The sequence below is a fragment of the Cynocephalus volans genome, chromosome 1 (genome assembly GCF_027409185.1).
Source record: "Cynocephalus volans isolate mCynVol1 chromosome 1, mCynVol1.pri, whole genome shotgun sequence".
In the NCBI taxonomy this organism is placed as follows: domain Eukaryota; kingdom Metazoa; phylum Chordata; class Mammalia; order Dermoptera; family Cynocephalidae; genus Cynocephalus; species Cynocephalus volans.
This window is the reverse complement of record NC_084460.1, coordinates 47788891-47933069: the sequence shown is the minus strand read 5'-3', so window position 1 is coordinate 47933069 and position 144179 is coordinate 47788891. Positions and strand designations below refer to the sequence as shown.

Below are 144179 nucleotides of genomic sequence, written 5' to 3'. Positions count from 1 at the left end.
CTTAGTGTTCATTCTCCTTTGGTTACAGAATTGTTACATATATAAACAAGACTCCCAATTCCTTGAGTTTGTGTATTACTGTTGTGGGGTAATGGAGTAGGAGTTGTCATTGGAGCTAGACAGAACTGACTTGATGCACACAGCCTTGGGCAAGTTCCTTTATCTCCCTGAACTTGAGTTTCTTACATATAATATAGGGATAATAAACCCAGACCAAAAAATTTGTGTCAGATGGGATAAATTCAGCTGCAAATAATGAAGTAGCCTGTTAAAACTGGCTTAAATATTATCTAACACAACACGACATCTGGAGATAGGGAGTTATAGCATTGGATCAGTTAAGAGTATCATCCAAGATTTAGCCTCTTCGCATATTTCTTCTCTGCCCTCTTGCATGCTCCCTCTTTTTGTGGTTGTAAGACAGCTGCTCGGGCTCCTATCATCTTATCCCGATTCAGAGGCAGGCAGAAAGGAAGCAGAGGCCTCTCTAATCATCTCTTTTGATCAGGGCAACGTCTTTCTCATTAGTATCCTCCCTAGCAGAATTATGCTGAAGTGTCATTGGCAGAACTGGTTTACATAGTCACACCTAGATGATCATTAACAAAGAAAGTAGGTTACTGTGATTGCCTTAGACCAGCAACGGTCAGCGAGCTTCTTCCACAAAGGACCGGACAATAAATATTTTAAGCTTTGAGTTCCATACAATGTCGATCCCAACTTCATATGCTCCTCAACTTAAGATGGGGTATGTCCTGATGAAAATATCATAAGTTGAAAATGCTGTTAAATCTAAAATGAGTATTATGTAGTCATGATGGGATGTAAAAACACGAAACACAGTGTCTAAAAAACACTGGCAACACAGCACATGGTAGAGTATCAGTTGTTTACCCTTGTGATGGCATGACTGACTGGGAGCTGAGGCTCACTGCCACTGCCCAGCATAATGAGAGAGTCTCCTGCAATGCCGCTAGCCCAGGAAAAATATCAAAAATCAAAATTCAAAATTCAAAATTTGAAGTATGGTTTCTGCTGAATGCATACCACTTTCACACCATTGTAATGTGGAAAATCTTAAGTCAAACCATTGTAAGTCAAGGACCTTCTGTACTCAACTCCACTGCTGTAGTGCAAGGCAGCTGCAGACAATACATAAACTGAATGGGTCTGGCTTGGGTTCTAATAAAAGTTTATTTACAAAAACAGGAGGTGGGTGGGGTTTGGCCCACAGGCCATAGTTTACCAATCTCTTTTCTATAGCTTAGTAATTAAAAGCACAGAGGCCAAAATCAGATATATTCGAGCCTTGGCTTTGCCACTGACTAACCGTATGACTATACTTGTAGACAATTAGCTTAACGTCTCTGTGCTCCTGTTTCCTTATTTTGTAAAATTGGAAGAGCTTGAGGAAAAACAGAACCCAACTAAAAATGGTGTAAATGTCTTCCCTGATAGAGCAGTTCCAGGATTGTTAATTCAATTGTTCTAGCCCCAGGGTCTTTTGATCTTCTTGTTTTGCCCACCTCAGTGGGCTTTGAACTTCAAGTTTGTCCCTTGTGGACACAAAATGTCCACCACCACTCCAGGTATCATATATTTACCAAATTCTTTTCTTAAATTTGAAGAGAGAACATTCCTTCCCTTTTTTACCTGTTCGGGAGCAAGGACAACTTTCCCAAAGACATGCCCCCAGCCAACTTATCTCACCTCTCACTGGTCAGAATTGTGTCACATGCCAATTTCTTAACCAATTATTAGGGACCGAGATAAAATTATCTTAACTGGCTTGGACTAATTTAAGCACGTAGCTGGGGCTGGGCCCAGGCATTGACAGTTTTTTAAAGCTCTGAAGATGATCTGACCTTGTAGCGTTGGTTGAGAACCACCGGTATTGACTGATCTAAACTCCATCTAGGGCTGGCCTGTGGCTCACTTGGGAGAGTGTGGTACTGATAGCACCAGGGCCACAAGTTCGGATCCCTATATAGCGATGGCCGGTTACATGGTGCTGACGCCAAGTCAGGGTTAAGATCCCCTTACCGGTCATCTTTTAATAAATAAATAAATAAACTTCATCTCCCAGGACTATTGAAGTTTGGCAGTCAAAAAAAATTAAAATTATATGTCTGTGTGCATGTGTGTAAATTGAATTTTATCAGCAAAGAAAATAATTAGCAATTACTATTAAGTAGACAACAACCAGGATCTGCTAAACTAATGACCTCATTTTTTTTGGTTCACATAATTTTGAAAAAAGCCATGTAGTCCATTGTGTATTTTTAAGTTAACATCTTAATTTTTTACTATAATTCAAATAAGTCCTTTTTAAAATAAGAAATAGAAAATAGTAAGCATTTTTAAGAAAAAATAAGATGAGTGACTGTAATTGAAATCTATATTTCATTACACGATTCAATAAAATAAGTTTTAACTGATCTACTTAGCGTAATATAATAGCATACACAAAATCTGAAAGAAAAATATATAACATTTTTATCCTCGGGAATATCCAGTATATTATGATATATTTGATGGCTCTAGAAGGAATTCCAACTACATTTATAAGAACCAACAACATCATTATACTTCTTTGGTTGTTCTGAATGGTCCCTAGAAAAAAATGAATGTAAGATAAAGTAATATAGAATGCTTATATTTAGGTGCCTTGATTAATCGTTAAAGGAGGGTTTCCCAAAACCAATATTTAGGTTAATTCCTTTATTTGGTACATTGGAGATTATTATACCACCTACCTTCCACAATGTTCCATAGAAAGATGCTGGGGTACTACCTACACATACACACACACACACAAACACACACACATACTTCTCTGTAACGTAGGAAAAGGGCTATTGTGTATTTAGGCCTGCAGGAACATTTCCAGGCAATTTTAGGGATAAGTAAATATATAAGTTTATATAAGTATAAACATGTAGATCCTAGAAACTCTAATTCCCTTAAAACTATCAGTGCAGCGTGCTTCTGTTTTAAAACTACTGTTCTACAATATTTCATTGGGTTGTTTTGCAGGTTAAATAAGATAATACAATTAAGCAATTAGCACAATATATAGCATGTACTCAGTGACTGGTGACTCATTATTATTTCCAATTGCAGACAAACGAAGAGCATCTTGATCTCCTGTCTGGCAAAGGGAAAGAGACAGTAATGTTAGGAAATCAGAGCCACATGCCTTAGACCTGAGGACAAACCCTCAGCTAACTCTGGCACCTAGAAAGCAGCCCCTAAGAGCTTTGAGCTTGAGCAAGTGTTAAGTGACTGCTGAATTCATGAAAACCAGGTACCAACATAACTTCTCAACATACCAACGTCTTTCCCACCCCAAGGATGTGCCTTTGCTGTTTCCTCTGCCTGGAACTTTCTTCCGGAGTCTTCCCCTTGTGGCCTGCACTCATTCTTCAAGTCTCTTCCTTGGCTTCCCCATTCCCGACTGCTACAACCAACTTAGATCACTCTGCATCCCTTCTAGCCCATGTAATTTTCTTGCTAACACTCTTCTTTCTCATCTGAAAATATCCTGTTCATTGACTTGCAACTTAATTGCTATCTGTCTTTTTCACTGCTGAATTCCTAGAGCCCAGCGCTGTGCCTGGCATACGGCAGGCCCCAAAATAGGTAAGAATTGGCTGAATGAAAATGAAATTGATAACAGGCCTCTTCTTAGAGGAAAAAAAAAAAATATGGAATTTGGGATCAAAATTTTGTGGTTATTCAGTCACGTATTAGCTGAGGCACCTTGTGCACCTGGACCTTGTTCCTATCTAGAAAATGAAAACAATAACACCAAATAATAACACCTGCCTTGTAGAGTAATCAGGAGGACTTAGCATAGAGTATTCAGAACTCTCAGCTCAAGGCCTGGCATGTTGGAGACACAGAAGATATTATTATTAATCTTGCTCACTAATTTTTTTTTTTTAAACCTGGGTCTTTTACATGAATCCTAGAAACCTATGAAAAACTAAGCCATATTCAACACTGAAAAATTAAGCTCACCCCATGACACAGATCAATTTCCAAAATCCCCAAAGCTCAGTTTCCCAATCTGTACATATCAAATTCAAATGTGTGGGTTGGCTGGTTAGGTCACTTAGAGTGCAATGCTGATAACACCAAGGTCAAGGGTTTGGATCCTCACACCAGCCACCAAAAATAAAAATAAAAAAAGATTCAAATGTGGTAGCTTCTCACAACTTCTTATAACAACTTATTCCACTTGCAGTTTTAAAACTAACCTATGTAAAAAAATAATTCGTATGTCTCCTGGGAAACCATATTCCATTTCTTCATTATTTTGAAAAATTTCCTAACATATATTTTTAGTTTTTAGATAAACATTTGTATACAATTTTGAGAAGGCTGATAAGGCAGTGAAGGTTTTTTTGTTTGTTTTAAATTAGAATATAAGCACTTTCAAATTTTGAGGGAAGAAAGAAAAAAGGGGGAAAAAGGAAGAAAACTTGTTCATTTTGTTTGTTTCTAATAATCTTGGGCCTCTAATAGATTCAGTTATTCAATAACATTGTGATTTGTGTCATTGTAGATTTGTTTTTCCTGGTCAGCATCACAATTAAAACGTGAGGCATTTTTGGAGAAGGACACATGGAGGTTAGAAGAATGAGCGTGGGTGACCTAAAGTAAAGACCTGTAAACTTTTTCAGTAAAGGGATAGAAAGTAAATATTCTGGGCTTTAGGCTCTATGGTCTCTTCCATGGTAGCTCAAAAGTAGCCATAAGCAATACACAAACAAATGAGCATGGCTGTGTTCCAATAAAACTTTATTTACAAAAACAGGCACTGAGCTGGATTTGGCCCTCAGGCTATAATTGCCAACCTTTGATCTAAAATTATATTCCATCTATACCACTTTCTAGCTGGGTGATCTGACTGAGCTTCCATTCTTCTATAAAATGGACATAATAATTATACTACCTCACTAGGTTTAGAGGATAATACGGATCCACGTATAAAGTACTTATTCCATGCAAAGAGTCTGTAAATGGTACCTTATCATTATTATTATTGTTACCTCTTCTTATAGTAGAAAAATGAAACAGTCTGCCTAAGTCATACAATTAGGAAGTGTCACACTCTTCTGCACAGCCTCAGGAAGAGGTTTCCATTGTCCAAAAAGTTCAACTTGGTCTTAGCTTAGCTTTCGGATAAAAATGCCTTTCCCTGTTTCCTAAGCAATTCCATTCAAGGTAGAGAAGGGCAGAGACGTGTAAATGTTCCAAGCAGATTGGGCTTTTTGGGAGGGGTTAACCCTGCCCCCATCAAGTGCTCCTTCTGCCCCAATCTCAACTCCTTTTTGGAGGAAGAAACAGTTCCCCAGTTTACCCATTCTTGTCCTAAGGTTCATGCTGGTCTGGAGAGAGCCTTTGAAAGCATGTCATTAAGCCATTTCCTTTGCACACAGCATCGCTCGCATGAGCAACAGGGCAAAACCAACTTCTATTTATTCCATTAGGCAAAATTCAGAGGAAAAAGATCTCTTGAGATTTCACTTTCTTTTTTTCACATTTTTCTTGTGTCTGGGTTTCCCACTCAAGTTTTTAGGTTCCTGGCCTCAGGCACCTGGTTTTGTCTCCCATTTCTTGGTGGGGATTGACCAATGCCCACATATTATTTACACCTCTCATTCTCTCTGGAGTCTCTAATCCCTTTCTTTCTTATTACTAGCATTTCTTCCTAGATTTCACCTCTTTTTTCCCTAACTAGCAGGAGAGCTCCCCTGGAGCCTCAAGAAAAACAGCAAACAAGATTATGAATTTCAATGACAAATAACAATGGCACTATATTTTCCAGCCCCATATAATTTTTAACTTGGGGATGGTAACTTAGGTTTTCCTGCTCTGAACACTGGCTGACCTGGTTCCTCTTTCGTTTTAGCACTGCTGCATCTCTTCCTGAATTAAATTTTTCAATTAGCTTGCTTGTTACAAAGCATATGGAGTGGTCCTCCTCTTTAACTCAAATTTCCTTCTTCTCAGGCATAAACAGAAATTTGCTGCACACACTGCAAGACAAAGAACAAAAAGATCTCACTAGCTGAGCAAAAAGATTCAATCATGTACATGATTTCACCAGGTTTCCAACTGTATAATGAAATCAGACTCCTCCCCCGGGAGGGGGTTTCTACCCCCACCCACTGCACACACAAAATTCCACCCACTTCTTTCCAAGGACACACTTTGTTCTAAATCCCCAGTGGCTTCACTCGTGCACACAAAAAAAGAGCAGGAAGCTACACCTAAGTTGTAAGCGTGAGCTGCGATCTTTCTCTGAGCCCAGGATGAAAGGGGTAGAAGGAAAGGAATTACTCAGAATGAAATATGCATTTGTAATAAGCAGGCATGGGATGCTAGATGTAGTGATCCTGGCATGGCTCGCCCCTGGGAGAGGAAGACTTTTTCTTTTCTTTTTCGTGAGTCCTTCACTCTCAAGTTGGAGGAGAGATTAAAAGCTACAGGAAGGGGCATGTGTTCATAAAATATTTTTAATGCAGTAATAATACCCTGTTTAAACTCATCACTTAAAAAAGTTAATTCAATCAATTTTGTCGGATTAAGGCAACTTGAGGACAGGTGTGGGGTAATAGGAGTTGCTTTCAGAAAGGGGTGAGTGTGTTTGAGCAGAGAATCACAGAGTACACACAAGAATGGAGTATTTATTGCAGCACTGTTTGTGGAAGCAAAGACTGAAAACCACCTAAAAGTCCATCAGAAAGGACAAGTGAAATAAATACATTAAGGAATACCATTCAAAGAAATACTATGCCACCATTTAAAACATCAAATTTTTATAAGGTGGAGCGATCACCGAAAGATCTAAGTGGGAAACACAAGGTAAAAGATACTTGTATAAAGATAAAGAAAGGTGTAAGTGTTTGATAAACATATATGCTGATCTATGCCTAGACTATTTCTGGAATGGTACACTAAAAACTGCTAATAGTCATTGTCTGTAGGGGAGGAGAAAGTCTCACCCTTCTCCAGAAGCCTTTTAATTTGAATTTTCCCCAGAAAGATGTATGACATTTTTTCCCAAAATTTACAACTAATTGAAAGAAAAGTTGAAAATTGCCCGTGATAGATACTTAAAGTGAAAAAAAAGCAAGTTGTAAAATAGTATCTGTAAATATGATTCCAGTGGTATATTTAACACAGAGAGTGTGTGTGTGCATATTTATGGAAAATGTCTGGAAGGATGTGTCACACTGTTAAAAAGTAGTTATTAGCTATCTCTGATGAGATCATGAACTTGATGGGGTGAGTTGAAGGAATGAAGAACTTTATTTTACCTTAATTGTATAGTATTTGAACCTTTTAAAGAGATTACTTATTACTTCCATTTTAAATTTTAAAAACTAAAATGAGAAAATCAGAGAAAGAAATGATCGAACACTGACTCACAATACATGAGAAATGTGTGCCTTGTCTTTCCAAAGAAACCAGACTCCCAAGAACATTCAAGGCAAATTTGTGCTTTTTGCCTCCTTAACAATGGGATATTATAGATTATTAGGTACACTGGAGTTTTTTTCCTTCCCCTACACGCTATTTGCTGGTTCTGCTCCAGATGGCTTGCCGAGGTGGCCCTATTGGTGTCTTTGTTCCAGCTAGCCAGCCAGAGAAGCAGGAGCCTCTGCCTTCAGGGAGATGGAAATGCAGTCAGAGCTACCTAAGTGGAGAGGCAGGGCAGGTTGCGAACCAGGAGTCGTTCTCATATGTACTTTCCTGCCCTGCGCAGTTGAGCTGCACTTGAATGACTCCATTAACTAGAATGAAGTTACTTAATGGCAAAATCCTGACTCTGGCTGTCTGCTGTTTTCTGTTAACGTTGCCGTCCTGTGAACGGCCTTCTGTTTAAGACACATTTCATAGTCTGCCTTTCAAATATGCTTGGCGAGTTGGAGCAGCAGCTTAAACAGTCAACAGCAATTTTAAATGGGATCCCATGGAAATACCCTCTCCCCTCCCAATTAGGAAGACCTCTGTTACGTTTTCTTCTGCCTCGGGCGTGTGTAAAAATAATGTAGGAAAAAGAGACACTGGTGAGAAGATCGTTTAAAAAGTCTTTTATGTGAATCCCAGTTTTGAGGCGCTTACCCTGCGATAGTGAAATAAACGTATTTTGCAAATAGACATGATCTACTTTCTGGCATTGATAACAAACACATAAGGTCAATTAACGGCCTTAATCACTGTGCAACGAGCAGTTTTCGGGCAAGGAAATGCCAGGAACAAAGTTTACAATTTATCGGACTTGCAGCGGTTCCAGGATTTGCTCGCTCCTGGGGCAGCTTTCTCTTGCTTCCACGGTGTTCTGTTTGAAGTCCCCTGCTCTCTCTCCAACAGTTGTTTGGGAAATTTCAACATTTAACTTACGGCTTTATTAATTATTTAGGAGGGAGAATTCCGGTTTGGAAGACAAATTTATGCAAATAAGGATTGTGGCAGAACAACCTATGATTTGAAACTGCAAGAGTCGGGGGTGGTCACGCCCCGTCTTCCTCGGAGGCAGCTGGAATTCCCTGTTAATTTTGATCACTTGAAAATACAATGGCTGTGTTTGCAGGTATTTCTGAGAAATCATTTCGATTCCTTTAAATTTAGGTGAAATGTTAAAAAAAAAAAAAAAAAAAGAGCGGGAATGGACTGTCTCAAGATGAAAAAGAGGAACTACTGGCTATTGTCTGACCTCCCCAGTGCCTGATTGACTAGTAGAAATCGCATCTCCATGGGAACAGATAAATGTCTGCTTTTCATGCCGCGAAATAACCAACTCAGCCCGCGGAGTCTCACCAACCTAGCACTTTATTTGGGCGTCAGTAAGCAGCTTCTCGCTTTTCATGTTCAGCCAAATTATCTGCCAGAATTTCTTTTCAAGTCTAGGAGAAAGAGAGAGAGAGAGAGAGGGAGGGAGAGTTTCCTCTCCCCTCCCCCTTCTGTATGGAGTTAATTACTGTATTTTCATCTGGGAGGGTGGAAAAAAATACACACAGAGCTGAAATAGCACACAAAACAATGCTGACGTCTTGTATCTGCCTGTTGTTTATTAGCTTTTTTTTTTTTTTTTTTTTTTTAAGGAAGGTATGGAAGTCTGCTGCTATGTTTGAGTCATACCAGTAGGGTAATGATACGGCCTGAGAGGCAGGTCCTAAGTCCGGGGTTTTTTTGGTTTTTTTTTTTTTTCTGTTTTTGTTTAGGGTTGTGCTAACGTTTGGCTGTGTGACCTTAGACAAGTGGGAGCCACTCTTGTCTTAATATTGTGATCTTAGAAATGGAGATAATGGAAAAAATAGAAAAAATTGCTTTAGAGTCTCAGGTATCTGCCTCCCCTCCCCCTAAAATCCTCAACATCTGCCATTTTAATTCTCTGATCACTGATCCAGTGCTCTCTGCCAGCAAAATTAGAGAACAGCTCTCAGGAGAGCAGGGGCTTTCTCCAGTGGTTCCAGACACTTCAGCTTCTGTTCCTGGTTAAAAATACCACCGGAAGCAGCGTTTTCTGATGATATTGCAATACTTCCATTCTACTTCCTGAATCAGAGGGAAAAAAAGAAATGAAAGGGGAAAAAGAGGAAAAAAGGAAAAAGAAACGAATGGAGGTGATATATATATATATTTATACATATATCTATGTATTTTTCAACACACAAGTTCAAACTCTTAGGAGGGAAATGTCTGAGCCTGTTTGATTCTCAAACTGGGCACAAGCGTGTGTGCAGGTTTTTATTATAGTGGAGTCCATTTACCCGTTTCTGTTATTCTGTCCTTTGTCGTTGAAGCTTCTTGTGCCTTTGTCTCTCTCCTCTTCCTCAGCCCCTCCACCCACCCACCCAACAAGTCTGAGCAGGAAACATGTAAAGACCAGTGAACTGCAAACCCACTAGGCATTTTTCAAAAGAATTCAGGTTAAAGATACCTGCAGGTATTTGTCGATGTAGCAATCGAGTCTCAATTCTAACTCTTCGGTAGACGTGATTCCTAAATATCAAAACCCCAGTGGTCTTTATCTGGACCAGCTGCTTCTGATGTCGGGAAGGAATGTGGCCCATCGAGTGTGTGAACACTGCCTCCATTGTATCCAAACAGGCTGATTGAAGCCTGGGTAATTGGCATGTAACCTTCTCTATTAATAGTGCAGACAGATATGTGAATTAGCTGAATCCCTCCGACATATGCCATGCATTAGCTAAAGGGGCTTACAATTCTCCTAACATCTCGGCTATTACATCAATAATTAGGCTTTAGAACTTGATAAGTTTGAGGGTGGGGGGATCAATAAATATGGGGAAGTTTAGCACTAGCTCTAAATATGAAGTGACTGCAGTATATTATTACAAATCCAGCACTGATAGTTGTCATTATGGATCATTTGGAAGGTTGAGGATCTGGGGCTTCTGAAATGTGTGTATGTGTGTGGGGGGGGCTTCTGAAATGTGTGTGTGTGTGTGTGTGTGTGTGTGTGTGTGTGTGTGTGTGTTGCTGAAGCTGAGTTTCTGGAGGAAATTGTTATAAATTTGGGGAGTCTCTGTTTAGCTTCTATGGCCATCAAGGTGTGTGAATAGCAGAGTACTCTTGTCATGTCCTGTTTGACTCTCCTATAAAGAAATACACCCTGCTGCGGTCTGAAACACTGAGTGAGGCTACTTAGAAATGTACATTTCTAAATACTCGGTTAGTCTCACATCAGTTCCTAAGACCAGAGGAAGTGCCATGTGCTGATGGGTAAAAGCATAAACTACAGCTAGACTGTGGGGTTTGAAGCACAGCTCTTCCACGTAATAGCTCACAACCTTGGGCTACTTGTTCAATGTCTGCGTGCCTCAGTTTTGTCATCTGGAAAATGGGGAGAAAAAGAATTCCTGCCACACTGGGACTTTGTGAAGATTAATAAGTAGTTATTTATAGAATGTCCAGAACAGTACGGAGTATAAATAAGTACTCTTCGCTTTTCATTTTATAAATGTACATTGAAAGTCATTTTCAAACTGTGGGTTATGACCTGTCAATTCGCAGTAAGACCAATTTAGTAGGTCACAGCTATCACTTTTTCAATAAAATGAACAGAATAGACTAGAATAGAGTGTGTGACACAAAGGAAGGGTAAGCACTGTTTTGTGAAACTTTTCTGCTCTATAAATGTGTGTGTGTATGTGTGTGTGTGTGTTATATGTGTGCATATTGGGTCCCAAAGTAAAAATGTATTTCTTTTAGTGGGTCACACTAGACAAATTGTTGAAAAACCTGCAATCAAATAATTTAAAACCTGGAAGCAAGCTAAATACATCGATAGGAGATTGGTTAAATAAATTATGCTATATCCATATAATGGATTACCAGGCAGTTATTCATAAGAAAGAGATCAATTTCCATGTGCTAATTTGTCCTGGTCTCCCAGAAATACTATTCTGTAAAAATAAAAGGCATTGCAGAGTGTATGTATTACAATCCTACTTATATAAATAAAAAGAAAGCTTTACTTTACATGTGTTTGTTTTAACACCAGAAAACCTCATTCTGCTAGCTGCCAGACTGTGCTAAGTGGAGTCTGTCTTCCCTGGGGCTCGCTTGCTCAGTGATTGGCACCACCACCCATCCAGCTGAGTGAGCCGGAAGTCTTGCAGCCACGGTTGACATGCCCCTGTCTCTCACTCACAGATAAGGGATCCAAAATCCATTCATTTGCCTTCTTTTTTATGCTCAACTACTATTCCAAGCTTCTGTCATCTCTCTCCTGGGCAACTATATCAACTCCTAACTAGTCTCCCTACAGCCTCCTAACTAGTCCCCTTCAGCCTCTTAACTTGTCGCCTTGCATGTGCTCCTTCCTCCCTCCCACCCATCTTCCCACTGTAGCCAGAGAGACATGACCAACCCCCTCTCTACATTACCTAAATTCTGGTATGCCTTCCCATTGCTCTTGGGACAAAGACCAAAATCTCACTATGGCCTTTGTATTAATTTCTTGGGATGCCATAGCAAAGTACAACAAAGTAGTTGGCTTAAAACAGCAGAAATGTATTGCCTAAGAGTTCTGGAAGCTAGAAGTCAAGAATCAAGGTAGGGTCATGTTCCCTCTGAAACCTGCAGGGGAGAATCCTTCCTCGCCTCATCGTGGTTGGCCATCAATCTTGGCATTCCTTGGCTTGCAGCTGTATCACTCCAATCATATCACATGGCATTCTCCCTGCGTACCTGCATCTTCTTACAAAGACACCAGTCATATATGGATTAGGAGCCCACCCTATTCCAGTATGGCCTCAACTTAGCCAATGACATCTTTAATGACCTTATTTCCAAATAAGGTCACATTTGGAGGCACAGGGAGCTAGGACGTTAATATATCTTGGGGGGGGGGGGCGTGCACAATTCAACCCATAACAGCATTTGAGACACTGTCTGGCCAGGCCCTGCCTCTGTCTCGAGGCTTCCGCCCCCAACATTCTCTGCCTTATTTTTTGGCTCCGTTCACATAGGCCTTTGTCAGATGGTCTGTGTTGCCACACACCCCAGGGTGTTTGCATAGATGTTTCACTTTGCCCCTGCTCTCCCCTTCGCCCTCCAACCTCGTCTCCCATTTCACCTCCAGATCTTGGCTCCCTTGTCCCTTGGGGATGCGTTGCTTACATTCTTCCACCCCAGGACTAAGTAAAATTCCTCCAATTTCCCATAATTTCATAACACCTCACCCTTCTCGCTCTCCACCCTTGTCACACCTGTAGTTTTGCATTTATCTGTCTGTCTGATGAACGTCTCTGCCTCCACAATACTGGAAGATCCCAGAAGACAGGCACGGCATCTGGTTTTGCTCATCATTTTTTCCTCATCTCTCAGCACAGTATGGAACGCTTACTGGGCACCAAACTCACTATTGTCTGATGTGCAAAAAAATGAATAAGTGAATGAATGAATGACACATAGATTTTTCTAACATTCAGTTTGTAAATATAAGTCATGACTTGCAGGTAAGATAGGGAAAAGATCGTAGACAGAGGGTCAGTTTCTAACAGTACAAATCTCGCATTTAAGAATCTGTCAGTGAAGAATTCCCAAAGGACTATAACTTGTTTAGGAGCATTTAGTGTAAATTCATGGAGGAACTCTATCAAAAGCCGAGCTGGACTAGCTGGTTAGCTCAGTTGGTTAGAGCATAGTACTGATTACACTGATAACACCAAGGTCAAGGGTTTGATCCCTGTTCTGGCCAGCAGCCAAAAAAAACAGGTCTAAGTTGTAACTTGGACCTAAACGTATGAGAAGTTACTTAACATCTAAATTCCTACCTTTTGGTATCAATGAGAATTTGCAAGATCCTTTCCTGTTGGAACTAAAAATGAAGTTGAGTTTTGGGTGGTTGTCTTAGTCAGTTCCTGCTGCTACAAAAAAATATCTTAGACTAAGTAATTCATGAATAATAGAAATTTATTTCTCACAGTTCTGGAGGCCAAAAGTCCATCATGAAGACACCTTATTGCTGCATCCTCCAGAGGGGATACATTCCGTGTCCTCACATGGCAGAAGAGTGGAAGAGACAGCTCTCTGTACCTCAAGACCTATCATAAAAGCACTAATCCCATCCATGAGGGCTGAGCCCTTGTGGCCTTGTCATCTCCCAAGGGCCCCACCTCTTAATACCGTCACCTTGAAGGGTAATTTCCAACATATGAATTTTGAAGGGATACATACATTCAAATGATAGCAGTTACCAACTGGACTAAGGGATTTCCTTGGACACAGGATTTTCAGTACTAAAACTGAGAACTTCTGGGCAAACTGAAAGTATTTCGTCAACCTAGTTAAGTTTGAATTTGACATTTGATAATTCAGCATCTTAATGATATTTTAGAGGTGAAAACAAGATGTACTTTTTTCTTTTATCATTCTTATCACTGGGACACTATCTTTTTTCACTGACAGCTTTTAGTGGCCAAGGATTTTATCACCAATAAAAAGGGAAATAAAACATGGGCATGTATTTTGTTTAAAAGATAGTCTCAACTTAAACTTTACATTGAGCATTCTTAATACCTATTCATTTCAATCAATTATTTACAACAATAGTCTTGTACAATGAAAGGTGATATATCCATCAGCTTTTACCATGTAACAAACCACCCCAAAACTTAATGGCTAAAAACAGCATTTGTTTAGCTCACAACTTTATTGGTTGGCTGAATGGTTCTTCTAGTCTGGGCCAGCTCAGCTCACTGCTAGGTATTCTCATGCATCTGTGATCAGCTGGCAGGTCAACTGGTGGCTAGATGATTCTAAGAAGGCCTCCCTGCATGGGAGACAAGGGTGGTTGGAGACTATCAATTGGGGTGACAAGAGCAACTAGATCCCATGTTTCTCAGCATCGAACAAGCTAGTTCTTTCTCCTGATGGAAGCTATAGGGGTCCCAAGAGAAGTAAGAGGGCAACTCCCGAAGTACAAGAATTTGTGAACCCTCTGCTTCCCTCACATTTACGAATGAGGTATTGGCCAAACAAATCACATGGCCCAGCCCAGATCTGAAAGGTAACAAACAGACTCCACCCATTAATGGGAGGGGCTACAAAGTCACATTGCAAAGGGGTGGCACACAGGGATGGGAAAAATTCTTTCACTCTAGTGCAGGTGGCATGGAGGACTTTGTTTCCTTTTGGTGAATTTCAATTATTTTCTTTGCTTCACTTTTTGAACATTAGTTTTTATAATCTGTAAAATGATGATGAGGACGATAACTAAATTTGAAGTAGCATTTAAGGATTAAAAGTAACATGCCAAAAGGATAAAGCACTAACCAGACACAGAAAACAATTAGTTTTCTCTCTCTCTCACACACACACCAATAAAAAGCATTAAATATAGTGGTTCAAAACACAGTCTTTGGTATCTAATAGACCTAGATTTAAATTTCAGGTCTGTTACTGACTAGTTTTGAGAAGTGGGATGTTGCTTAATTTCTCCGGAACCTCAGTTTCCTCATCTGTAAAATGAGAATAATGAGGTCTGAATTTCAAAATATTTGACTGCTGGCTTTAATTACTTAAAGCTATCTGCCCTCCAGCTTTTCCTATCTGTTTCCTCGTATTGAATATGGGGGTACTTCAAGAAGTTTGTGGAAAAATAGCATTAACAGATAACATGGGGCTGGCTGGTTAGCCTGCTTGGTTAAGAGCATGGTGCTGATAACACCAAGAACTAGGGTTCGATCCCTGTACTGGCCAACCACCAAAAAAGAAAAATAATAATAATGTGAATCTTTCTATTAACTCTTCGAAGACCCCTCATGTAATTGCATTTCATATGCTGCTGTTAGGAATGCAGTTCACTCATTACCTGACTAGCAGCAGCTTAAGCAAGAAAGAGTTTCAATATCTCATACAGCAAGACTGAAGGAACTGTGCTGGCCCAGACCTGGTCCCCTTCTCTGCTCTTCCATCTTTCACGCGTTGACTTTTCTTCTCTGTGCTTGTCACTTCATGCTTAGACCAACCCTGATTCTTTGGGTTTCGGTACTTCCTCACTTTGAACAAAACTGGAGTTCTATTGTTAGGAAACAAGACACAGACGATGGCTGTGGAATGTTCTCTTTCACAGCGTCTGCCAAAGATGTCAAACTGCCTTCTGTTTGGGATCTCACTCCAAGACTTGGGCTCACAGGGTCATTAGGCTCCTGATGAGCACTTCACATGACTACCCACTTCTCTCTTCCTTCTTTTTTAAAAATTGAGATTTAATTCACATACTGTAAAATGTGCCCTTTTAAAGAGTATGACTCACTGATTTTTAGTATATTTACAAAGTTGCACAACCATCACCACTAATTCCAGAACAGTTTCATCACCCAAAAAGAAACCATGTACCCATTAGTAGGCATTTCTCATTCCTCCCTATTTCCAGACTTTGGCAAATATGAATCTGCTTTCTACCTTTATAGATTTGCCTCTTCTGAACATGTCACATAAGAGGAATTATGCAGTAGGTGGTCCTTTGTGACCAGCTCTTTCAGTTGGCACAATGTTTTCGAAATTCTTCCATGTTGTAGCATGTATCAGTACTTCCCTCTTTTTTATTTCCAAATCATTTCCCATTATGTCCACCTTTTATTTACCCATCCATTAGTTGATGAACATTTGGGCTGTTTCAACTTTTTGCCTCTTATAAACAATCCTGCTATAAACATTTGACTACAGGTTTTTGTGTGGACATATGTTTTCAGTTCTCTTGAGTATATAACTAGGAGTGGAATTACTGAATGATACGGTAATTCTATATTCAATTTTTTAGGAGCTGCCTAACTGCTTTCCAAAATGCTTGACCATTTTCCTTTCCACCAGCAATATATAAGAGTTCCAATTTCTCTACATCCTCGCCAACACTGGTCATTTTCATCTTTCTCTGCTATAGCCATCCCAGTGGGTCTGATTTGTTCTTCTATTTAAATTCCAACACCTCAACAGATGGTCTTAATTTTTTCTGGCTTTCCATTTGAAATCCTCACGATAGCTATAGTATAACTGATCAGAAAAATGTACAAATGCACATAAAAAATTGGCCTATGGTTTCAAGGATTTCATAGACTTCTTCAGAAACCATCTATATGTTATCTAGGGGATTCATGGATCTCAAGATAGGATCAGAAAATCACAGTGATAAAAAAATGACTGACTTGGACACAGACATGAGGAGATGAGGAAGGCTGAGGCCCAGGGCCTCACTCTCACTCAAGATGACCCAGTTGGCCAAGAAGAAGGTAGAAGAGAGCATCAGTTGACACTCTGAGCCTCCATAATCTTACTGGGGGTTCTTATCCAGGTGCTGCCTTCATTAACTCATTTAACCCCTTCAAAACTCTTTAAAGAGTTTCCTCCCTCAAGTTGATATTGTTGAAAAGATTGAATGAAATAATGCATGTCATGTCTGTACAAGGTGGCAGTCCCTAATGTCATCACTGGGTAATCCATTCCCCTGGCTGCCAGGGCTGTTGTCCTTACAACAGTGGCAGCCACAGATCAAATTCAAACATATTTTCTTTGGTCCATGGAGTGTTATAAATGGGGAAATTTCTCTTATTAAAATGTATATTTGGGGCTTTCATTAATAAAATTAAAAGGTCTGAAAATAAAAAATAAAAAAACTAGAAAACTTTACATTTTTTTCTAAAATTAGAAAAATTAACACTAGGAGCATACTCTCAAACGGCACAAGCAGCTGGAGCCAAGGAGCAGCGGCTCACTTTAGGGATCTCTAGCTCATTGAGTCACCTCCCCTCCCTATCGCATTAGACTCATCCATACTTCACCTATATCTCGCCCTGGTTGGCATTTGAGTCTGTCAGGATCCCAGAAGGAAACAGATAACTCCCTGAAATAAAATTAGTATCTGCTATAGACTGGATGTCATCCCAACCTCACTGAAACTTAAATTCCCATTATGACTGTTGAGGGCAGAAAATCCTATTATGGTAATTGAAAGGTGGGGCCTTGAAGAGGTGATTTGATTATAGGATCCTACCTAGTGAATGGATTAAAAATGGTGGCCAAGCGTTTGGTTTAGAGGGCTTTAAAATGAGAGTGAATAAGGAGGTTCCTCTCTCTGTTCTTTCCCCTCCGCCATTTTCACAATATAATATCCTGCCATCACTGTTGCCACCACCAAGGCCTCCACCAACTGTGTTCCCTGGACTTTGGACTTCCCAGACTCAGAAACTATAAGCAATAGATTTAATTTTCTTTATAAATCACCCAGTTTCAGGTATTTTGTTATAAGCAACAGAAACAGACTAATATGGTATCTTAGAAGAGTTGAACAAAGAAAGGATTTTAAAGATGGCTTTAAAAGAAAGGATCCAGAGATGCTGAACACCCTGAGGCTAGTAGGAGAAGCAACAGGAGCCATTCTACCCCCAGGAAAGAGCAGCAAAGGAAGGGCTACAGTTGCCAGAACCTGAAGAAAGCAGCTGTAGGAGAAAGCCACCAGGTAAGAGCTCCAGAACCTGGGGCAACCTAGCCAGGGAGGGATCCAGGGAAATTAATACCCCAACCTCACTTTCCTACTTTCTCCATCTCCTACAGGTACCGCCCATTGGCCAAACCCAACTGGAAACCAAGATGTAGGGGAATCTGCTAATACAGTCCAGAGAGGGCAGCTACAGGGCAGGAAAGAGAGGACTGGAGAGTAGTTCGAGAGGAGGAAACAAAAAATATGTATATGCCACAATGGATCTTAAAATTCTTCCATTTATTGTTATTATTATTGGCTGTTAATAACAACAGGTAATAGTTAACATCACCCTCTTCATTACTCATATTTTAGATCCCAGTTCCTCTATAAAATATTTTTAGAGCATTTTTCCACCCAATAATAGAACTAAACCCCTTTTTCATTTCTCCCCACTGTACCCCGTTCGTATTTCTATTATTCACCCAACACATTTTTTGTACTTGATTGTTCTCCAGGCTGCCTCTGTCTGCTCTATCATGATTGCACGGAAGACAGGAACTGTCTTATTCATCTAGGAACTCGCGAAACCTAGCACTCAGCCCAATGTATCGTGACTGTTAAAAACTTTGAGGTTGTGAGTGGATTTCCATGTATTGTTCCAGCAATGAAGTGGAAGCGTGAAGAGTGAGGTGTGGAGAAGAAATGTCATTGCTGTTCCTGTGTACATCCTTGTTTCAGAGAAGTGAATGGTCATTCACCAGATCAACAAAACAAGAATACTAATGGTAACGGCAATATTAACTATTTTTTTGAGCACTTATTACGGCCAGGCACTTTATACGTGCATCATCACATTTAAGTCTTTCAACAATACCATAAGTCATGTAATATTATTATCCCCATTTTGCAGGGGAGGAAACTGAGGCTTAGAAAGAGTAAGTAAGTATGCGAGGTCACCAGTGGAGTCACTTCGATCTGATTGATGGATTTGACACCTAGATCAGATGTATTTGGAGACTTTGATCTTAAATACTGCCTCTTTATAGTTAACATAGCCTTAACTTACTGTTACTTCTAGTACTTGTAAGCTGAGCCATACATCTGTTATCCTTATCAACGTGTATCAGAATTTTAGTTTGGCAATAAGCACAGACCCAACTTAAACAGTGGTTCTGATGGTCTAGTGGTTAGGATTCAGTGCTCTCTCCCAACTTAAACAGTGGCTTTAGCATGCAAGAGTTGTTTCCTCCATATAACAAGAAGGCAAGAGGTCAGCTATTGCTGGTTTTTGTTCATTAGCTCAAGGATATAAAGGCTGAGGTTTCTGATGTTTTCTTGGACTTGCCCTCTTAGTCACCAAATAGCTGCTTGAGCTCTAGCCATCATTCCCATGTTCCAGGCAGGAGAAAAAAAAAGGTGGAAGGCAAAATGTCACCTGCCTGCTAGATAAGACCTCTTTCCAGAGCATTCTCAAATGTCTCGTCTATATTGTCTGCTTTTACTTCTTCAAGAATTAGCCCTACTGGCAAGCAAGACTAGGATATAGATATTTAGCCAGGGACATTGCTGGCCCCAGTGGTATGGAGGCTCTGTTACTAATGAAGTGGGGTGGTGGGCAGACAATTAGCATTCTCTGCCACACATTAAGCATCTGCTTATATCTCTCTATTCGTATCTATGTCTTTAAATATTTATGCTTTACTCCAGGGGTTGGCAAACTAGGCCCAATGCCTGTTTTTATAAATAAAGTTTTGTTGGAAAACAGCCATGCTCATTTGTTTACATATTGTCTAGGGCTGCTTCCACACTACAAAGACAGAGTTTAGTAGTTGCAGAGGACATCTAGCCTTCAAAGCCTGAAATAGCTGCTGTTGGTTTTTTTAATAGTTCATATCTGGCTATTTACAGAAAAAGTTTGTTGACCCCTGTTTTACGCTATCTCTCTTTGTCTTTGGAAAAACAAGTTGTGCCTCAGTGTGACTAACTCACTAACATGAGAATATAAGCCGTCCTCCATTAAAATTTCAACATCTCTTCGTCATTCCCACTGTGGCTACAACTAACAAAGACTATTCATGGAGCTTCTGAGATTGAAGAGCATTTTCACTGCGATCTGCTGCAAAGTCTGAGCAATTCCATGTCATTTTTGAATCTCTCTCCTGACAATGGCAATCACTTTCACTAAAGAATAAACATACTTTTCGCCTCCAGATGCCCAGAGATGTTCCCGAAGACTCACACACAGGAACAATCTAAAATTACCCTGCTTTGTAAGCTATGGAAATCGTCCCATTCAAAGGCAACTTTGTTTTTGTTGGGATAATTACAAGTTTGATAAATGCAAATTATTGGAGGAATAATTTCTGTGAAGAATTATGCACAAGAGTGTTGGTTGAAGAATATTTTATAGCAAATCTCTGTAGATTGAGACAAATCAAAAATATTTAGGTACCTGTAGATACAGAAAAATCTGCATGCTATTCTCTCATTTAGTTCTTAATACAGGTCAGACATTTTTTGCAAGGGATTTGCACTTGAATAGCTCATAATTCAAAACACATCTGTTTATTTTCTTACTGGTATTGTTGTGTGGCTATACTATATACAGTTCATAGTTCCACTCAACCTGTTAGCTCCAAAATTGTGTTTTGTGACAAATTTGTAATTTGAGAGAAAATTTACAACATATCAAATTTTGTGGACAGTTAGACATTTTCAATGTTTTATGTAACACTATTTTAAATCCATATCATTAGAATTTTCATAATATTGATCACACTGTATTTAATTAGGATTTATTGCTCCCAGAAAAATAGAGAATACAGATATCAGTCTGAAATGCTTTGGATAGACCTACCTGCCCACATAGCACAAGATTTCTCAAATGTGCACTTTTGACATTTTGGGCTAGAAAATTCTTTGCCGTGGGGGCTGTCTTATGCATTGTAGGGCATTGAGCAGCATTCTGGGCCTCTAGTCCCTAGATGTCAGTAGCACCCCCTCCCCTCCATGTAACAATCAAAAATGTCTCCAGACATTGTCAAATGTCTCATGGGAGGCAAAAATTGTGCCTGGTTGAGAATCACTGCTATAGCATTATACAAGAGCATTTGTTTTGGACACAGACCTGATTCTCTGCTATGTACTAGCTGTAGGAATTTAGGCATAATTTAACCCCTATAGACCTATTTTTCTTTCTGAAACATGTACATGATTACAGTATCACCTATAAGGTTGTTGTAGAATTAAAGTCAACAATACATGGGGTCTGCCATCACAAAATACCATAGACTAGGTGACTTAAACAACACAAATTTATTTTCTCACAGTTCTGGAGGCTGTGTATTCCAAGATCAAGATGACTACAGATCCAGTGTCTGGTGAAGGCCCATTTCCTGGCTTGCAAATGATCATCTTTTTGCTGTGGCCTCACATGGCAGAGAGAAAGAGCTTTCTAGTTCTTCTTCTTACAAGGACATTAATCCCATCATATAAGGGCTCTACCCTTATGACCTTATTTAACCTTAATTGCTTCCTTACTCCAAATAGTCACTTTTTTTTTTTTTTTTGGTTGCTGGCCAGTTCAGGGATCTGAACCCTTGACCTCACTTATGCTCTAAACAACTGAGTTAACTGGCCAGGTAAATACAGTCACTTTTGGGGTTAGAGCTTCAAAGTATGAATTTGGGGGGACATAATTCAGTTCATAAACGTATCAATTTGGGGGGACATAATTCAGTTCATAGCAACAATGTAAAACAATAAATTCTCAACAAATGTTAGCTATTATAATTTTATTATCATTGTTAGTTATCAGTATAGCTTTTAGTGGCAGAGTCCCCACTCTGAGATTTGTTGAAGATTTGTGAGCAGTTCAGACAATTACCCCTAACTGAGACTGATAGGAAAAAAGCTCAGGAGCTAATGAAATAAAGTCTGTCTAGAATGATTACATATTATAATGATGAATAAGCTAATTATGCTGATTTGACCATCGCATATTGTACACGAGTATTGATAGTCAAGTCTGTACATCACAAATGTGTATAAGCAATTAAGTTTCAAGTAAAATAAGTAAAGTCTTTCCAAGTGAAATGAAAAATTGGATTTCAGAAGCTATCATCATTGTTTACCGAGCCAAGAAGAAAAGAGTTTTAGGAACATTTTGAAAAGCTAACAAGCAAAAAAAAAAAAAAAAAAAAAGCTCTCTTTTTTCATTGGCAGACAGAAGAGATGAGTAGGGAGACCTCCTGCTTTGGCCCCAGAATGAAGGGTGCCTGCGCTGATCAGTCCTGATGCCCACGCCAATGCGGGGCTCTTCTGGTGCCTGCGGTGGAATAAATACGCTGGCTCTTGAAAGAAAGAACCAGGCAGATGGCTACCAGCCCCAATTACTTTCAAGTCATTTCTCAAGTGTGTAAACTCTTTGGGCACTATTGTCTGCCTCCCTGCTTTCGGGAGCTTATTATGGCCAGATTAGCTATCTGAAGCATGCTGTCTTGGCTCCGTTGTGCTGGAGAAGGAAACCTGGCCTTGAACATGGAGTTTCCAAAACAAGATACTGGTGTTTGAGAATGTTTTATCACCTCTCAAGTCTTCAATGGGAAAACTCAGCTGAGATTGGCTTTTTGCTTTTCTCTAGAATGTATGCATGCATAACTCCTAGGAATTTATTCTTAGAGGTACTCTCAGGGACATGAAATAATGTACAAGGTTATTTACTACAGCACCGTTTGTAAGAGCAAAAGAGTGGAAATGATTTAAATACTCATCCATAGTAGACTGGTTACATGAATCCATTCATTAAAAGGAATACTATGCAGCAATAAAAGAAGAATGAGGAAGTATTTCACAGATATGAAACAACCTCCAAAATACACTGAAATATAAGCCAACAAAAATGTACAGAACACACACCACAGAGATTACTTCCAGGTTCATAGAATAACTCTGGAAATATATATGAGAAACTTATAATATGTTTTCTCCAAAGAAGGGAATTAAGTTACTTGAGACAGGGTTTGGAGGGAAACTCAACATCCTTTGTACCTTATGAATTTGGTATCATGGCAAATATTCATGTTTTTTTTAAAATAGAGTATTTAAAAGTTTAAATAGTACACTCCAAAATAAAGCGTATGATTAATTATCCTAATATCAATTCATCTTGATGAGTGATGGGAAACATTCTAAATGTACTGTTTTCTTTCTTTTCTTTGGTAGTTTTATTTTGAAATAATTTGACAGAAGAGCTGTGGAGATAGTACAGAGATTTCCCAGTACACTTCACCCAACTTCCCCAGTTATTAGCATCTAAATCATTTACTGTTCGGATCCCCTCACCGGCCAGCCACCAAAACAAAACAAAACAAAATAGAAAAATAGATCATGTATTAAAACTAAGAAATTTAAATGGATGCAATACTATTCGCTAAACTACGAAGTTATTCCAATTTTCCCAGCTTTACTATTAATGTCCTTTTTTTTTTTTTTTTTTAAAGATGACTGGTAAGGGGATCTTCACCCTTGGCTTGGTGTTGTCAGCACCATGTTCTCCCAGGTGAGCCACAGGCGGGCCCTTAATGTCCTTTTTTTATTTCAGGATCCCATCCAGGATACCACATTGCATTGAGACTTCATATTGCCCTGTGTCCTCCAATTGGAGACAAACTGTACTGTTTTATAACATACTGTTTCCATTCTCAGCCAATAGGGAGACTCAAGGGGAAAGGAAATGCTTTTTTGGGGGGTGGGGGGCAGCTGGCCAGTATGGGGATCCAAACCCTAGACCTTATTGTTGTAACACTGAGCTCTAACCAACTGTGCTAATTGGCCAGCCTGATTTTTTTTGATAGACTTATTTTTTAAAGCAGTTTTAGATTCACAGCAAAATTGAGTAGAAGGTGCAGAGATTTCACATATACTCCCTACCCCCTCACATGCATAGTCTCCACCATTATCAACATCCCGCACCAAAGTGGTACATTTGTTACAATGGATTAGCCTGCATTGGCACGTCATTATTACTGAGACACATTAGTTTATGTTAGGATTCACTCCTGGTGTTGTACATTGTGTGGGTTTGGACAAATTATGACAACATGTATACACTATCAAGTATCATACAGAGTAGTATCACTGCCCTAAAAATCCCCTATATTCAATGCTTTGATTTTAATGCAGTTAAGACATTCATTCATTTATGCCCGGGCACCACTGCAACCAGAATGCAACATATCCTGTCAGGGCTCCCCTTGAGACCGAGCCCCTACTGCTCCCTGCTCCTGAAGGGACTTCCCCAGGCTTTCTGCACAGCTGGGTCCTTCTCAGCATGTAGATCTCAACTTAAACCAAGCTGCCCAGAGATGCCTTCCATGTCCACCCTGTGGAAACTGGCCACCCAACACCCCATTACACACTAAACGCAGGGATCTTCAACACTTTCTAGTGCCATGGGACATTTGACAGGTGTCATCATTTCTCAAGATCATGTTTTTAAATGTAAAAAGTAAAATGCATATGATTACAAAGAAAGCCAGGTATATTGAAATACAGTTATCAAAATGTTTAAAACACACACTGTAGTGTATTGAATTATGTCCCCCCAAAACTCATTGAAGCTTGAATTGTGTTCCCCAAGTTTTATGTATTAGAAACTTAACCCCTACTGTAACTGTTAAGAGGGTGGGAATCCTATTATGGTAACTGAAAGGTGGAGCCTTGAAGATGTGATGGGATTGTAGGACTGTAAAGTACTGAATGGATTAAAAATGGTGGTCAGGGGAGTGGTTCTGAGGGCTGTAAAAGAAGAGAGAGTCTGTCTTTGTCTCTGCTCTCTCTGCTTCCACAATCTTGCAATGTGAGACCCCTGGGTTACTGTCGCCACCACCAGATGGACTTTGGACTTCCCAGCCTCAGAAACTGTAAGCAATAAATTTCATTTTCTTTATAAATTACCCAGTTCCAAGTATTTTGTTATAAGTAACAAAAACAGACTGATACACACACCCATTTTTAGTATATGACAAAGGGATACGTTTAAAGTATAGGCAAGAGGTTAGTGAAAATAAAGATGTCATTTTGTCCCCATCTAAATACACGGATCCTCTGAATCTGCTCTTGGGAGAGGCTGTGAACCTCAATTTAAGAATCCCTACACTAAACCCATCACCTTGTCTCATGTTTTATTAGCACTTATTATCTTATCTATTTCTGTCTGCTTGTGTGACGACTGTCTCTGTCCCATGCCAGATGGTGGTTCCATCATGGGGAAGGGGGGACTTTGCTCTGTTCTCTCCTCCATCCCCAGCACCTAAAACAGTGCTCATCACATAGAGACCAATTCATATTTTCAAAAAAGGAAAAATGAATGGACAAGCCAAAGAGTAAATAGATGCCACCTCATAGACTGATGTTCCTACGTTCTTGCCAAGGCTGTATTTGAGTACTTTTGTGATGTCCCATGCAGGATTTCTAACAACAATAGCTAAGTTTCATTGAGTGCTTACTATTCAAAGTTACTATATTAATCACTATTGGAATCTCCGAACAACCCTACACAACAGGAACTGATATTATCCCCATTTTACAGATGAAAGAACTGAGGCTTACAGAGATTAAATGACTTGCCCAAAGCTTCACAATCATTTCGTGGCAAAGTTGAATTTGAACCTAAGCAGCCTGGATCTAGTTTCTTTTTACCTTAACCCTCTGTATTCTGCTGTTTCCTTCAATCACCCAGAATCATTTCATAGGGGTGAAAACAAAGGCCAGGAATGGGGAAATATCACATTCTACATCCAACTGATATTTTATGAGAACTGGTATTGACTGCCTGCTTCAGTGTCTGTTCACAAAACTCTGTTTTATAAGATGGGCAAATTACTTCATCTCTCTCAGGCTCAGTTTTCTCATTTATTAAATGGGAATAACATCTGGCTCAAACTTTGATGAAACTCTCACACTTGAGGTCATGGAATCTAGTAGGGACTCAGTCTACAGTAGGCTTTTGTTTTGTTTGTTTGTTCAATATAAACCTGTTTGCATTTCCACCTGTGGCTAGAAAGGAGGAAAGAAGTCACTTTTCCTTCTTTAGAAAGTCAGTCAGGAGCACAATGTAGCAAAAGATTGACAATTATACCAACTGAGCAAAAGGACCCATTTCTTTTTATTTTTCCAATCCATCACGGACAGATACTTTTATAAAATACAATAGAAATTAAGTAGTAGAAAAATGAAACAAAAAAGCAAAAACATACAAAATACAAACCCATTTTTTTATTAGATTCAATAGACCTAAAGTCACTCAATGAAATTCCTATAAAAGTTGTCACAGAGCTGATCGAATTTCTCTCCTTATCTCCTCACAAGCAGGTACCAACCAGCAAATCAGCCCAGTCCACGGACAACACAAAATGCAGTTCTGGATCTACTGAGAAGCTAAAGTTCTTCCCATGAGCTCCGTGAGGGCAGGAGAAGGACTGGGTCATTCTGCAAATGGCTGGGTCCCATAAAGCAGCTCACATGGGCGCTGCAAAGAGTAGATCTGGGCACACACCCCAGAGCCCGCGGGGCCAGACACTGCAGGGAAGTGAAGACAGCAGGGCATTTAATTAGCAAGCTGTGCTCAGCTCCAGGTAATTTTTTTGTCAGACCTTCTAAAATCTTCAGAGGAGCTAGACTTTCATATGAAAAGTCTCCCAGTTTTTAAATGTACATAGTCAAATTTTTTTTCTTGTGGGTGGCTGGTACAGGGATGGAACCCTGTTCCTTGGTGTTATCAGCACCACATTCTAACTAACTCAGCTAACCAGCCAGCCCCAAAAAATAACTTTCAAAAGAATAACTAATTGTGCAAGCTAAACTTATGAAGAGCTTCATCATCTGTAGGACTCAGTGTCAATTGAAAATGTGGGGCCCCTGGTTCAAAATTAGCAAGAATTTCAAGACATCGACAGCAGAACATTAAGTGCAGGGCCCTGTGCAATGCCAGGTTGTATGCCTGAGAAGCTGGACTTGCCCCTATAAGGCTGAACAAAATGACTTGGGGCAAGACTGGAATCTGAGTCACCAGTTTTCTAGACTTTTGTTTCACACCATAAACTCCCTGAGAAAAGGAGCTGTGTTTCCTGAAAAGCCTTCCACATACTGCTTGTGTAGCAGGGGCTCATGGATTAGATGAGACAGGTGAAGATCTGTGTTGATGTGGATGAGGAGGAGTAGACATGGGTAGAGAGCTTCGGTAGCAGCAACTAGAGGAACAAACACTGCTAAACTGACATTTTATGGGGCCTAAAACCAGCAGTCTCTTAATCTTGAAGGGTGCTCAACAAAACAGAAAAGAATTGTCAACAGTTATCAAGCACCTCTTAGGTGCCAGACACTGTTCTGAGCATTGTATATGTGTCCACTTATTCGTTTAACCTTCACAACAACCCTAAGAGGCAGGAACCATCATTATGCCCTTTTACAGATGAGGAAACTGAGGCACTGTTAAGTAACTTGTCCAAGGCCACACAGCTAGGCAATGGTGGAGTTGGGGTACATGTTTAAGTCATCTGGCTCCAAAGCCTGTGCCCTTAACCACTGTCACAGGGTGAATGGCGAGGCTTCCAGGGAGAGTTCCAGAGCATCCTCAGGCTGCTGTGGGGATTTGGCCAACAGAGTTTTTGCCAGTGCCGGGTGGGATCAGGGGAATGATGAGGAGGCAACCTATAGGAAATACATTTAGATGGAAAAGGCAGGCAGACTGGGGACCTGGCTGGGTAGATGCGTGGGTTAGTGGGGGGGGGGGGGTCCGAGAATAGAGAGTAAAGATGGCTTCAACTGACCCCTACAGAAACTGACCCGTAAGCTGCTCCACATAAAGCAACAAGGAAATTCATTTCTTCTCTGGAGACAGGAGACCAGAGGGGAAAGGAAAGAGGAGCCAGGGTGTGTGGGGGACCTGTGGGAGAGGGAAGGGGGCGAGGAGAAAGGAGCAAAGGGCGTCTAAGTGAATTGAAAGGCTCACAGGGGGTGTAAGAGAGAAGGGTCTGCAATGGAAACCCCCAGCCCCTGGTGCCTATGTGTCTGCGGCATCTACGATTCTCACCTGCCCCTGTTTCATTCCACAATAGCTGAGAGAACATGCTCTTTAGTGCAAGCCAGGTGGTTGGGGACCGCTTCGTGTGAGGGGGAGGGGAGAGCATTCAGGAGTCGCATGCATCCCCTACACCTGGGCTTTCCAGACCTCAGTCATTCACACTCTGGGAAGCACCAGGACAGCCCTTGGGGATGTATGTGGTTCCAAAGAAGAACAGGATTGTGGCTCTGCCCACAGCCCTGGGCCACCTGTGGGGGTGTGGGGTGGGGGTGCTCCTCTTCGCTGTCCTTTAAACTTCCATTTGGAGAAGGTTCTGGGAACCGAGGGCAATTGTCCCCTGTCATGGTCACCACTGTTGCCCTGATGCCTACAACAGGACTGGGTGCAGGGTGGGTGCTCAGCACAATTTGTTGAATGAATGAATGAAACGGAGGATGGATTCACTGGGCGAGCAACACCCCCTGAGCAGGGAGGGGCTGCCCCGAAGGAGGGGATCTCGGTTGGGGGAGAGGTGGTGTGAGAGTTCCAGCCTGGGATGTGGTCCCCTAGTTAAAGTCCCAGAGCGGTCGCTGGCTTGTGAGAGAGAGGCACGTCCACAGCCTGGCTCACCTCGGCCACCTTAAGGCACAGTCTCTCAAGCTCAGAACTATGGGCATTTGGGGCTGGATGATTCTTTGTTGTGGGGACCATCCTGTGCATTGCATACTGAGCAACTTTTGTGGCCTTTACCCTCTAGACACCAATGGCAGGCTTTCCCCCAGCTGGGAAAACTAAAATGTCTCCAGACATTGCCAAATGCCACTGGGGGCACAATCGCCCTTGGAAGTGCTGCCTTAAGCTAACCTGCCACTCTCATTTCCTCTCCTCTGCCAGCCTGAATCTCCAGGAGGACACCCCAGCTGTGAAGATCAGAGCAAAGCTGAGACACCCTTGGACGCCCAGGTTTACCCTGCAAAACCCCTGGCCAGAGCAACTTCTCTGGGATTCAACCTCATCCATGTGATATCCATGCTAGTGACACACCCTTTTAAAAAAAACTTTCCTAGTTTTTTGTTGCTGTCGTTGTTAGTCCTGCTTCTCTATTCTAGAAACAAGGACAACAAGGCCCAGAGGAGTTAAGCCACTTGTCCAAGTTTACCAAGCTAGTTGGTGAGTAAGTGGATAATTCATTTCTAATCTACACAAACTAGCAGGAATGCTGCCAAATAACACATTTTTGAGTTGGTAAAGGGCATTTGTCTCAGCCCCCTTGGCCTCAGAGGAAGTACCTGAGTGGTTGAGTGAAGGGGCCCCCTTTCCATCTCGAGCTTGCTCCCCAAAGCTTTCTGCTTTGCTGAATGCCTGAAGATGCCAGCTCGGCCTGCACAGCCTGTGTGGACATAAGCAATCAAGGGGCATTGTGAAGCCTCTGGGAACTGGAAAGAGAGAAAGGAAGAGAGGGAGGAAGGAAGGAAGGAAAGAAAGAAGGAAGGGAGAGGAGGCAGGGAGGGAGGGAAAAGGGAAGAAAGAAAATTTTTAAAAAGGAGAAAGGAAGGAAGGAGGGAAGGAAGACAGGAAAGGAGAAAAAGAAAAGAGAGAGAGGGAAGGAGGAAGGGGGGAAGAAAGAAAAGAAAAAAAAAGGAGGAAGAGAGGGAGGGAGAAAGAAAGAAGGTGAGCGAGCAAGAGAGAGAGAGAAGTGGAGAGAAAGAAGTTGAAGTTCTCCAAATGAGCCATCCAGAATGGAGCTGACAGTCAACTGATGCAGTGGACACCACAGGGCAATGTTTTCTCGTAGAACTGTCAGGAGCAAGTGAATGAACTAGGTTTGTTTTGAAATGAGACTGTCACATGTCATACACTGTCCTCACTGAAACCTAACTCACCTTTGTCAGCGTGTGTGAGTCAGAGCTCACTCCGGACCTTGGGGATCAGAGTCACGTGTCAGACCAAGTGCTCAGAAGAGCAAGTCAATGATTCACCACCTGGATTTTTCCACGATCCCAAACAACAAGGTAGTCTACAGCTCACCCCGCTGGCTGTGCAGATGCTCACACTGGTGTTTGTCAAAAGGACTTTGGGACAGGGTTGCCTACATTTTCTTCCCCTGCCTTACTGACATGTTTCTAAACTAGGTCGTGACCCCAGCTGTGGTTCAGGTTGAGTGGGTGATAGAAAGGCAGCCAGCTGTTGTTCCATCATGTAACATGTTTTTATTGAGCACCTACTGTATGCCTGGCACTGTTCTAGGCACTGGAATACAGCCATGGCGAAGTCCCTACCCTCCTGAAACTGACAGGGTAGTCCACGGAGACAGATAATAAACAAATCAATGTCTAAAGTGTAAGATACTGATAACTCTTATGAGAAAAATAAAGCTGAGTAGAGGTCTGAGAGTGACAGAGAGGCGCTCTTTTAAATAGGGCTGACATGGAAGACCTTTAGGAGGAAGGTTTGAGATTGTTCTAGAATAGATACCGTCACTGCTGTAGATAAGAATGGAGTCCAGGACTCTCAAACATACTTTTGAAAAGGGAGGTGGCTTGAACAGATATTTGTATACCACTATTCATAGCAGCATTATTCACAATAGCCAAAAGGCAGAAACAACCCAAATGTCCATTGTCAGATGAAGGGATAAACAAAATGTGGTATCTACATTCAATGGAATATTACTCAGCCTTAAAAAGAAATATTTCAATTATTCTGATACATGCTATAACACAGACGAACCTTGAAAACATCATGCTAAGTGAAATAAGCCAGACACTAAAGAAAAAATAGTGTATGATTCCACATATATAAGATACGTAGAGTAGTCAAATTCATAGACAGAAAGTAGAACGGTGCTTACTGGAGGCAAGGGGAAGGAGGCAGAAAGGGGAGTTAGTGTTTAAAGAGCACAAAGTTTCAGTTTGGAATGATGAAAAAGTTCTGAAGATGGATGGTAGTGATGGTTTTCACAATAATGTGATTGTACTTAATGCCACTGAACCGTATGCTTAAAAATGGTTAAAATGATAACCTTTATGTTATGTATATTTTACTACAAATTACCTAAAATAAAGGGGGGAGGGTGTGGCCAGTTAGCTCACCTGGTGAGAGCATAGTGCTGATAACACCAAGGTCAAGGTTTGGATCCCATCACCGGCCAGCTGCCAGGAAAATAAAGGCAGGTGGAGAAGGCAGGAGGGCAGGGAAAGGAGCTACGTTTGAGTGAAACTTTCTCTGGACCTGTCAGCCTGTTAAGCCTTCTACATATATTATCTCATTTAATCTTTACAACATTCTTAGATGTTAGATGCGATCCCAGTTTACAGATGAACAAACCAATGCTCAAAACAATTAAATGCCTTTCTCAGGCGGTCAGTGCCAAAGCTGTGATTCATCCCCACAATTCCTCTCTCTCTGCCCACACCATTAACCTACTGCCTTAACCTACACGACACCACCTCGTCATTTGCTTGAGTCATTTGCAAAAACCACCTCTCATGCAAATTTCAATAGAGTTCGTTGCTAAATAAATCTAATTTGGTAGTGGCCTTAAAAGGGCTCAATTGCATAGGAAGAACTCATGAAAAAGATGAGCCCCTTAGAATCCCGAAAGCCTAATGGTAACATTTTAGTTTTGAAAAGAAGTCATGTCACTCATTCCACAAACAAATCCGGGTGCATTTCTGGGCAGTGGAGAGTGTTAAAGAGACAGAGAAGCCAGCTACTTGATGAAAAGCCTGATCTACTAGAATAAGCAGATAGAGAAATCAACAGCACCAATTGTGTTTCACAAACACTACATAAATGTTGTAGTTCACAGACATTTGTTCAGGATGCAAAGGGAGCCCAGAGGATCCTGGAGAAGGGAGAAGAATTTTTAGCTAATCCTTAAAAAAAAACAGAAAGCTCTTCCTTCCTGGAAAAATGTTTGTCACCCTAGAACTTAAACTAGAAGAGTTAACCAGAACCTTAACTCACAATTTTTCACTTCCCCACCCACCTTCCTTCCCACTGGTCAGTTTCCTGGGAAACATCCACATTTTGAGAACAGAAATACCAATAACATGTCATTAGAATGACATCAACATGACAAGAACATTTTGTTAAAATAACTTCAGGTCCTAAAGTACATGTGACAATTATTTTTAAACGAGATTAATTCCACAGCAGGGAGTCACTAGTGAGATGCTGTGTGTGTGTATGGGTGTGTGTATTTAATACAACAAACTTTTGATTTCTCAAGATGCTTATTCCTTGGATCAGAACACTGGTCAAGGTTTAATATTAACTTTGGAACAATTTAAGTAAATTCTGTTACTTGGAAAGTATGAGTAGAGCCTCTGGGGTTTTGTGATAGAGACAGAGATCATGGGTGTAGCAAACCTCTTTTTTAACTTTCTCCAAGAAAAGAGAATGGGATGTTGTTGTTTCAAGAGATTTATGTCTTGAATCCAAGGAGGGCTTGAGGGTGTGGGGTATGGGAACCCCTGGTACTGACTCTGGAGAGCTGATTTCGCACATCTCTTCCCAACTTTACCTTCACAGATATCCCACTGGAAGTCTGAAATCAGACATGGTGGGAATATTTACACCACGGAAATTGGCAAACACAATTAAGTCTCCCCCACCCCCACCCCCACCCTCAGAGCCAGTTTACCAGCATGCCACTAGCTGGGAGTTACACAGTTGTTCTATTAGAAAATTTATGCTTACCCCTGAGATATTGAAATAGACTATTTCAGCTCATGTGAAGTGCACCTCTGTGGTCAGAAATAATATTACTGTAATTTATGATATGAGGTGGAGCCCTTTTCTTTTGTTTGAAAGTGCACTGATAGGATGCTACAGGCCCCAAATATGGGTTATCATAGTTTGCTTAGGAGTGGGAATTTGTAAAAGAGGCAACTCTCATTCTGGCAAGAAACTCTATCTGGGCTCCCAGTAAGAGATTAAATATCACGCAAGCACATTCTTGCAGCAGACTGATTCAGCTGGGAGGAAAGTATTGCCACAACTGAGGGGTTTAGAGGAAAATGAAAAATTGCTTCTCAGAACTGGTATAAAGAAACTTTCACTTCAAGAACATGCATATAGCAAAATGCACAGAGTGTAGAGACAGGATGAATTTTTTTTTTAGGGAATTGTGCTCACCACATGGTCTGGTTCCATGGATAGAGAGCACATTTTTATCCCATCTGTAAATAGAATATTTAAGATTCCTGAAACATTTTGAGTTTCCTAAAGAATTTCGTCCTCAGTTGATTATGCCTATGTGGCTGAGTTACAGTCTTAGGAAAGTCATGTATGTGGTAAAATCAAATGTTGCATATTTAAGATAATTAGGAACATACCTGCTAATAAAGTGAGGTCCCATAAGGAAAATTGACTTACTATTTGTGATCTGGTCAGGAATTTGAAAATTCAAGCAAACACACCCTTGAGGAAAGAGATGTATCAACACAGTTTGCCTAATATTGGTCTAGTGTGCAATTGTATGTAATTATTCATGTGTATCCTCAAACATTAAACCAAAAGTATACCCAGAAAAAGAACTTATTTTGGCTTGAGTATCAAGCATGGTTTAAAGAGACAGCTTCAAATTCTAGAAAAATTTTATTTTATCAGGACTTTGGAAGTGAAGACTTGCCTTAAAACTCCAGACTGTATTTTCCAAAGTCCCTCACTCTGACTATTAACGAGCAGAATTACAGATGGAATGCTATACAGGAAATGGGAAAAATATAATCAGTGCACATATTGATTCTTTTTTTTATTTTATTTTATTTATTTATTTATTTATTTTTTAATCTATTTTTATTTATTTATTTATTTATTTATTTATTTTTTATTTTTTTATTTTTTTTTTAATTTTATTTTGTCGATATACATTGTAGCTGATTATTGCTCCCCATCACCAAAACCTCCCTCCCTTCTCCCTCCCCCCCTCCCCCCCAACAATGTCCTTTCTGTTTGCTTGTTGTATCAACTTCAAATAATTGTGGTTGTTATATCTTCTTCCCCCCCCCCCCCGGTTTGTGTGTGTGTGTTTGTGTGTGTGTGTGTGTGTGTGTGTGTGTGTGAATTTATATATTAATTTTTAGCTCCCTCCAATAAGTGAGAACATGTGGTATTTCTCTTTCTGTGCCTGACTTGTTTCACTTAATATAATTCTCTCAAGGTCCAACCATGTTGTTGCAAATGGCAGTATTTCATCCGTTTTTATAGCTGAGTAGTATTCCATTGTGTAGATGTACCACATTTTCCATATCCACTCATCCGATGATGGGCATTTGGGCTGGTTCCAACTCTTGGCTATTGTAAAGAGTGCTGCGATGAACATTGGGGAACAGGTATGCCTTCGACTTGATGATTTCCATTCCTCTGGGTATATTCCCAACAGTGGGATAGCTGGGTCATATGGTAGATCTATCTGCAATTGTTTGAGGAACCTCCATACCATTTTCCATAGAGGCTGCACCATTTTGCAGTCCCAACAACAATGTATGAGAGTTCCTTTTTCTCCGCAGCCTCGCCAGCATTGATCGTTCATAGTCTTTTGGATTTTAGCCATCCTAACTGGGGTTAGATGGTATCTCAATGTGGTTTTGATTTGCATTTCCCGGATGCTGAGTGATGTTGAGCATTTTTTCATATGTCTGTTGGCCATTTGTATATCTTCCTTAGAGAAATGCCTACTTAGCTCTTTTGCCCATTTTTTAATTGGGTTGCTTGTTTTCTTCTTGTAAAGTTGTTTGAGTTCCTTATATATTCTGGATATTAATCCTTTGTCAGATGTATATTTTGCAAATATTTTCTCCCACTCTGTTGGTTGTCTTTTAACTCTTTTAATTGTTTCTTTTGCTGTGCAGAAGCTTTTTAGTTTGATATAATCCCATTTGTTTATTTTTCCTTTGGTTGCCCGTGCTTTTGGGGTCGTATTCATGAAGTCTGTGCCCAGTCCTATTTCCTGAAGTGTTTCTCCTATGTTTTCTTTAAGAAGTTTTATTGTCTCAGGGTGTATATTTAAATCCTTAATCCATTTTGAGTTGATTTTAGTATACGGTGAAAGGTATGGATCTAGTTTCATTCTCCTGCATATCGATATCCAGTTATCCCAGCACCACTTGCTGAAGAGGCAGTCTCTTCCCCAGTGAATAGGCTTGGTGCCTTTGTCAAAGATCAGATGGCAGTAAGTGTGTGGGTTGATTTCTGGATTCTCTATTCTATTCCATTGGTCAGTGTGTCTGTTTTTATGCCAGTACCATACTGTTTTGGTTATTATAGCTTTGTAGTATAGCTTAAAGTCAGGTAGTGTTATGCCTCCAGCTTTATTTTTTTTGCTGAGCATTGCTTTGGCTATTTGTGGTCTTTTATTGTTCCATATAAATGTCTGAATAGTTTTTTCCATTTCTGAGAAAAATGTCTGTGGAATTTTGATGGGGATTGCGTTGAATTTGTATAGCACTTTGGGTAGTATGGACATTTTCACTATGTTGATTCTTCCAATCCAAGAGCATGGAATATCTTTCCACCTTCTTGTATCCTCTCTAATTTCTCTTAGCAGTGGTTTGTAGTTCTCATTATAGAGATTTTTCACATCCTTGGTTAACTCAATTCCTAAGTATTTTATTTTTTTGGTGGCTATTGTAAATGGGCAGGCTTTCTTGATTTCTCCTTCTGCATGTTCACTATTGGAGAAAAGAAATGCTACTGATTTTTGTGTGTTGATTTTGTATCCTGCTACTGTGCTGAAATCATTTATCAATTCCAACAGTTTTTTTGTAGAGGTTTTAGGCTGTACGATATATAGGATCATGTCATCTGCAAACAGGGACAGTTTGACTTCATCTTTTCCAATCTGGATGCCCTTTATTTCCTTCTCTTCTCTGATTGCTCTGGCTAGTACTTCCAACACTATGTTGAATAGGAGTGGTGAGAGTGGGCATCTTTGTCTAGTTCCTGTTCTTAAAGGAAAAGCTTTCAGCTTTTCCCCATTCAGGATGATATTGGCAGTGGGTTTGGCATATATGGCTTTAATTATGTTGAGATACTTTCCCTCTATACCTAACTTGTAGAGGGTCTTTGTCATGAATGAGTGCTGAACTTTATCAAATGCTTTTTCAGCATCTATAGAGATGATCATATGGTCCTTGTGTTTGACTTTATTAATATGGTGTATCACATTTATTGATTTGCGTATGTTGAACCAACCTTGCATCCCTGGGATGAATCCCGCTTGATCGTGATGAATAATTTTTCGTATGTGTTGCTGTATTCTGTTTGCTAGTATTTTAGTGAGGATTTTTGCATCTATATTCATCAAGGATATCGGCCTGTAGTTTTCTTTTTTGGTTATATCTTTACCTGGTTTTGGTATCAGGATGATGTTTGCTTCATAGAATGAGTTTGGGAGATTTGCGTCCGTTTCAATCTTTTGGAATAGTTTGTAAAGAATCGGTGTCAATTCCTCTTTGAATGTTTGGTAAAATTCTGCTGTGAATCCATCTGGTCCTGGGCTTTTCTTTGTTGGGAGCCTTCTGATAACAGCTTCAATCTCCTTTATTGTTATTGGTCTGTTCAAATTTTCTACATCTTCACAGTTCAGTTTTGGGAGCTTGTGTGTGTCCAGAAATTTATCCATTTCCTCCAGATTTTCAAATTTGTTGGCGTATAGTTGTTTATAGTAGTCTCGAATGATTCCTTGTATTTCAGATGAATCAGTTGTAATATCGCCTTTTTCATTTCTAATTTTTGTTATTTGAGTCTTCTCTCTTCTTTTTTTTGTTAGCCAGAAAGGTGGATCCCCGGAGAAGCCCAAGACCCGAGGCAACCACACACACAAGACACTAGAGGCCAACTGAGCAGTCACGGCGGGAGCCATACCAAATTGGCAACCACAGCAACATCCTAGTTAGTCATTAGTCTCAAACCGGTGGACTGTGAAACCCCCTGCCACAATGAATAAACACCAAAAAAAAAGACACCAGAAATACAAAAAATCAAGAAAGTACACCACCAAAAGTTAATAAATCTCATACTCTAGATCCTATAGAACAAGAAGCCCTTGAAATAACTGATAAGGAATTTCGAGTGATAATTCTAAGGAAACTGAATGAGATACAAGAAAACTCAGCTAGACATCATGATGAAATGAGGAAAAGTATACAGGATCTGAAAGAGGAAATATACAAGGAAATCAATGTCCTGAAAAAAAATGTAGCAGAACTTGCTGAACTGAAGAAGTTATTCAACGAAATAAAAAACACAACGGAGAGTTTAACCAGCAGGCTTGTCGAAGTTGAAGAGAGAACCTCTGAACTTGAAGATGGGCTGTTTGAAATAACACAAGCAGACAAAAAGAAAGAAAAAAGAATCAAGGACATGGAAGAAAATCTGAGAGAGATATCAGACAACCTCAAGCACTCAAATATCCGAGTCATGGGTATTCCAGAAGGGGAGGAAAATGGAGATTCCATTGAAAACATATTCAACAAAATAGTGGCAGAAAACTTCCCAGGTATAGGAAAAATCACAGATCTTCAGATCCAGGAAGCTCAACGATCTCCAAATGTATTCAATCCAAAAAGGCCTTCTCCAAGACATGTCATAGTCAAATTGGCAAAACTCAGAGACAAAGAGAGAATCTTAAAAGCTGCAAGAGAGAAGCGTCAAATCACCTATAAGGGAGCCCCAATCAGGATAACATCAGACTTTTCATCACAAACCCTAAAAGCTAGAAAGGAATGGGATGATATTTTCAAAATACTAAAAGACAAAGATTGCCAGCCAAGAATACTCTACCCTGCAAGGCTATCCTTCCGAAATGAGGGGCAAATAGTATATTTCTCAGACAAACAAAAACTGTGGGAGTTCACTACCACACGACCACCCTTACAAGAAATCCTCAAGGGAGTACTGGGTTTGGTTCCTGAAAAATAACTACCACTGCCATAAAAACCCAAGAAAAATCTAAACCTGCTAGTACAATAAAAATGGCATTCATGAAGAGAAAACAAGCTAACAAAAACACTATCTACAACCTAAGGAACCAACAAACAAAGAAACCAAACAGTAAATCAGAAAGCAAGGAACAAAAGACACCTAAGACAACCAAACAACCAATAAAATGCTAGGAATAAATCAACACCTTTCAATAACAACTCTTAATGCTAAAGGCTTAAATTCCCCAATTAAAAGACACAGACTGGCTGACTGGATCAAAAAGCAGGACCCAACTATATGCTGCCTACAAGAGACCCACCTCACCCATAAAGATTCACACAGACTAAGAGTGAAAGGATGGAAAAAGATTTACCATGCAAACAGAAAAGAAAAACGAGCTGGAGTAGCTATTCTTATATCTGACAAAATAGACTTTAAACTAAAAACCATAAAAAGAGACAATGAGGGACACTACTTAATGATAAAAGGACTGATCCATCAAGAAGACATAACAATCATAAATATGTACGCACCCAATGTTGGAGCAGCCAGATTTATAAAACAAACTCTATTAGACCTAAAGAAGGAAATAGACACTAATACCATAATAGCAGGGGACCTGAACACTCCACTGTCAATATTAGACAGATCATCTAGGCAAAGAATCAGTAGAGAAACACAAGATCTAAACAAGACTCTAGACCAATTGGAATTGGCAGATATCTACAGAACATTCCACCCAACAACCTCAGAATATTCATTCTTCTCAGCAGCACATGGATCATTCTCCAGGATAGATCACATATTAGGTCACAAATCAAGTCTCAATAAATTCAAAAAAATTGGAATTATCCCATGTATCTTCTCAGACCACAATGGATTAAAACTAGAAATTAATAACAAACAAAACTCTGGAAACTATACAAACACATGGAAATTAAATAGCATTCTACTTAATGACATATGGGTCCAAGAAGAAATCAAGCAGGAAATCAAAAGTTTATTGAAACTAATGAAAACAATGATACATCATACCAAAACCTGTGGGATACTGCAAAAGCAGTATTGAGGGGAAAATTTATTGCATTAAATGCTCACTTCAGAAGAATAGAAAGATGGCAAGTGAACAACCTAACACTTCACCTTAAAGAACTAGAAAAACAAGAACAATCCAAACCTAAAGTTAGCAGACGGAAAGAAATCATTAAGATCAGAGCAGAACTGAATGAAATTGAAAACCAAAAAACAATTCAAAAGATCAACAAATCAAAAAGTTGGTTTTTTGAAAAGATAAATAAAATTGACAAACCATTAGCATGGCTAACAAAAAAAAGTGCACATATTGATTCTGAACTGGGCTGTGAGGTATAGGTATGGTTTCTTTTTCTTTGTTTCTTTCTTCTCCATTTTGGGATCATTCTGGCAGTTAAACATAGAATTACCATATGACCCAATGATTTTACTCCTAGGTAGAAACCAAAAGAATTGAAACCAGGAACTCAAAGAAATACTTATACACCCATGTTTACAGCATCATTATTTGCAGTAGCTAGACACACAAGGACAAATAGGTCTGAGTCCACTTATATGAAATATCTAGAATAGTCAAATCATAGAGACAGAAAGTAGATTAGAAGTAACCAGAGGCTGCAGGGAGTGGGCAATGGGGAGTTATTGCTTAATGAGTATGGAGTTTCTGTTTGGGGCGATAAACATTTTGAAAATAGATAGTGGTGATGACTGCAAGCATTATGAATGTAATTAATGCCACTGAATCGTACACTTAAAAATGGTTAAAATGAGGGCTGGCTGCTTAACTCAGTTGGTTAGAGCACAGCTTTGGAACACCAAGGTGAAGTGTTTGGTTCCTCATACTGGTCAACTGCCAAATAAAAAAAAAAGAAAAAAAAAGGTTAAAATGACTAATTTTGTGTTATGTATGTTAACAAAATAAAAATATTTTTAAAAGAAACTATACAAAAAATTAAACCATCTCTCTATGTAAAAACACAGTGGTATCCGTTAAGGTTGACCTATCTCATCTTGTTTCTACTCACGATTGGCTCTGTGAATCTCGAAGTTTAACTATAGTTTTATTATTTAGTGTCTGCTATTCTATTCACAGATATGCTATTTAGCCAAGAAACTAAGTATGAGGAATTGGATTCAAACTGTTTGGTTTGAATGTGTTGAATCGTATCTACCAAGATCCTCAGTTTGGAGCCTTGTGGTATTGATGATCTACCAGGAGAGCAGGTCCCAGTGGGTGTACTCGGGGGACAGGTGGATTAGGATGGAGGTGTACAGCAGTGCAGACATTTAGAGCTCTGGGCCAGACTGCCTAGATTTGTGACCTTAGACAAGTGGCTTATTCTCTCTGGGCCTCATTTTTCTTATCTATAGAAAAGAGATAAATAGTAGCCACCAGCTCACCGGGCTGTTTTAAGGATCAAATGAGTCTGTCCATGAACAGCACAAAGTCACAGGCAGCCTTTTAAATGAAATATCCTATTTATAGCTCCACCTTTAACTTACAATGATTTGGGGTGATGTAAATAATACAATAATTCATTATTACTTATAATACATTATATATGATATAATGATGATATGTGGAATGATGTTCAGCAATGAAAAGGAATGGACTATCAATACACAACAACTTGGATGGATCTTAAGGGTATTGTGTTGAGTGGAAAAAGCCAATCTCAAAAGGTTATATACTGTTGGCTTTCATTTATATAACAGTCTCAAAATGATAAAATTATAAAGCATCCCCTGGTGGCTTCCAGGGGTTAGGATGGTGAAAAGGAGAGGTGTGGGCGTGACTAAAAGGGATGGTATGGGGGAGACCTTCGTGGGGATGGGACAGCTCTTTATCTTGATCATCTATATATGTGACAGAATGGCATAAAACTACACACACAGTACCACCATCAGTTTCCTGGTTTTGGTATTGCACGATAGCTATGTAAGATGTAACCCCTGGGGGAATCTGGATGAAGGTACATGGGACCTCTCTACAATCTTTGCAACTTCCTGTGAAACTGTAGTGACTTCAAAACAAAAAGCTAAAAAAAAAAATCAATAATATGTCTGCCATAAGAATGCTTCAATTAAGAAAAAAAAAGAATACTTCAATAGATACTGAGTCTTTTCAAGAGAACCACAGGACTGGCTGGTTAGCTCAGTTGGTTAGAGTGTGGTGCTGATAACACCAAGGTCCAGGGTTCAATCCCTGTTCTGGCCAGTCGCCAAAAACACAGAAACAAAAAAGAGAACTATACAAACATGCTACTCATGAGTGGCTTTTTAAATGATTCAATTTTCACTGTTTGACTTTGAGCTTCTTAACAGCCAAGCCATAAAGAGGAGAAACCTGGAAAAGAAGGAGGGCAAATTTTTGATTTTATTTTTCAGAATGAAATAAAATCTTTAGAATTCATGTTAAATTCTAAAAGATGCTTCACGGCAGATTTTGAAATTGAGCTCTTCATGGGGAAATATTCTGAAAAGTAGGATTTACATATACAGAATTGCTTTTTATGTCCGGTTCTTAGTGATTCTCAATCAAAGTCTAAGGAAAGGGAACTAAGATTTATCAGACATTTACTAGATGTTAGGGGCTTTACACATATTATATTCTGTAATTATCTCCATTTACTGTCTAAGAAAACTGAGGCTTGGGGAGGTCACTTATTATCCAGAGACAAATGGGAAGCGAGGTGCCTGCTCCACTCCAAAGCTAAGGTTCTCTCTGCTCCTCTCATCTTGCCCACTCTCTGTCCACAGTGGCCTCCATCTTGGGCCTGGAATTCTACAATTTGAGAACTTAGGTTCCCCAAACTTAAATGTGCATAAAAATCCCCTGGGGAAAATACAAACTCTTGGGCCACATCCCAGTAGATTTTTCATTAGTCGGTTTGCTGAAGGGAGACCAGGTATCCTTATTTGTAATGGGTGCTTCAGGTGTGCAGATGTAGTTCATTGCTTTTTTTGTTATTGTTTTGTTTTTTGTTTTTGGCAGCTGGCCAGCACCGAGATCCAAACCCCAGATGTAGTTCATTCTTACTCGGAGCTTGAGGACCACTGTCACACTCCACCATCAGAATGTTCTGGAATTCCCAAGCATTAGGGGCAACCTGATAAGGTTACCAAACACCTCAGTTTGCTCAAGACTGAGGGGTTTCCCAGGACATGGGAATTTTAGTGCAAAAAGGGGGAAAGTCCTACATTAACTGGAACCAGACAGTCACCCTACCAGTTCAGGAGGCAACTGGCAGTCCCTGATTGCTCCTTTATGTGCGGAAATGTTGATAGTCCTTCAAGCTGTAGTCTGGTTACTTCCCCGGGTTAGGCTGACTGAGCAGAGGTAATTCCCCCCTCTGGGAATCTCACCTTAGCATTCATTTTACATGTGCTAGGGCTGGCTAAAGGGGCCACCTAGAGACAAATAAAGTACATCTTCTGTCAAACGCATAAAAAAAATGATCAGTGTATTAGTCCATTTTCTGTTGCTTATAACTGAATTCTTGGAACTGGGTAAAGAAATGAAATTTATTTCTTACAGTTTTGGAGACCGGGAAGTTCAAGGTCAAGGGGGCACATCTGATGAGAGCCTTCTTCTTGGTGGGGACTCACTACAGAGTCCCATTATGACCAGAGTATCACATGGTGAGAATGATAAAAGTATTTTTATGTGCTCTCCTTATAAAGCCACCAGTTTATGCCCATGATAACCCATTAACCCATTAACCCATTACTCTATGAATAGATTAATCTGTTCATGAGGGCATGGTCCTCACAATCCAATCACCTTTTCAAGACCCCGCATTCACCTTTCAAATACCATAATCAGATTTCCCACCCTCTTAACACTGTTACAAAGGGGATCAAATTTTTAACACATGAACTTTGAGGGGACACATTCGACCCATAGCAGTCAACATCTGAGAGATCTTAGACCTGAAACCCACTGTAGTTAAGAACTCAGGGTCTGGAATCTAAAGAGATCCAGATTCAAGGCCCAACTCTGCTACCCCCTAGCTCACTGTCATCCCAGACAAGTTATTTAACCTCTTTGAGCTTCAACTTCCTCATCTGTAAAATAATCAAATTGCTTATTTCTTTTTTGTTTCTACTTTACCAACTTTACATTTGACTTTGTTTCTTTCTTCTATCCTTTTTGATATTGTTTTGTCTTTTTTTTCATGTTTTTTTATTTAAAATTTTTATTAGCAATCTTTTTTCTTTTTATTTTCTAGTAAATGCATTTTAAAGCTATACATTTTCCTCTTAGTACTGCTTTGACCTCATCCTGCCAGTTTTAACGTACGTATAGTGCTCTGTTTTTATTTTGTTCTAATTGGATTTCAATTACCATTTTGACTTTTTCTTTCACTGAAGAACTCATCTGAAATATGGATAGTAATTGTATCTCCCTCACAGAGGTGCTGTGAGGATAAATTGAGATAATAAAGGTAAAATATTTAACACAGTACCTGGCACATAATAAGCTCTCATAAGTTATAGTGCTACTACTACTGCCTGTGATGAGATGCACCCTTGTATCACAAGGCTCTTCCACCCAGATTAGAATCTTACCAGCTTTCCTGCCCCTGGTTCTTCTCCTCTGTGTCCTATAAACACCTCTTCCAGAGGCATTCTCCTAAACTAGAGACCTAATCAAATAATTTTCTTGCCCAAAAGCCTAGGACCCTATTGCCAGAGCACATGCATGATCTTCAAAAGTCTCTATAACCACCTTAGAAGATAACCTCTATAAGAGTCAAGGCCTTTCTATCATATTCACTGCTATGTCCCTGGGGACAGGAAGAGTTCCTGGCACATGAGAGGTATTCAATATATACTAACTGGGATAAAAAAAAAAAAAAAGGAAAGAATGAACAAGTGAATGAATGAATGATCTACTCTTGAGGAAAATCATTTTATTTCCTGAAAGCTCTTCTTTTTTTTTTTTTTTAAAGATGACCGGTAAGGAGATCTTAACTCTTGACTTACTGTTGTCAGCACCACGCTCCCTCAAGTGAGCTAACCAGCCACCCCTATATAGGGATACAAACCCGTAGCCTTGGTGTTATCAGTACCACACTCTCCCAAGTGAGCCATGGGCTGGCCCTCGTATAGATCTTGAATTCTCTACTTCTCCCTTCTGCTTCCACATAGAGCCTGCATATTTTATTAAAAATTATTCTTATTAAAAGAAGCAAAAACTCACTCCAGCTAGCTTAGGTTGAAAGGGGGCACTTATCAAAGGACACAAGAGTGCACGCCAGAACTAAAGGCCCTGGAGTGCACCTCAGCATGACATCAAGAAGAACCCAGCCTAAAAAGCGGAAACCACTGGGAGCCCAGGGAGACATCATCACTCAGTTCTCTCCGCACATGCCTCTTCTTCATTTTCTTTCTTGCAGATAGGATGCATCTTTGGAAAATATAGGTGCCCAGGTCTCCCCATTGGACATACTTCAGTGCCACAGTGGAGACAATTCCAAATTCTCAGAGAAGGATAAGATTTGCCCAGCCTGCATCAAGTCTTAATCCTGTTTCATTCAAAAGTAGCTGGAAGAGCAGGGTCTTTAGTACAAGCCAGGTGGCTGGGGCCTACTCCTTGCTACCACTTTCTAGCTGTGAGACCCTAAGCAATTTCCTTAGCTTCTCTGTGCCTCAGTTTCCTCATCTGTAGGATGAGTATTGTGAGGAATGAACAAAGTTGATCTGTGTAAAAGTCTTAAAACTGTGATTGTCACATAGTAAGGAAATCAAAAAACAACTAGCTATTATTCTGCTTAGAGCCTTATAGTTTTTATTTATTTTTAAATTGGCAGATAACATATCTTTTTATTATGTACATCATGATGTTTGAAGTACATATACATTGTGGAATGGTTCAATCTAGCTAATCAACAAATGCATTACTTCATATAGTTATCATTTTTGTGGTCAGAGCACATATCATCTCTCTTTACCTTTCTCAAGAATACAATATATCATCATTAACTATGGTCACCTTACTGTACAATAGATCTTTTGCCTGACAGTTTTTAAATTCCCTCAATAACCATGTAAGATTATTACTATCACTTATTTTTTAATAGACATTTTCACTTTAAATAAATCTTTAAAAGGAAAACTTGTATCAGTGCTATAAACACAAAAAAATCAATATATATATATCTGCTTGTACCTGCTGGCTGCCTGCCACTTTCCACCATGAGTAGAAGCAGCCTCAGGCCTGCACCAGTTGCAGCTGTCCCAGGGTTGTAAGCCAAATAAACCTCTGTTCTTTATAAATTACCCACTCTGAGATATTTCTGTTATAGTGACACAAAATGGACTGATATAACCTCAGCCTTGAACCACTAAAATCCCTCCCCTATCACAAACAGGGAAACACTTTGTCATGTCATCATATCTCCATTCACATTACAGCAGTCAGGTTTTGGTCTAGTAGGGACCCCCACTTCCCTTATTACCCCCCACCAGCATTCTACGCCACCCAGCATCTGGCTCTTGGACACTCTCTGTTGCTGGCTGAGCTAACTGGCCCTCAAGAGCTAACACACTATAGCCAAATGGTGCAGTCACTTTGGAAAACAGTCTGTTTCTCCAAAGTTAAACAGAAAGTTACCACATGACCCAGCCATTCCACTCCTGGGTATATATGCAAGAGACTTGAAAACATATATTCATAGTAGCCCCAAAATGGAAATAACCCAATGTCCACCAGCAGATGAACAGATACATAAAATGGAATATTATTTGGCAATGAAAAGGGATGAAGTACTGGTATATGCTACAACATGGGTGAACCTCAAAAACGTGCTGAGTGAATGAAGCCACACACAAAGGACCCCATACCGTATAACTTCATTTATATGAGATGTGCAGAATAGGTGAGTCCACAGAGATAGAAAGTAGATTGGTGGTTTCCTAGGTTTGGAGGGGAGTGAGATTGGAGGGAGATGGGGAAACAGTGATAACGAGTAAGGGGTTTCTTTTTTGGGATGATGAAAATGTTCTGAATTAGATAGCAGTGATGATTTCACAACTCTGTGAATAGACTAAAAACCGTTGAATTGCATACTTTACTCTTTTTTAAAAAAAATTGTATACTTTAAATAGGTGCCTTGTGTGATATGGGAATTATCTCAATAAAGCTAATTTTTATTTATTTTATTTTATTTATTTATTTTTTAATTTCATTTTGTCGATATACAATGTGGTTGATTATTGTGGCCAATCACCGAAATCTCCCTCCCCCCTCCCTCTCCCCCCTCCCTCTCCCCCTCCCTCTCCCCCCTCCCTCTCCCCTCTCCCTCTCCCCCCTCCCTCTCCCCCCTCCCACCCAACAATGTCCTTTCTGATGAATAAAGCTAATCTTTAAAAATAATAGCTAACTTACACTTTGGGCAGAGCTGTATGGCCAGTGCTGAGCCCGCACGAGAACACGTAGCTAAGCCCTGTCCTGCAGACCCACTGACCCGGCTGGGGTGTGTGTTCGCATGCGCAAGGACTCTGCCTGCAGCAAATCAATTTGAATATTGTACAAGCTTTGCCTAGGAGTGATGACAGGAGTGTACCCAAACACTTACCTTTACATTCAGGGTGGCTTAGGCCAATCCACTCAATAAATTCATTCCAAAAAACATTTTTTCAAACACATGCTAAGTGCCAAGCAATACCATCGAATCTGGCAGTAATAGTACTGGAGCTACAGTAATAAAGAGACTGAAAAGGACACTGCCCTTATGGAGATGACACCCAAGTGAGAGACAGTTTTAAACTAGTTAACAAATACAGCTAAGTAAGATAAATTTAGAAAGTGATTGAAAATGCTCTGATGGAAATCAAATAGTATCATGGGAGAGAGGACCAGAGGGGAAAGGGAGGGCCTGTTTCAGAAGAGATTTTATTTGAACCTGACTTGAAAGAGAAGAAGCCAGTCGTGGGAAACTCGGAAAGAGTGTTCTTGGCTGAGAAAGCTGTGATTGCAAAGGCCCTGGGGCATGGACAGGCTTGGCATGGTAAAGGTACAGAAAAGAAACTGTTGCAGTTTGACTATGAGAGAAGCAAGAGATGGAAAAGGAGAGGAAGGTGGGGGTCCAGTTCACACGGACTCTAAAACCATCATAAGGTGTTTGGATTTTATTTCCAGTCAACTGGGAAGCCGCTGTAGAAGATTTGAAGACAGAGTGGCATGCTCTGATTTGCCTTTTGAAAAAATCCTTCTGACTGTGGAGAATGGATTGTGGGAGGGCCACAGTGGAGCAGAGAGACCAGTTAGGAGACTATTGCAGTCATCTGTCCTGTTTCCTGTTGTGCTTCTCATCTCAAAAACAGGGTGATTTGGATCCCCTTACCCACCAAAGTTGGATGGGTGATTTGGATCCCCTTACCCAGTTGCCAAAAAAAAAAGAATGAAGGGCCTTTATTTGCTGTTACAATTTTCCATGTATTTACAAGCCTAATTTGTTTGAACAAAAACATACAGGGGTGGTGAGTTGAAATGCAGAGGGTCTCTATGCTTAAATTCATCCATGCATATACGTAGGCTCTTAATCTCTACCAGATATAATGCTTTTGTGGGCGGATGGTGTTCTTCACTAGGATATAATGTCCTATAGCATGACACTTGACACTGCGGTATGACGAATGTTTAATCAGCTCACAGATGTCAAATGGGTTGAATAATTACTAAAGATGTGAAGACCATAAATTAAGGGAGGGGTTACATCTATAATCCATCCATCCTTCATTTATAAATAAATATAAATTAAAATTGAGTTAATTTTTATTTACTTTAAGTAAATTTAAAATGATAAATAAAATTATAAATTAATATAATTTATGTATATATTATACCTCTTATTTATATATAATATTATACTGTAAATAGTGTATAATATACAGTAAATAGTTCTGTTATTCTCTTTTTGAACTGCTTCCCTTTAACCTATCACAGACCAGCACACTTCTATATAAACGGACAGATGTGGAAGTATTTCATGTGATACATATTCATAATCCCACTCTCCATATTCAAGACAGAAACAGCAAACACACATGGGGTTGATGTCTTTCTAGATTCTTCCCATTCCCAAAAGGCCTTCATCCAACAGCCAATCAGCTGCTAAATCCTATTGATTTTATTTCTGCAATGCCCTAGGGATCCTTCTGCCAGTCCTACTGTCATTGACTCAGAGCCTGCACAACCTCTTACCTAGATAATTTAAGAGCTTCTCTTCTGCCTGTCTTTCCTGCTTCCCTAGTTAAAAACATTATGAGTCAGTTTTGATTTCTAACCCTTCTTGTCCAAGCCATCAATAGGTAGTACCCATTTTGCTGCCCAAGAATCTCTCAGAACTGTCCACACATCTTCATCTCCCCCATGGACACCCATCCAATATACCTTCTTAGATTGGATAATCTCAGTTGCCTCCAAACTGGAACCTCTGCTTTCAAGCTTGTCCTTATGCAATCCATTCCTCCTACTCCACTATCTGAGTAAACTTTTAAAATATAAAGTCTAAGCATACCCCACGCCCCAACCCCACCACATCCTCCACTGCTAGAACATTTCCCATAAAGCTGAAACTAAAGATCAAGCCCCTTAATGGCCCACAAGATGCAATGGGACATAGTCTTTGCTGTCCCTTCTGGTCTTATCTCAGCTCCAGCCTCTCTAGTGTTCTTTCAGCTCCCCACACCCTCAAGCTTTCTGCTTTCATGAGACATTTGCACATGCTGTTCCTGCTGCTAGAAATGCTCTTCCCATCCCAGCTTGCCAGGTTAATGCAATGCATTCTTCAAATTCCAGCTCAGCAATCACTTCCTAGGAAAACTTTCCCTGGTCTCTTAGACACAAAATCAGGCCACTCCATAGTGTGGTCTGTTTCATGTATCTCTCTCCTTCCAAACCTGACACAGCTGTAATTTTACACTAATTGGTATCGTAGTTAACTGACATCATTCACCCCCACTAGACTGTAAGCTCCATAAGAATGGAGACTGTACTAGTTATCTATTGCTGAGTAACAAATTACTCTAAAACATAGCAGCTTAGAACAACAAATGCACAGTTCGTGTGGGTCAGGAATCTGGATGTGGCTTTAGTGGATGCCTCTAACTCAAGGTGCAATCAAGGTGCTGGCTGGGGCTGTAGCCTCATCTCAAGTCTTGGCTGGGGAAGGATCTGCTTCCAAACTCGTTCACATGTGTTGTTGGCAGGACTCAGTTCTTCATGAGCTGCTGGACTGAGAGACACAGTTCTCCATTAGATGTTGGCTGGAGACCTCACCCAGTTCTTTGCCAAGTGGGTCTCTGCATAGTACAGCCAACAATATGGCAGGTGGCTTCCCTCAAGGCAAGGGAGCTAAACAGAAAGAACGATAGAGGGCGAGCAAGATGGAAGTCACAGCGTTTGAAACCCAACCTTTGAAATGATGTCCTGTCACTTATGTCATGTTCTATTCAGTAGAAGTGAGTCACTGGGTTCAGCCACACACAAGGGTGTGAACACCAGGAGGTGGGGGGATGGGTCACTGGGAGCGCCTCCTAGAGGCTGCTGAGCACAGAGACGTGGTCTATCTGGACACCCTGTCATTTCCTCACATTATTTTACTATGTGGCTGGTGCATAGTAAATACATAACAATAAGTAGTCAATAGTAAACATGTCAGAAGGTCAAAAACTCCACAGGCAGTCACATAGAAAGACAAGTGTAATTTTTTTTTCTAATATTACAATAACATGGTTTTCAAAGAATGTTTTCCTTTTTAATCAAATAATTATGGGAACGATGTACCATTTGGCACAAAGAACCATAAAAGTATTTTTATTAGAGAAGACTAATTAGCAGATATAGTATGTCTTTTAGCATTTTGTTTCTTTGTTTGGGAGGGCTCTTTCTGTTCGGGTTCAGTAAGAAAATTCCCGCAAGCTTCAAGCCAGGAGCTGAATGCCCTGGGGTAACAGATTTTGGCAAGCCAAGTCCGGGTCTTTGTACAGGGCAGGTAGCCGGACTTGTGGTCAGCAACATTTAAAGGTACCCTGTTTTGTTTTTTTTTGTTTTTTTCTCCATCCACAGAATTTACTAGTAAAATATCACAACAGTTCTCAGGGCAGTAAAAACCAAGGTGTCTCCCATGCAATGGTACCCTGTGTTATAACACCAAAGTCAAGGTTTTTTTACCCTGTACCAGCCAGCCACAAAATAAATAAAGATACCCCATGTTTGTTTTTAGTACAAAAAAAACTTTCAGTTCTCTTTTGAGTTAGCAATCCATACTGTTTTTATTTACTTATTTATTTATTTTGCCCGCTGGCCAGTATGGGGATCCGATCCCTTGATCTTGCTGTTATAACACCGTGCTCTGACCAACTGAGCTAACCAGCCAGCCCCATGTTGTTTTTAAACAACCACAGTTTAGCAATCCCTGGATATCCAGGCAGTGAACTGACTTGGGCTGAATATCTTGTAAAGGTGAAATTTGCGTTTATAAACTCTAACCTGATAAACCAGCTTTCTTGGAGGCCTTGTAATGAATACAAGGTGTCCCAACTGTGGCTTCTTCACCCACAGGCCACTTGTTTTCAGTTGTGAGAAGCCATAGGCCATACTCTCCTCCCTACCCGCACCAGACTCATCACAGCCGTCCTTACTAGCCTGGACAACTTTTTGCAGACACAATCTAGCTCACTTTGGGGGATTCTAATCACACTGATTATTATTGGGAGTTGGATTCTGATGTGCTTAGTAGGTGAATCAAGATCAAAATGCCTCCTGAATTAGCACTGGGACATTCAAGATAACAACCCCGTGTTTTCAGGAAGAAAATATCTGCACAGCTGGGGCAAGGTCCCCAGAGACTCAACTTTTTTTGTTTGTTTAAAACAGATAGGAAATTTATACATATAGGCAAAATTCTAGACTCATTATTCATGAATAGAGCTCACTAATTACTACGTAACGCTAGACATTTCAAGGATTGACTGCATTTACAAAATACTTTCCTCATCTGCAAAATGGGAATAAAACTAAAGCTCATCGCAATGGGTCACTATGAGGGTTAAAGGAATTCATACCTGCCATGTAATTATTATTTTCAAGTGTTTAATCCTGCAAGGGTGGGGTGGGAGTGGGGGGGGTCCTCTCTTGGGTGCCACAATGTCTAATAAGGACCAGCTCTGTAATTTGTAGGATCCAATGCAAAAATGAAAATGCACATCCTCTTTTTCAAAAATTATTGAGAATTTCAAAATGGTGGCAACAGAGCATTAAGCCAAGTGCTCCTGAGCACAGAGCCTTTCAAAACTGTCTAGGATGCACACCCATGAAGCTGGCTCTGAGTCTGTTAATTCCATAACTTAGAAATGACAATACTGAGGCCAAGACATTTCCTCACATAGCGTTAAGACATTAAACAAACAGCTGAGTCACCTTCACAAGGCATTTAATTCTATGAACCCGGGAGTGATAAAATTTGGGGGTCATGCTACAAGATCAAGTGTCCTTACCTTGGAAGTCTAGGGATCCATGAATAAACTTGGGGAATGTCTACAACAAATTTGTTGTGACTACACAACAAATACTGGTCGTATGCCTTTTCCAGGGTAAACAGTCCATAGAGAATCCATGACTACAAAAACAGCAAGTTGGGACCACTCTACCAGTCTTTAAATTCCTAAGATCTTTGTATTCCGCAAGGCTTAGCATAGTGTCTGGCATCTAGTGGACAATCAGTAAATGCCAGCTAGCAAAGGTAGGTAGGAGTGAGTGAGTGGTTGAGTAGGTGGGGAAGCAAATAGCGTAATTATGAAGGCTGCTGACATTCAAATCCATGTCCACTGTCACTAGCTGTGTGACCTTATGTGAGTCACTTGACATTGTTAAGCCTCTATTTTTTCATCTGTAAAATGAGAATAATAAAGAGTGCCTCTTTCACTAGGCTGCTCTGCGGATAAGGAGCTAATCACTTACATGGTAAGTCTCAGCCTGTGTTAGCTCTCCTCTTAGCGCCAAGGACACATACCTTTCTGCATATGTTTTTTCTGTTTAATTTTTTTATAACTTCAAGGGGCTGACCAGTTAGCTCAGCTGGTTAGAGCATGGTGTTGTAACACCAAGGTCAAGGGTTCAGATTCCCACACTGGCCAGCCACAAAAAAAAAAAAAAAAAAAAAAATTATAACTTTAAACCAATCCATAAACGGACAATAAAGAGAATGTCACAGCTCTTAAATGATATGGTATGGCCTTTATCACATCAGTGTATAGAGAAATAAACAATGATCTTTTAAATTAAATCTTTTTTTCTTAAATTCCAGAAGGGTAGACATTAACTGTTGATCAAAATTCCGTAGTATGGAGACTATAGGAAATTTTCACTTTTTACGTTATAACTTTCTGCATTGTCTGCATTTTATTTTATAGCAAGCAAATATTACTTTTGTAATTAAAGCCGAGTAAAGTTATGTATTTTCTAGGTTAGTGGTCCTCAACGTGTGGATCCCAGAACAGCAGCATCCGCATCACCTGGGAACCTGAATGCAGTGCCCACACCTCACTCACTTTGGAGCTACCGAATCTGAAATTCTGGGGTTGCGGCCCAGCAACCTGTACTTTAACAGGCCTTCCAGGTGATTCTGATACATCCTGGAGTTTGAAAACTGCTGCTCTATGTCATGGAGGGTAACAAAGAAGAGCCCCCAGCCTACCCCAAAATGTCTTCCTAGTGATGCCAGAAATTCCACCATTAGTGTCCTCTGATGTGTAAACATCAGTCATCTTCAATGCAAGAATTACAGAAAGGAGTTCATGTAAGAGTCTCAAATTCGAGTGCAAAAATGACCAGGAGGATCCTGAAGGCAAAGGGATCCTAGCAAGTACATGCCTCCATCAGTGTGAACTCCCTGTTACTTAGCTACTGCTGCCATGTGAGGAAATGTGAACCCAAAGTTGCCTAATTCTCCTATTGTTCAAAGGAATATCTGCATTTCTTCTTAATTTTTTAAAAATTTATTCTTTTTTTGTTGAAACATATTGATTATGTATATTTGTGAGGTACAGAGTTATATTTCAGGACATGTATACAGGGCTGGCCAGTTAGCTCAGTTGGTGAGAGCGCAGCCTCAGAACCCCAAGGTCATGGGCTCAGATCCTTGTACCAGCCAGCTGCCAAAAACTAAAAAAATTTAAAAATTAAAAAAAAACATGTATACAGTGTGACGATCAAATCAGGCTAATTAGCATATTCATCCTTACCAAACTTGCTCATTTCTTTGTGATGAGGACATTTGATCTCTCTTCTAGCCACTTGAAAACATGCAGTAAATTACTGTTAATTATAGATGCCTAGCTCCACTGTACACCCATAGAACTTATTATTCCCATCTAGCTCTTTTGTGTTTATTAACCAACCTCTCACCACCTCCCCTTCCCCTTTCCTGCCTCTAGTAACCACAGCTATGCTCTCTTCTGAAAACTCAACCTGTTATTATGATTGTTTGTTTATTTATTTATTTATTTTTAGCTCTCACTGGAATATCTGAATTTGTATGTGACTCTGCCTCATTCCAAAAATGCTTACCTGCGCTGTGAACGAAACACACAATGTCTGATGGAATTTGGCCTCCTGGATCACCAGTTTGCAGCCTTAAATTCTGAGGTGAGAATGCTGATGTCCTTCCTACTCTGCCCAATCCATTCTCCAAAACTGTTAAATAACAATAATAATATAAATAGTGGCTGATCTTTCTTGTGTACATACATTTTCTCATTTATTCCTTTTGTCACCTCTTAGGCACATGCCATTATCTTCCTATTTTACGGATCAGAAAACTAAGGCTTCCAAACCCTAGCTAGCTAGCTCAAGTTCATGCAGCTGGTAAGTGATCATAGTCAGGACTCCATTGCAAGGCCGGTGAATCTAAGGTACATGCTCTTAACAGCTGCACTGACCGATAACATCATTGGCTAGTTCTCCTGACACTTTTGACCTTTTAAGTCTTTCACAATCAGCCCTGTGCCTGCTTAACAACCGTTTTTAGGCCTTATCTTCTGTCCCTCTCAGGGCAGCACCTTTCATATCATACCTGATCCTCCAATTGTTGCAGGGATGACTGATTGCTTCTGCAGAAAAGTGTGCACAGTGCAGAAAAGGACGAGGTGCCACATCTGTCCTCAAATAACACCATGGTGGTGCACAGGTAAGTAGAGAAGTCAATGTTCAGAAAACTTGCAAGCTGGTTTGTTACAGCAAACAGCTAAAAATGTTGACACTTCTGGCTGAAGGGATGTGGAGAATTTTTCCTGTTCTACTTTGTACTGTAGATTATGGAACTTTCCTAGTTTTTTATTCTGACCATATAGCACATTTATGATCAAAAGAAAGACGCTGGGCCTGGCCAGTTAGCTCAGTTGGTTAAAGCACAGCCTTATAACACCAAGGTCATGGGTTTGAATCCCCATACCTGCCAGCCACCTGGGGGGAAAACAAAAAAAGTAAGAGCTAAAATTAGAATTGTTGGCCTTTCTGCAGATTTGGAATATTTTCATTATCTCTTAATGTTTGCTCTTTTCCCCTTCTTTATGGCTCAAAAATACAGATTGTAAAAAATAAGTTGAATTTGTTGACCTTGTTAAAATAAGAACTTACCCCTCAGGAATTAATATCACAAAAGCATTAAGCATCTGGGCTGGTGAGGTGTGGGGCAAGGCCTGAGGGCCTCAGCCACAACCCCGGCCCCACATCCACATCTAGCCCAGACATGACCCTGCCACAGCCAGAAGCCCCCTGGGCTTCCCTGCCGGAATAAGGGGGATGCCACGGGCCTCTCCCTTTCCCTCCCAACTGCTCCACAACATCTTAGAATGAAAATAATAATAATATTTAATAAATATATTTTAAAAAGAATCTGGGCTGGAACTCACCTACAAGCCTTAGCTGTTACAACTATTACTACCAAGTGCCTATTTTTGGACACATTTCCCTTTTCTTCTTTACACATGAAAACAAACAGCTACTCACTATTACTAACACAGCTTTATTCCTCCAAATCCAAGTTTACTATGCTTTTCATAAAATATTTTTCTTTTTTTTTTTTATAAAGACGATAAGTCAGGGGATCTTAACCCTTGACTTGGTGTGTTCAGCACCACGCTCTCCCATGTGAGCTAACCGGCGGTCCCTATGGCCTTGGTGTTATCAGCACCATACTCTCCCAAGTGAGCCATGGGCTGGCCCTATAAAATATTTTTCTACAAGTAAAGACATAACCTCCATGTAACTGTAAAGGTGTTTATCCAGGTAAGAATTAAGTTCAACTTCCAAATACTGTGTTTTCTAAAGCATACGAATATTTTCCAGGTATATGAATTTATGGGCAAGCCATTCTATTTTAAGTTATTGACAAACACACAAAAGCCAACTCATCAAAATAGAAGCTATAGAAACAATTTTAAGCATAATCATGACCACATACTACACAGCTTCTGATACCTGTCTCACCTGTCTTGAGCCAGGTATAGCTGTACATTCTGTGTACGTTACTGCCATTAATCCTTGTGACACCCAGATGGAATGAATTATTATTAAACTCATTTTATAGCTGAGGGAGCAGAGGTGGGAAGCAAACGCTAAATTAACTTGTCCACGATCTTAAACAGTGGAGCCGGTCAGCCCAGCAACTGAGCAAATTCAGTTTTTCTTCCAAAATTATTATTGTGCATGAAGCCACAGTAGCTTCGAGTCATAGACAATTTCTAGAAATGTGGGGGCAAGCAAAAATCAACTCTTCACATATTCCCAGTTTTTTTTTTTTTTTTTTTTAAAGATGACCGGTAAGGGAATCTTAACCCTTGACTTGGTGTTGTCAGCACCGCACTCTTCCAAGTGAGCCATGGGCCAACTCATATTCCCAGTTTTTTAAAAGCATTATCTGTTATCTGTATTACTGTTTTTGACAAATTGAACAAGAGAGCCCTCTTCGGCCCTGGCTTTGTGATTCTCCTGTCTTCTTCCCTCCTCAAGAGGTGCTATATTTGTCTATCTACCTCATATAGTCACCTAGCCCCCTGAGTGAAGGGTGATTCACAGAGAAAAATTCCACACACATTTCCTACATAATCTGCACCTCGCATTCCGTACACCATCCCTTTCAAGCCAGAACAGCGCTATTTATTTCTTTTTAATCATCCTCGGTCTATTTTTCAGTGTTCTGCATTATCCTCTGCTAAATATATTCCAACGTGCTATTTGTTTTGTTCCTGGTGCCAAGACCTTGATGTGTCCCTTTGCCCCCCACCTCAGGAATTTCTCAAATAAATCATGAGATGGAAGACAATTGAAATTAAAAGCCAGTCCCTAGAATCTAGAAAGAAGTAGCCTAGGTAAACATTTGCTTGTACATCCTGTTTTCCCTTCTCATCCTAATCCCATAATTTCTCCTTCTAGGAAACACACAGCACTTGATAAAAGCACCTCGTTAAGTACTGATTTATTTCTATCTCTGAAGGATCTCACATCTTCTCATGAGTCTCTCATCCTGGCCAGCTAGTGCAAACTCTCTCAGTCCTTCCTTGAAAGGATCCCTCTTTCACCCTTTCCTTTCATTCTGGAAGCCTTCAGTCAAAAAGGGCCTGGGAGCTCGTGGCAGGGCGGTCTTGCCCTGCTCCTTCCAGTCCCGAGAAGCACATCAAAGCAGCCAGCATCCTGGTTTAAAATCAGAACTCCACTCTGCCCCCAGATCACTGACGTTCCCATACACAAGCTGCATGAATGGAAACACGTCTGGTGTTTAAGAATGTCAAGGTAAACAATTCTTTGAAAAACAGTCTTTAAATTGGCCTTCAGGGAGTGGTTCGAGTGACTCTACATTTTTGAGCTTGGCATATGATTTTTTTTTTTTTTTCCTTCTTCAAATGAACATTTAAATTGCCCCCCTCTGCCATTGTATTGTAAGCACTATAATTAGCATGATTTAAACAATGTACCCATAACTAAACCAGATTATCTATCTGGACTTAATCTAGAGAGAACAAAGAAATCCATTCAATTTGCCCTGAAATCCTATTTAATACATAAACATGAATAGGGAAAGTCAACATTCTGGGTAATTTTAACACAATCATATGATTTTTAAAGTACAATATGCCAAGAAAGGCAAATATCTTTTAAAAAACAAACAAATAAAACCCATAAACTCACTTCTGCCACTTCTGTTTGTTACTTAAGGGGCCATCCTAATGCAGGAAGAAGCCATTCAAGCTGCCGCAGTAAAAGGTATTTAGTGGAGATTGCTTTGTGTATCACAGCTGTTTGTGTATTTCGACACCCTCCCAGAAGCAACGCCCTCTAAACTGGTTTCTTTAATCAAGCTATAAATATAAACTGGAGTTCAACGTAAATACAGCCTAGCATTCAAAATGCCACTAACTTCTCATAGCAGATAATGTTAGAAACAATGTCAGACATCAATAGAGTTTCTAGCTCTTAAGGTTATCTGCAACAAGACTCAAAAAAAGGTAGTCTGTTACAAAGCCACATACTTCTCTCTTCCACCCTTTTATGTCATTTTGCTTTGATGAGGCTAAGTGCATATCTTTTTATTTTAACATTGCAATTTTTAAAACAAACATTCATTTAACACAATCCAAGTTTTAAGTTTATTATTGTTTAATGTCTAATAATGTTCAAGCTTTCTAAGCAGTCTTTGCTTTCTGTTTAATGCTGTTAATTATATTCTTGTTCTGCCTACCATAAGCTGCCCCTATCAGCAGAGATTCAAGGGAGATTTGAAAGAGCAAGCATATTTATCAAAGGAGAAAAAAATGAAGAAAATAAAGACAGCACTAGAGCATATTTGATATATAAACTGTTCTTCCTGAAAAGATAAACGATTTGGTAATGAATAGATCCTTTAGGCCATAAAAAATCCATTTATTTTCTTTTGAATTTGAATAGAAGAGATTTGCATTTTTCCTGCGCAGTTACACTTAAATTAAAATGCAGAGCATGAGGCTAGCATACAATCAAACTAAATAATAAGTGGGGCATCCTGTATTATTCATAAAAACAAAATTAGCAGTTTGGGGAAGGGAAGCATTGTGGTAGGAAAAATATACATTGATACCAAAACATCTACTGTTGGAGAAGAAAATAAAGCCGATTTACACTATCTAAGAATTGGTAATGGAAGTTTGGCATTTATACTCATGTTATTCAAAGAGAATGGGAAATGGGCAATGTGTTTATCTGGTATGGAATCTACAATGACAACGTCTGCTTTCTGATAGCAAAGTGTTAAGAATGTTTCTCCCTGTTGTGATGTCTAATCATACATAGAAAGTGCGGCAACAGTTTTTTTCTCAAAGTGGAGTAGCATTAAGATTTCTCCCCCTCCACCTCGGGAAAAAAAAAAAAAAAAAAAAAAAAAAAAAAAAAATATATATATATATATATATATATATGGCAAGTACATCTTTCTGGAATTAGTCTGCCAGGCACAACTGGCTAAGAACAGGAAGGTTGAGCAATAACCCTTCATAATCTTTGTGCCTCTTCCTTTCTGTCGGCCTTCCCCTCCCCCACCCCACAAGCACAGGAGAAAGTATCCCAATGTCTTTGATTGCTTTCGACCTACAGTAGAGAGTTTGCTAAGAGACGAGTCTCTCTGGAGAGTGCTTTCTGCTAGTCTGATGAAGACAAAGAACAAATTACTGGCTATCAAGGACGGTCCAGAAGCAGCGAAGTCTTAAAAATTGGAAAAAGAAAAAGCAAGTAAATTTCTTTGAATTGAGGGAATAATCTAAGATAAGAAGATCTCCCGTGTGCACATTCCAAACTTAAAAAAAAAAGGCGTGGCAAGGTCTACGTGCCTATGGGGACCACGCAGGTGGCAGAAGTGAGTGGGCAGCCAGGTGGGGGATATGGCAGTCAATAGAGGAGGGGCAGATGGTCCTCACCTACAGCCCACTATTGCCATGCAACTTGGAGTTCCGTCTTGCTATGGTCAGAGCTCTTAATAGCTCATATTTTGTCAAGAAAAGCCAGAAATCCAGATTTTTTTTTTTTTTTTTTGTGGCTGGCCACAAGGATCGAACCCTGAACCGTGGTGTTATCAGCACCACACTCTAACCGACTGAGTTAACCACCCAAAGCCCAATGTTTATGTAAAATCTTATTTTAGAAATGTTGTCGACTATTTCAAAATGTTTAAATACCAACTGAGTCAAATAAAACATGACTGTAGGCTCAGGTAGTCTTTGTCCACCAGTTGCTTTCTCTGCTTATAGAGAACATGAAAATCCAGGAAAGATTATTTAAAGCATATTTTTACACCATTAATAGTTCCTGAATACTACTGGCTGATTAGATAGACTCTGACAGATAGAACTGGTGGTTTACGTATTAACTTTGTCATATGCCATTTATTTATTTGACTGTTTTTTATTGAATGTCTACTATGTGCCGGGATCTGGGCATTATATAGAATGCTCTTTTCTAGAGAGAAATCCACATTAAAAACCTGTTCTTTTAGACATATGCAGTCAATAATTCCAGGAATTTGAAAGAGAGAAATTTGAAAGGCAGTATTCTCTCCTAAATTAGCAGGTTGTTTATTGTACATAAAGTAATTAAATCTTTGATATAATAGATTCCTATCTACTTAAAAGGACTTATTAAGGGTTTCCCTAGAGCTGGAAAAGATGAAGACTTTTTCTCATTAGTGTTTGTATAACAGTGTTGGAACCCAACTATACCTCCTTGCTGCTTAAAACACTGGCTAATTCCCTGAACGAGATAGTCACATTTACCTTTTGGCATTATGTGGACAAAGTGGAAAACTGACTGGTGTGCTGTATTGTAACCATTTTTTCCCCTCTGAACTGATACACTTCACAACGGATTTAATCTTTTTTTCCTTGAATACATTAAAGCAGAGTTCAAGAGTGATCTCATAAATGGTTTTCAAATCGCAAGTATCAAAAGAAGAAATTGATTGCACGTTTGGAATGAGGTAATTTGGTGGAGCCTTTCTGGAAGGTGGTTTGGCAATGTGGAACCAAACAGAAGATACAGGTACGCTTTGATGCAGATATATTACCTTTAGGGATTTACTTAAGGAGAACATCTCTCAGATGTGAAAGGTTAGATACACAAGGGTGTTTGCACAAGGCCCAATGTGGAATAAATATAAATTGCAAACAATCCGAATGTCCCTTGAAAGGAACCAAAAGCTTACATAAACCATGGCACAGCCACACAATGGAATATTTTCAGCCATTAACGAAGATAACATTGATCTAGATTTAATATTTCAGAAAAAGGCCTATGACATATCACACAGTATTTATAGAGTATAATCATATTTACACAAAATTATTCTGTAAGAAAAGTCTAAAAAGGTGTTTATCAAGATGTTAAGAATGGTCTTTTTCATGTGGTAGAATCTTATTATTTTAACTCTGTACATTTCTTTAAAGCTGAACATGTGTGGTTTAAACAACAACAAAATCTACTTCTGAAGAATTAGAAATTTATTCAGCAGAGAAACAACTTCAGTGCAGAGTGGGAATGAAAACAAAACAAAGAGCATAAATGAGAAAACTGAATCAATAAATATCTCAATTAAATAATAGCATTGACTCCAAGTGGAGTAAGAGCCCTGGCTGCGATGTCCTGAGATTAGAAAATCTCTCACTCACTCACTGTAAACAGATGCCACATGGTACAATGCAGGTCTGCCCTCTGCATCCAAGCCTGTGCCACATAGCATTACCCTGAACTAGAGAGTGGCAGAAAGAATGAGGAGCCGCATGTGATTTTTGTCACATGGCACAAGCAACAAACTGCACTTATTTTTTATTCTTTCTAGCACTAGTTACTATTTACCAGATCTGCTGCCATTTGTGATTCGGCTTCTGAAGCCACATCTGTACACAACCACTAGAATCAGTTGAAAAATGAATGAGTTTGGGCTGGCCTGTGAACTCGGTTGGTTAGAGCAGGCTGTTGATAACACTGAGATCAAAGGTTCAGATCCCTGGACCAGCCAGCCACCAAAAAAAAAAAAAGAGAATGAGCTGGTCATTGGTCTGCCTTGCCTCCTGGATCCTAACCAGCATCTCACATGAAGTTACGTTCTGATGAGTATACCCAATGTTTGCTTGGATTTCCTATAGACACAGCAATACATTAGAGTTTTCCAGACTATGTCCCATGATGTTCATAAGTCATAGAATATACTACAACAGTGCACATTTCTGTGGTCAAATCATCATAGAAAATGCTGGGTTAGAGAAAATCAAGCTGTTTTTCCTGCAGAACTTCTTAGCGCCTTTAATATATAAACACGTGCTGTAAACACATGCTGTAGATTTCCAAGGGGAGGGGATTGTATTTCCTAAATTTATTGACCACAGAACTAGCTCCTCCCCAAAGAACAACTGAGCTCTTCAAAAGGATAACAATATATATGTGAGTCATCCTTGCTCTAAAAAAACCTTACATTTTATTAACTGATTTTTAAAAAAATATTCTACTATTTCCTACTAAATCACAGCTATTTTTTCATTCCTTCATTTCACCATCTCCTAGACCGGTGGTGTGCAAAGATTTTTGCATAAGGGACAATCCAGAAAAAATTAAAATGTATGTAAAGGTGTATATAGTCATTCAAAGTGAAATAGCTTTATTGTGCTGGGCGGAGTATATTTTTATGACTTAATTTGCCTACCTTGGTAGATTCTAGGGGTGATGATTAAGAGTGAGAAAAATGTCTGGCTCATAACATGTACTGTCTTAGTTCAGGCTGATATAACAAATTATCAAAGACTGAGTGGCTTAAGTAACAAACGTTTATTTTTCACAGTTCTGGAGGCTGGAAGTTCAAGATCTGGGTACCAGTATGGTCAGGTTCTGGTGAGGGCACTCTTACAGGTTGTGGAAAGCTGACTTCTGCTTGTATCCTCACATGGTAAAAAGAGAGCCAGCTAGCTCTCTGGCCCTCTCATACAGACACACTAATGAGAGACCCACCCTTATGTCCTATTACCTCCCAAAGGCCCCACCTCCAAATACCACTCCATTAGGGGTGAGATTTCAACCTATGAGTTTTGGGGAGACACAAACATTCAGAGTCCATAATAAGTACCCAATAAATATTATTCAAATGTAACTATTTTTATAATTACAATAACTCCATGAGACAGGTCCTATTAGCTCCCTTATTTTACAGATGAGACAATGAAGGCCCAAAACAGTTAAGAAAGTTGCAGAAAGTCACACAGTAGTAAGCAATGGGGCAAGGGTTAAAACCCAGGTCCTCAGACCCAAGAGCTCAAATTCCAAACCAGAAAATCTTTTAGTAAATTTAGCTCTAGGCCAGGCAGAAAGCAAAAGCTCACTTGGCAGCTATTGTTATGCTTATGTTGTACTAACCGCTCTTTTTAAGAGAGTGGTTCTCTGCACTAGATTGGGCTACAGTCTCACAGATGAAGGACACTGGAGCACAGGTTTATAACAAACGGCAGTAGTACTGGCTGGTTAGCTCAGTTGATTAGAGGGTGGTGCTGATAACACCATGATCCAGGGTTTGATCCCTGCACCAGCCAGCTGCCAAAGTACAACAAAAACCATAACAACCTGCAATAATGAAATAAGCCCTATAAAGGTGAGCAGCATCTCTCCAACATAAAGTATATCCGTTTCCTCAGAACGTTTCCAAAGCAGGCGTTCATTCATTTTATTCTTTCATCAATAACTCTATCTTGAGCATCTATCAGAATCTGGGCATGGTGTACAGCTTGGTGTCCAACATCATGAATACAATATTCAAACCACAAAGGCAAGGATTTCCTGACCCTCACTCAAACATGGTGACTGTCATCAAAACAATCTGAATTTTAAAAGGTTGGAATTTAAAATCAAGTAAGGTGTTATTTTCAACCATAAGCTTGAAAATAAATTTAATATATCCTTATTGGGGGCTGGCTGGTTAGCTCAGGTGGTTAGAGCGTGGTGTTATAACACCAAGGTCAAAGGTTTGGATCCCCATACTGGCCAGCCACAAAAAAAAAGCCGTGCTTCTTAAGCATAAAATTTGATGATGTGCATAACATGCTGGAGTTTAAAACGGTGTTTGCACATGCACATACAGTCGGCCCTCTATATTCGCCGGTTCTGCATCCACAGATTCAACTAACTACAAATAGAAAACATTCAGGAAAACAAAACAAAACAATAAAAAACAATAAAAAATAACAATACAATAATTTAGAAAATACAACTAAAAAAGTAATGCAGTAAAACAACTATTTACATGGCATTTACATTGTATTAGGAATTATAAGTAATCTAGAGATGATTTAAAATATAAAGAGGAGGGCCAGCCATGGCTCATTTGGGAGAGTGTAGTGCTGATAACACCAAGGCCGTGGGTTCGGATCTCTATATAGGGATGGCTGGTTAGCTCACTTGGGAGAGCGTGGTGCTGACAACACCAAGTCAACGGTTAAGATCCCCTTACCGGTCATCTTTTGGGGGCAAAAAAAAAATGTATATATATATATATATATAAAGAGGATGTGCTTAGGTTGGTTAAGTGCAAATACAAGGGCACTTTGAAAAGTTCATGAAAAGATAGAATTAATACAAATATTTCCACAAACTTCTTGAAGTATTTTCGCACTACTTCATTTTATGTAAGGGGCTTGAGCATCTGTGGATTCTGGTTTTCCTGGGGGATCCTGAAACCATTCCCCTGTGGATACCAAGGGACAGCTATATATTACCTAGGTTTGCCTAAACCAACCTCCAATGTTAATAATTATTAGCATTATCTTCAAGGCATGGTGATGGTGCACAGAGCGCAGGCCTCCAAACTCCTTACAAATAAATTAGTCTTTCTGCTCTTTGGAATCTTGAGATCATCAGGTAAAGAATACTGCTAGAGGATGAGTGACCACATGGAACAGAGACACACTGTCCTAGCTGAGGACTCCTAGACCATCCAACCAAGCAACCAGCAGTCATGTGAGCAAGGCCACTAGACCAGCTGACCAGAGATGCATGAGAACACTCAGCAGAGATCAGCCTATCTGGCTTAATGTAAAAGAATATGACCTACGAAATTGGTTGCTGCTTTAAGCCACTAAATGTTGGAGTGGTTTGTTACACAGCAAAAGCTAACCAATACACTAAGTAAAGAAATGTAGCAGGTCAGACCTTGCAATGGCCTGAAAAAATCATTTTTTCCTGGGACCTAGACCTGCTCTCAGAGGCTGTTGGCTCTAAAGCAGGAAAAGACACAATTTAATTGTTTTAATTTTTTTGTTTTCGACTCCTAGAATTCCATCAGTTCTCATCTCTCTTCCACAGATATATACATATATATTTATTTCCTAGTTTCTTCTATTACAAAAAACCTGGCATATTTTACAGACATAGTTAATTACAGGGGTGATATGCATGCAAGCAAAACTGTGGTTGGAAACTTTTAATTGAGCATACAAGTGACCATCTAAATGTTCAAATTAAATGGTTAGCCATGCAACCACTATGTTGTAATACAGGGGAAATTTTCCCCACAACTTTTACTGTTCTGAAATGGTGCCTGAAGTTCAATCTACATGACAGTAGCTAAGATAAACACCATTCATTCAGCAACACATTTACTGAATACCAGGAACTGTGCCAGGTGTGTAAGATACAGCAGAGAACAGGACCTCACTGGTCTCAGGAACTGAAGGAGCTTGTATTCTACACACAAAGTGCTTTGACTTTTTTAATTTCCTTGGCTGGGGTCAAGTCAAGAAAGTTCTTAATTTGGCAACTAAACTTTGAAGAGTGCTAGGAGAAATGAAGAAGTATTTTAAAATTTTGTTTCAGCAATTCTTTATGACACCAAATAATGCATTTTCCTGGTTTATTTTTCATGGAATTGCCTGATTATTTGAATATATAAAGAATATATTGTTTTGGTTTGGTTCAGTTTGATGTCACCCTAGAGCTCCAGAACTTATTCTTCCTCTCTAACTGTAACTTTGTAACTTTGTACTGGCCTCCCTACCTTTCCCCAGGCCCCTCCCCTTCCCTTTCCCTATTCCTGGTAACCACTATTCTACTCTCTATTTTTCTCGTGTTTTCTCTCTTTTTAATTTATATATTGTTTTGAGCATTGGGGAGACAGCAACTACACGATGTAATCTGGATGCCTCAGGCTGAACCTCACATCCAATGCAGCTAGAGAATTGTAGCAATCAGCCACATAACTGAGGTCCCTTGAATGCAAATCACTCAAAAACAAGTAATCTTTGGTTTGTATTATTTGAATGACTGTCTCAATTTTCCCCTTCATTGTTACCAAAATGGGGGGAAATGGTGCATGGACTGCTTCATTCATTCAGCAAATAATTTTTGAGCTCCTCTTATGTCTCAGGCATTGTTCTGAATGCTAGGGCCATAGCAGCAAAGCAAGACAAAAATCCTGCTCTCATGGAGCGGATATTTTAGGCTGAAGAGACAGATAATTAACACAGTAAATAAGAAAAATACATATCATGTGAGATAATAATAAGTGCTGTATAGAGGCATCCATATATACCATCTATGATGTTTTACAGATGTTATTTACTGTGTGACTGCCAAAAACTCCCAATATAATCCTAATCATCTTTTCCCATAGCAAAGTGAATACTGACCACATTTCTATCATTGTTCAGTTCAGATTAACAAATATATGTTGAGCTCCAATAAGCACAGGGAGAAAAGGTGAAACACATGTTTCCTGCTCCTAAGGACAGTAGAGCCACCAAGTACACACGTCATTTCAATATAATGTGGTAGCCCCTTGATGGAAATACTACAGGTTGCTACGGCAATATGGATGCTATCTGGAAACTTCTGTATTGTTTCTTGAAGTATGTGGAGTTCATCTGGGAAAAAGGCCAAGAGGCAAGCCATTAGTGGTGGAAATGGGGATTGGTAGGGAGGAACTACCAGTTCTTTGATATTCCCAGATCATAAAATGTGAAGTGAATTTTTCCATAAGGATGTGTCTGTCTAGCTAAGACTGCAAAGCCTCTCCATGGTAAATCTGACGTTTAGAATGCTGAAGTATTCGCTTTCATCTAACTCTTTAATAGATAAATATAACACAAACAAAAATAAAAACATCTCTTCTTTACTTTCATTGAAATCTTTTTTCTCTTTTCAAAATCCTTTAAACAAAATGCTTCTTTACTGTGGAATCCATTCTATTGATTTGTTTTAATAAAAGATCTCTTCTAAAGAAAAGAAAGCCATCTTTGATCTGACATGACAAAAAAGATCGAATCAAACAATAAAATCTATGAGAAAAGAAAAAAAAAAGAACTTCTTTGACCCACATCAAATATATGAGAGAGAAAATACTTCATTTAAATGCTGAAAACTAACACAAAACAGCTTGAAATGTAATAACCTCTGCTGAATAAGTGAAACCACATGTCGATCTGACATGAGTTTCTAATGCACAATTAAAGGTCACTTTGTGTACAAACATCTCATTCCGAATTGAGAGGCTTGAATTGTCAGTTTTTGGCCACGTGGGACAGGTGCTTCAACCTGGCACAACCACCACATGGAAGTTCCAAAAAGAGATTCAGGTGATGCTCCACCAACTGGAAGCTTCAAATCCAACCACCCCAGGAAATATACAACCCTGGATTTCAGCTGTTTCTGCCTTGAGTCCTTGGAGACAAAGACTAAATAAATATTAGAAACTTTGCTGATTCAAAGCCAATATCCCTCCAATGGAAGTGGCTTCACTCAAAAATGAAAACACAGTTTCCTTTCTGTTCTGTCTACCTTCACCTTTGCTGGGCCCCCAGGGTCCAAAGAGAACCATGAGGGGTCTCATTTATGAAAAGATTTGTGTTATCTTTTTAAAAATTATTTTTCTTTACATATTCTTGATGTACAATGTATTATCTTTTAATTTCATTTTTCCACGAACTTTTTGAAGCACCCTCTTACATTTGCAAGTGTCTTCCAGCAGCTGAGATGTTTCAATTCAAGGGGAAGTGAGGGTATTTGGAAAGTGACTTTTTAAAATGCTCTTCCCGAAGCCTATCTCCTCTTACTATACCCCTTTAAGAAAAGATGTGCTGTAGAAAGACTTCAAAGTCTTTCTTTCAAAGGGAAATATCATGGGCTGGCCAGTTACTCAGTGGTTAGAGCTTGTTGTACAAGGGATTGGATCCCGGTACTGGTACCTGCCAGTAGCCAAAAAAAGGAAAGTCAAAAGGGAAATCACATCTAGAAAGCTTTTCTCAGAACGAGAAAGAAACAAATTGATTTGAAAGAGAAGTAAATCTTAAGAGCTATGAAGGAGTTTCAACGAACAAGTTCTTGTGAATTTGGGAAGTGATCCTTTCCAGTGGACGTGACCTTACTCTTTCCGATTCACTCAACACATTTTAGAGATCGTAAGTTTACTTGAGAATCAAAATAAAGAAGCAGTCTGCGTTCCACAAAATCACGTGGTCTCTCTCTCTCCCCCCCCCCCCCTTCCTCTTTCTCTTTCTGTCTCTCTCTCTCATCTCTTTCCAGCTTTCTCGGGCTTTCTCTTTCCTGCCAGCCTATGTGCACCGACTTTCAAACAATCAGCGTGGACGCTGTGGTCACTTGCACTGCGACCGCTGCTCCTTGCACACGTGGGACAAATCCGTGGGTGCGGGAGACAGAAAATGGCTGAGAACAGGAGGAACGAAGAGAGCAGTTTGAGTCCCCTATTCTTCCTGCCCCACCCACATCCTTCCACCCTCCAACCTCCCCCAATCCCTCCTTCCTGCTCTTTGGACCTGGCAGGTGAGCCCAGCAGGCAGCAGATGGTTAAGGAAACTTGTGTGTGTGTGTGTGCGTGTGTGCGTGTGTGTGTGTGTGTGTGTGTGTGTGTGTGTGTGTGTGTGTGTGTGTGTGTGTGTGTATTTTTAATTATGGTGAGCCCAGCAGGCAGCAGATGGTTAAGGAAACTTGTGTGTGTGTGTGTGTGTGTGTGTGTGTGTGTGTGTGTGTGTGTGTGTGTGTGTGTGTGTGTGTGTGTGTGTGTGTATTTTTAATTATTCAAGTAATACACGAACACAGTCTTCTTTTAACATAGTAAAATCTCAAAGCCAAACAAAAAAACCCATTTCGGTCAGAGGTGAAATCATCCGTGAATTGTCTTGCCCGATTCTATCTCCCTCCTCCTCTGCGTTCTGCCACTCCAAGAGCTGCTCTCCATTTGGTAGGTAGCTTCCAGATGATAGAGATATGAATATTATCTATAGACATAAATTGAAGAAAGGAGTTCATGAACTTAAAAGCAGGAAGTTGTGACAAACTGCAAAGAAAAAACAACCAATACCTTTAATCAATAAAATCAATCACTGATTCTTTGTAAAGTCCAAAAACATTAAGTAGACCATTTGAAGAATAAGTAGGAAAAAACAAGAGGGAATGTACTTATAAACAGCATTAAGAATAAAAATGCAAACGTAATTACACATACAAGGCAGGCTTTTTAAATTTTATGGCACTATTATGTACAGCTGCTTACAGTTGGAAAACCTAGCTTTGTCTAGGGAGAAAAATAAATTACCCAAATCAGCCCAGTCAGGTGTTCTATTTACACCTGAAAGTACTGTTTTTCTCTACCTGCTTGCCTGATGTAGTTAGTACATTAAATGCCCACTGTAAAAAATCACGGCGAAACTCAGGTAGTTTTTTTCATGGAATTATTATGTCCTTAGGAGATAAGATGGGCCCAAATGCCTAGAATTTCATGTCTAAAAATGGGCTCATTCAGGACCTAATTTAGCTTTTAGAAGTTATTGCAGCAGGTAAGTCATGATAATGTTGAAATAAATTTTCTCAAGAATCACTGATATACAAAATTATGAAATAAGTTCTAGAGGTGTACAGTAATGCTGGGCATATATAATTAACAATAATTTATTGTATTTCTCAAGTGGCTAGAAGAGAGATCAAATGTTATCACATAGAAGTGATAAAATTTTGAGATGATGAATATGCTAATTATCCTGATTTGATCATTACACATTGTATATGTGTACAGAAATATAACTCTGTATCCCACAAATATATACAATCAATACATTTCTTATAAAAAATACATTTATTAAAAAATAAAAATAATATAACTGTATGGAAAAAAATTATCACTGATATTTAAGATTTTCCTTAGAAGCTTAATCCAGCTTCAGGCTGGAGAAAGCCGCTGCATCAGAATTGGTAGCAGTTTCTTAACAGATGATCAAAAATGACCACAAAGACAATGGCCAGTCTTTATTTAGGACTCACTCTATTCCAGATATATTCATTAGCATATTTGGCCCTCATAATAATGCTTAGGGGGTGATACCATTAGTATACCCATTTTATGGATAGCAAAACTGAGGTGTGTAGAAGTCATACAGCTTTAAGCAGCCGAGTGGGGATTCGAATGGAGAAAGGCTATCACTGTTTAGAATATCACTCAAAGACTATGTTACACCACAGGAGAATTTAGCTGTATTTTCCCTTATCACATTTTAACTGGGAACTTTATAATTTTGCCCTAGACAGTGCACCTGTCTTATACAGATGACCCTTAGCGAGAGTGGGAGTTTAAGGTAAGAAAAACAAGCAGTGCCCTCAGGACAGATGACTAAAGGTTTTTAGCAAACTAAGGAGTGTCAGTTAGGGTGGGGTTTACCTAGCTGGAGGTTTAGGGGATAAGGGTAGAAAGAAGGCCCTTAGCCTATGCCTGCCACCTCAGAAATGCCCGTACCCATTAGCTATTGTTACCATTACTGTTATTGTCATCATTACTCTATCTCTTCCTACTTTTAATTTTTTAAAAATTCCTTTCCTTCTCTTTCCCTTCTTTCCCTCCTCTTCCTCCCCCTTCCAAAAGGACTGACTAAAAGTTAATCCACTCAAAAGGCCTGATTGGTTGTGAATACCACATTTGCATTTCAAAGAATTATTGTGCCACAGCTATGGAGGGTAGGTGTGGGGAAGAGTTTCTGCGGGCTGGATCCTTCTGAGCTTATCTCGTCCCCTCCCCTCTTCCCCCGTCCCACCCCAGGCAGCCGTTAGCACTCCCTCACCCCTCCCTCCTCGGCCCCACCAGAGAAAACAGCTGTGGAACAAATGTGTGGGGTCCTGGGCCCAAAGTCACTGAGGTCTATTTCAGGGAATATTCTAGAAGGGGAGGATTGTAGTTCTCCAATTGTTCTATGTGGTGGTAAACCCCTGCAGGGTGGAACCCAGGCTGTGCCTTTCTCTGTATATGGACATTCATTAAATACCTGTTCCTCCATGGAGAAATTTTTAAATATCCTAGTCAGAGAAAAACAGAAAACATACTTTGAGAAAATCATTTTAGGTTTCATTTATGCAGGACTTGAAGTAAACTTTTTTTGCTTTGCTTTGCTTTTTTGTTGTTTTCATCCTGAAAGTTTGTAAGTCTGTATATTATCTGACTCAGACCCCACTGCCACTGGCTACGGGGAAACTTGATTCTCTGAATGGCAGCTTATAGCATTCTGTGGAAGGATGTGTATGTCCCTTTCGATGTGATATGAAAAACACAAACCATTTTGCTCTTCTGAAACCACAATTCCAGTGGCTTTTTAAATAACTAAATTGGTGGGTTGGTAGAAGAAAACAAAATTCACCTGCATTTATTTCAAAAGCTCTCTAGAACTTTAGAGCAGACCATTTAAAACTACTCAGATAAGTCTTTCTTTTCATTTTGTCGTTTTGAGTTAATTTGGTGCTTTCAACAGCTTCAAAAATCCTTCTGTTGGTAGTGTGATGCTTCCATCTGACCTTTCCAAATCTTTTATAATAATGTGAGCTTTGTCATAAATGTAAAATCAATCAGGAAGCAAGAATATGTTAGTATACTTTCCCTTTCTCAGTCTTGTTATTTTCAGAGGACACACATTAAGCAACTTGTTTCTGAATTAAAGTATTGCTCAATCTGTTTGCTTTCTTAAGAAGAATTGCCTTAAACCACTAAACTATGTGTGTATGGAATCCTGGTTTTGAGCAAGTCAATAATGAACTCTTAAAGTTCAGTCTACCAAGATGAGTCAATGTGATTGATTTATTAATTAGCAAAAGCCATCCTCTGAAATTACCGTGCATTAATCACAATTCATGCAAAATATATCCAATTAGTCTTAAGATGTAGGTTTGACAAACTATCCTTTCTTCAGAGGCTACAGTCAATTTTAATAACCCTTGCTGGATAAATCATTAATGTTTAGCCTGAAATAATGAGTGCTTGAGGAAATTTGAAAAAGTACAACAGACCCATTCTGGCAAAGCTGAAAACTATGTGAGATGGAGACAAGGAGGCTGGGTAGAAGCAAGAAACAAGATTCTATTCTGGATAGTCTAGTCTCTGCTGCCACTTATACCGAAGGAATCAACTCTAATTGGATTCTTCTGAGTCAAGAGCTGGTGAAAATGTACAGACCCAAATGGGCAGGAAATCCCAGTTGCCAGAACCCAAACTTTTTGTTAAGGATGGCTAATACCTGTCTAGGGCCAAAATAAACTGATCCATTGGTAAAAAGTTCAGGCCAAGTAGTCATTTGGACTCCTGGACTTCCTCTTTTGTATGCTCCAAAACCTGTGCTTGCAAAATCATACACATTTAACTAACCTTAAGATCATGTTTCCCAGGGCCGGCCCATGGCTCACTTGGGAGAGTGTAGTGCTGACAACACCAAGTCAAGGGTTAAGGTCCCCTTACCGGTCATCTTTAAAAAAAAAAAAAAAAAAAAAACTCATGTCTCCCAATGGACCCATTTTACAGATAAGATAACAGAGGCTCTCGAAGTTAAGTGCAAAATTATATGGCAAATCCAGGTCCAGAATTCAAACACCATAAAGCAAGCTAAATAACTTCTCTCAGCCCAGGTATCCCTTTGTATAATTAAAGAGCTGGAATAAACAGAATGATATGGTTTCCAATTCTAAAGTGTCCTGGCTTTAATATCTTGATTCCAAGTACACTTCTTCAGTAACCTCACTGTGCCTATCTATGTATATATAAACACGTATAAACATACATATATACATGTAAATATTAGACAATAAAAAGTTCTAGAAGAATAAAGTTTAGGGGATTCAAGTTTAAATGGTATATGACCGAATTTCAAAAACGTGTCTAATGTGTTCGCTTCCTACTATAACATATGGGTTTTTGACCTATTGACTACATAAGAACAAAAAGGGAAGCCAGACATTTCTGGAGATTTTAATTCCCCATTCTTGAGATAAAATGAAAATGTTTAGAGAGTGATGGGAAAATAGCAGGTTTTTAAAAAAAAATCCACCTCCTTCTTTTATTGCAAAGATCAACATATCTCTAGATTTTATTAGAAAAGAAAAACCTGAAACATGAGCAAAGTCAAGTAATAAAACAGTGACTTTTAGTGAATTCGTCTCCTAAAGATAGTTCACTGCCAGTGGAGTGTGGTTCCTGAACTATCTTGCAAGCCCAAGTGATTAATCAGAAATGAAGTCAGGACTAAGACTCAGAGAGGTTTCAAAAAGAGGCAGAAAATGTCCATAGATAATGTTACTGGGGAAAACTCTTACTTTTCTTGATGTGCTTTACATTTTACAAAGTAAACTACAAAACTCTCTTGAGTATTAATGAACTATCAGGTACTTTGGGTTATTATAAGAGAAGAAGAGAGAGAGGAAGAGGGAATACTCTACTCTGTCTTTGACTGGGAAAATGCCATATGTACACGCACTCACAAACAAAGGAAGCTTCCATACTAGAAGCAGGAGTAATTTGGGAAGACGACTCTTGGAAATGAGTTTACTGCTTCCTTCACTTTGAAACTCTTAATTCTTGATCACTCAACGCTTAGCCAGCTTCAGTTCTGCAATTAAGGAAGTTAAAACCTCAAGCTGGAGCAATCCCTGAAAATCCTGACCAGTGTCTGCCCAAGGTTCTCTTTGGCCAAGGATCTTCACTCAGCATTGAAAGAGGAAAACTGTGTTTTCGCGGTTCTTTAAATACGGCACCATGAACGAAATACATTCCGAGGAATGCTACCTTTTAGGACAAATTTACAGAGCAATTAAAGTTAGCTGAACTGTTTTCTTCTTTTCTGAAGGCCTCTGAGGAAGTTGATAAAGTTATGATTTATTGTTTTGCAAGGGACATTCCAAAAAAGCAGTTTAGTTTAATTTTTTTTTTTTTTTAAGATAAGCAAAGGTCACAGAGACTAACTCAACTTTTAATCTAACTTTGGAAGGGTTGTTTTGAAAAAAGAAGTATTTTTTTTTTAATTGGGGTTTTTTGGTTTATTTGTCAAGAGTACATAGTTTTGAAAAATAATTTTAACTATATTATAATACAAAAATGCATTCTAACTGTAAAAAAAAATTCACTATGTAGTCAAAGGTTTATGAAAAAATGAATTGTGTAAGGTACATCCAAAACTAATAAATGGATATCATCCTCAAATATGTTCCAAAGAGAGGTCAAAGGAGCTGGATGGTAAGTTTCCAAGCAGGAACACCAGAATCCTAAAACCAAATCATCAGTTCTGGTCCACAACTTGCTGTATGCCTGAGCTACATTATTTATTTATTTTTTAAATTGACTTTTTAGCAACCAGCTGAGGCTTCTGCTTCTTTTAAGTGTGAGACAATCCTAGTTACTCCTTCCTACTCCTTCCCTTCTGTGGGCCCCAGAAGCCAACGTAAAAAATTTTCCCCCGATAAGCCCTGATAGCAGTGTGAGAACGGCTGCTTTTCCCCAAGCTTGTACAGGCCTTTTTTCAATTTTAATATGTACCAGCTCCCCCACGCCCACCCCTACAAAAGTTAATCTTAGTTACTAACCATGGTTTTGCAAACCCTTGCTTGACTAGAAAGATCTACCACCTGCAAAATAGAAATAGCATTATAATGATTTTAGTTTGTAGATAAACACATCTAAATGCAGTGATGGCTCTTGGACTTCTAGTTCCCAGCTTAATCTTTCATCTGTCCCAGAAATGTAGTAAACCTGAAATGCTCTTTAAAAATAAAGATTAAAAAAAATAAAAACACTAAAAGCTTTAAGGATACGTGGGTCCAAATGACCCTGTAAAGAGTCTTCTTAAAAACAAAACAAACAAAACACCACATTCACAAAGATTAATTACAGGGGATCTAAGTTGAGAACTATATAATGTTGTCATGAGTGATCATGATAACCGACAAAATTGAATTAGACTCAGTTTGAGGCCTCACAGTTAAAGAAGCAAACAGAAAAAAAAAAAAGTACTGTGTAAAAAATGTTTAAACATCAACTGCTGTGAAAAGAAGTATAAAAATAAAACCAAAGACATGGAAGAACTGTTTTCTGTGTGCAGTGGGAAAGTTTATCCAAATGACAAGCTGTCACGTGGGGACGTCCCAACAACAATCTAAAGACTTATTTCCTTAGATCAAAAAGAACAGATATAAGCCCAACATTTATATCTGTGCTGGTTGGTCATACTCCCATTTCCCCTGGAGTAATTACATGCTATATCCATGAAGCAATGTGTCTAATACCTTAATGCTCTGAGTACAAAGACCAGTAGGGTCATATGACGTTGCTATATTTAGAAAAGGACTCTGTTTTCTGTTTTGCTCAACCTTTACAATTTTCTGCTCCAGAGAAAGAGTAGTTTCAAATGTATATTGATCTTTCTCATATCGCAAATAAACTGAATTAGCACCTGTTTTCAACTGCCAAAATACATTTTTCTAAAAATGGGAAAGAGAAGTCTGTGTACTCTTAATTCAACACGGGAGGTACTTTTTTTTTTTTTTTCCTGCTTTCTTCAGAAGAACTTAACCAGAAAGGTATAGTATTAATATTTACCACATTTTATAAATGCTGAGGTATGTACTTAACTGAACAAAACAACGGGTGGAATGATGATAATATGCCAAGGTGATTTAGATACAAATCTTTAAAAAAAAAAAAAATACTACTAATGTTGGGAAAAACTAGCTCATGTAACTATGCAAAGAGACCATAAAAAATTGACTCTAGGGAAGCAGGAAAATAACTTGTTAGTTTCAAAAATGTCCATGTGAGCCCTTTGCTCATAAAATGCCTGGGAATAATAATGGTTTTAAAAACTGACAGTTTGGGTTTTTTTTTTTTTAAGTTAAATTTCATAAACATCAATTGACTACAACAAGCTCAACCCATTGAAAAGATGCTTGCTGTCCATGAATATTCTCTTTGTGGGGGTAATACAACTATTTTCCTGAAGTTGAATATCGGATTGATTACATTAGTTTAAGAAATCATACCCATTCATAAGATGGATGTGGCTCACATAAGTCACACTGACAACACAAACTCCAATTTTGTGAACTTTCTTGTGTATTCAGTCAAAGCTGACGTTAAAGTGATGTTGGCAGTTATACGTTTGTGGTCCTGCTTCCCCCTCTCACCATGGAGATGTGCCCTGTGGAGTGGAAACAGGCGCTGGAGTGAGCAACAATTAAAAGGAAAAAAACTTACCCCAAAAGGCCAGGAATGGGTTAAACTGCAAGAAGTGGTGCAATAGGAAGTCAAAGGCAAGTTTCTGGGAATCGGAGCTAATAAAAATCTTGCATGCCTAGAGGTACAATTCATATTTTCTTGGGGTTGGCCAGTTGGCTCAGTTGGTTACAGCACAGCCTTGTAACAGCAACATCAAGGGTTCGGATCCCTTTACCAGCCAGCCACCAAGGAAAACACACACACACACACATGTATTTTCCTGAGATCCTACCCAACTGTGTCAAGCTTGCCAATAAGTGGCTTATATTGTTTGGTTAGAGAATCAGATTTAGGCACCCATATGTACAGAATTCATTCATTTCATCCAATATTTATTAAGATCCACTTCCTAAAAATGATGACTGCCAACTTACTTACACAAGATAAAGACAGGACAGGTGTTCGGTGTATAAGTGGATTTTTAGATAGTGTGATTATGTCAAAATGATATAGAGTTCTTCTAAAACAACCCAAGTTAACCATGGAGCTATTGCATCAGCACTGCTATTTTAGTGAAGAAAATGTCCACCCAAGTCTCCCTTATTTTGGTATCAATATATTCTCCATGTACCTTTTCTCCATGGCATTTGTGATTGTTTTACATAACTTCTGTTGCTACTTATGAGTAGAAACTCCTTTCTAGTGTAGTTTCAACTAATTCTTTCATTTCTCACTCATTCATTTGTTTTTTCATTCAACAGTCATTATTAAACAATATTAGCTTATGTGCTCAGGGATCCTAGAATTTTGATATTATGGACTAATCAAAATATCCTAAAATGCTTATTTAAATACTGAATCTTTTGGAAATAATATATCTTGAATACATACATTTGTGCTTTATTGTCATGGAATTGGGTTGGCCCAGTACTATATTTTATCAATTCTAAAGTGCACCTTGGTTTTTACATTTTAACATAACTAAAATCAGTATACATCTTGCAATCAATGGCATCTTGCAATTATATTTGGAAGCATTTCTTTCTTAATTCATGACATAATGGAGCATCTTACAAGTGGTGATGCTCTAGTTTCAACAAAATACAGTTAAGTAGCCCCTTTAGTTTTCTGAAATTATTTTGATAATATTGCTTAAATATTTGTACTGTGATGGATGACCACGGGATTAATAACTGAAGAAAATAATAAAATAGTAATAGCTAACATTTGTTGAGCTCTTGCTGTGTGTCAGTGACTGTGTGAAGTCCTGGACAAATCCTTGCAAAGCTTTATGAGGTCAACATTATTGTTATTCCATTTTGTGGACTGAGCAATAGCAGAGAGACTTTGCACAGCTCCCTTCGCTTGCTGCACCCTAATCTCAGTTCTTTCTTTGCATAAAAGTATGATATTTTGTTCATCATAGATATTTTTGCATTAATTGTAATTTTTTAAAAAAATCACGTTAAAATATTATTTATCTCAGTCACTGAGTTTTTTGGCATCACTGAAATCACCCTGGTCTAAGAACCAAAATTCAGACCCAGGTTGTCTTTTTTTTTTTTTTTTTTTTTTTTTTTTTGTGACTGGCCTGTTCGGGGATCTGAATCTGTGACCTTGGTTTCACAAGACTGTGCTCTAACCAACTGAGCTAACCAGCCAACCCTAAACCTAGGTTGTCTGACATTAGACCCCATTCCTTCATAGCATTTATCACAATCTGTAGTAATGAACTTGTTTGCTCTCTTGATAATTGTCAGCATATCCCTAGCAAAACATAAGCTCCAGGAAGGCAGGAAAAATGCTCTTCTCGCTCCCCACTGTACCCCCAGTGGTTAGAACAGAACTGGCTTCCACGGTCTTTCAACAAATAGCCCTGAGTACCAGCTGCCTGCCAGGGGTTGCATTAGGTGCTATGAGCAGGTTGCTGTCCTCATGGGGTTACTGTCTTTGCACAAACAAATAAAAATTAAATACAGCAAGGCCTCGCTGGAATGAGCAGTATGAGGGTACTTCAAAAAGTTCATGAAAAAATAGAATTAAAAGATAATGTGAATCTTTCCATGAACTTTTGAAGTACCCTTGTGTTAACATGATTACCTGCACTTGTTGAAGAAAAAGAGGATAATGCAAAACAATTGGCTAGTTCCCAAATTACTTTGTATTTTTAAGTACTTTGTTTGGGCTAGGAGTCATAGTTTTCTTTGTGTCTTTTTATCTTAAATTAATAATAAAAATGAGCCTGAAGAGCCAGTAACTGGCAACAAGGTAGGGGCAGCCCACAATGGAGTTACAGGACTGCTGGGGAAAAGCAGCCTGCCATTCCAAATGTATTGTGGAGAAGTCACAAAGAGGATCATTCCCTAGGGAATTCTTAAGCCTTGCCTCCGGTCAAGTTCTGCTTGCAAGTTAACATTCCTCCCTGAAAGACAAGATGCCAAGCTGGCTGGTTAGCTCAGTGTTATGACACCAAGTTCAAAGATTCAGATACTGTACCCACCAGCCACCAAAAAAAAAAAAAAAAAAAAAAAGAAAGAAAGAAAGAAAGAAAAGAAAAGAAATTCACATTAAGCATACTTAGAAGTGCCCATGCTGGGGACTGATATGGGACAGGGTCCTGCTTCCAACTCAATATTTAGCTGATTTTCAGCTGGGTTGATGAGCGGATAACACCTCCTTCCATCCTTTTTCTGCCCTCTTTTCTTTTCTGCCTTCACCCCATGATGCACCAACAAGAACTCAAGACCCTATTTTATTTTGTGCCTGCTCTAAAATCTGACTTTACCAGGGATGTGGGCCATTAAAGCACATTATTTGAAGTTTGCAGAATGTATTCATATATTGTCTTATAATCATTTTAGCTTCAAAAATAAGAAAAGATAGCAAAGTTGGTTTTCTCCCACATCAACGAAGCCCCCTCCACATAAATGCAAGCCAGCTCAATGACATTCCACTATTATACAGTTACTTGCATTCTAACTGAAATTGCAGAATACTGAAAAAGTAAATTGGGACCATTTTAAATTGGAAATATTCTGGAAATTTTATTATTTAATAATTTTCTCTGAAGGCTGTCATGACTACTATATTTTATTATGCCAAATTATGCTTACTTTATTTTTTATGAAGCATCTGATATGTGCAAAGTCTTTGCTGGACCAAGAGAAAGAAAGAATGGTAGCCAGGAGTGATCTCTGTCCTAGAGTTTATTTCACATGTAAATAGCAGGTGTCTTTCAGGCACAAGGGATTGTACTAAATACTTCAGACTGTGGGTCAGCAAACATTCTGCAAAGTGTCAGTTTTTACAAATTTTAGGCTTTGAGAGCCGTGGAATCTTTGTCTCAACTACTTAACTAGAAGTGAGAAATCAGCCATAGCCAGTACATAAATGAATGGACATGGCTGTGTTCCAATAAAACTTTATTTACAAAAATAGGAAGGTGCCCAGATTTGCCCATGGGCAATAGATGGCTGAGACCTGCTTTCAATTAATTAATTTCCTCAATTGTCACAGCCCGTCCTTGAAGGCTATTATTATTATCATCATTATCCCATTTTTGATGGCAAAACTGAAGCTGGAGAGGAGGTAACATCACACAGCAGTAACTATCAGAGCTGGTTTTTTTGTTTGTTTGTTTGTTTTTTTAATGGAAATGAGCATTATCTGCTAACTCTTATGTCAGTGGTGCAGACTTGATCAAGCCAGAGTAGGGAATTCAAACTGCGGCTCCACCATTCACCATCTGTAATATGATGGGCAGGTGAAATTAACTCCTTTGCCTATATGATAGGATAGTAACACTGCCACCATAGGAAGAATTAAATGAGCTAATAATACAGGTTGAGCCTCCCTAATCTGGAAATCCAAAATCCAAAATGCTCCAAAATCTGAAACTTTTTGAGCACTAACATGACACTCAAAGAAAATGTTCATTGGAGCATTTTGGATTCTGGATTTCTGGATTAGGGATGCTCAACTGGTATGTATTCTGCAAATATTCCAAAATCCCCAAATCTTAAACACTTCTAGTTCCAAGCATTTCAGATAAGGGATACTCAAGCTGTACACATAAGAGTGCTTGGAATGGAAGCTGGCATAAATTCATTGAACAATAAATGTTACCTATTATTGTAATAAGGCACATGTGGAAGCATTTTGAGGGTGTGGTTGTGACTGAAAGAAGGATCAACAGATTGGCATTTCATTCCAAGACAAGTAGGAAGAGAACTGAGAAATGTGGGTGGGGATTAGTGCTGTCGGGAGGAGAATACTTCTTCCCCGTCGCTGTATTTCTTTCAATGTAGAAGGCGCTCCACTAGCAAATCATTCCTGGCCCTCTCTGCCTCTCACTTCTACTCAGGGTAAGAGAAGTGGCTTCATCCAATGGCTGAATTAGGAAGGAGACCCAGGTCAGTTAGTCCAGCCTCTTATGTTCACCAGCTTTCTTGGGAGCCAGCAAAGAGCAGGTACTATCAAAACTTTTGGCTGACAAGCTTCCAAATCAATATCCTGGTCCTGAACTGTAGTCCTATGGTGATCCAGGGCTTGACTGGAGACTCAGTTTGGCTAATTTTGGAATTCAGTATAAAGAACCTCAGTGCTCCACTAGTGCTGACTTTCTTGGTGTCTATTTGTTTTCATCTTCTTTTTTTTCCTTATTTTTCTTTGGGTCAAGACATAGGCAGAGAGTACTATTGTGTTTCTCAGTACTTTTGAGCATTATGGGGTACAAAAGATGCTACATTCCCTGCCCATGTGACATCATCCAATTGCTTGGCTTTAAATGCTTTCTACTTACTAAAGACTCACCAACTTTCTCCTTGAGCTAAGTCTTATGCCCTAAATCTCAATCTTGTTTACCCACCTGCCTGCATAGACAAAACCAATCCCTCACCAGTTCCTGTGCTTTTTGAGTTATATTACCACCTGAAACCTGTGTTAAACAATCATTTGTTTGATTATTATTTGTTCTCCCCCATAAGAATCCAAGTTACATGAAGTTATATGAAGGCAGAGACTCTGTTCTATTCATTCTGTCTAGAACAGTGCTGGGCACAGGGGAAGCTCTAAAACAATATTTGTTGAATGAATGAATGAATGAATGAATGCATAAATTAATGAAGAATAGAACAAGAAGGAAAGCCAGATGGGGTAGTTCTGAACTGATGAGTACATATCCCATCGAAAGGGAACACTTCATTCTCTGCTTCCAATGACTGACCTAGAAAGGAATCCAATGGCATCTTGTAATATTTCAAGATAAGCCAGAAACCTGGATTTTACAGTGTGAACTCTCCAGCTTATTTTATTTTTTATTAAAAATAACTTGGGACTTGCTGGTTAGCCCAGTTGGTTAGAACACTGCCTTGTAAAACCAAGGTCAAGGGTTCAGATCCCCGTACTGGCCAGCCACCAAAAAATATATAAATAAATAAAAATAACCTGCTGTTATCTCAAATGTTATCTCAAATGTTATCTCAAATTCTGTAGAAAGGTAGAAAATAGAGCTAAGCTAATGAAAAAATAAATGCATCAGTCTCCAACCTTTGTTAACACTTCATTGTACAAGCTTCCAGATCTTTGTCTATGCACAAATATAAATATTCATGTATTTTAAAAAAGGAGATCATGCCTGATTTATTGAGTTGACAATCTCTACCTTTTCATTTCAAAAATGTCTCTAGATATTATCAAACATCCTCCAGAGGAACAAAATTGCACCTGGCTGAGGAATAAGCAGGTAATGTAATTCTGGCCAGTGAACCAGGTCATTACATCTCTATTTTATTCTTCTTAATGATTGCATAGTATTCCATGTTATAAATAGCCCATCATTTGTTTATTTAGTTTTTATTTTTAAAGTTTAATTTATTATTATTATTCTTTTACAATCCAAAATGTTGCGGAAAAGTTGGGGTGGGGGGGGAGAGAAGAAGGAGGAGGGGGACAGGATGGGAAGATGAGGAAGGAGGAAGGGGGCATGATCAAGGCCCATGGCACCCCCCTCATTCCTGCAGAGGAGACCCGGGGGCTTCTGGCAGCGGCTTGGTCGTGCTGGGCTGGATGTGGATGTCAGGGGGACATGGCTGAGTCCCTTGGGCCCCACCCCCACCCCAGCTCAAGCCCATCATTTATATAACCACTCCATTGATGGAGGTTAATTTCTTTTTCAATTTTCCACTTTTACAAACAATGTTATCATCAGCAAGTATGCATTTATATATTTACGCACTTGTAAGAATGAATTAAAAGGAAAAATGCCTTGAAGTGGAATTTCCCAGTTAAAGAGTTTTCATATTTATTTCAATAGATATAACTCTTGTGCCTTTTAAAAATTTCCAAAAAGTTGGGCTGGCCCATGGCTCACTCGGGAGAGTGTGGTGCTGATAACACCAAGGCCATGGGTTCAGATCCCATATAGGGATGGCCAGTTACTTCACTGGGTGAGCGTGGTGCTGACAACACCAAGTCAAGGGTTAAGAGCCCCTTACCGGTCATTTAAAAAAAAAAAATTTAAAAATTTTAAAAAAAATAAAAACTGCCAAAAAGTTCAATATCACTTTACCTACTAAGTGTATGAGTTTCCATTTCCATAGATTTTCATTAACTTTGGGGGAAAAAATTCATTAATTTTTCTTTTTTTTTTTTTTTTGCACTTCGAAGGGTAAAAAATGGTTATCTGTTTATTGAGGAACATCATTTTTTTTAGCGATGAAGTAATGTTCCATTGAATAGAGGTACCACAATTTATTTTATATTCTCCTGATGTCAAACAGTGTTTTTAAATTTTTTTATTGAAGGCTGTTTTCCTAATAAGTACAAATATTTTTCATAATTGTGACAATCCACTGACAGATTTTTTAAATTAATTTTGAATTGGCAAGTAATAACTGTGCATATTTATGGGGTACAATGTGATGTTTTGTCCTGTGTATATATTGTAGAAAGATTCAATCAAGCTCTATGACATATATATCACCTAACCAACTTATTACTTTTTTGTGTGGTGAAAACATCAAAAATCTACTCATTTAGCAATTTTGAAATATACATTATTATTAACTGTGGTCAACATGCAGCGCAATAGATCACTAAAACTTATTCCTACAGTTTAATGAAACTTTGTACCATTTAATCAAATTGTTCTTTAGGTTAAAAAAAAATCTGCCTTCTGTCTTTGGGTTCTATGATTATTTAATATTTACGCCTATAAGATGCCCTTTCCCCAGGAGAATCTTCTTCTTCTTTTTTTTTTTTTTTTGGTCGTTTTTTCGTGACCGGCACTCAGCCAGTGAGTGCACTGGTCAGTCCTATATAGGATCCGAACCCGCGGCGGGAGCGTCGCCGCGCTCCCAGCGCAGCACTCTACCAAGTGCGCCACGGGCTCGGCCCAAAGAGAATCTTCTTTAACAGACATGTTGGGCATGAAGCCTGGGACCCACAGGGGCCACAAAAACACTTTAATGTCTTTTAAAATCAGAAGGAAAAAAATAAAATATTTTGGTATTTAACATAAATATGTTCATTTTTATACCAATGCAGTAATAAAATATAAATTTTTATTTGTATTTTTTATGGAGGAAGAGACCCAGGAAAGTCACATTGTGGCCCTTTCTGGCTTTAGCATATTTCCTTAAAACATGGATCAGATGTGGTTGGTTGCTCCCATATGAAATAAGTGGAGTAAAAGTAACAACTTGAATCTCAATGTGTAAAATATTCAGTTAATTTTCCATCAATAGTGATTGATTTTCAATTTTGAAATGTAACTAAATAAAGAGAGATGAGAAATATTTCACCATAGCTTTTCATAAGAACGATGAGCTGCTGTTGTTTCTGACATGGGCCTATCTGTGATCTGCCTTCACGATAACATGGAGAGGGAAATAATACACATATTTTTCATTTAGTTTCTTTGCTATTTTGCTTTTACTGTCGGAGATCTTTTTATTAGTAATAGACATGTTTGGTGTTCACTTCTCCTATACATTACTTCAGTGCAGTTTTTTTGGTTTAAATAAAAATTTAAGTGGAAAATTAGGAAAGAGTAGCCTGGGAAGGCTCATTTGGACAGATGTGACTTATTAAAAATTTCAAATTTGTACTTTTCTTTTAAAAATTAAAAATGGAGGGTGAACTTCCAGCATCTTGTTACTTAGACAGAGGAAACACGACAGGAGCAAAGCTGATGACAGTAGTCTAAACTGGAAAGAAACTCTGGAGGTGAAGGTGACGCTGAGAGGCTCTGACTGCCCCCTCTAACTGCTTTGTGCAGGTAACACAGTTAATAACCTGCCTTCCACCCCCAGTGTTAGAACACTTTCGGTTACAGTGTTGTGGTGAATCATTTCCTTCCAAGGCTTAGGGTGATCTATCACACAGGCGCCTTGTCTAGATTTAAACAACAATGTGAGCAGAAAATGTTCCTCAATCCAGAAATGCAAAAACAAATTACATAAGAAATATGTTCTTTAAAAAAATAAAAGAAAGAAAAAGAAAATCCACCTAAAGGTGTAAAGACCGGAAGGAAAGGAGAAACATTATGTGTCAAAGAAATGAAGAGGTTCCTGTTCCCTTGTCCAATTTGTAACAGTGAAATTCCTTTCTGAAAGCAGGAACAGGGGCGGGGGAGGGTACTGGATGTGCCTTTGCTTATAGCCTTCCAGGATTTCACCAGGGACAGGGTAAGGAATAGTGATGATATGGAAACACTGGCCCTTGTATATTACCACTTGCACTACAGGAGTTTTTGGTTGCCAAATCAATACCTTGGTTGTCCTTGAAAAACCCTGCAGGTCTGTTTTTAATAGCTTGCTACATGGCTGAAATTACACTGATTACTTAGCGAAGCCTCACCTTTGATCCACTGATCTAGTTAGAGACCTATGACAGAGAGAGCCTGTGGCCCCAGAGATCATTAACAAATTAAAAGAAGAAGGAAGGGAAAACTGCAACTTACAGAAATACAGGAAGTCTGAGGTTTGTCAGTTGTTGAAACATTTGATACTGTCTTTTAAGAGTCTCAGTGCTCTGAGAGCTTTCTTTGGGATAACAAAATTCTAAAGTTAAAAAGTAAAGTCACATACTATTCAAACTCAGAAAGAGTGGACTGATTTCAAATTAAAGAATAGTAGCTGGCATCGTTTTTCACCTCTCCCTCTCAAGAGATACACATGCCTAAAAGTGTTTCTGTTTCCTACTCCTACAATAGTAAAATGAAGGGTCATTTTCCTCCCAGCTTTTGCACTTGTTAAACGGTGTGACTTTTAAGCGTTTATTTATTTTTAAATTAATAGACTTTATTTTTTTTAGAGCAGTTTTAGTTTACAAAAAATCAAACATAGTACAGAAAGTTCCTATATATCCTCTTCTCCCCCTCTCCCCTGGAAAAGTTTCCCCTGTTAGTAACATCTTGCATTTGTGTGGTTACATTTGATACACTTGATGAACCAATATTAATACCTTATTATTAACTGAAGTCCATAGTTTCAATTAGGATTCACTCTGTGTGTTGTACAGTTCTACAAGTTTTGACAAATGCATGACATGTATCTACCATTACGGTATCATGCAGAATAGTTTACCTGTTCTAAAAATCCCCTTTTCTGTTTCAGCAAGCTGCCATTCGAAATTCTGCACTTTCAACATAACTGCTAATTTCCCCCATGTTTTTCCTTCTGCAAGAGGCTTTTATTCCAGGAACAGATGAAAGCTGATTTTCCCTTTTGGCAGAGACCTACAGAAAGTCACTTTGTTTGGTTGCAACTTGGATATCCCTGGAAAAATCTCCCATCCTGGTGTTTGTGCCTTTGTCCATGCAGGAAAATACCAAAATTTGCTTTGCCAAACTCCCAAGAGGAGGCCTCTTCCCCTCCCCCACTTCCCCCCAATGATAGGGAAGAGAAGTGAGGAATGGAAGGGAGTGTCCAAGGATCGGTGTCCCCTCCCAAACCTCCCTTGTCTCATTTTATGTTGCACATCCTGATCGGCTGATAAAGCTGCCAAAGCTCGGGAGTGTTTCATCCTGCCCTTTTTGTGGAAGATGCAATGTCTGGTTCCTAAGTCTCTTTTGTTACTGCATGCATGTCCAAACTTTAAGCGAGTGATTGAACCCAAAGCCTTCTCCTAAACCGAGTGTTTAGGTAGTTGATTGCTAGGCTTTGGGGTAGAGTATGCAGAATGTCAAAAGTAGAAAATTAATGTCCTTTACTCATTCATTAAATTATTCATCAGATACTTGAGTGCCTACTATATGTCAGGCTCTGCTCAAGAATAAGATAAAGTCCCTGCCCTCATGGAGCTTACGGTCTCACCAGAGAAGACTAAACACACAAATGCACAAGCAGAAAATAATAATAATAATAATAAAATAAAGAAATGGGATGGAGATGAATCTGGGCTGTTTGGTTATATGAATCAGGGAAGGTTCCTGCATTGCTGGTGTTTGAACAGAACTGTGAATGTAGTAGGCCACCAAGCTGTGCAGAATTCTACAGCCGGTGTGTTCAGGCAGAGGGGATGGCAGACGAAGTAGGGCTGCATGAACTGGGTCTATCAGATGAAAGGCAAGAACAGTGCAGCGAGAGCTGGCAGAACTAGGAGAGAATCGGTAGGACTGGAGGTCAGGAAAGGTTGACATGATAAGAAGTTTGGATTTTCTTATGGAAAAGACCAGAGCTCACTGGAGAGGGTGTCTGTGGGACGGGGATGGGGGGCATCCTATGAGTTCCGTGTTCTCTTTTCTCTCTGTATTCATGGCCTCAGTGATCTCATTCATTCAGTGTACGGCCACACGAGGATGACACCTGTGTATGTATCGCAAACCTGTACCTTTCCCAACTCCCACCTCCCATATCCAGCTACTTACCTGACAACTCCCCTTGAATTTTTTTTTTTTTTTTAAGATGACTGGTAAGGGGATCTTAACACTTGAGTTGGTGCTATCAGCACCACACTCTCCCAAGTGAGCCATGGGCCTGCCTTCCCCTTGAATGTTTGAGAAGCTTCACAAACTTATCATAACCCACACTGAACACTTCGTCTTCCCCCATGCAACCTATTCCTCCCACAGTCTTCTCAGTTCTGTTAAAGAAAATTCCAGAAGGGCTGGCTGGTTAGCTCAGGTGGTTAGAGCACGGTGCTGATTAACACTAAGGTCCAAGGTTTGATCCCTGTACCAGCCAGCTGCCAAAAAACAACTATTAAAAAATTATTTAAAAATTCCAGAATTTGTTGGATCAGGCCAAAAGCTATGCAGTCACCCTTGACTGCTCCCTCATGTGTCTAGTCCAGAGCAAATCCTGTCAATTCTACCTTCAGAGTTTATCTAGAATCCCACCAGATAAATCCCAGCTCCTCTGTCCCCTCCCTGGCTCAAGCCCTCACATCTCTTATCTAGATTATAAGAATGCCTTCACAGCTGGTTTCACTGTTTCCGTTCTTGCTCCCCTTTCAATCTAGTCTTCAAATAGAGAGATCCTGTTAAAAATAAGCTAGACCACATCATCCCTGTCCTCAAATCTGCTATGGCTCCCATCCTCCTCAGGCTAGGAGCCAACACTTTTACAATGGGCTGTGTGTGATCTGGTCTCTGCCACCTTCTCCCAACCCCAACACACACACACAATCCCTATTCAACCTATCTTTCTTTCTCAATAGCTTATCCCCATCTGGCTTTCTCTATATCTGACTATCTGGTTTTTGTTTTTTTTAATCTCTGCTCCAACTCCCACAACCATTACCTCCATGAAGCCAGGGTTTTTATCTGTTTAGGTGCGCCAATGTGTCCTGATGGATCTGGCATATAGTGAGAGCCCAACAAAAATTGGTTTGCATGGATGGCAACTGAGAGAAGGAAGGACTGGTGGGGAGTCATGTGGAGATTCAGAGATGACTTAGGAGACTGTAGCTGCTACCATGATCAACTCTCAAGCATCACCTCTCATGGGCAACGGGGGAGAGGAAAGTACACCTTTTGTGCACAGGTTCTGCACCAGCACTGTGCTTCAGGCTTCATATGTGACAGACGCAGAATACTTTTCAGCTGAGAGGAGGCTTTGGCATGAGGAGATGAGATGATTCGTAAATGATGATGCAGTGTGGTGAGCCGAGAGAGCTGTGGTTCCCAGACCTGAGGGATTCTTCCAGAAATGAAGTCTCTCAGGCTGCACATCACAACTTACCAAAATCAGAATCCCTTGAGAGGCAGGCAGTTGAGACATTAAATCCAGTATCTACCAAATACTGACCATATGACCTCGGGCAAGTTACTTAATCTTTCCGAGTGTTTACTGCAGGATGGAGATGGTAATTACCTCATGGAATTGTCATGGGGATTCTATGAGCTAACGTAAGTGAATCTCAACACAGTGTCTGGCACATCGTTTGCAATAAATAGCAGCTATTGTGTATTTTTCATTAGAAAGGCATGCTCACTGGGGAAAAAAAATAATAACAGATCAATAAAACTAAGGCAAAAAATAAGGTCATTCAACTTCCCCAGAATAACTACTGATGATGTTCTGGTGTACATCTTTCCAGATTTTGATCTCTCTTTGTGCTTTTCAACACAATACTGAGAATTTGGTTGCCTGTCATCTTAAACGGCATCAAGGAATCAGCCCTGAATCTGAGCAAGGCTCCTAGTTTAGAGGGAGTCCAGAGAATGAAGGAAACATGTTGAATGACACCAGGGGGTTAGAATCACCTGAGTTAAAATGTGAAGGTTGGTTAGAGCGCAGTGTTATAACACCAAGGTCTAGAGTTCAGATCCCCATACTGGCCAGCAGCCATTAAATGAACAAATAAATAAATAAAATAAAAAGTGAAGACTTCTACAGACATACATCTCAGTCTCTTCAACACATAAATTGCAAGGAAATAAAGAGAGAGGCATCCTACATAGCAGTGCTGTCCAACAGAATTTTACGTGATGGTGGAGTTGTTCTGTATCTGTGCTGTCCAACATGGTAGGGACTATATGGTAGCCATATGTGGCTATTGAACAGTTGAAATGTGGCTTGTGTGGCTGAAGGATTGAATTTCTAATTGTATTAATATTAATTTATTCTATTTTAAGTAGTCACATGTGGCAAGTAGCTATTGTGCAGAACTATACAGCTATAGATTAAAAGACAAAAAGACATAACAACCAACCACAATGTATAGACCTTGTCTGGATTCTTATTCAAAGAAATGAATTTTTTTAAAAAACCTGTGAGCCAACCAGGGAAATTCATACACTGGCAAAATCGCTGATAATATTAAAGATGTTGCTAATTTTGTAAGGTGTGATAATAATATTGTGGTTATGCCTTTTTAAAAAGTCCTCATTTTTAGAGATATTTACTGAAATACTAATGGATGCAATTTTATGATATCTAGGATTTACATCAGAATAACATAGCGGGGTGAGTGGGGTTCAGGGACACGAGAGGATCATGAATTGATCGTTGTTGAAGCTGTGTAATGGGTAGATGAAGGCTCATTATACACTTCCACTTTTGTATTTGCTTGAAATTGTTCATAATAATCATAAGAGTTTTAAAAAACTACTTAGTCAACTAGTTTTATGTATGTCTTTCTTCCTTAAGGAGTTCTGTTGTAAGTGAACATTTACAAGTAAAAAGTCATCTATTCTAAAGGTATCGCTATAGTTTTAAGTGCAAGATAAAGCAGTACATGTTACCAGCTTCCTGTAAGAGGGCTGGGACCTTTCCCATTCTTCATAGTATTTACACATCAATCTGAACTGCCCCAGTATCTGTCTTCCCTTCGTCCTCAGCAATAACACCCCCAACTTATAGGTGACACGTGGCCACACAGGTGAAAGAGTGTATTTCCCAGACTCCTTTGCATCTAAGGGTAGCCATGTGATTATATTTTGACCAATGGTTTCTAAAAGGAAGTGGTATATATGACTTCCTGGAAGTGACTTTAAAGGGGCATGTCTTGTAGCCATGGTAACACCCAGACTGTACAGACCCAGCTCTCTGGGCTTGCTCCTGGTGGGTGGCATTCATCTCAGATTTGAGCACAAGGCATTGACCCTCTGGACTCCTTTCTCCTTTCCTTTCCTTTCTAGACTGCTCCTAAATCCCACTGCGTCCCATCAGTGAAGCCCCTCCAGACATCTCCTATGCCTCCTCTAAGTCCAATCGAAATTTCAACTTCCTTCAACATTTCCTTCTCATCTATGGCAAGAAGGAAATCCCCCCAACTCTCCATCTTCTGTTTAACCTGATTATGGTTCTTTTAAAGCCCAGGCAGCATTTTGGTCCCTGCTCCCTGACCGTAGTAAAACAGCTTGAAATATCCCGTGTAAGAGAGTAGTTTCAAGTGGGCTACATTGCTGTCTATTTAAAAGTATGCCTGATCAAAGTACTATGCAATTTTAAGACAATAAAGACAGTACAATTTTTAAAAAAATTAAAAAGAGGCATGTCTCCTCTTTTGATCACCAGCCACCCATTCTTCCTGCTTGCTGGAATGTAGTCTGATAGCTGGAGCTTGAGCAGCCACCTTGGACCATGAGGCAGAGGCTGCAGAAAGTGATGGTGGAACAGTAGGATGGGAAGAGCCCAATTCCTGATGTGATGTAGTGCCACTCAACCCTAGATTAACTACCTCCAAATTTAATTTTAATGAGGGGGAAATAAACTCTTGTGTTTATCTGTTATTCATAACTGATTTTGATCCTAATTAATATAGTTGCCGAAATTTATTTTGATCAATTCTGTAACATTTACTGATTTTCTTTGTAGGTAGTATCATGCTAAATGCTGTGAGAAAAACAAGATGAAAATCATATAATGAGCACAGAAAAGATTTTTTATTTATTTTGTTTTATTTTATTTTTAATGACTGGTAAGGGGATCTTAACCCTTTACTTGGTTTTATCAGCACCACACTCTCCCAAGTGAGCCATGGGCTGGCCCTAAGATTTTTAATTTTTGGAAAGATGCACAAATATGAGATAATTGGTTATGATTAAATAATAATACTAGCTATCATTTCCTGAGTACTTATTATGTGCCAGACGTTGTTCTAAGCACTCTGCATATGGTCACTCATCTAGTCCTTACAGCAAGATTAAGAATTAGGAATTATCATTCCCATTCATAGTTGAGAAAACAGAAGCTCAGAGAAGTAAAGTAACTCGTCCAAGTTCACATAGCTTGTAAGCTGTGGAGATAGTACAGAAAAATAGTATTGATTAGGAGGTCTGAGAGGAAAGGAAGTTCTAGTGTCAGCTGGCAAATTTTTGTGAAGATGATAAGATCTTGATTCATTCAAAAAATATCTATTGAGTGCTTGTTGTGCGTCGGGCACCATTCAGGCTGAGATGGGAACAAGAACAGGGCCTCAGTTCCAGTGATATTAAGAATGAGTAAATTGTGATTCAGAGGCAAGGCCACCATCTTGCAAAAACCAAGGCATGGTGCTATGAATGGAGCCTCCTACAGCTGTGTAAAGCCACAGCAGTAACCCTGCATTTGAGCCCCACAGGCTGTTGTTGGTCTGTGGTATTTAGAAAGTTGAAAGACTTCACATAAAAACCCAGATTTCTGGTTTCTTTGGGAAAAAATGGAATATTCATCAATATTAGACCTGCATTTCCACACATCAGACTTCCCCTTCAAGTGACTTCATGTTTCCACTGCTTGTCATAGTCCTCAGCCCTCCCTAAAATCATGGTTACAGGAGGCCTTGTGTGACGTGGTATGGCAGTCAGTTTCATGTGGCTCATGCTGCAAATGTGAGTGATAAATGAAAACTGTGGTATTCAGTTTTAATTTTCCCTCCACCTCCCAGTTACCAAACACTTTACTTTTGATCTGTAAGGATCAAGAGCAAGTATTTTGAAACTAAAATCTTCATGAATATTTTTACAATCAGACATAAAGATTTTGAGAACCATCCAAATTATACTATCGGTGATGACAACGCAATCATCCTGCCTAGCTATCACATCTCAGTATCAAAGACACCAGGAAAACTTCTGGAAGACAAAGAAGTTGGTTCATTCTATATGCAGAAACACTGAATGTTTTCTTCTTTTTTTCAGAGGTGTCCCCAAACCCTAACAAACCAAAACTTAGATGGTTATTAGCATTAAAAAGATAACTAAAAAGTAGATACTCATACACACTTTGCAAATCCATAAGACAAAATCAGTACATCTGAAAAGTTTATTTCCTCTTGGAAACAAACTAGGAATCAAGCAAAGGAGAAAAAAGAAACAGGCCCATATTTTTCTACGTAGTCTGTAAGCCCAGCATTGACTGGCTTCTGTCTGAGCTCACACCATTCTTTTTCCCCTTGCTGGAATTTCTCTAACTTCATTGTCTTCTTTCAGTTCTTAAGATTTTCAAGCTCCTTCCTACCCCAGGGCCTTTGCATGTCCTGTTCTGTCTGCTTAGAAAGCTCTTTCTTTTTCTAACTTCTCCCTGCCTGTTTCCCCCAACTCTGCCTTTAGCATAGTTGATTTCTATTCTTCCTTCAGGTCTCAGCTCAATTGTTTCCCCATCCTGGAAACTCCAGATTTTTCAAACTCCCACAGCCTCCAAGGACCTTTTCTATATTTTCATGGTACCCAGAGCTGAATCATGATTCTGTGGGCCCAAAATATTTTTGCCTTTGTGAGCCCCTTTCTCTATAAAAGAATATCAAAAATTACATTTTATGACTGTGTGTGTGTGTGTGTGTGTGTGTGTGTGTGTGTGTGTGTGTGTGTGTTTTCCTTTGGTGACTGGCTGGTACTGGGATCAAACCCTGCACCTCGGTGCTGTCAGCACTGCACTCTAATTGAGCTAATTGACCAGCCCTTGATTTTATTTTTTAATTTTATTTAGTTAATTCATTTTTTGACTGTGTTGGTATAAAGAGAAATATAATCCAGGCTGAATTCATTATTATGTATTATATATCCCATATATAAATAATATTATATTCATTTTTTCCTTCTGGCTTTAAAAGAAATTAAAATAAAAACATTTTCATCGGCCCTTAAGAGCATCATGGGCCCTGGGCATTGTCTCAAAAGCTGACTCTCCAGTGCTGTGTAGGTTTTCTACTGAGCATGTATTCTAATCAGAGCTAAATACTTTCCACAAAGTGTGATCCCAAAGCAACTGCGTCAGCATCCCCTGGGGTGACAGAGGGTGACAGACCTTGTCTCCCAAGGAAGGCCCCACCAATGTGCTTTTTTTTTGTTTTTTGTTTTTTGTTTTTGCTTTTGTCAGCCACTTTGAGGATTCAAATTCTTGACCTTGGGATTATAACCAGTGTGCTTTTTTTTTTTTCCCCCAATGTGCTTTTTTAATGAAGCTTTTGATCACTCTAATGCTTACAAATGGTAGAGAACCACTGGAATTAGCCATTGAATGTCTGTTTGCTTGGTTAAAATGCTGACCTCAGTTAGGCCATGTTTTCTTTGTTCTATTCTGCATCTCTGCACCAAGATAGGTGCTGGCACATAGTAGGTGCTCAATAAATTTTCAGGGGTTCAGGGAAAAAAATAAATAAATTTTCAACAAATGAGAAATGTGACTGGCCATACTTTGCAAGGCTCCAGTTTGTCACTTATGGCTGTAGGAAAATAGCCATATTTTCAAGAACCTCGTGGGTATTAATTCACCTTTACCCCCTAAAACATTGCCTGGCAGAGTAGGTCTGCAATAGATATGTGCTGTTGAATGGTTGTCCGTGTGTGTAAGATTTTCTTTTGGGGGGGATTGGTGGTAGGGGGACAGCTGGATCAAACCCTGGACCCTAGTGTTATCAGCACCATGCTCTAACCAGCTGAACTAACTGGCCAGCCAGATTTTCATGTATTACACACTGACATAATTTTTTCAGGTTAGTTAAATCACTGCATAAACCTCTTTCTATATCTATTTGAATTTGAGGTTTGTAATGCCAAAGATGTAAGAAACCTATGGACTTTACATAGGTGATTCATTTGGCTGCATTTACTTACTATGTTTTCCTTTAGTGTGCATGGGAAACATCCTGTGTGTGGTGGGGAGAAGGCTATTTCTCTGTGGAGGGGTATTGGCATGACCTTTTGCTTCTTGGTGTTTGGCTTTATCAGTATAAATCTATTATGCTCAATACACATTTAAAAGTTCACTGAAGTCTTTCAAACACTAAAATCATTTAAACTTTCTCTTGTGGGATTTACACTGAGTTCACTCGAAAATGAGAGCCTTCAGGTCTTTTCATCATACACAGAATGGAAAGCTTCGTTAAATTATAGTTGTCAGAAGCATTTGCCTGTGTTCACCAGTGTTAACAACAATAAAAAGTTTTAATGACCTGCATAAGTTCTGCAAACTTCAAATGTGTCCCAGAGATAGTTTTCTTTCTATTGTTAAAACCACACTACAATATTTCATGTAGTTTGTGATGCATTAAAAATATCTGTGTATGTATAAAAACTGAATCTTTTTTTTTTTTTTTTAACTTCCTCTTTAGAAGGAGGAAGAAATAAATCATAAGAACAGCAATGATATTAGGGATTTGGTCCAAGAAAAAGAAGTTTCCAAGGAATGTTATAAAGTCCATGTGGATAAAACTACTTAATTGTACTTTCTATTTCATCATGAATGATTATTCAGATTCATAATGAGAGCATTAAAGAACTGCATTCTTCATGAAAATGATATTTTTTTCTTGTGGCTTAGTTGATTGATATCTAACCTTGTTTCATAAAAGATGACATATTTTCCATATTATCCATGTTTAAAGATTGAAAAATACTTCTTGCATATTAAAAAGTACAAGAAATATTTGTATGTACATATAAATATGCGTTTTAATATACACTTAAAATATGTAAAAGATGAAACAAAGCTTTTATTTCTAGATATCTGAGTAACTAGAAAATATAATTAAACAAAATATATTTTCTCCTAAGCATTATAGCTAGATTCCAATTTACTGTCTGCTTTGTTGTTTTTTTTTTTTTTTTTGGTTTTTTGTAGTTTGTTGTTCATTGCTGTCTTTTAAGACAGTAAATAACTATGATCCTTCAGCAAGTGAATAAAATCCTCCAAGTTTTAACACTTGACAATTTTTATAAGCATTGAAAATGGATTGAAATAAATCTATTCATTCAAAAGCATCTAGCATTTACTCTTAAACATATGGCATATTTTCCAGCTGGCCTGACCTGGCTAGATAACCACTGTGTGTTTATGTTGCAACAACTGATTTGGCTTGTAGATTTAAAGGAAATATTAATGGATGAAAATAAACTGTTGGCTCAGATCAATGTCACACACTTTCTCTTTTTCAATGGGTTCCAACTCTCTATTCAATCTAAGTCTCCATAAAAAGACTCTCTGACTTTCACCTGCACTACTGGGAGATTAGAAAAAAATTCTGCCTCTGGGACAGAGGTCAGTGAGCTAATCCCAGCCATGGAGAGTTCATTGAAGGTTTGCAGGCTGCATGAATACCTCAAGACAGCAGAGAATAGTGGGTCAGCTTGGGGCTTAGTTTTATGATCTTGGGCAGGTTCATTAACATTTCTGTGCCTCAATTTCCTCCCCTGTTAAATGGGGATACTAACCACATCTAGCCCATAGGGTTGTGGTAAGGACTAAATGACTGAATATGTGTAAACTCTTAGAATAATGCTTGGGACGTGGTGACCACTATCAAAAAATGTTTGCCATTATTATGATGTGAATTGCTGACCACTTCCCTCTCCCCCAAATGGCTGCAGCTCTGCAAATAAGAGATAAGGAAACTCCACTCGGGAGGGATTTGTAACCAATGGGGGGAGAAAATCACTTACTAAAGAACAAAGTTTTCTTTTACACCTTTCAAAAATGAAATCGTTCACAGGAGACAACTCTTCTGTCTAGTAAAAATGCCAGTAAGGGAGAGAAAAAGCTGACTCCTCCCAGCTCACAGTGCTCAGAGGAGGGCAGAGCCAAGGGACTTTTAGCTGAACAATAAAGCAGAATTTCTCCTGAACACCACCCTCTGCCTTCTCCCCAAGACTGTAAAACTCTGTAACAGAACGTTCGAGGTCTCCTAGGTATTTTACAAAAATTGCTTGAGAAAGGCTTCCCGGGATCATCAATTTTTAACCAGTGCTTACCAGGCATATTCTAAATTAGTGAGACCTAAACCCTGTCTAATGTTTTGTCATAAAGCTTTGCAAAATGTTTCCTATTGGTGTCAGTAACAACTACCCATTGTGTGAATTAAACCATGTGAATTACACAAAAACTATAATATAAACTATATTATTTTTAAAATAATTGTTAATGACAAAAAAAACCCCTGCATCATTGTAAAAAATAAACACACACAAGGGAAACTAAAAATCACTGGTGATCATGTGTAACATCTGAGTGAATTAAAAAGGTTTTTTTAAAAGTCCCACATATGTGGTACAGAATTTGGAATTTTTGGGGGGTGCTGGGATAAAATAATAGCAGAATAAATTCAAAGAGAAAAAGAGGAAGCCATTTTACACTAATACCAGACTCTAGACCACTTCCTTCTCAAATTGGCACATCTCCTGTTGTGAAAAAGGCCCAGGATCTTCAAGGCAGAGAGTATAATCAGACTTGAATATTCTGTGGGAATTCTAGGAGTTAATAGAACAGGCTAAATGCAAAAGTAAAAGACATAGGAGCTCAGAGTCCAGGTATACAGAAGGGAACATTCAGATCCAGTTTATAAGGGGCAGGATGGGAAGGAAAAGACCAGCACTCTTTGCTAGGTGCCCTGGATTTAAGACTGGGCTTTGCAATGGACTAACTTTGTGACCTTAGAAAGGTCATGGTGTCTCTGAGCCACACCGTTTCCTAATGGGATATTCTACTTCCCTGTCGTCTATCTTGCAGAGGCATTTTAAGACAATGTATGTGTAAAATCCTTTTAACAGTGCAGTGCAAACCTAAGGTATTACGTTAAGGAGGCACAATTCCAAGCTTTTCTGGATTGCTTGGATCAAGCGTTGTTTCCTTGTCTACATTATTTATCTACATGGACTTACAGCTGTTTGTAAAGATGAAATAAGCGGCTTCCATGATTGTTTAACTCTTAGTGAATTTACCTAAAATTATGTTTTAAAAATAAGTACCCAGAAATACTCTCCCTCAGCAGGAAAGAGACAGGATGAAGCTGTCCCCAGGTTAAAACCACCTCACTCACAGTTTATTCCTGACTTAAACATTTGTTGACTGTCTTTTGGACATGGTTGAATGGCCTAAGCTCACGCACTCCTGATAGATGAATCAAGAAGTCGGTATTTTCTAGCCAAACACATTCTCATCTTCATCCCATCTCTGGCCAAATTCTGTAGGGATCTAGTTGTAAATATGTAATGGCTCCTAGGAACACGCGCCTGCCTATCTGCAGGCCCACGCCCATTTGTTGTTCCACATGAAACTTGGATGCAGGCCAGGGGTATGGCCAAATAATTACTGTGCCAGAACTAGTTAATCACAGGCCCTCCAGAGGTAGGTCCAGGCCCCTCTACTGTGGCGAGCAGGAGAGGCATTTCTGAGCTTGCCATCCTGGTGGGATCGCAACCCTTTGAAGCATCTGGAATCCAGTCTTGAGCTAATTCGGTGCAGGCTCCCTGAATTTAGGCCCCAGTTACTGGTTGGCTTTTCTGAGGCTGTTTTTTTGGCACAGGTAGGAAAGGAGGAGGAAAAAAAATGGTGTAAGCAAGTTTCGAAATCTTAGATCATTTCATGAATGACTCAGTGTTTCCTTTTGGAAAAGTGCAATAATTGGCTTTTATTAGTAACTTAGCTTTGAAAAAGTTCTAAATATTGAGGAGCCTTTCGTGCTATCTGAACACAGCCATCCACCAATCTTCATTTTCATAGCTTCCAGAGGAATTCCATTCACTTGATAACATGTGTTTGTTGAAAAATAAACTGTCACATACTTCCTCCTAATGCTTCCTGTTCGTTCTGAGAAAACCATTGAGGTTGTCTTTCTCTTTCTCTTTCTTTCTTTTTTTTTTTTTTTTTTCACTTAAAAATATTCAACATAAAAACCTATTACTCTTCTTCAAGAAACTATTTCTGTTTAGTACAAAAGGAGAATAGCCTTCCATTCATTTCTTCATAGGATGAGGATGTCAGACTGTATATTTCTTTAGTGTATGAGATAGTAACTAAATATATTTCAAATAGTATCTTTATTTGAACACATTTTAAAATTAAAAACAAAACAAAAAACTCTGTGTGTGTGTCTCTCTGCACATAAACAGTGCCAAGGTTTTAATACAGAAAACATCCATTCTTCCAGTATTAGCATGGTTGAATCCATCTTCAAAGCTATAAACTCAGATGTCTCAAATGACTCGTTAATGGAATAAATGTTTCTAATGGTAAAGGTATGCAAATAGAACTTAATCGGGTGAAGGAAGAAGACGCTGTAATTCAATAAATAAAGTTGAGAATGTTACTGTGGTTACTGTGAACTCTATTTGCATACAGGCTTATCTTGTTTTTAAAGCAGAAGGGGGGGAAAAAAAGAAGAGAAAAAAAATCCCAACTTTCACCACATGTTCTCAAAATACAATCTCATAATAAGGCACAACAGTTAACAAGCAAAAAGTGCTTAGTGTGAAGTACCCAAAACGCATTGAAAACATTTTCTAGAACGACAGCAAACATGGGACTAGCCTCAGGTCATCTTACCGAGAAAATTGCACAATCAAACGTTTTGTCACTCGTGTCTGTTGTGTTAGGTCAGGACTGATTCTGTTACTACTCCGATTTCAGGAGTCTGCCAGCTTGGCTTTTTGGACTAATCACAACGTGGGTCCCTAGCTATTCTCCAGGGCAGACGACACTCCGTCACACTGAGATAGAATAGGGAGACACAAAGAAGAGAGACGCCCCATGTTGGATTCTCATGCTAGATATCAAATTACAGATCTTGCAACATTTAATACTGTGAATTAAAACCAGAACCACTCATCATTTTGAAGGAAAGCTCAAACTGTGCATGTTTTTACATCTGCGTGAAGACATACTATCCGTTTTGTGTTCCGGAAGAAAACTCGCTCCAGTGCAGTAGCTCATCCCTGTAAAGTGGAAGTATTTCAAGGAAACAGCAGGATGAGCAAAGTCTTTACTTACTCAGGCAGAGAAGGGATTTAAATAAGCACTTCAGAAAATATCTAAATTAATCCCATGCGTGCCCGCCTATGAGGAAGTGATCCAGAGCTCAGTGGCAGCCACGTGTCATTCCGGTGAGATACCTGGGCTGTCCTGGAAGGTGATGCTACGGAAGAAACCCTTACCTCCTGTACAGGACAGCATCTCACACTTGGAATTGCAGCAGCTGGGACTCTCAGTCCACCTTCCGATAGCTGATTCGCCTTGTCCGGAGAATGAGTGGAAAACACTGGGAACAGAAACCACAAATAGTGTAAAGATTCATTTCATAAATATCTCTTGAGCTTCTGTTTCATGTGGTTAGGCCATCTAGCTCTGGGAGCATTGTCAAGGCTTTTCTGAGAAGTTGCTCATGAAGGAAAGGAAACAGGTGTCCTATTTTTAGTTACTGTGCCCTCTTCCTCAAGTCCCCCTCCCTGCCCCCAAAAGGTTTGATATTGAAGTGGAAAGTGAGAGAAAGGAGAAGTGCTGAGAGTCTTATGGACTTGGAAATAGAGCTGCTATGTTTCTTACTTCATGAGCTTGGTCCCCTAAAATTGTTATACAGATATATGTATCACCATACTTAAAAAAGATCTGCATATGTATTTTTTTATGAAATTAAAACTTAATTCTGATTTCAAAAGGTACACAGAGAAAAGCCAGTCTCCCTCCCACCGTGGTTCCCCAGACTCCCAGGTCCTCTTCTTTCCCTAGAGGTCACCACTATGACCAGAGTGAAAACTTTTTAAGAGAAATAATTATCCTGTCAATTTGGTGTTCCATTACAACATGAATACCCCTTTGTGGTCTTTATTCCTGGATAATTTGGTCTGAAATATCTTAAAACACAGAGGGGGAAAGATGTTTCAGTTTTATGATTCTCTTTGCCTGTTAGAGTTTTAACTCACCTGTCAATGAAACCATTTTTTTTGTTTGTTTCAATTTTAAGAGATGTTCTACCCAACCAAAAGGAGTTGGGGGCTAGGGAGCCTCTATAGCATTTGCATTTTATAAAATTTTATAAGAGAAAGAAAAACAAGTTGTGATTTGAGAAACTTACATTATTTTCAACACCTGAGAAAAGCAATCATTGTAAACTGTTGGGAGAAGAAAAGCAGAGTACTGCTAAGTACTATGCCATTTTTTAAAAGACAGCAAAATAAAAACAGCAGTTTTTCCGGCATGTTATCTGTTGTGGGTGTTTTCTTCAGTTTTCAAATTTTCTATAATGATCAGTAAGGCTTTCTAATCATAAAAGTCATTGTAACACCAAGGTCAGGAGTTCAGATCCCAGCCACCCAAAAAATAAAAATAGAAAATAAAAATAAATCAAAAGGTATTTTTTTTTTTAAGAATTATGTATTGCATGCATACCACACTGTGTTCTCTAATCTTTTCTAAGTTGCATTGTAAAATCTGAGAACTCTTATATTCGGAATATGACAGGTACATAGATCTAATAACAGTGTTCTTCTAGTTCATTGTGAAGTTACCTCAAATAATTCTTTTTTGTTTGTCTGTTTTAGGGGCAATTGAACAATGAAAATTTTGAATAATTCTGACTCATCTACTTACTGTGGCCTCTACTATCTTCTGTTTACATTTGTTCGGCATACATTTCTAGTTTAACCATATAGATATTATTTCTGTGCCTAGTTGCACATTTGGAAGAGGGTATTTTTAACATTATGCAGGACATTCTCTTTCAGGTTAATAAATAGTAATTAAATTTGAGTATTGAAGATAGAATCAGCTTTAAATTGTTGGTCTTGACACCTACAATAAGTCTGACTGGATTTCAGACCTCCGCCCTAATATGTTATTAAGACCACGGCAGTTCACTTCTTGGCTGATCAGCTTAATGATTCATTTATACTTGTAGTAATATCTTTCAGTTGTATGCCTGTGTGTGTTTTAAAAAGGACAAAAATAAGTTTTTTGGGAGAAAAAAACCATCGTAATTGCTTTCAAATGTTCGAATAAATTCAAATCTATAAACTCCTGCTCAAGAATTTCCTTGCCAGATTATTATGTACTTGTTTGTCAAATCTCTCTAACTTTCTCCTACTTTCTTAATCTTAGGAGCTATATAAGATATTAAGTATTGCTGGCTAGTTAGAAAATGTAAATATTTTTAAAAGCTGTAAACATTCAAATGTTATAGGAAAGTTAAAAAAAAAAAAAAATCAGCTCTTCACTCCTAAAAACAGCTAAGAAACAGAAAATAGCCAAAAACTACCATAGACTATTAAGAAGAAAAAGTATATATTTCTGTTTAAATAAGTATTTGTTATCTTCAAATATGGTTCTTACTGAGAACATCTCAATAAACCGTCAGTCTATGACTAAGGAAATACTCCAACTAATGATTTACTAATAGGCAAAGAAATATCAACAAGGCCAGGAAGGCCCGTAGTTTACTATCTAACAGATGTGGCAACAGCAGTGGCCCAGCTAGATGGCAAGAGAGCAAGGGTTGTGCCCAAAGCATTACAAGTTTGCTAAGATTATTTCAGTCCATCAAGCTACTAATCCCAGGTGGGCATCATTACCACTGGAGTCCATGTAAAAAGAACACAATATGATATACCGGGTATGGTGGAAGTCTTTGTGCCCTAGACAATAGAAGCTTTGAATTATTACAGGTCAAAATTCTAGTGATTTTCTCATGGATTTATTGTACAGTGTTTGCTGCATTCTTTGAAAACTGAGACAAAATCTTTAACAACTTGGAAAAGTAACAAGAAGGGCAGAAATCATTTTCTAATGTACAGGAATGGAAGGAGATAAAACTTTAGAGCGAATTCAGGTATTTTTTTCACAAGCAAAACTCTCCCGTAGATATGAATAATTTTATTTTAATCTTGATTTCTTTGAAGTTGAAAGAAGACTCAGCTTTTTGGGTTAAGGATCATGTTTCACGATGTACTATTTTTGTAAACATTATTTTCCAGGAAAAAAAAGTCTATGATGCGTCTCCATGAAGATAATATAGTGGTCATGGGTAGCTTTCATGCTCTGTCATAGTATCCTGTGATATAAGGAGGGTGCAGGGAAACTAAGTCAGGAACAGAGTCAAACTATAGCTTTTACATGACCCAAGAATACCAAAAGCCCAGTTTATTTAATTTAAGCCAGTGCCCTTGGCTCTAGATTCAACTGGATATATTGTTATTTGAAGTAAATATATTTTCAAATATATTTTTCATAATAGTATGTATTGGTAGAAGTAACTCATTACTTTCTGGGTCAGAAGGAAATGTTCTCATTCTCAAGAGATCCAATCAAGGTTTGTTGGTCTACCTTACCAAACAGCCTCAGAAGTTCTCATGTGCCAGAGATGTCTTCATGAGAAAAAAAGATTCCTCAATACACTTTCTTTGCTTCTTCTTAGACCTCTGAGAAGGAGGTTTGCCACCAGGGAACACTTTTGCTTTCTCTTGGGGGTATAAGGCTATGGGCTTTTTACAATCTGCCTCTTATTTATAGCTAAGGCGCTTGATTAAAAACCAAATATAGTCTATGGCCATACCACCCTGAACATGCCTGATCTTGTCTGATTTTGGAAGCGAAACAGTGTCAGACCTAGTTAATACTTGGATGGGAGACTGCCTGGGAATACCGGGTGCTGTAGGCTTTAAAAAAAAAAAGGGAAAAAGAAAACAAATATAACTCTACTAACCTGGTGGTCAGAGAGAAGAATTCTTTGAAGAGATATAGTTTAAGAAAGGACAAAAAGAGGAAAATGGAATGATGTAAAGGAGAACAGATTTGGGATCCCTCAGTGTGCAAAAATAATGGCTTTTCAAATAGTTTTGAAAAAACATGTCTGTCAGATCTGTCAGTCAACTGCTTGGGGTTATATTTCTTTAAAATCTTACATTTCTTTAAAACCTCTGAAGTTCAAAGTAAATAACTGTAACAATGGTTAAATCCGATATTTACAAGGAGAGTGTGTTTCCTGAGAATTTGACATTTCAATTAAGGTTGTAATAGTGCTGCCACTGCCTTTTCAAACATGATCAAATATGTCACATTGGAAAACCGTGTAATCTTTGGAGATCTTCCTCAGGCTCTTGTATCCTGTATGAGTTCTGACAGAAAACTTTAACACAAATCATAAACTTCATTTAAGTAATTGGTACTAAGAAAGAAACTTCTGGCCCAGTACTTTGACTCTTTTAGCTTTAGAAACCAAGAAAGCTGTATTTCTAAGTTGGTTAAGGGTTCATCTATTCTGCCTCCAACGGCAATCTCAGTATTTAAAGGGTATCCATGAAGTCTGGAAACAAAGAAGAATATACCTAATGTCACCAGGGACATCTTCAATCTCTAAAAATTAGAATACCATATAGAATATTTATAATAGAATAAAATAGAACAAAACAAAATAAAATAGAATAAATTAATAGCACTATCTGTGTTTCCAGACTGCGTGAAAATCCTCTACATGAAGTTGTGGGTGTGTTGAGCCAGCTGAGTAAGTGGATGAAATGGGAACTTGACTGCAGGAAGTGGTGCTTTTCTGATGCTGCTAATTAAGGAATGTGGAACCCTTTCTTCTGAGTCAGCTTGGCGGTATGTAGAACTCTGCCCTGCTTTCTGCTTACATGATTATTGCATGAAACTTTAGAAATAAAACCAGAGTATCTTGACATTAAACATTTAAGAGGCAAGAGGTGTGTGTGTGTTTTAAATGGTTCCTAATCTTTAAAATGGCTAGTTGCAGCTGATCATATCAGCTGATCATATTTACAGCATAGTCTGGAATGGCACTGTGTGACCCAAAAGAGAATTTGGACAATTTCTGAGCTCACGTTCTTAGGTACACAGGCTTATCATAGCATTTTGAGGATTCACTAGAATTACACAGCAGTAAAAAAAAAAAAAATCTCTGTAGGACTGTTGACTATTTTTTATTTTTTTTTTTGGTAAAATGAATGTTAGCTTGTTAGATTTTAAAGGTAATACAGGCATATTATGGAAAATAGAGAAAAATAGGAAGTAGGAAAGAGATCATGTATGTTTCATTACCAAAAAGCAACCATTTAAAAATTTTTAGTAAAAATTTTGAAATGTATGCAAAAATAGAGAGTAGTAAAATAGTAAAATGAACCCCCACATCCAACAGTTTTACAATTTCAAGATGTTAACCACATTAGCTTCAATTCTCTCTTTTTTTTTTTCTTGTTAAAGTATTACAAATTCTTTTTTTTTTTTTTTTTTTTTTGGCAGTTTGCTGGTACAAGGATCAAGCCCTGGACCTTGGTGTTATCAGCACCATGCTCTAACCAACTGAGCTAACTGGCCAGTCCCTAGAAATTCTAATATATCATGTCATTCTTTTCTTATACACTTCAGTATATGTCTCCCAAGGTATATATATATTTCGTCTAATAATCCATAATGCCATTATCACAGCTAATAAAATCAACAATAATTTTTTTGGTATCACACAATATTTAGGCCTGATAAGAAAACCGATTTTAAAATTTGTATGTATATTTACATCCTACCTTTTTGCTTACCAGTAAAAAGATTTATAGTTTATTTAAAATGTGCTTTTTCATCTTGGTTTTTCCATTTGCTATTACAACTATTTCCAAATGGCATATTTTTCAAAACTTTCTGATTTTAAAATGGCTGTGTGCAGTGGGGGGGGCGGGGCGGGTAACTTGGTTGATTAAACATTCCTTTATTTGTGAGTCTTCACACATATATGGAGAGAGAATTCATGTGTGTATTTTTCTTCCCCTTATAGAAGTCTTGTTGCTATGAATCTTTACACCTTTTCCTTGATTAGAGCTGTTTCCTTAGGACTGATTTCAGTAGTGCTATTGCTGCATCAAAATGTATGAACATTTGTAAGACCCTTGACGGGTCTCACTTAGTTGTTTACAAAAGGACTGTACCAATTTACACTTCCACTTACAAAGGATGAGAGAGCCTCTATTAAAATGTTTAAAGGCAGTGCTTTTCAGAACTCTTATAAATCATTGGCTATAAGAGGCTGACTTATGCTTGTCATACGGTCATAGTCATCTCAAAATAAATAAACACACATTTTCTATAGCTATAAAAACATGGCATGTGCAGACTACCAAACTACTGCATAGTAACTTTGATTAAACGAGGGAACTGGTTTACTTGTTGAAAATGTGGCTATGAGATAGTTTCCACCCAGTCGGGAAGCACAGTCTGGGAGGGGGAGGGGAACCAGCTTTTTTTTCTTGCTTCTACCCATCCTGAAGAAGGTAGAAATGAACAGGTCAGCGTTCTCCCTTTATTTTACGATTTTATTTGTTTCCATATGACTGAGTTGATGATGCAAAAGTATGGGTTGAAAACTAGCAGAAAACTTGTGGTGGCCGGGGTTTCCTGTAAACACAGCCCCACGGTACTGGCTCACAGAGGATTAAGGCAGAGCCATTTTAGCTGCGATTCCAAATTCTACTTTGTCTCCTTGGGGACACGCTGTTTTTATTTGTAGACTTCGAGTAAAACTGCTTCAGAAACTGTTTATTTCTCTTCATCACATTCTTATTTTCTTTAAGGAATTCATCATATTGATTACAAACCCTTGGAGAAAATTCAACCGTTATAGGTTTGGAGAGGGTTATGTGACAGATTCTTTTCTTTTCTTTTCTTTTCTTTTCTTTTCTTTCTTTCTTTCTTTCTTTCTTTCTTTCTTTCTTTCTTTCTTTCTTTCTTTCTTTCTTTCTTTCTTTCTTTCTTTCTCTCTCTCTCTCTCTCTCTCTCTCTCTCTCTCTCTCAGGAAGGGAGGGAGAAAGAAAAATTCATTACTGTTGTGTTTATGTGAGAAAAAAGAAGGAACTTGATAAGAAAATACTTAGCATGGTTTTCTTTAAAATACAGCATCTAAATTCTTAATTCCTTTTCTGGGGCGGGGGGAGGAGGATTCAGGAAAGATGTTTCTATTATCTCCGTTTGCTTTTCACTGTTTTCATCCCACTCAAGGAGGTCAAACTCATTCCTCAAAGCAAGTGGGAACAAAATATAATATCTTAAAATATTTTTAAGAGGACATGCAGGCTTGGTCTTTGTCAAACTATGTCAACAAAATGTGCTAACCACATTAAAAAAAAAAAAAAGTTGTCAAAGAAGCCAAAGGGATGAGTTAAACTGAAGGGCTGTTTCAGAATAGGGAGTCATCGAGAGCCCTTCTGGCTGACGTTTACTGAATGATCGCAAGGTGTCAGGCACCGTTGCAGGGCTCCAGGACCGCCCATGCATCGGGCGACATCATGACTCCCCTTTCCCAGGTGAAGCAGGGACGGGAAGCAGTCGGGCCGAGGTGTCCCAGCGGCTGAGGCTGGAGGCAGCCTTTGGATCCAGGCGGTCTTGCAGGCTGGGTTTTGTTCATTTCCGGTGTCTGAGAAGACCTGCCGCGTTAGTGCTGGGAGATGCCGCGCGGTGCAGGAGCGTGGCGCTAGATCAGTTATAGTACCGAATGTCAGGAAGCCATCCGAGCTGCAGTCGGGACTCGTGGCTTTCTTTTTTTCTTTTTTCTTTTTGTCACTGTACGCCTATCAGGGATGTGGCTCCGACCTTAATCTCATCTCCAGCATTTTCCCCAGTCCCAGGGTGTGGCTTGGGCGGGCGCACCTCCCTAAAGCTCATCAGTTTCCCTTCCCTCCCCGCTGCTGCCCTCACATTACCTTCTGTCTCCTTCTCAGGCCTCCCTTGACCTCCAGTTGGGCGAAGATACCTCAGGGACGCTGAAGGGCAGGTTGTCTGCCACCTTCCATGGAGATTGCCCCGATCAAGGTAGATCAAGGTATATTTTTCAAAGAATTACACTTGCTTTGTCTACACTGGGCGGGCTAGCTAATGGTTGAGCTATGCAGGTTCTGGAATAGGCAAATCTGGGTCCAAATCTGAGTCCCTCCCTCACCTGCTATAAACACCCTTGCTTCTCTTATCCAGTCCATGAATAAGTACCGTGGCAGGGCCTTGTCCTGGTTGAGAACACGTTTGTGGGTGTATGACTGGGTTTGGAGTGCTGGCGAGCTTCTGACTGTGGACAATGGTCTTTACAGTGATAGTGTGCCTTGGGCTGGCCGGTTAGCTCAGCTGGTGAGATCACGGTGTTATAACACTAAGATCAAAGGTTCCAATCCCTACAGCGACCAACCACCAAAAAAAAAAATCATAATAATAGTAATAGTGTGCTGTAATGGAGTGCTTACTGTGTGCCAAATCCTTCCCAGTGCATGTCATGTGTGAGGAGATTATTTATTTATTCCTCTGGAATACAATTCTGAGTACTATTACCTACGCCTGTAAAATGGGGAAAACGGAGGGAAAGAACAAGTGGCATAGTAAAGGCGGCACAGCCGGGAAGTCGAGTCTTGGTTTGACCCCAGAGAGCCAGTTTCAAGAGCTCAGCCCTTTAACCGATGCCTGTGTCGCCGTTCTACAACATGGCCTTCTAATGGGGGAGACCCACGTTATGACTCTTCCTGGGTATCCTGAAATGGTCTGTCAATAAGTACTCAATCCATAATGGCCATTATTATTCTTTGTTCTCCTAAGGCCAAGGTCAACCGCTTAGTATGAAAAAGAATGGCATGAGTCAGCTCGGACTTCACCATTCCCATCTGGGCTAGAATACTACTTCATTCTAGTTGTAGAACCTCAAGTAGAAGTTTAGTAAGTCAGAAAGTTAGTTAACCTCTGATGGCCGCCGTTTCCTCATCTGCAAATAGATCTAAATATACAAGTTATCAGGAGAACTAATTAACACCATGCGATATATCAGATATGGAGTTGAATCTCTGGCAAATAGCAGGGGCTCAATAAATAGTTTTATTATTTTTTTCCCTTCTTATCCTCTCTTCTTACTATTATTGTTATTGTTGTCGAAAAGTAACCTGAAAACATGGACACATTTAAACATCCTAAGTGATTTCAGCAAAGGAGACTATCCGTGTTACTAATTTAAGAGTGCTCTTGGTTATAGCATCTTGTTTAATAAGGCACTTAATAACCAGGCAGGTCATCATTCTGTTCATACCATTTAATGGCCCTCAGGTTCATTTAGAACAACATCCAAAATCTTCATCATGGACAGAAGGCCCATTGCAATCATCATGCACTTCTCCCATCTTAATTTTCTGACTTGTCTCTACGCCAGCACAATGCCATGCTGGGCTTCTTGCTGTTCCTTGTATCAATGGACACACTTTGCCTTAAGGCCTTTGCATGCCAGTCCCTGAACCTGGAATGCTCTTCCCCTAGAACTCCTTGTGGCTCCCACTGTCACCCTTTGAGATCTTCACTCAGATGTTTCTCAGAAGACTTTCGGGACCAGCCTATTTAATGTCACTCCCACCCTCCACTCCCTAGCCCTTTAGTCCCCCTTATTTTTCTTTGTAAAAATGTACCATCTAATATACTACGTTATTAAAGGTTACCTCCATGAGGATAGGCATTTTAATCTGTTTGGTTTCCTGCTGCATCCCCAGAGCCTAGAATAGTGCCTGGTACCTAGTAAGTGCTTAATATTTATTTGTTGAGTGAGAGAGTAAATGAGAGAGTGAATGAAAGAATCTAGGGAGGATATTTATTTAATTATATGGGAACACTTCCTGTGTGCTGGCTGCGGGTCCATAGCATGCAGGAAACTGGCCTTTCCTTTGAGGAGACTGCAGTGTATTCTGATGGCAGGACAAATACATCCAGGGTGAGGCATAATCCAGTACACGTCATACAGGAAGGGGTGGCAGTTGAAGTGGACCTTGGGAAATGGGTACGATGACTACAGATTGATTTTTGCATGTATGTGGCACTTGCATTTGGAGACATCGGAAGTAAGAGTGGGGCGGGCAGCTGGAACAGAGCAAGGGGGTGAGTAAAGAATGGATTATCAAATTTTACCAAAAAGCAGTGTAATAATTGAAAATAGTAAAAAATTCATCCCTAATGTTTTGTTCCCCAGAGTATTTAATACAGTGTGTAGTTTAAAAAAAATTATTATTATTATTCTTTTAAAAGATGACTGGTAAGGGGATCTCAACCCTTGACTTGGTGTTGTCAGCACCACGCTCACCCAGTGAGCTAACCGGCCATCCCTATATGGGATCCAAACCCGTGGCTTTGGTGTTATCAGCACCACACTCTCCCGAGTGAGCCACAGGCCAGCCCCCCAAAAATTGTTAATTGCATACATATATGGGGTTCAATGTGGTATTTTAATATATTTAAACACTGTGAAATGTTTAAATCAAACTAATTAACATACGCATCTCCTCATCTTTTTTCCTGTGGTGGGAACATTTAAAACCTCTCTTAGCAATATTCAAATATACATTATTACAATAATAGTCATCGTGCTGTACAGTAGGTCTCCAGAACCTACTCCTCTTGTCTAATTGAAATGTTGTACCCTTTGACCAAGGTCTCCTCATTGCCTGCCCTTCTAGGCCATCCTACTCCCCAGATCCTACTAACCACAATTCTGCTCTCTACCTCTATGAGTTTGACTTTTTAATTAATTAATTAATTAGTTGGTGGCTGGCCCATCACAGGGATTGGACCCTGGACCTTGGTGTTATGAACACCATGTTCCAACCAACTGAACTAAGTGGCCAGCCTGAGTTTGACTTTTTTCAGATTCCACATGTGAGATCATCCAGTATTTGCCTTTCTGTACTTGGCTTATTTCATGTATGTTAACAGCCAATTAATTTTTAATTATATAGGTAAAATAGGGTTATGTTTTACATACAGAAGATCAAAACATTCAACCATCACCAATCTGTCTTGGTTCCTTACCCACATTTGAAAAATAATGACTTTTGGTGTGGGCCTTCCCAACTTTTATTCATGCATCTGTATAGATATTTCTTTATGATCTGTGTGTGTTTGTGTGTGTGTGTGTGTGTATGTATATTTATATATAATACACATATACTTGTAATTCCTTTAGAAAATATATTATTGTATGCGTTTTTAAACAAAAATGGCTTACCTTTTTTCCTTTTTTTTAAACTCTTGTCTTGGTGATCTGTGCACATGAGTACATGTGGCACTACTTCATTCCTTCCAACTGCTGTCTATATTTTAAAATTTGGGTAGAGTATAGTTTACATGGCCATTTCCTTTTTAATGAACATGTAAGTTGGTTTAATTTTCACTCTTATAAACAATGCTGCAATGAACATCCTTGTGTATGCTTCTTTGTGTACATGACTGATTATTTCTCTAGCATAGATACTATAATTATATTTGTTTTTACTAGTTTATTGTTTATTTCTCCTGTTAAAATGTAAGCCCCACGAGGGCAGGAATCTGATTTGTTTTGTGCCTCACTCTTTAAATGCTACCTAGCCAAGTGCTTGGGAGAAAAGGAGTGGCCAGTAAATATTTACTGAATGAATCAGGCTGAAAGGTTGGTGGGGGCCATGGTATGGTTTTACATCCTGAGAGGGAATTATGACTTATTTTGGTAAAATTGGAGATTTTCACACAGGGCAGTAGCAGGATGGTTATTGGTGGGGTTCAGGAAAGAGTATTCTGGGCTAGGAAGAAGGGAATTACAGGTGAACCAGTAATGAGATTATTACACAGGTCAGAAGGAAACAAGAAACAAAATTTGTGGGAACAGAAAGGAAAGGGTGCTTTGAGAGATACTGGAATAATAGGATCAGTAAGATTTACTAACTAATTAGCAGAAGGCATGGAAAGAAGGTTGATACCTAGTCTAAAACATTTTAATTTTACAAACATTTATTGCCCCCCAGCTCTGTGCAGAAAGCTCTCTGCTAATTGCTGTTGGGACGTAATTGACATGACCTTTCTTCCCTACTTTCAAAGGAAATTTGCAGTCTGCTAGGGAAGAGGGATGTGAACACAGGTACACCACAAACTCCAGGGAGTGACTGAGACGAGGGAGGGGCCTAGCCCCAGGGCAACCAAGTGAAATACTGCTGTTCCAGAATGGGGGGAGGGGAGGAAGGTGAGGGAGGATGTCCAGCTTTGTCCCAGAGCCACACATGGCTGATTGGTGGGCATCAGAGAATAAGATGCAGAGAAATATGCAGCGGTGTAGATTTTTTAAAATCGAAGAAATTTAGGTTGATGACAGCACTGAGGTTTGACCTTGGGTTCAAATGGCTATTGGCTCACTGTAGTCTGGACGGTAGGGACAGAAATCCTTAGCTTCAGGCAGGTTACTTAAACATCCTGAGCCTCAGTTTCCTCTTTTTAAAGAAAAGGTGATAATGGGCTGGCTGATTATTCAGTTGGTTAGAGGGTGGTGCTGATAGAACCAAGGTGGAGGGTTCAATCCCTGTACTGGCCAGCTGCCCCCAAACACACACACACACAAAATAAAGAAAAGGTGATAATAACCAAAGGGTGAAGATTGACAAGTTTATAGCTCGGGGATGCAGGGAATGCATATCAGTGGCAGCTCTGATGCTATGATCAGACCCTTGGCACAGGGAGAGGAAAATGTCAGCTTGAAGTAAAAGGACTCCACCTTCTTAGTTTGTCATGTCCTCTGTTTAACCAGGACGGGATCTTTCAGGAGATAATATCTCTGGAGGAAGAAACACTTATGTGAAGTTCAATGGTTCTTTCAGTTTTATTTCCATTTCCTTTCAGTGGGGTCTCAGTACTCTTGGAATAAAATCCAAAGTCTAGCAGGGTCCACCAGATCTCTGGGCCATGTTATCAGGAATTCTGTTTTTATTCTAAAAGACATTGGGGGTTTTAGGCAGGGTGGTGACATAGTCGGACTTGACTTTTGAAAAGATCAGTGTGAGTGCTCACAGTTGTCACTGTCTGCATTTTCTGCTGGAATAGCAGCTCTGGAAACACAGGGACGTTGGAGTTGGAGATGGAGTCAGCAGCTGGAAATATATTCTGGGAGTTGAAGAGAGAATTCTGGGTGGGAAATATATAAATTTAGGAGCCTTATTAGAGATGGTATTTTGAGCCATTGGACTGGATGAAATCACCTGAATAAGAAAAATGCAGTTGCTTTGAGCCCTGGGCCAAGTTAAAGTTTGGAGGTCAAGAAGAGGAGAAACCGCTGGCTGGTTAGCTCAGTTTGTTAGAGCATGGTGCAGATAACACCAAGGTCCAGGGCTCAATCCCTGTACTGGCCAGCACCACCGCCAAAAAAAAAAAAAAAAAAAAAAAAAAAAAAGATGTAACAGAAGTCAGTTTCCTGAAGAGCATGAGAAGGGAGTGTTAGGAAAAGTGGGCTGAAGGCTCTATGCCAGAGAAGTCCTGATGGTTGGAGTTTAGAACACTGAGGGAAGGGTTACCAAGACTAGAAACTGGACAGTTTGGCAGCACTCAGATCCACAAGGCTGGGAAGGCAAGCTATGGAGTTTGTTCCTTTTTTCCCTAAGGCAATAGGAAGCCATTAAGCAGGGCGGTGACATGATCTGATATCCATAGTAAAAGATCTCTTGGGTTATGGGTGGAGAAGGCATTAAGGCAAACCTGGAAAAGGAGAAGCTTGGAGAAACCTGTACCTACTCACTAAATCTGTTTGGGGGAGAGAGTGGTCGTGGACTAGGCTTGTGTCAGACAGAGATGAAGATAAGCAAAGTTTAGATGTATTAAAGTAGGGTTTGACTACAGATTAACGGCGTGTGTGTTGAAAGGGATGGAGATGAAACATATTTGACTTGTAGGTTTTTGTTCAGTGAGTGGCTGGATGGAAGACAGTTCCATTTATTGAGATGATAATAGTAAATGGATCTCAATAAAAGTTACCTTCCTCTTTCCCTGTCTTCCCTCATGCCAAATCTCTCCATTTGGAATATCTGATGAATGCAGAAATTTTTAAAGAGGTGCTCCTGATGTTATGTCACCTGTAATTTTTAAGGAAGTTTTATATTAACATTTTGAGTGAAGTCAACCTTGGAAAACCATCCAGAATATTAGAGGAAGACATATATTGTGTTCGCAAAGGGTAGAGGGCACTCTTCAAACTTACCAATGGGCTAAATACAGTTAAAGTAAAACAATGTTCTTTACCTTATCAAGATCGATTAATTCAATCAAGTCAGGATTGTATCAAAACCCCTGTTTAGATTGAATTTTATCCTTGGCCCCTCCCTTTTTGGTTTGCTTATAAAAACCAGCAATCACATCTCTTCCAGTATTGTTCCGGGCCAGGTGAACTAGCAAACTCCTAGAGAGAGAGTTTCCAGGTTCCAGCCACTGTTTTCGATTCTGAAAGGTAATTTCTTTTATATATTTATTTATTTTTTTTATCATATTACGATATTTTATAGAGGGTTTAAAATTGTGAGATGACTTGTATGGGATCAGGAAACTTAATAGAAGAGAGAGAAGTGCAGTGTTCTCTCCAGTTGTTTGTTACCCCTGCTGAATTCAGTGCATTCAGTCTTGTTAAAAGGGCTACCCCTGTTTCCTTCTCAAATGTTCTTTGTAGTTTGCAAATACTGGCAGGTTTGCCTTTTTCATTTTCTTTTCCTGCTAACTCCTCACTGCAGTTTTTCAGGTTTTCCTGCTCTGAACACTGAATTCTTTTACGTCGAGTATCTATGTTGGCTCTATTTCAGCTGCAGGGATTTACACACAGTTTCCAAATTGTTTTTCTATAATAGTTCCACAGTAAAATAAATACTTGTGAAATGAGAAGATCATACCACATTCTGTTCTTCTAATTAAGGCTAAGTCGCAAAAGATGATTCTAATAAATATTAAATACAGCAAATCAGAAGGGTTTTTTTGTTATGTTATTAAATCTGAGAATGCTGTGACCGGCAGGATCTGGATAAAAGATCAGATGTTAGCTAAATGAAGAGGCCTGATATCACTAGGATTAAATCAGAGATAATGGTGTGATTTTATAAGTGTGCACTGGGAAATATGTCTTAAGGAAGGCCTGTCCGTTTAGATAATTGTGAAAAATGAGGTGTAGCTGATGTTTGTTGCATTCAAAAGAGGCTGAAGTGGGGTTTTTCTTCCTTTCTCCCAGTAACATGTGTAGGTCTTCAGCTCACGTTTGAAGGGACCTTTCTTCTGGTTCCCTTCTTTGTTTCTGTTGTTGGCGTCTCATAGCACCTGACTCCTTTAGAGATGGTCTAGCCAGGCGGTGATGGTGAAGCAGGATTACATGTGGGTGGAGCTAAGTGTTTGAAGACCAACGTCTGATTTTCAGTTTACACTTCATGCAATAATAATATGAGTTCTTAGCTTTTATTGTAAAACTGAATGTCCCTAGTGTTCTGTTATTTGGGGGGCTTCTATTTTTAATTGTTTTAACTATGCATGCTTTCCAAATAAATCTTAAGTATGAGTCTCCACATTCTAAAGGAAGAATGTCTCACAGAAGCCCTCCTGGCGAATTTAGATGACTCTATGTCCTTCTGAAAACACAGTATATATTTGCAACCCAGCAGTCAGTCACTGGCAGAATTTTGCAACGATTTCCCAGTTTTGTTGGCACGTCTCCAGGAATAAGGTTCTTTGTAATTCTTTGCTCAAACATAAGGATCACATATAACATTTAGCTGATAGATCAGTTAATACGATTATCTTTCAATTTTAAAAGCTATACCATAATAAGGTATTTTTTGGAGGGGGAGAGAAACAGTAACAGAAACAGAATGATGCTATAATGCTAGTGAAGCGGTAGCTTTATGAGGACACAGAGAAAAGCACGTTTTTGGTTTTTGCTCAGAAATAATTCAGTAGCAACAAGGTCTGAGAGCCAGGAGTCTTATTGTTCTTAGTGGAATGATTATTTGTCAAAATATTTGATTGTTTCCCTATTCCTACTGAAAAGTTTGGACTTTTCTTTTTGCTCAATTTTGACACTAGGATTTTTAACAATCCACGCTATTGTGTTTACAGCATTCAAGGTTTCAGAGTTCAAAGGTTATCCATTAACATGTAGAGTAAGGCTACACTTATGTTAAGGCTCAGCCTGGTTCCACTTGCTCATAGTTTCTTTGTTTTGTAGCAAAGCTCCTAGTCATTTGTTTTGATAAAGTTAAATGAAGTTTCTTGTTTATGAAGAGTGTGATTTTGGACTGTATTTTAGAATGTGGACATTTATAAGGTTTTAAAAAATATTTTAAAGAGTGGTATTCATCTTTTGTGAGAAGAGGAATCTTGTATTAACAGTGATCAATGTCAGTGTACTTGAATGAAAAAAAAAATAGTGCTGGCCTAAGAATCTACTTCTGGCACTGCTAATTAATTAAGTGTGACCAAGTAATTGATTCACTTTCTTTTTAAAAAAGACTAACCAGACCATATGTGGGGTTAGTAGTTATATATAAAATGACAGCAAAACATTACACTTGGCAAATTCTTCCCCTTTGCTAAGCTGTCTTCTCAAATTCCTTTTCCTATTTATGAAGGATTGCATTGCTCACCAGTTCTAGATTTTTTTTAGTTTTTTTTTTCCTTCCTCTTTCTTTTCTTTTGATTTAGGAAATATATTTTTTAAATGCCTTTTCTGATCTGTTTTTAAGTTTTTCCATCCTGGATACACGGAAGGCCACTAAAAAAACCCCTTGCTATTTTGTTTGTAGCAACTTGCATAGCTCCATTTCATACTTGCATTCATTTGCATTTTGGTGCTGAAAAATTAGTGGATGTGGCTGTTGTGTCATGGTTGCTCCTTAGGGCTTACTTAAAATGCGGGAATATCACAGGCCTTTGGAATCAGAACCTTTTCTTGTCTTTTCTTTCATTCTTTTTATTTTTTGGTGAGCAAGAAAAAAGACAGTTGGGAAACGCTTTAAAAGAGCTGGGCACAGGGAGGAGGGGAAAGACTATTGTTTTTTATTTTTTTTGTCCTCACTTTAAGCCCAGTTTCATCCAAGTGTATTTCTATCAAAACCGAGTAGATTCTTGGAACCTAGGACAAGTTTAGAAATCTCAAGTTGTAATAGCAGCGTAAGCCAAGCCCTTCACAGAAAAGAAGAGGTCACAACAATTAAAGGATAGCTTTATGAAAATAGTAATTTAAAGAAAAAATTTTAATCATCTTGTCTCGTCAAACTTCCTCACACTTGAAGAAAATCTGGAAGTGTTTAAGTCACCCAAACCAGTGTAAAGGTTTTTTGTTTGTAATTCTGGATGACCCAGGAGTTCGGGCTACCAGCCCCTCCCCTCGCCTGGGCACACCTTGCAAGGGAGGGGGAGACGGCACGAAGAGGCTTCGGTCTGCGCCTGCGCACTACTTTCGTGTTCCCCCTCCCGAGTACCTGTCACTGAAACCGCCCGGGCGCGAGCGGGCCATGTTAAGCCGGATGGCGGGAGGCGGGAAGGGGGGCAGAGGAGGGGGGCGGTGGCAAGGCGCGCGCGTGCGCCGGAGTCGCAGGGCAAGCACAGGGAGTGCGCGCGCTCGTCCGCTCGCTCCTGTTCCAGAGGCGGAGTCCGCGGCGGTGGGCGGGGCAGGGGCGCGCCTGCGCAGACCACGTGGGCGCCGAGGGCGGGGCCGGGCGGCCGGTGTGGGCGGGGCGTTTCCCGGCGGTGGGGCTGAGGGAGGGCGCAACAGCTGCTCCCTGAACACTTTCTGACCCAACAGTCCCCCTGCGCCGGACGCGCCGCGCCCCAGCGGCTCTAGAGACCCCCCGCGCCTGCACTGTCCCCGCGCGAACGAGTAGGGGGCGCCCGCGCCTTTGCCCCCCGTGCGCACCCCCGCCCCGCTCACCTTAGCCCCGCGCCCGAGGTGAGCCCGGCCCCCAAATCCTCGGGGCGGGGGTGGGGGGGGTTGCTTCTTTTGGGGGGAGGGTCTTCAAGACGCGAGGCCCCGAGGCGCCCCGGGGGATGGCTTCACCCCTCACGCAAGGGCCCCCCATTTCTTTTGGGGGCCGGGTGCGGGCGCGGAATCCGGGAGGTGTCCGCACAAAAGGCCGAGAGAAACTCCCCGTCGCCTCCCCTCCCTCCTGCCTTCCCCGCCCCCTCCCCTCCTCGCCCGCTCCCTCCTCATTCAAACCTCGGCTCGCTCGTGTGGTGTCAGTTCAGTCCCGGCCGCCGCCGAGCGAGGAAATGGCCGAGGAGCCGGAGCCGCAGGTAAAGGGGGCGCGCCCCCCGCCCGCGCCGAGCCCCAGGGGGCGCCCCGCCTTGCCCTCTGGCGTCCCTCTGAGCCCGCCCTCGAGTCTCCGGTTCTTGTTATTCCGTTCTCCCCCCCGCCCCACGATACCCCCTCCGAAGCCCCCCTCCCCATTTCTGCTCTTTCTATTAGGCTCCTCTAGAGCGCCCCCTCCCCACCCGGCTTCTAAGCGATTGCGCCAGCGAGAAGGTGCCGGGCGAGCCCCCGGTGTGTACAGTGTTTTACCATCACATTCACTCTGATATACTCAGAATGGCTGGGGGGGTGGGGGGTCTCCAATTTTCCGGGTACGGAACGTGGGGCCCGGTGGCAGGGAGCCCGGGGGTGACGTGGGTGGGGGGCTGTTCCGAAAAGTTGGGTCGCTCCGCCCGGCGGGTCTCCCAATTCGCCGTGTTGGCTTTGGTGGGGGCAGGCGGAGGATAGGGGACCGGCGCGGGGGTCCCCTGCGATGGCCCGGGGGGGCTGGGGCAAGTTGGAAACAGCCAAAACAATGCGTCCTAACAGCCGTCCCCCGCAAACAATGGCCGGGACCGTCCACACTGGCCGGGCGGAGGACGCGTCTACAGGGGCTGCGGGCGGGGCTTGGCCTCGCCTCGGACCCCGACGTGCGCCCTGGTGAACCTCTTGGACGCCCAAAAATCCGTCCCCGGGAGTCCCGGGTCCCTGCCCATCCCTGAGCAGGCGGTGCACAGGGCTGCGTTTCCTGGAAGTGTGTGATAAGGTGTCTTTTTTTTTTTTTTTTTTCTTCTTCTTCTTCTTTAATTTTAAAGATTAAAAAAAAATCCAGAAAACTTTTAATGCTCCATAAACTCTTAAAGAATATTTTTACAACTCCGAATTCTCGTGGGAGACCCAAAGGCAGCTGAAAGCAGAATTAGGAACTCTAAAGGGCAGGAGGGATTGAAATATTAGCCTAAAAGTGTTTCTTTTTTTTTTTTTTAAGGGGAAGTTTCTGCCAGGAGGCGCTGAGTGGTGAAACTGCTCAGTTTCAGATGTAGAGTCCGACTCTTGATTTGGCCCCCAAATGCGAGGCGGGCTGGATGGGGAAGGGAGGGGAGGGCCCTGCTGGGGGCCCCGGAGGCTGGATTTGGGGCTGCCTGGGCGGTCCTGCTCGGAGGGGGCCTGGTTCGCGGGGTGCGCAGGCCGGTACCTGGGTTTCGGGGATCGCAAGAGACGTTCAGGGCCACGATTGGGACTCACATTTTAGGACTCAGGGTAGGGCCACCGAGGACGGGAAACTGCATTCTTGGGCTGGTAGGGTGGGGGGTGGGGTGAGCAGGCGTGGAGTTTTCCGCAAGGTTTAGTTATTGGAGCAGGAGAAAGCCACCAATGGTCACTTCTGGGATCCCAGTAGCCTGTCCCTGGTCGGAGCAGCAGGAATTTTTTTTTTTTTTCCCAAGAAAAGGATAGTCATTTCAAGGCTTAAGGCTTTGGTGTGTTGTTGGCTTTGAAATTCTTTGAGTCTCAATTTATCTTTCTGAATCAGCCTATAGGGCTTGAACGTCGAACATTCCTAAACATGTATTAAATAGATGACGATTGCATTGATTGGACCATTGGCCAGTTTGGGGTTTTGTATTATTGACCACCATATATACTACAGCATAGCTGACTTCCTGGTTTTCTAGATGGTTTGGAACCATTAAGCTGTATGTTTTAAGAAGCCTAGGTCTGATTTAGTTCAGGTTGATTCAATTATGTCTTCATCGCTTTTCAGTTGGTTGAATGACTTGACATGAGATTAAGCTCAACAAAAGAAAAGGCCGGGGTAACAACAGCTGCCGTCCAGGCCTGGCGACTAGGTAGGGGTCTTAGGAAGCCTTTTACCTTCTCTTTTGTGTATGTCGAGAAGTACATTTAACTTGTCCTTATTTTACTGTACTTTTTTCTCCTAAAGTGGATGGACTGCCTTGATATCAAATAGGACTTAAAATGCGAAATTTTATAATACTTTGAGAATGGGTAGTAGATCTAGTTTCTAAAAAGCCTTTATTTGTCTGTAGTGACAAGTGCAGAGTAATGACCTAATTGCTTTTTGTCTGAAAAATATAACAGTCAAACCACTAGTTTGTGCTTGCTTAGTTAATGTGTGCTGAGAACTTTCAAGGTGTGTCCTTAATGGTAGATGACTTTTTTCCTTCTGAGAAGTCATGTTTATTTTAGATACTGTTTTGTTCAGTGTTCTGGAGACTAGCAGTGTTTTGGGGTTTTCTTTTTTAATCCTGATGGTTTAGTCGAAGTCACTCCCCCCACATTACTGCCATTTTAAGTCAGTTACATAAGTATTAAATTCAAGAGTCAGTGACTTCTTACTTAAGAATTTAGTTGTCAGACTTTAGAAGACAAATTTATAATTTATTTGAATTGTTAGAATAGGGTTAATAATCTGGTTGTTTGGAATTTTAATTATTTGGTGAGGAGGAAGGCTAGTCCTTTAGAATTGTGCATTTATTTGCATACAGGAGGAGGAAGTAGAGGAAAAGATTCTGACTTTTATTGAAGGACACACACTTTTCTTTAGTTTCCACCTCTTACAATCCTTGTGTCTTCACAGCACCTTCCTAACACTTTGCAGTGTGACCTTTGCTGTTTTTTAATAACTTATGAGATCGAAGTTTAGCAATTGGGTTCATAGTATTCCGTTTTGCATCTTACTCAAAAGAAGGAACTAATACACCACTTTGCAGAAAATTTTTCTCCATTTACCCTGGAGAATCTGCTCCTATAACAGCTCAGTTTTTTTTTTTTTGTTTGTTTTTTGTTGTTTGTTTCTTTTTTTTTTTTTCCCAGGTAGTAGGGGAGGAAGAGGAGTGGGAAGGTTTTGACTTTGACTGCCTTTACTTTTAGAGTGGGGGTAGATTTGCATTCTCTTTGTAATCCTCCATTTTTGGCAGTGAAACTTCAGGGAGGCATAGGAGCTCTTAATCTCCCCTGAGTGGACTTGTTTTATTTTTTATTTTTTTTGCTAGTGGACTTTTTTTTTAGAGGAAATCCGAAAATATGACTTAATCATCAAGTCACTTATAAACTGATGAAATAATTAAGGAATATAATGGCCTGGCAATGACTAAGTCCCTGTATCTCCTCATTGCAGATAAATGCTAATCACTTCTTTCTCTTTTAACAGCATTTATTATGAAATGGTATGTTTTTGCCTCAGCAGGGTTGCCATTTCCCAACCCTGGAGCACTCTTAATTCTGAGATGCTTGATTAGAGCCTTAGGGGTCCCAAAAGATGTGCTATTTTCCCACTTTATAAAATTACATTCTTTTCTCTCAGTTGTCACAAACATGATATTGGCCTATAAGAGCTTCTGAGTAGTTTTAATGGCTCTTGACTGCCTGAAACATAGTACTTTAAAAAAGGATTTACTTTTATCTGACTCTGTTCTGAAAGTGAATGATTGGACCTTTTTAAAATGTTTTATGTGAAGCTTTGTTTTCATTAGCTCAAAAAAAAAAAAAATCAATTCAGATTGTCCTGTCTCATGTATGCCTGTGTATTATGGTTTTTGAGTTTCTTGGGTATGACTTATTTTAAATGGTTCATTCCTAATTTCCCATTTCAGTTTAATCCCACAGCAGTATGTTTAATAAATGGATTGGAAAGGTGAAGCTAAAGTACTGAGTAAACGCTATATGTTTTCAAGCTTTAGAATTATGAAGTATGAATGAAAACATGAGATTGTTGTATAAGTCATGAGTAGTCCAATAGTATAAAATTAGTATAATGAGATTTTAAGTTAAATTACTACAACTGGAGTATATAGAATAGTTTTCAAATTACTGGGGTATTAAAAATAAAAACCTAGAAGGTATTTACAGAACAGCTCCCGAAATGGAGTTAAAGGAATCCCAGTCATATTAAATATTCTCAACAGTGAAGGGTTTAGTTACAGCATGTAAATTAAACTTGTGGCAGTGGAGGAGTCTTGATTGAAACACCTCATCTCTAGATTGGGGGGGGGGGAGGGGTGTTAACTAGTTTAAATGCACGTGGAAGAAAGAATGTATTACACAAAGACCAGAGGAAATTTCTTAAATTCGGGTGAGGGAAACCTGATTATTGAATATAACTTAACAGCCACGTTTTGGAGGCAGTATAAACATTTTTCTGTAATGCTGGCTTTTCTGATTATTTTTCTCCAACCAGTAGTATGGTTAGACAAATTTGCAGTGGTATGTAGGGCAAAGGTTTTTGAGTTTAGACCACGAGGGCAGATAGAAATCTGACTTTAAGGAAGTGGAAGAACAGGGACCATTCTTTCCTAAAATCTGCAGCTCCTGATGAGCAAGCTCAATTCTTGTACACATCTATCTTACAAATAAATAGGGGGGAAGCCCCTGGTAGCCAGCTGCCACCACAAATTACCCTTTTATATTGAACATTGGAATGCCTGTTAAGAACTTTACATTTGTTGACTGTTCTAAACATCCCCATTATTTTCTGCCCAGGGTATCAACATAACTGAGTTACTGGAAATTTTAGGCCAGTTAGGTAACATTATGATAAAGTTGAGAAATAAAATTACTAAATCTGAAAAGACAGCTGAGTAAGTGGTATGAGAGAATTAGTGTAATTCCTTAGGCTTTGTTCTTAAGCTTTACCAAAGTTGTTTTTGACCTACACATGCCTCTCCTTCATACAGAAGAGCTACTGTAGAGTCAGATGCTAGTTTTTAAATGGGTTGGTATAGTGTTTGCCTTGCTGTTCATTAGTTTTTAGTGTGTTTGGAAACCTTTTGAATTTAAAATGTAGTTAAATGGACTAGAAATGTAGACTCCACATATGGTCTTGAATCAGCATTAGGAGAAATACTTGTTTTTACTTTTCCTAGCCGTATCAAATTTGGCTAATGTTAAACAATTTAGTTATGCCAAATGTGTTTTTTTCCCCCCCTACAATCATTGAATAAATTTTTTTCAGTTTGGCATATGAATTTACTCAAGAGTGTTTGTATTATTTATTGAAAGGAGACTTTTTCCCTTAATTTTGAAGGCAAACAGGTGACTTGAAAGAGCCAGACATACAACTTTAGTATTTATTCAACCAAAAATAGGGAGGGGAATATTTAAATATTACTAAAGCAAGAATAATGCCTTAAAAGGCATAGCCCAAGCTTATATTTAATCTAAAGTTAGTTAAATTGGGTGTGATTCAGAACAGTCATCATTTGGCCTTCTGGAAAAAGTGTTATAGTGTGTAGTGTAGTGGTGTAATGTAATGGACATATAGTTACTTGTATATCTATATATACAGTTATTTGTGTGTGTATACATATGTTCTTGTGTATATAGAAAACATATATATTTACCTTTATATGTTTTCTTTGTAAAGAATTAAACAGTATAGGTAAATATAAGAAGTTTATTTTTTAATTTGCTGAAATCTTTTTCTTTGGGGGGGGTGCATATAGTCCAATCAAAGGTTTTACTGGTTAAGTTAGTAGTAATAGTAAAAACTCACAGCAATGCTTAATCTTGTTTAATTAAAATTTTTAAAAATTTGTTTTCCTTATAGTTCTCTTTTTCAGATCAAGATAGGGTTTTTAAAGCCAGTTTTCTCATCATAATATCTGTTACTATTGATAATACTGAAACTAAAACTAACATGTGGTGCTTTAAGTTCTTATTAAGGTCCTTTAACTGACCTTAATTGATTTGGGATGATTCAGATAGTTTCTAATTATGACGTGCTAATATGATTACACTTTTATAGTACTTTGGTCTCTAATCCTATTTAGAACTGAGCATTTATATACAATTTCAAGAAAATGAGATTATTTCGTATAGGATCTTCCTATGGTTTGTCTCTGATAGTCTCTTATTTATGAATAGTTTAGGCTGTAACATTGAATATAAACATTGAATATTTAAATCTTTTTCTTTCTCTTAATTTTTAAGCATCTTTCCATAGCTTATTAGGAAAATTGGGTTAACCATTTAGCTCATGGGTGTGATCTTAGTGATTTCCTTGAAATAATGTTTAAGGATTTCAAGTTACAGGTTTTGATTGCTACTGCAGATTACTATGTAGTTTTCTCCATTTGTCAGATCACAAAAAAATAGTATGTGTAAAATGTAGAGGACAAAAACTTATAGAAAAACTATTAGCTTCCTAGTCAGATCTCAGAGATAATTTTGTAGTTTTAAGGATACAAATGAATTGGCTAGCGTAGCAGTTTAAGCTGAATGTTTTAATAACTATTTATTTGGGCACCTTAGTAACCTGGGAAAAAGTAGATTTTATACTAGGTAGTGGGCTTAGGAGGCCTTTTATGCCCTAATATGTTGCAAATTACTTCTCTATAGATAGAATTTTTATGCGTTTTTGACCATTTTTGAGGACATGGGATACCTTATTGCTGCTTACTATGGTAGTAAATATTACATATGAAGAATGTGAGATAACCTGTTCAGCTGAAACAGAGATGTGTTGTCTCTAAAGGTTCACAGCTGGAGTACATCTGTATATAAAGAACAGTATTTCTAAGTTACAGCAATTGTCAGCAAGGTGGTAGTCATGCCTAATTTGTTGTACTTAAGCACAGATTATTGTGCTTCCCATTGAGCACTGTATAATGTTTACTATTTGCTGATTTCGAGATCTACAGGTAGTGGTAAAATTCACAGTAGCTTTAGTCACAAATCATTGTCTAACTAGTGACCCAAAGAATGTCAGACGTGTATTTTAGGTAGTTGTAGCAATATGGCTCTTACTGTATTTCAGAGATTATATTGTGGTAAATTAAAAAAAAAAAAAAACTATTTACTTAAGTAATGACAATATAAATTAAACCCTAGTATTCTCTCAAAATACAAGGTTATATTGAATAACCACTTGCCTTAGGTGCTTGGGGTATACAGCTGTAGGTTAAGTGCTGTAATTTACCCTAGTAAAGATTTGAAACTGTTTTTAAGCATTGAAAAACATTTTTGTGAAGTGCCTTTTCATACACTTAGTGTATTCAGAATGTTCACTTTCTTGCGAACTAAAAGCATTTAGATAGTAGTGTTGGATTATGGTGTTCTTCTTTCCCCCCTCCAGTTCTTTGTCAAAAAAGACAATTTTCCTTATCAGCATCCCCTTCAGTTAGTTCACTGTTGGCTTCTGTGTGCTGAGTATAGACAGCTGGAGCATTCTGGGAAGGCTGTGTGTGTGTACATGCACTTCAGTTGGAATGGCAGGTTGTTCTTAGACAGTAATTAGATTAGAATTTCTTTTTTGATGAATTTTGATGTTTAAAAGTCTTCATTATCGCAGCCACTCTAAAGACTTTTGTGTAGCAAATTGGTGTGCAGTGATGTAGAACTGTTTTAAAGTATTATTCATTGCTGTACAAGTTAAGGAAGTGTTTTGTCTACATACCTCATAGTTTCTAAGTCAAAAACTGAGGGCATTTGCCATCAGAGATTTCCCTAACATGCCCACCATTTTTGTTTTGGTGGGTCACAATAAGGAGAGTGAGTGGTGCAGTTTTTGCCTGTGCTGGCCAACTTTATGGTATGATTAAATTATGATTCTTTAAACAATTTTTATTTTGTTTATTTTTATTTTTTTGGCAGCTGACCAGTATGAGGATCCAAACCCTTCACCTTGGTATTATCAGCACCACACTCTACCGAGTGAGCTAACCGGCCTGCCCCTCTTTTTTTTTTTAAATACACTCTTGAAATTGCAGAAAGTGGTAATTAGATGACAGCCATGTAGAAGTTTTGATGAACATGCAAGTTAATTTTAATATCAGATCAGTTATGGTTGGTGACCGTGGCTGAAGACATGCATACTGATTCTGTGCTTGTACTAATTACGTGATGTTTATTCACCAGGTGTTTGTTGAGGGCTTAGCACTGTGCCAGGCACCCTGTTCTAGGCACAGTGGTGAACAAGCTGACAAGGTCTCTGTCCTTAAGATCTTACTTTAAAGGGGTGGCAGGTAAAGACAATTACAAGCAAACAGATAAACAGGAAGAATGCAGTGTGGGGGTAGGCTGTGCTGGGCAGTGGTCAGGGAAGGAACCTCTGAGGTGAGCAGGAGTGCTGTGACCCAAGGTACTAGTACTCCAGACAGTTGGGCACAACTGATGACTATCAGAATCTGTCCCAGGAGCTTCCGTGGAGGAAGCTGGGAGGGTCTCCTTCCCCATCTGACTATAGAAGAAGACCCCTTGGCCTGGGATACCCTTCCCTCACCTTTGGGTTTCCCATCCTGTTCTCCCTACCAGACAAAACTGAAGCTCTTCTTTCTCTGGGGGTTATTTCCCACTGTGCCTCCTTTACCATCTTTCACTCCACTGAAATAATCTCAGAAGGTCTTGTGTTAGAAAATGATAGTGACTTGTTTTATCCATATATTTGAAAATTTCCGAGATAAAATTGGAACCAAATAATCTTTTTAAGATAAGTATTTCCAGTAACTAAGCTATACTGTTACCCTGGGTGGGAAATAAAAGGGATATATCCACATCATATTTCTAATCCAGAGATTGAATGTAGGGTTGGTGTCTTTTTTTGGAAAGGAAGTCACTAGAAAAGTGGGATTCTCAAAATAAAAATAATTTCACAGATTAGCCACATTTCTCAGGGAAAAAAAAAGTCGAGGCTGAGATGGGGACTTTCTTTGATTTTACCAAATAAGGGTATTAAAAAAAAAAACTCTACTATTTGCTATTGCTACTATGTCTTTTTTTTTTTTAAAGGGTGTTTTAGCACCTGAAAGTTGGAAAGACTGCAAATAAATGACAATTTTTATTCAAATTGAAGTTAATCCATTTGGCTTTGTGTAGAACTCATAAAATTGTTTCTCAGTTTCTCATTTAGCTATTGGCCAGTAAAAACTGTTGTCCGAGTTTGATAACTGCTTTTCTAGAATATGTGCTGTTAATTCTTCAGTTAAAACATTGCCTGGGACTTTGGCATTCAGTAATTACTTGTCTAATGAGTAAATGACTACATAGAAACCTAAATTGTCAGTCCCATATTCAAATATGATTTAATATTCTGGTTTAGCAGAGTCATTGAACTGTAAGAGCCATCCTAGAGTTCAACCTACTGCATTAAATAGATACAGAAAGTTGAGGGACGTGGCGGTGACACCTTTAAGGTTGTGACTTAACCTGACTAGAACTCAGGTCTCTGGAGTGTTCTGCTATATCACAGTAGGCTGGTAACCAGCCCATGTCCTTATCCTCCGTTGTGATTGCAACAAAGACAAGATTGAGAAATTAAGATAAAGCACTGCAGTACATTCTTTACCCTAATTGTTCATCTGCAGTCTTATTTAGAAAAGCTTAATATTAAAGATATGGTTTATTCAAAACAAAAGATAACAAGGAGTATGAGAATTTTATTTTATTTTTTATGAGTGTAAAGAAGAGGAAGAGATGTTTTTCCTCGTCTTTTCTGAGCCTACAGGCCTTGCTTTTTGAGGAAGTGGAGAGAGGTAAAGTGGCGTATGATTTTTTTTTTCTTTCTTCATATTGACTATGGTGGGAGTAGTTTGCATATCTTTTTGTTTCTTGAGTAGAATTAACTGATTTAAGTTTTAAAGTAGTTGGGACTATTAAAAACAATTCCTGTGCTTGCTATAAAGGTGGAGGATACTGGCTTTAGAGGTTATTTCATCTCCAAGAGTGAAAATTAGCTTCAAAATCAGAGCCTGAGAGCTAAATAAAGTAATCCATTTTCCACCTGGCCAATGAATAACGTGAAAGGTGGATTAAAAAATAAGAGGATCCATATTCTGATAAAAGACTAAGCCATGTTGAAACATTTATGTTGAGGATTTTATTTTAAACATGTACATTCACAAAGTAGCTTTGTATATGTATGCATTTCTTTGTTGTTTGGACTAGGAAGCTCTACCTGATGCTTGCTGAAGGCAGAAAGTTGTTGAAAGCAAACTGGGATTTGGATTGAGGTTTAGAATATCCAGTGAACAGAAATTTATCAAGGTTCCCTTGGCTGAGTGATCAAGATGAGGTGTTCTGTGTTTCTTGAATGAGGATTTTAGGAAGGGTTGCTATTTTTGTGTGCTTCTGTTGTTGGCCTTTGTAAGTGTAACCTTTGAATGTGCTTTTGGGCATTTGTGTTTCTACTATGTAGGTTTGTGTATAAAACAATTACAAGCACTGGCTTTTAAATTTTTACCTAAAGTGGTTTAATTTTGTTATCCTATTTTTAACAATTCTTATAGTCTTTAGATTTGTGGAGACAGTTTATAGGATGTGTGTGTGTGTGTGTGTGTGTGTGTGTGTGTGTGTGTGTGTGTGCATTTAAGTGGCATTTAAAACATACTCAGCTGATTTTAACAATTTCTGTCCTCAGACTTTTTAGGTTTAGATCAGTGAAGCGCCAGGTCTTAAGTTTTGTAGCTGGGTGAAATTCTACTGATTTAATAAGTATACCAACTGGGTAAAATGCCAATGATTTAATTAACAAGCGTGTTTAACAGGATGCTCTCTATATTAGTTAAAAATGAAGCAACTGGATTGGGTACCGTCTCTGCTGCATGGAAAAGACCATGTGAGTCACCCATGTCAGTCTTTTCTTGGAGTGTAGCTAACCGTTTCTATTTTTTTTCCTCTAGGTTTTGGAAATCTCTCGTCTCCAGGTTGCTGGGATTGACTTCTTGCTCAATTGAATCGCTCACTCAATGGAGACAAAGAGAACTAATGCTTTGTGCTTATTCATATTTGAATCAAAGCATTGGGGAGTCTGCAGGGGAGTCTGTAAGCTTCATCTGTGGAAATAACTAGTGACAGTCTCCATCCACAAGCCTCCTAAAACTTCTGAAGATAAGAAGTTAGAGAAATACACACTTTCTTTTGAACATTTCTAAGAAATATTTGCTCGAGTTTTGAAGCCCAGAGCTGCTGGAAGTGTGAGTGACAAGTCTTACAAGTGGCCTTATTCCAACTCCAGAAATTCCCCACTGGAACTTTGAGATTCTTATTTTATATACAATCCTAAAGTGGCAGGAAACATGCCAACTCAATCCCTCTTAGTGTACATGGATGGACCAGAGGTTATTGGCAACTCCCTTGGCACGCAGATGGAGATGGATGATGCCATGTCAATAAAAGGGACCACGGCTGTTCCTTTCAGAGCCACGCAGGAAAAAAATATAATCCAAATAGAAGGATATATGCCCTTGGACTGCATGTTCTGCAATCAGACCTTCACGCATTCAGAAGACCTTAATAAACATGTATTACTGCAACATCGGCCCACCCTCTGTGAACCTGCAGTTCTCCGTGTTGAAGCAGAGTATCTTAGTCCTCTTGATAAATGTCAAATGCAAACAGAATCTCCAAAGGACAAGAATTGCAAAGAAAATGAAGACTTCAGCTGTGAAGTATGTGGGCAGACATTTAGAGTTGCTTTTGATGTTGAGATTCACATGAAGAAACACAAGGACTCTTTCACTTATGGGTGTAACATGTGTGGAAGAAGATTCAAGGAGCCATGGTTTCTTAAAAATCACATGCGGACACACAATGGCAAATCGGGGGCCAGGAACAAACTGCAGCAGAGCTTGGACAGTCCCGTAACAATCAATGAGGTTGTGCAGGCACATGCAGCCGAGAGCATCTCATCTCCCTACAAAATCTGCATGGTTTGTGGCTTCCTATTTCCAAATAAAGAAAGTCTAATTGAGCACAGCAAGATGCACACCAAAGAAGCTGCTTCTGGTACCAGCAGCACGCAGCCACTCTCTCGACAACAGGGCATGCCATCTCCGAGGGAAGAGTTCCTGCAGTTTTTAAACTTAAGACCAAAATCTCATCCTGAAACCGTGAAGAAGCCCGTCAAATCGATACCTCAGCTTGATCCATTCACCACCTATCAGGCCTGGCAACTGGCCACCAAAGGCAAAGTTGCCATTGCCCAAGAAGAAGTGAAGGAATCTGGGCAAGAAGGGAGTACTGACAATGATGATTCATCTTCAGAGAAAGAAGAACTTGGAGAAATTTGGAATGCCGGTAAAAGCCATTCGGAAAGTTCTGGCAAGTCCAAAACGAACAAAAGCAGTTGTCCAGGCCTCTCGCAAGATAAAGAGAAGTCCAGACACTCCAACGGTGAAGTGCCTTCTGTGGATGCGGATGCCAAGTTATCTAGTAACAAAGAGAAGCCGACACATTGCTCTGAGTGTGGCAAAGCCTTCAGAACCTACCACCAGCTGGTCTTGCACTCACGTGTGCACAAGAAGGACAGGAGGACAGATGCCGCATCGCCAACCATGTCCGTCGATGGAAGGCAGCTTGGGACGTGCTCTCCAGACCTGACCACCCCTCTGGACGAAAGTGGAGCCATGGATCGAGGAGAAGGAGGTTCTGAAGATGGGTCTGAGGATGGGCTTCCTGAAGGGCTTCATTTGGGTGAGTTGCTGTTTCCCACTCTGCTCGCATCCCAGACATCATGGGCAGGGAGTGGGGCTTGGAGAGCTGGGGCAAGGCCAGGCTCCTTGTGGGATCACCCTGTAAATCACTTAATCTCTCAGGGCCTTAATTTGCTCATTTCTGTAATAACAGGGTTGAGTTAAAAGGCCTGTCAAGGTTTCTTCTTGTTCTGAGAATTCTGCGATTTTATATTTTGCTGACAAAGGACATGCATTTTTACAACTTGTGCATCAGCCCAAAGCAGTGTTTCTTAACTGGGGCGATTTTGCCCCCAGTCAACATCTGGTGATGACTGGAGACGTTTTTGGTTGTGGGGGTGTGCGTGTGTGCGCACTGCTGGTATCCAGTGGGCAGAGGCCAGGGATTATGCCAAATATCCTACAATGCACAGGATGGCCTCCACATCAAAGAATAATCTGGCAGCAAATGTTCAATACTGTCAAAACTGAGAGACCTTGGCCTTCACTTCAGTTTTCTGGCATTCCTGATCTTATCCAAAAAAAAAAGCTATCCTTATATTCAGTAGACTTCCATATCTGTCAAGGCCCAGTTCTCATTTATTCCAAGTGGATTTCCAGTGGTCACAAAAGGCACTGGGAATGACTAGTGATGCTGTTTGGCGTGTGGTCTTATACCCTATCCTTTATGTCTGGGAAGCTCATGTCCATTAACAAATACCTCAGTTAACCCAAACAATTTGTTCATAAAATACAGGGAATGTGAACACACCAAAGATGTTTTAAGAAATCTCAGTTGTTCAGTAAAATGTTTATTGTACTAAGTGACATTTTTAGAAACAGAATCTGTCACTGAAGACTTACCCATACTGTGTTTCCTGGGCCCCAGTGGACATTCTCTAGGGCACAGGATTCCTTCCACCTGTGTTTCAACTCTTGCCTGTCCTCACTTGAATCAGAGCTTCTCATGTTCATTTAATGTTTTGGATAAAAAATTCTCCTGCTTAAAAACAGTTTTAAAATCCCCTAATGTGTAGGACATAATTAAGAAGTGAGTGATGAGAACATGATTTGGTCTTAGAGAAACATTATCATTTACAAAAGGGTTTTTGGTTAAAACAAATGCCACCTTTTCACTCTGTCAGTGTAACTTTTCTCTCTTTGTTTAATGTCTTAAGAACTTTGTATGAGACCACGATGAATTTGACTGCACAGTATTGGACTCTTCACTTGCTCTTAAGCCAGTCCCCAGTTCTTTTTCTGATCATGTGATCGACATAAGAGCAATAATTTTCATATCAAATATTTAGAATGTTTTGAGTTTTCTGGGACACAGGAAACTTTAGTGCTCAGCATACTGCGAATCTTTAGTTTTCAGAAATCTAGAAAGCACATTATGGTGTCGTAATGATGTAATAAAAAAAGGCTGTAAACACAGACCTCTAGTTGGCTAAGTGACTCCTCCTTTTGTCAGTCTTGTTTAGGGGACTCATGGAATGCCCCAGTGCCCTGAAAGGCGTGAACTGGCCAGTCCTTAGCAGGGGGTGTGGAGAACTTGGGCCCCGCCATCAGGTGGATAGGATACCTGGTCATAGGTGGGAACACCACAACTTGGAGTAGATTTCTGGTTCCACCACTGCATTGTTTTGTGACCAATTACATGTTGCTTAATCTTTCTTTGCCCCGATTTCCCTGTTTGCAAAACTGATTCTTCCACTTCCCAAGAGTAATTTCAACAGCCTATTTATAAAAAGTTCATAGTCCTTTAAAAAAAACACTGTAAAGTCAGAGCTGATGCTAAAAGAGCAGGAGCCAGGTTGATGTGGAAATTTCATGTCCTTTGTTTTAAAATAAAGACATTTCATAACTTTTTGGATATGACACAACATACCATCACATACCTGATACATAGCTGGAAGTAGGAAATTGCAACAAAGCACAAACCCAGATATGAACAAGCTAGTTGGGTGTGATTGTAAGAAGCAAAGCTGGATATTCTATATTTAGGGAATTGGTTTTCCTAAATTTCTATTACTATGTGGTTTTCTAGTCGATTTGTTCTAGCAAACCTGGCTTTCTTTAGGTTTACTTTTAAGAAGATCAAAAGCAAAGTAGATAATTTATTTTTTAAAATGTTCATGATACCTTTTTAGATCAAGGGTTGTCTCTTGTAGGTGGATATATTTTCTCTAAAGGGGATTTTAAGGGTAACAGATTGTATAATACTGTCTTCATTATACCTGAAGGCTCACCCAAGTCTGCTTATAAGCTGCTTTTTAAAATTAGTAAGCTATAAGCAATCTAGAACATAAAATATGGAAGAAGCAGGGAAGAGGCTTTTCAGTTGGAAATAACAGTTTTGCAAAGCAAAATGACCAGTTTAATCAACCAGACCTTTGTTGTAGTTATTCATACTATAGTATATGTAATACAATCTGCAGCAAGGGGCATTTATTTAGAACTTATACATTCATTTTTTGGTGGAGGGAGGATTTGACTTTAGTGTATCTAATTGTCTTTTGGAGAGCTGGTGTGTGTTTCAAGTCTAACCATCTTTTAATCTGAGTCCTCAGTGGACTTTTGCATGTAAGACACTGTCCTGGTTATCCTGCGAAGACTGAAGTTTAAAGTTTAACACATTGTCATTTGGGGACAATTTTGATTGGTCAGATATATTTTTCCCATGTGAATGCATATGGATAGTACAGTCTGCTCTCCAAAACTTTGCTAAATTTTGACAAACTTTCCTAGGTGTTTGCCCAGTGCCAAGCTTTTTAAAATTTTCCTGTTGAAGATTAAGTTGTCCTTGCTACCCTCTAGTGGTAACTTGTTTAATCTTAAGATGCAGAGCTTATTTTTTCCCCTGGTGGTTGGGATAATTGATGGTTTATGTTGGCTCAGTTTTCTAAATGATTTATTCTGAAGAAGGTGGTTTTCCGGCCGAGTACGTACATCTGTCCACCTTCGGTTTGCAGATCCTGCTCCTGCAGAGATGTTGAGCGCACAGGACGCTGCTCATGAAGTTCAGTCTGTTAAGTGATCTTTCTTGTGATTATGGCAAACAACTGAATCTTTGATAGTGCATTCTGCTATACTCAGGGGAGAAGAATACACACCTGTTAGAAAACTTCAAAACAGTATTTGGTGTGTGTTTAGCCTTTTTGGTTCCACCCCAGCACTAATGTAAAAAAATTCTTTTATGCTTTCTAAAAACGTTTTTATCAAGAATATTTAAGTCAACATGCCTTATTCATGTACTTCAGCTGCCTTCTTACGTAAATATTTTTGTTTCTGCTTTAAGATAAAACTGATGATGGAGGAAAAATAAAGCATCTTGCATCTTCAAGAGAGTGTAGTTATTGTGGAAAGTTTTTCCGTTCAAATTATTACCTCAATATTCATCTCAGAACGCATACAGGTAAGGAACTTGTTTTTTTTTTTTTTTTTTTTTAAAGCATGTATTATTTAAAAGAATTATGATGGTAGTTCTCTGTCTGGTATTTTGTTCAAATATTCTACTAGATCCTTGGGATAGCTTAAGGATACATGGTGTGTGCTAATTGCAACTGTCACTTTTATTCTTTTAGTGCCATTGGAACTTGAACTGTTGCTCCTGCGTTGAAGTCAGTTTCTTGTTTAGTTTATGACTACTACATCCTGACTCTAATCTTATTAAAAACTCTAATATTTTTTAATGCCACATCTTTTTGTATTTTTATGATTTAGAATGAAAAGAAAGTAAATATTTTTAGTAGTCTTTTCTTTAGATTGGAGAAGCAGCTGTGATGTAATAGTTAGGAGGCTGCCTGCATCACTGGGCAAGTCATTTAACTGTTTTGTGCCCAGCTTTCTTAGCTATAAATGTGGGATGATAATAATCACTTCTGTGGGACTATTATGAAGATTAAATAAATTAAAAGAGTTGCTATTATTCTATTTTTTAATTAAAGATACGTACTCACATGTCAAAATATTTAGTATAAAGCTATAGAGCAGACAACTCATATGAAAGCCTGGATTTGACAATTAGCAGGTAGAGAAAGTAAAAGGAAAGAACCCTGTGTTCTCTCTACAATAGATTCTAGTTTTCGAAGATCTATTTTGATGCTTTTCTTCATAAACATCTGTAATATAGTGACGTTTCTTGTTTTAGGTGAAAAACCATACAAATGTGAATTTTGTGACTATGCTGCAGCCCAGAAGACATCTCTGCGCTATCACCTGGAGAGACATCACAAGGATAAACAGATTGATGTTGCTGCCGAAGTCAAGAATGATGGTAAAAATCAGGAGACTGAAGATGCACTATTAACCGCTGACAGTGCACATACCAAAAATTTGAAAAGATTTTTCGATGGTGCCAAAGATGTTACAGGCAGTCCACCTGCAAAGCAGCTGAAGGAGACGCCTTCTGTCTTTCAGAATGTTCTGGGCAGCACTGTCCTCTTACCAGCACACAAAGATACTCAGGATTTCAATAAAAATGCAGCTGATGATGGTGCTGATAAAGTGAGCAAAAATCCCACCCCTGCTTACATGGACATGTTAAAAAAAAGATCAGCGGTTGAACCTCAGGCAAATAACCTCATCTGTAAAGCAGAGGTGGACGTTGCTCCTCCTGCAGATGGCAGTACCACCCACAGTGTCGAAGTTGGCCACAAAGAGAGGAACGTGGGGATCGCAGCAGACTGCGCATTCAAGCCAAGCGGGGACTGTCAAGAAAAACCTTTAAATTTGTCCCTTGGGGCTATTCACAGTTGCCCGGCAATTTCTTTGAGTAAAAGTTTAATTCCAAGTATCACCTGCCCATTCTGCACCTTCAAGACTTTTTATCCAGAAGTTTTAATGATGCACCAGAGACTGGAGCATAAATACAATCCTGACATTCATAAAAACTGTAGAAACAAATCTTTGCTTAGAAGCAGACGTACCGGATGCCCACCAGCTTTACTGGGAAAAGACGTGGCTCCCCTGCCTAGTTTCCATAAACCCAAGCCCAAGTCTGCTTTCCCAGTGCAGTCCAAGTCCCTGCCACCTGAGAAAGCTAAGCAGAGCCCCCCAGGGCCAGGCAAAGCCCCTCTGACTTCAGGGATAGATTCCAGCACTTTAGCCCCAAGTAACCTGAAGTCACACAGGCCACAGCAGAGCGTCGGGGGCCAAGGGCTGACCACCACTAGACAGCAGCAGTCTGAGATGTTTTCTAAAACCAGTGTTGCTCCTGCACCGGAGAAAACTAAAAGACCTGAGACGAAATTAAAACCTCTAACAGTAGCCTCTTCTCAGCCCACCCTCAGCAGCAGTAACATCAATGGTTCCGTTGACCACCCTAAGAATGACAGTGCGTGGGCCCCTCCAGCAAGAGACTATTTCTGTAATCGGAATGCAGGCAGTGCTGCAGCGGAATTTGGTGAGCCCCTTCCCAAAAGACTGAAGTCCAGTGTGGTTGCTCTTGACCTTGATCAGCCTGGACCCAACTATAGAAGAGGCTACGACCTGCCCAAGTACCATGTTGTCAGAGGTATCACGTCGCTGTTGCCGCAGGAGTGTGTGTGCCCACCGTCCCCAGTGTTGTCTCCCAAGCCCAGGTTCTTGAGCACCAGTGAGGTCGAGTCTCCAAACGTGCTGACTGTGCAGAAGCCCTACAGTGGCCCCGGGCCACTGTACACGTGCGGACCCGCCGGTAGCCCAGCACCCACCTCGACCCTGGAAGGTATTGCACTGGGGTGTTGTGTTTAAACTGCACTTAGGCTTCAATTGACTAGCTTCTAATTCTTGCATTCTCAATGAGGGTGATACCACCCCCACGGGGACAAAAAGTTCTTGGGGGTCACAGTGAAAAACATTCTTTGATATGGCAATGGTTTGTGTTCTTCCAAAGCTTAACTGTACAGGGGGGTAAGTCTTCTTTCGTGTCTCTTGTGAATTTAATTTTTGTCTCTGGTGGGATCCATCATGAAAAAAATGGTCGAGGACCACTGGGCTAATCTGTCCCTTTCCTTGTCATTGAGGTTCCAGGTGCCATTTAGGCCTAGGTCACCTCATGTCACCCTAGCCTTTTTTCTCCTTCGCACATTTACAGTGTGCTCAGTGCCAATCCCAGCCCACCCACCTTGGGATTTGGGGCAGTCCTTCACACGTCTCACTGCTTCTACCGCACTGTGAACTTCTCAGAGCAGAAACCATGTCACGTATAATTTGGGATCACATGTGCCTCTCATGTGGGGGGTGTGCGAGGGTGCTCAGGAAGGACACGAGGACCCCTGACCTGTCAGGGGCAGAGTGTGTAAGAACTGCTGGTTAAACAGCCTTTTGAGCGGTTTTGATGTAAGGACTTCTAGAATTGTACCGCCTATTTAGCCTTTGCTAAATCTTCATAAATTTTAAAAATGATGTGTTTTCCCATATACATAAATTGTTACTCTTGTAGATTAGTATGGAGCTTTCCCCGTGGAAATGTTTCTAAAGCCCACGTTTTCCTGATAGCAGCATTTCGTTGACGTGTTTGGCACGTGCCTGTGCAGGTAGAAAGGTAGAGCAGAGCATCCCGGGGACACGTCCCACTTGGCAAACTTGATCAAACCACAATGCCTTTACCGGATATGAGCTCTGCCCATTTATGCCACCCCAAAGAGACGAAGTCCATTTTAAACCTTTTGGTTTGTGTTAGTTTCAAATTAAGGATTATGTGTGGCCACAACGCTCTAGCAAGGACAGCTTGGTACCGATTGGTCTGATAGGGACAGCAAATGAAAAACAATTACTTTCACACTCTCCAGTGGATTTTAGAAAATTGTGGTGAAATAGTAATTTTTGCTGCCTTTTGATTCAAGGAATCTATTCCCCTGCCCCCCCCCCCCCCCCCACCAAGGTGCTTGGAATGAACATGAATCAAAACTTTACTTGAGCAGAAAAGACTCTATGTTGCAAGTTCAAATCCTCCTGCATATAGGTTTAATATATTTTATGCTCCCATATTCTTTTGGCTTTTTAATTCTTAACTGGTGACAACATGGAGCATATTCTGTGCTAACAAATGTTCTTGTAAGACCGGTTCAGCTGTAACTGCAAACACACATATGCCACTTGTGTGTTGTGATCACATTGTGTAATCACATTAGCAGCATTAAGAATTATGAAAATCAGCCTCTAACAACCTATTCACATCTTACCTAATTGTTTGAACTTAACATTAAATGCCCTTTTATACTTTTTTTTCAATCAGGAAAAAGGCCTGTGTCTTATCAACACTTATCTAGCAGCATGCTACAAAAGAGAAACTATGAGAATTTTATTGGGAATGCACATTATCGATCAAATGACAAAAAAACTTGATTTCCTATTTTGGGGAAAAAAAGGTGAGCATATATTTTAATTAAATATAATGTATCTATTTTACTTAATTGAAAATAAGCCACCTAGCTTATTCAATATAAAATAAAACAAAATTGCTTTTATGTTTGATTTTTTTAATAGATATTTTGATATTTAGCTAAGAGTGTTGAGAGTTGATATCAGTGATGATGGCAATAGTAAAAACAATCATAAGGACTGGAATTTTCTGAGCATTTACTTTATGCTAGGCATTGAATAAGGTGTTTTATAGTCAAGATCTCATTTAATCCTTGTTACAGCGGGGGGCATTAGGTCAGGGATCAGCAAACTAGCCCTCCACCTGTTATTGTAAATAAAGTTTTTGATTTTTTTTTTTGATGACTGGCCAGTGAGGGGATCCAAACCCTTCACCTTGGTGTTACCATGTGAATAAAGTTTTATTGGAACATCGCCATGCCCGTTTGCTTATGTACTGTCTATGGCTGCCTCCCTGCCACGACAGCAAATTTGAGTAGTTGTGACAGACCACATGGCCTGCAATGTGAAAAATATTTAGTATCTGGCCCCTTACAGGAAAAGGTTTTGACCCAGTGTTAGGAGATACTGTGCATACTGTACAGCTGAGGAGACTGAGACTTGGATTATACTGTAGTTTGCCCAAAGGTCCCCTCTGCCCGTGTGTGGCGGGAACCTGGCTTTTGCCCAAGGTCTGCACAGATCTGAAGCCTGTGCCCCATCTTCTAGTTTAAGAACTTGTTCAGAGCGTTCACAAATTTTTATCTGCTGGGAGAGGGGTATTGGGACAAGATTGAGTAGGTTTATTTTGGCTTTTTGGTTCACATGTCAAATATATCTAACTGTAGAGTAACCCGGTAAGGCTCAAGTAGTATTGTCAGAAATATATGCATGTTTAGTTTATTCCGAATTTGGGCAGAGGGCGTGAATCTATGTCAGGGTTACACTAGGCCTCATTTAACAGTAAAGTTGAATGAAGAGATTGGGGTTCATGGACAGATTTAGTTCTCTTTCAGATAATTCTTGTCCCATGAAACCATCACTGTGTACTCAGTGAGCAGTCTCTCTTTTTTTGGCGGCTGGCCAGTATGGGGATCTGAACCCTTGACATTGGTGTTAGGACACTGTACTCTAACCAACTGAGATAACTGGCCAGCCCAAGAAATCTCTTTACTGAGTACCTGCTAGACACTAGGATACAGAGATGAAAGATGCTCATGGTCCAGGGCAGTTTGTCCTTCATATTTTCACTGGGACACACGTGGGGCAAAAAAATGATGTTTTCCGTGGCACCATCAGCTATGTGCAGTTTTGTTTGTCTCCTCCACTCAGGATAACATACACAGGAGGAGAGTGAGTAGTGTGGTGTAACCATGGGAATAAGATTAAATCTACTCTACGTCAAAACATAAAGACAGAATTGATGGGTTATAAACAACAGATTATTTGCGATAGACATTACCACTAATCAATAATAGCTGTGTGTCCTGCATTGGCCTCTCCGTAAGCTCCAGGCATCTCTGCTTGCATTTCACTCTACCTGGAACTTTCTATCTGCACCTTCTTTTTTTTTTTTTTTTTTTTTTTTTTTTTTAAAAGATGACCGGTAAGGGGATCTTAACCCTTGACTTGGTGTTGTGAGCACCACGCTCAGCCAGTGAGCGAACCGGCCATCCGTATATGGGATCCGAACCCGGGGCCTTGGTGTTCTCAGCACCACACTCTCCCGAGTGAGCCACGGGCCGGCCCGTATCTGCACCTTCTTTGCCCAACAACCTCTGTCTGATGCTCAGGTGTCATTTCTGTAAAATTTCTGCAAAATGGCGAGTTAGGGGCATCTCAATGTGTGTGGCTTCTGCATGTGTTTTTTTCCCTGTTTCCAATTGTCTTACCACTGGCTAAGCTTGAGGGGATAGCTTCCTTCAACATCTGGCCCGTTGCCTGGAATGTCATTGATAACTTGATAGATGTTGGCTGGACAACTAATGTTATAAAAGGTTTTATACACCCTCTTTCTTATGGTGGGAGGTTATTCTAAATCATATTTTGTTTTGTTGAATATTCCTGGTCTATTCCATACGTTTCCACTTTTTAATGTGTAAACCTGTCAGTTTCATGTGGGTGGCAATTGCCTTTGCCAGACTTAGTGTCACTGATACTAAATTCTGATTCTTCTTTAAGCCATCTTAGTTAAACCACTGCAAGTATATCTCACAAGTAGTGCGGCATTATCTATTTAGTCTCCCAATACCTTTATTGCAAAATTTGAGCTTATATGGAACCCGCTGCACTTCTAGGGTCCTTTAGTTGTATTTATTTATTTATTATACTATTTTTAATGTATAATTTTCTAAACTGTATTTACTTTTTACTTTTTATTTTAAACTTTTTAACCTTTTTTCCCCCTTAGGTCTTGATGGATATAAATGCATACCCTCCATGAAACTAAATTTTAGTTCATCCTTTGAGAAGACAAAGGTGAAAGCTACTGAAATAAGCTGTGATTGTACTGTACATAGAACATAGAAGGAGCACTACAGTTTTGTACAGTTGTTCTGTTAACTTTTGTACCAAATAGCAATAAAAACTAGTCGGAACTGTTGGGCTGTACACAGATGGGGACTGCAAATCTCTATTTTGTCCCTGAATAATATTTTTTTTAGAATTGACCAAATAAGAAGTGGAATTCTTGCATACTTGAGCGCTGCTGAAAAGAAATCGTTTGGGTCGGGGGTGGGTGGATGGGAAAAAGTCTATAATGCTTGCACCTCAGGTAAAAATCTGTAAATATCTAAGTTGTAAACCTGCTTGTTTTAATACTGTGTGTATTCCTTTTCTCTGACGTAGCTCATCACTTTGAGCAGTTTCTGCTGTTTGTGCTCTTTCATTTAAAATGTATGTTTTAAAAAAAATTCTCAGTGATATGTATTATGTTGAATCCTCCACAATCTATCGTCTTAACAAAATTGTTAACAAAAGTATTGATCCTCTGTGAGTATGTGCTGTGTCTGTTGAGGTCAGCCATTTTGAATTTGGTATCCTTTAACTGCAAATTTCAGCATGTCCACTGAGGAAGATGCTTTCTTCCTCTGGCCTCTCCAGATTGCCCTGGAACCACCAGGATCCTTCCTCAGGGGGTGGGATGGTTTGTAGGATTTTTAAGTGAGTGTGTCTGTTTCCTCTGTAGAGCAGCCAAATATTGGGTAAATGTACCAAACTGTATGTGGAGTTATTTAAATTTGTTTTCTATCAAATTAATCATTTTTGTTGGAAAATTCAGTTTTGGGGGGTGTTTGCCTAAATTAGTATATGCTAAATTATACATGTGAATTGCAAATATTGGGAAATAATTTTAAAAGATATGAAAGGCTTCTTGGAAAATTTTAGGTTTGTGTTTGGAAGTCTTGGTGTGTCTGGCATTTGGGTTAACTGTAGACCCATTAAAGTTAATTATAGACACATTGATTCTGAATAAGGAACTGCTGGCTGAGCCTCCTGGGAGTCGAGGAAGAGAGTCTGTTCTAGACCTCGTTGTCTTCCCATTTTTGGTTGTTTTGAAGCAGAAGTGTTTTTCTCAGTGCACATGCAATTTAGGTTTTAGAGAGGATAGCCACCCACTGGCTTACTAGATATTTTAAATGTTCGTCCCTTTAATGTGTTGTCCATGGCTGAGTGTACTCAGCAGTACGTGGGTTAAGCAACCAGAAAATATTTTATTAAGAAACTGTTTCAAATATAAATTTGCACTGTTAATTTTTCTGGCCCTATACTTCTCCACAGAGCAAGGGTAAATTCCTAAAAGAATCCTGATTTTTTTTTTTTTTTTTTTTTTTAAATATACAACATGAGTATCCTTGATAGAAGTCTTAACTCCTGTGTTAAAGGGAGACCTAATTTGAAATCAGTCTACAGGCATTGCAATGAAGTGCTTTGTATCAGGAAAGTGTACACTATTTACCGTTTTTCCTGTTCACAAGCTGAGCCATATGTACATAATCTAGATTTTGTTTTCATAGTTTTGCACTTTTATAGCCTATTTTTGAAGATTAACACGTTTGCAAGATGATTGATTCAATCGCTGCCTAATCCAATAAGTGTTACAGAAAGCTTGCTGTGACTAAATGTAAATCTTAAAAGGGGACATGTGATAATAGAGGGCTGAGATTTAAACCTGTATTTAAAAAAAAAAAAAAAATCACCAAATCTATTTGAAAGCAAGACAATTTGTGTTAGGCTGAAATTTGGGGGGCTTTAAGATTTCTCCTTTCCAATCACATTTCTGAATGCATAAAAATATCAATTTTTTTTCCACAGCCCTTTGTACTTCAAAATATTTTTTTGTCCATCAGTATTAACTATTGGGATATACTACTGGTTTTGTATGATGTTTTTTTCCTTTGGGACAACAGTACATTTAATATAGAGGTACAATTCGTTGGATTTTTGTTTATGTATTTATTTCATTCCAGTTTGATTTATTTTAATTGTTGATACTTAAGTTGTCAAACAGTAGACATTACTTGTTTTATTTATGATATATTTCAGCTTAAAGTTATGTTATTATATGTGGATGTAAATATAGATTTGGTGTTTTGCAGTCTTGGGTTTTGGTCTTTATTGTGTTCCTAGTGTCTGATTTTTATTTGGTTTCTTATAAATACAGTTTTAAACCTACACAATAATAGATTAGTGTAATGAGTCCCCAGGCACTCCAGAAATTTTTGCCACTCCTCAACCCCTTCTCTAGAATATTTTAAAGCAAGTCTCAGACATGATTTCATTTCATCCCTAAAATACTTCAGTAGGTATCTGTGAACAGGTAAAGACTTTTCATAATCACACCTAACTAAATGAATGATTTCTCATAGCCAACCTCTGCAAGTCCCTGGTTGCCTCAAAAATGTCGTTTTACAGTTGGTATGCTGCAGTCGGTATCCACACAAGAGGCACTCATCTAGTTGATAGGTTTCTTAAACCTCTGCTAATCCAGCCCTTCCGCCTTCCCCACACATACACCTTATGACATTTTATTTGTTGAAGAAACTGGATCATTTGTTCTGTAGAAGTTTTCACATCCTTGTTTTGGGTTATTGCATATTTGTGGTTTCATTTAACAAGTTTCTCTAGTCTTTATGTGTCCCGTAAACAGGCAAATTAAATCTAGAGGTTTAATGTAGATTTGGGTTTAGTGTAGATTTGGGGGCGGGGAAGGGGCTACTGTGTATGAGGACTTCCTCTTGTGTCGCCTCTGGAGACATGAGACTACTTCAAAAATTTCGTGGTAAAGTAGAATTAAAAGTACCCTGGTTGAGTGTCCAGTTTTTCAACCGTAGTAAGATTTAGATTAAGTTTGATCAGAGAGTTCAGACATGTGGGACCATTCTAAAGATCACCAGCAAGCAAATCCTTAGGATTTTAGTGGCTGTTGATGAACATTAGGAGTGTTGCAGAAGTTGACTTTTAAAAGGTTCTGTCATTCCTTCCACATCTTAGCTGAACTTTTTTTTTTTTTTTTTGGTGGCTGGCTGGTATGGGGATCCAAACCCTTGACCTTATTAGCTGAAATTCTATAATGACCTTGCTTGTCATTATTGGGTTACTGTGAAATACAGTTTGTGTAAAGAAAAAAATGCTTGATCTCTCCATAGCCCCCCGACCCCCCCCCCTTCCCGGCCCCCATTGATTGACCAGTTTTGAGAATAATGAGTTGGTGCGCAGTATCTTCTAGAGGTGGCTCATGTTTTGTTGTTTTTTGTTTTTGGCCTCTGGCTGGCATGGGGATCTGAACCCTAGACTTTGGTGTTATCAGCACCACATTCTACCCAGAGGTAGCTCATGAATGAACTTTTAAATTTTTGTTATGAACTCACGGATCCTTGTTTCGATACCCAGAGTCTCCTGTCTTTGGCCAGTGAGAACTCTTCACCCCAGCATTTGCTGGGCAAGTCTGAAGGCTTCTTAGCTCTCTGTTAGGACAAATGTTCTGATCTCATCTTGTCCTGACCCAGACCTAGAAACATTCTCCAAGGATTCTGTGTTCTTTTTATGGGAAATGGTCTTTAGAAATGATCTGGAGAGAGGGCTGCTCATTACTACCTTGTGCTTGAACTCCTGGGGGCTGAGAAAACCAAGGTCAAGGGTTTGGATCTCTGGGCTGGTCAGCAGCCAAAACAAAAAAAATAAAAAACAAGGAAATACACATTCTTTTTTTAAAAGGAGGGAAAAAAAACCCCCCAAAAACTCCACAATGAATTATACTGCTATTTCAATTCAAATTTTAGAGTTTTTACATTTTCGATTTTATGGTTGATTATCTGTAAACCTGAGTTCCTGATGACACTAACATAATGATTTACCTACTGTATGAAGTTACTTCAAAAAGTTCGTGGAAAGGTTGTATCATCTTTTAATTCCATTTTTCGACGAACTTTTTGAAGTTCCCTCATATATACTTAAAAAAAACCAAAACACAATGCCAATGTTATTACCAACAAATGATTATTAAACTAAGCTTTCAGATTTCTTTTTGGAGTTCTATTTGTCTATAGCAGTGGTTTTCAAATTGTCCCCAACTAGCAAAATCATTGTCACTGAGAAATTGTTAGAAATGCAAATTATCAGGCTCACCTCAGACCTGCCAGATCAGAAACTCTGCGAGTGCGTCCAGCAATCAAGTCCTCCAGAGAACACTGGTCTCTACTGGATAAATTCCACTCAAGGAATGTAGAGGCTGTATTATAGTGTCTTGAAATTTATTATCTTTGTGGATATGCCGACAATCATAAACAGTAATATTCATTGTTTTCCATCTTCAGACACTGCTATGTTCTTTTTACTTTTTAATGTAACTTTGTTACTGTGTAAGGCATTTATTTATATAGTTTCAAAGTCAAAACTATAGAGCCAGGTATATTCTGAGAAGTCTGGCTTTTTATCCTTTCACCCTGCTCCCCACCTTCTGTAAAGTAACCATCTTTTGAAATTAGTTTTTGATTTATGCTTCCATTGTTTCTTTTTGAAAATATAGGTATATGCACAGGTATATTTCTATTTCCCTTTATTATATAAAAAGGAGCATACAGTACATACTAGCACAGGTTGATTTTAGGGCTGTTTTCATTAACTTTTTCTGAAGAATAAGAGAACATACTTTTTTCCTGAAAATTAAATGACTCAAAAAAGAAATCTAATTTGGAGAGGTGAAAGTTGGTGGTCTCTCTACCTGCTTTTATTCATTCAGTACATATTTATTGAGTTTTTACTAAAGTGCCAGGCGCTTAGTGCTAGTGCCAGGTGCTAGGGACACGTGTCTTATGAACAAAGTAGCAATTCCCACCCTCATGGTTCTAACTTTTTTGTGGGATTGCTAGTGGTGGAAGATGGATTGGAAACTAGTCAACAGACCCAAGTATGACACATGCGATAGTGCTGGGATAATTGTTGTGGGGGTGGGTAAGACGGACGCTCCCCTGCATTGTAGGGTGTTTAGCAGCATTTCTGGCCTCTACCCACTAGATGCATCTCTTCCCCTAGTTGTGACAACCAGAAATGTTTCCAGGCAACACAAATGTCTCTGAGGGTGCTCCTGGGACAAGTTTGGAGAGTTGGACAAGGGTCAGATACCACGTTAAATCTTGGAAAGGATTTGGAGTGGCAGCCTTTGAAGGTGCCTGGCAAATGATGGAATTGGATGTATGTTTTAGGACAACTCTGGGTACTGT

General features: G+C 39.4%; 1 protein-coding gene and 3 long non-coding RNA genes across 5 annotated transcripts; 1 reads left to right on the top strand and 3 right to left on the bottom strand.

The window, feature by feature from the left end:
- Nucleotides 1–8074: 8074 nt before the first annotated feature.
- Nucleotides 8075–57266, bottom strand: LOC134386079 (uncharacterized). 2 transcript variants are annotated; one of them, XR_010024445.1, is made up of 4 exons: nt 57193–57266; nt 54080–54468; nt 53575–53700; nt 8075–8921 (listed from the first exon to the last, which is right to left on the bottom strand). It is a non-coding gene; the product is annotated as an uncharacterized LOC134386079 (long non-coding RNA). The 2 variants fall into 2 exon arrangements; XR_010024446.1 differs by lacking the exon at nt 8075–8921 and adding an exon at nt 48551–49240.
- Nucleotides 26231–29624, bottom strand: LOC134386085 (uncharacterized). Its single transcript, XR_010024447.1, has 2 exons — nt 29321–29624; nt 26231–26548 (listed from the first exon to the last, which is right to left on the bottom strand). It is a non-coding gene; the product is annotated as an uncharacterized LOC134386085 (long non-coding RNA).
- A 10909-nt stretch (nt 57267–68175) lies between the features above and the next one.
- LOC134371653 (uncharacterized) lies at nt 68176–98893 on the bottom strand. Its single transcript, XR_010022868.1, has 3 exons — nt 98814–98893; nt 71690–71786; nt 68176–68291 (listed from the first exon to the last, which is right to left on the bottom strand). It is a non-coding gene; the product is annotated as an uncharacterized LOC134371653 (long non-coding RNA).
- Nucleotides 98894–116225: 17332 nt separating this feature from the next.
- ZNF217 (zinc finger protein 217) lies at nt 116226–140890 on the top strand. Its single transcript, XM_063098414.1, has 6 exons — nt 116226–116368; nt 127342–129133; nt 132413–132529; nt 133265–134821; nt 136334–136466; nt 138869–140890. The coding sequence occupies exons 2-5, from the start codon at nt 127738–127740 to the stop codon at nt 136441–136443; spliced, it is 3180 nt and encodes a 1059-aa protein (XP_062954484.1). The 5' UTR covers nt 116226–116368; nt 127342–127737; the 3' UTR covers nt 136444–136466; nt 138869–140890.
- Nucleotides 140891–144179: the final 3289 nt, after the last annotated feature.

What these genes read in the sequence shown, in the direction of transcription:
- ZNF217 (XM_063098414.1), top strand. Translation starts at nt 127,738, where the DNA reads ATGCCAACTCAATCCCTCTTAGTGTACATGGATGGACCAGAGGTTATT. An exon ending in TCATCTCAGAACGCATACAG is followed by an intron (nt 132,530 to 133,264) that starts GTAAGGAACTTG and finishes TTCTTGTTTTAG; the next exon opens with GTGAAAAACCATACAAATGT. An exon ending in ACCCACCTCGACCCTGGAAG is followed by an intron (nt 134,822 to 136,333) that starts GTATTGCACTGG and finishes TTTTTCAATCAG; the next exon opens with GAAAAAGGCCTGTGTCTTAT.